General features: G+C 34.1%; 2 protein-coding genes across 2 annotated transcripts; both read right to left on the reverse strand.

Annotated features, from left to right (window-relative positions):
* Positions 1 to 41092: 41092 nt before the first annotated feature.
* Positions 41093 to 41515, reverse strand: LOC126668386 (uncharacterized). Its single transcript, XM_050361592.1, has one exon. It carries the CDS (start codon positions 41513 to 41515, stop codon positions 41093 to 41095), a length of 423 nt encoding a protein of 140 aa, XP_050217549.1.
* LOC126668387 (uncharacterized) lies at positions 41515 to 44535 on the reverse strand. The gene is made up of 3 exons (XM_050361593.1): positions 44476 to 44535; positions 42175 to 44400; positions 41515 to 42126 (listed from the first exon to the last, which is right to left on the reverse strand). The coding sequence occupies exons 1-3, from the start codon at positions 44533 to 44535 to the stop codon at positions 41515 to 41517; spliced, it is 2898 nt and encodes a 965-aa protein (XP_050217550.1).
* Positions 44536 to 144179: the final 99644 nt, after the last annotated feature.

Raw genomic sequence — 144179 nt, forward strand, 5'->3', positions numbered from 1 at the left:
ATCTGAATCAGTTTCTTACGGGAATTGCGGCTATGCAAGCTAATCAGGCTGAGGTGCAGAATATGCATCGTGAGCAATTACTGCAACAACAGTTGCGTAATGTGGCTTTCACCGATCGAGATATCGTCTTGGCTTATATGCGTCTCAAGCCAACTAAGTTTGACAGTACAGGCGATGCTCTCGATTTCCTCGAAGAAGTAGAACGTAACGCTCGACGCCTGCAAGTTAATGAGAGGCAGACCATCATTATGGTGGAAATGTCATTGAAAGGACCTGCGAAAGATTGGTTTTAGCAGCACATTCAGCCAACCATGGATACTATGACCTGGGCTGAATTTGCAAATCACTTTAGGGAATACTTTTTACCATATGCGGTGACAGAGAGTTATCGTAGTCAGTGGTTGACCCTGAGTAGAGGCAATCGGTCTGTGCAAGAGTATGTGACAGAGTTTACCAGGGTGAGTAGGTTTGCACCAGACCTGACTACAGACCCAGTCAGAGTGAACTCAAGGTTTGTAGAGGGTCTAGGAGCTGAATTTGTGAGTCTGACGTCTGATATCGGAAGAACCCTAGTACAACTGATTGACAGTGCTAGGCAAATGGAAGTTTCTCTTATCCGTTTTGGAAGAATTCCTGACCCTTCCAATGTTGCACCTGTGAGAGATAATACGTTTCGTAGCGTACAGAGCGCACCTACCCAATCATATGCTAGGAGTTATTCTCGACCTCCATCACGTCAGCAGAGAAATAAGAGAGCTCGGTATGGAAATAGAGTCAGTACTTCAGGCACCGGATTTAGTGCCAGATCGATGAGTGACATGGGAGGCGGAGTCCCTTTATGTCTGAACTGTAATAGGAAGCACTATGGCGCGTGTTACACTGCTAATGGAGCATGTTTTAACTGTGGTCAACGAGGTCACATTGCTAAAGACTGTCCGAGGCAGATGCCCCAGGGTTCGATGACTACAGTAGTACAGCCTTCTTATCAGCAGCAGAGGATTGCACATCAGGCAGCGTCAGGATATGATCAGACAGGGAGTACCTTCACTGGCTAGAGAGGCCGTGGTTACGCAAATCGAGGAGGCAGAAATGGCGGAGGACGCGGTACTGGTCAGACTTCGCAGACTGGCGGAAGTCAGGCTAGGGTCTTTGCACTGAATCCTCAGGAGGCTCAGGCTTCCAATGCAGTGGTGCAAGGTACCTTTCCTATCGCTTCTCAAGACGCATTAATTTTATTTGATCCGGGCGCTATGCATTCGTTTGTTTCGCCTAGTTTTGCTAGTAAGTTAGGAGTGCAACCAGCGTATCTTAGGAATCCCTTATCCGTAGCTACCCCAGTTGGCGAAAGTGTGGAAGTTAGTATCGTTTATCCGTCCTGTCCTGTGAAAGTTCAAGGACGAGATTTGTTAGTTGACTTGATTTTACTTGAAGTATTAGCTTTTGATGTCATATTAGGAATGGATTGGCTAGCTCAGCACTACGCCAATGTGGATTGCCGGAAGAAGACGGTAACGTTTAACACGCCTGGAATTGAAGCGGTATCAATTCAGGGTGATAAGATGGAATCTTCTACGAGTATGATTTCAGCTATTAAAGCTTGTCGCATGTTAAAGAAGGGATGTCAATGATTCTTAGCGATAGTACGAGACGTGGAGAAAAAAAAGCATGAACTTAAGTGATGTACCAATTGTATCGGAATATCCAGACATTTTTCCAGAGGAATTACCTGGATTACCCCCAGATCGAGAGATTGAGTTCTGTATCGAATTGGCTCCTGGCACAAAGCCGATATCGATACCACCTTATCGAATGGCGCCAGCAGAGCTCAAAGAACTTAAGGATCAGCTAGAAGAGTTATTTGATCGTGGTTTCATCAGACCGAGTGTATCCCCATGGGGTGCATCAGTGCTATTTGTGAAAAAGAAGGATGGATCGCTTCGACTATGCATCGATTATCGACAGCTGAATAAGGTGACGATCAAGAATAAATATCCGTTACCTAGAATCGACGATTTGTTCGACCAGTTACAAGGAGCGAAGTTTTTCTCCAAGATTGACCTAAGATCAGGCTATCATCAGCTAAAGATTCGCGATGATGATGTTCAGAAGACTGCTTTTCGAACTCGATATGGACATTACGAATTTCTCGTTATGTCATTCGGATTGACGAACGCGCCAGCAGCCTTCATGGACTTGATGAATAGGATATTCAAACCGTACTTAGATCAATTCGTGATCGTGTTTATCGACGACATTTTAATCTATTCACGTATAGAAGAAGAACACGCTCAACATATGCGGATAGTACTACAGACGCTAAGAGAGCATCAGCTTTACGCCAAATTCTCTAAATGTGAATTTTGGCTAACGGAAGTGGCTTTCTTAGGTCATGTGGTTTCACAAAGCGGCATTAAGGTTGACCCAAAGAAGATTGAAGCAGTAATAGAATGGAAGCGACCTGAATCGGTTACGGAAGTTAGAAGTTTCCTTGGTTTAGCAGGATATTATAGACGATTCGTACAGGACTTTTCAAAGATCGCTGTACCTTTGACGAAGTTAACTCAGAAGAACGCGAAATTCAACTGGACGGACCAGTGTGAACTCAGTTTTCTAAAACTGAAAGAGTATCTAACGACAGCACCAGTCTTAGCGCTACCAGAAGGAACGGAAGGATTCACAGTCTACTGTGATGCTTCACGAGTCGGATTAGGATGCGTCCTTATGCAACACGGTAAAGTGATTGCATACGCTTCGCGACAGCTTAAGAAGCACGAGACGAATTATCCGACGCATGATCTAGAATTAGCAGCAGTGATATTTGCGCTAAAGATTTGGAGACATTATTTATACGGCGCTACGTGCGAGATCTTTACAGATCATAAAAGCTTGAAGTACATTTTCGATCAACGAGAGTTGAACCTCAGACAACGAAGGTGGATGGAGTTACTAAAGGATTATGATTGCACGATACAATATCATCCAGGCAAGGCCAACGTAGTGGCGGATGTCTTAAGCAGAAAGTCGGCAGGAAGTCTCGCGCACATTACAACGACGTGGCGGAGGCCATTAATCAACGAGATTCATACGATGTTTAGCCAAGGAGTGGAGTTCGAGATTTCATCTCTCGGAAACCTAATGGCTCAGTTAACGATACGATCGACGTTGATAGATCAGATCAAAGAGTTGCAAGCAGACGACCCTCAATTAAAGCATCTAATTGAGGAAGTTCAACAAGGAAAGAGTCAAAATTTCAGTATCGTCAACGGAATGCTGAAATACGGCAGTCGAATGTGCGTTCCAGAAGTGGAAGACTTAAGACAGAAGATCATGGAAGAGACCCATGGAACGATGTATAGCGTTCATCCTGGTTCCACGAAGATGTATCACGACATTAAGACAACGTACTGGTGGAGCGGAATGAAGAAAGATATCGCAGAGTTCGTGGCGAAATGCCCGACTTGTCAACAAGTCAAGTTAGAGCATCAGCGACCATACGGTTTTCTTCAGCCCTTACCCATTCCAGAGTGGAAGTGGGAGCAAATTACGATGGATTTTGTAGTCGGACTACCTAAGACGCAGAAAGGTTTTGACTCTATTTGGGTAATCGTGGATCGTTTGACGAAGTCAGCGCACTTCATTCCAATAAAGACGACTTATTCTACAGCAAAGTTGGCGGAGATTTATATCGATAAGATCGTGAGCCTACACGGAGTTCCCGTGTCAATCGTTTCAGATAGAGGTTCTGTATTTACCTCTCATTTCTGGAAGAGTCTACAAGACGCATTAGGAACGCGATTGAATTTCAGCACTGCGTTTCACCCTCAGACGGACGGTCAGTCTGAGCGAACGATTCAAACGTTAGAAGATATGCTTCGACTTTGCGTATTAGACTTTGGAGGTAGTTGGGATACGTACCTACCTCTAGTCGAGTTTGCCTACAACAACAGCTATCATTCAAGCATCGAGATGGCTCTTTACGAAGCATTATACGGTCGCAAGTGTCGATCCCCTATCTGTTGGGACGAAGTCGGTGAACGAAAGCTCACTGGAGCAGAGATCATCCAGATTACGTCAAAAAAAGTACCATTGATAAAGCAGCATTTGACTACTGCTTCCAGTCGACAGAAGAGTTACGCGGACCCCAAGAGGAAGGATATCGAATTTCAGATCGGAGACTACGTGTTTCTCAAAGTATCACCGATGAAGGGAGTAATTCGTTTTGGAAAGAAGGGTAAATTGGCACCGAGATATGTCGGACCTTACCAGATCGTAGAACGCATAGGCTCAGTTGCCTATAAGCTGGATTTGCCACCAGAGATGTCGCAAGTTCATCCTGTCTTCCATATTTCCATGCTCCGGAAATATGTACCAGACCCTTCTCGAATAATTCAACCACAAGTGGTGGACGTGAGCGAAGAACTGACTTACGAAGAACGACCAGTGCAGATTGTCGACACGCAGATACGGCAATTGCGAACGAAAAGAATTCCAATGGTGAAAGTTCTTTGGAGAAGTCAGTCCGTAGAAGAGTGCACGTGGGAGACAGAAGAGGATATGAGGCATAAGTACCCATATCTATTCACTCAAGGTACGTGGCTAAATTTTAAATTCAAGGACGAATTTATTTTAAGCGGGGGTGAATGTAATACCCCAAAATATTTTAAGATAATGACGTCGTGCCATGTGTCGGGATTTCCGATAAATTAAAATAAGGAGAATTTAATTTAATTATATCGGGAATTTAGAATAAATTTTAATAAGTTAGTTAGCGGGATATAAGGATTTAACTTCAGAAATTAATATAAAATAAAATATAAATCCCGTGAAGGAAATTATTTTGCCAAAGTCCGCGAAATAATTTATAGTATTAGTGGTAAAAGTTTCGAGTCAATCGGAGACCGTTTAAATTTTGGACGCGGATAGGTTTTGGGCTAAATTACAACATTTGAAAAGTTTCAAGGACCAAGTTGCAAATTGACCATTATATATATAAGTTTCCTTTAGATGAAGGAATGATACAGAACCTTCATCAGACCCTTTTTCATTCTCTCGCCGTTCTCACCGTTTCCGTCGCTCGATCGCCGTTCTTGATTCGTTTTGCGAGTTTTTCGTCTCGATTTCTTCGTATCGTGGTGGGGAACAAGGTAAGCTTGTCGTTTCAGTATTTGGGCTAGTGATTTTGGTGATATATCGAGTTAAACGATAGGTTTTTATAGTATCGAATCGTTTAATCGTTTTAAACTCGTTTTCTATCGTTTTCGCGTGTTTCCGACTAGCTTGATTGATGTTTTGATGAATCTAATGGCTCGGGAAGGTTTTAGCACGTCGGGAGGGCTGTTTTCAGCGGCCTGGGTCGTGCCCACGAAGGTGCACGACGTGCACAACATCAGTGCACGTCGTGCAGGGGCACGACGTGCACCAGTGAGGTGCACGACGTGCACCCAAGGTGCACGACGTGCACAAGGGGGGTGCACGACGTGCACCACCCCTCTTTTGAAGGGAATGACCCTAAAAACCTAATTTGATGATTTCCCATCCCGATATCGACTCCCGGACTCCGAAAATGCGAGATTCGGACGTAAAACGAGTAAATTATGACTAGTTGTTTGGGATAAGTTAGTTTATGGATATCAATTGGTTTCATTGAGAAAACCTATATTCTCTATTGAAAATTGAACTGAGAAATAGTAAGAGATGAGAGAAGAATGATTCGTTTATCGGAAAAGATTACGTTTGAAGCACGACGGCTTATGTTTTGTGTCTTGTCGTGTCTCGAGTCTAGAGTCAATCTTAGAATAGGATTCTGATGTGAGTCAAATGTTTTGAAATTGTTTTAGATCCAGCGAGGCAAGGAGGAGCTGGACCAGGAGCTCGGGAAGCTTGACGTTTCTAAAGCCCCGACGTATTTTTGGATAAGCGTTTTCTGTGAGTTTATACGATTTGCTTTTAAAGTATTTAATTAAGCAATTATTTTATATTGCTTTATATTTGAATTGTATGATTTATATATTAAATCTTTAAGTGAGTTGCACATATGCTTGATTTGAAACCAGTATTGATCCGATGGAACGTGCTACCTATTGAGCGGCAATAGGACTGTGTGATCACCAGTTTTGATTTGATACAGCTGTGAATATGATTAAGTACATGAATTCTGAAGGTAGATGTATGATTGTGATACGAGAGTGAACTCGGTTACAGTGTAACCTGAGCCCCGTATCTAGTGGGTTAAACCCACCACTGGGATTAAGAGAAGTGTCGCGACTGACGTGGTAGAGTGTGAATACTCCCGGGTCGGACTATTGGATAAGTCTTCCTCTGAGTATATACGGTTAACATATTTGAGGATTAGGGTTTCAATCGGATCTTGTACTTGGCTGCATATGATTGATTACGACTTTATGTTTTATTTGAATACTTATCAGTAAATGTATGAACTCACTCAGTATATTCCCATATACTGACCCCTCACAGATTTCCTTTCAGGATAAAGACGCTTTGACGCAACGGACTTCTATCCTACTTCCAGAAGTCTGTATTTTTGAGTATGTAAAGAAACAGTACTTTACTCTTAGAGCTGCAGTAGATAAGTGTTTTGTAAGTCAGCTTGTATGTATAGTTTTCTGTAAATATAACTTTAACGTTTTAAAGTTCTAAACGTTTTACGCTTGCTGCGTTATATATATTGTGACTGCCAGAGGATATGTGTACCTGGCATGTGTGCTTCTGCATGACACGTGATTGCTTATGTCATGCATGACGTTTGTGTTTTGCGAAAAAATTATTTTACGTTTTTAGGCTTGCTACGGGTTTCGGAGCAACCACTCTCATTCCCTAGCGCCGGTCTCGGCTCTGAGATTGGGTCGTGACACAAACGTTTCACCTTTTTAGCGATTGAAGCAAAACATTTACAAACATTACGAAACAAATCCAAACGTTTCCACTTTTTAGCAATTTAAGCCAAACTTTTACAAACGTTACAAAACAAATACAAGCGTTTCACCTTTTTTGCAATTTAAGCCAAACGTTTACAAACGTTACGAAACAAATCCAAGTGTTTCACCTTTTTAGCAATTTATGCCAAACATTTACAAACGCTACGAAACAAATCCAAACGTTTCACCTTTTTAGCGATTGAAGCAAAACGTTTACAAACGTTACGAAACAAATCCAAACGTTTCCCCTTTTTAGCAATTTAAGCCAAACTTTTACAAACGTTACAAAACAAATACAAGCGTTTCATCTTTTTAGCAATTTATGCCAAACGTTTATAAACGTTACGAAACAAATTAAAGTGTTTCACCTTTTTAGCAATTTAAGCCAAACGTTTACAAACATTACGAACAAATCCAAACGTATCCCCTTTTTAGCGATTTAAGCCAAACGTAACGAAACAAATCCAAGGGTTTCACCTTTTTAGCGATTTAAGCCAAACGTTAATAAACGTTACGAAACAAATCCAAAGGTTTCGCCTTTTTAGCGATTTCAGCCAAACGTTTACAAACGTTATGAATGAAATCCAAATGTTTCCCATTTTAGCGATTAAAGCCAAACGTTTACAAACGTTACGAAACAAATCCAAACATTTCCCCTTTTTAGCGGATTAAGCCAAACGTTTACAAACGATACGAAACAAATCCAAGTGTTTCACCATTTTAGAAATTTAAGCCAAACGTTCACAAACATTACAAAGCAAATCCAAGCGTTTTACCTTTTTAGCAATTTAAGCTAAACGTTTACAAACGATACGAAACAAATCCAAGCGTTTCACCTTTTTAGCAATTTAAGCCAAACATTTACAAACGCTACGAAACAAATCCAAACGTTTCACCTTTTTAGCGATTGAAGCAAAACGTTTACAAACGTTACGAAACAAATCCAATGTTTCACCTTTTTTGCATATTAAGCCAAACATTTACAAGTGTTACGAAACAAATCCAAGCGTTTCACCTTTTTAGCAATTTAAGCCAAATATTTACAAACATTACGAAACAAATTCAGGTGTTTCACCTTTTTAGCAATTTAAGCCAAACGTTTACAAAAGTTACGAAACAAATCCAAACGTTTTCCCTTTTTAGCGATTTAAGCCAAACGTTTGCAAACGTTACAAAATTTTATCCAAGCATTTCACCTTTTTAGCGATTAGAGCCAAACGTTTACAAATGTTACGAAACAAATCCAAACGTTTCGCCTTTTTAGCAATTTCAGCCAAACGTTTACATACGTTACAAAACAAATCCAAATGTTTCACCTTTTTTGCAATTTAAGCAAAACGTTTACAAACGTTACGAAACAAAACCAAACGTTTAAAACATTACCAAACAAATTCAAACGTTTCACATTTTTAGCGATTTAAGCAAAACGTTTACAAACCTTACGAAACAAAACCTAGCATTTCATCTTTTTAGCAATTTAAGCCCAACGTTCACAAACATTACAAAGCATTTCCAAGCGTTTTACCTTTTTAGCAATTTAAGCTAAACGTTTACAAACGTTACGAAACAAATCCAAGCGTTTCACCGTTTTAGCAATTTAAGCCAAACATTTACAAATGTTACGAAACAAATCCTAACGTTTCACCTTTTTAGCGATTGAAGCCAAACGTTTACAAACGTTACGAAACAAATCAAAGCATTTCACCTTTTTTGCAAATTTAAGCCAAACGTTTACAAACTTTAGGAAACAAATCCAAGTGTTTCACCTTTTTAGCAATTTATGCCAAACGTTTACAAACGTTACGAAACAAATCCAAGCGTTTCGCCTTTTTAGCAATTTAAGCCAAACGTTTACAAACGTTACAAAAAAATCCAAACGTTTCTCCTTTTTAGCGATTTCAGCCAAACGTTTACAAACGTTAGGAATGAAATCCAAACGTTTCCAATTTTTAGCGATTAAAGCCAAACGTTTACAAACGTTTCGAAACAAATCCAAACACTTCACCTTTTTAGCGAATTAAGCCAAATGTTTAGAAACGATACGAAACAAATCCAAGCGTTTCGCCTTTTTAGCAATTTTAGCCAAAAGTTCACAAACATTACCAAGAAAATCCAAGCGTTTTACCTTTTTAACAATTTAAGCTAAACATTTACAAACGATTTGAAACAAATCCAAGCGTTTCTCCTTTTTAGCAATTTAATCCAAACATTTACGAACGTTATGAAACAAATCCAAATGTTTCACCTATTTAGCGATTTAAGCCAAACGTTTACAAACATTACGAAACAAATCCAAACGTTTCCCCTTTTTAGCAATTTAAGCCAAACGTTACAAAACAAATCCAAACGTTTCCCCTTTTTAGCAATTTAAGCCAAACGTTTAGAAACATTACGAATCAAATCAAAGCGTTTCACCTTTTTAGCAATTTAAGACAAACTTTTACAAACATTACGAAACAAATCCAAACGTTTCCCCTTTTTAGCGATTTAAGCCAAACGTTTACAAACTTTACGAAACAAATCCAAGCGTTTCACATTTTTAGCGATTTATGCCAAATGTTTACAAATGTTACGAAACAAATTCAAACGTTTCGCCTTTTTAGCGATTTCAGCCAAACGTTTATAAACGTTACAAAACAAATCCAAATATTTCACCTTTTTTGCAATTTAAGCCAAACGTTTACAAACGTTACGAAACAAAACCAAACGTTTAAAACATTACCAAACAAAATTCAAATGTTTCGCATTTTTAGCGATTTAAGCAAAATATTTACAAACCTTACGAAACAAAACCAAGCATTTCATCTTTTTAGCAATTTAAGCCAAACGTTCACAAACAGTACAAAGCAAATCCAAGCATTTTACCTTTTTAGCAATTTAAGCTAAACGTTAACAAATGTTACGAAACAAATCCAAGCGTTCCATCTATTTACCAATTTAAGCCAAACATTTACAAACGTTACGAAACAAATCCAAACATTTCACCTTATTAGCGATTGAAGCCAAACGTTTACAAACGTTATGAAATAAACCCAAACGTTTCGCCTTTTTAGCGATTTAAGCCAAACGTTTACAAACGTTACAAAAAATCCAAGCGTTTCCCCTTTTTTGCAATTTAAGCCAAACGTTTACAAACATTAGAAAACTAATCGTAGTGTTTCCCCTTTTTAGCAATTTAAGCCAAACATTTATAAACGTTATGAAACAAATCCAAGCGTTTCACCTTTTTAGAAATTTAAGCCGAACGTTTACAAACGTTACGAAACAAATCAAAACGTTTCCCCTTTTTAGCGATTTAAGCCAAACGTTTACAAACATTACGAAACAAATCCAAGAGTTTCACCTTTTTAGCTATCTACGCCAAACGTTTACAGACGTTACGAAACAAATCCAAACGTTTTGCCTTTTTAGCGATTTCAGGAAAACGTTTACAAACATTATGAATCAAATCCAAAAATTTCACATTTTTAGCGATTAAAGCCAAACGTTTACAAACATTACGAAACAAATTCAAAAGTTTCACCTTTTTAGCGAATTAAGCCAAACATTTACAATCATTACGAAAGAAAACCCAAAGTTGAAAACGTTACGAAACAAATCCAAACGTTTCACATTTTTAGCGATTTAAGCCAAACCGTTACAAATGCTACGAAACAAAACCAAGCGTTTCACATTTTTAGCAATTTAAGCCAACGTTTACAAACGTTACGAAACAAATCGAAGCGTTTCACCTTTTTAGAAATTTAAGCTAAACATTTACAAACGCTACGAAACAAATTCAAACATTTCCCCATTTTAGCGATTTAAGCCAAACGTTTGAAACCTTACGAAACAAATCCAATGTTTCAACTTTTTAGCGATTTAAGCCAAATGTTTACAAACGTTATCTTACAAATACAAACATTTCACCCTCTAAGCGATTTAAGCCAAATGTATACAAATGTTACGAAAAAAATCCAAACTTTCACATTTTTAGCTATTTAAGCCAAACGTTTACAAACGTTACGAAACAAAACCAAGTGTTTCACCTTTTTAGCAATTTAAGCAAAACGTTCACAAATATTACAAAACAAATCCAAGCGTTTCACCTTTTTAGCAATTTAAGCCAAACATTTGCAAACTCTACGAAAAAATCCAAGCGTTCCACCTTTTTAGCGATCTAAGCCAAGCGTCTGCAAACGTTACGAAACAAATCCAAACGTTTCACCTTTTTAGCGATTTAAGCCAAACGTTTCCAAACGTTATGAAACAAATCCAAACATTTCACCTTCTTAGCAATATAGGCCAAACGTTTAGAAACGTTACGAAAAAATCGAAACGTTTCACCTTTTAGAAATTTAAGCCAAACGTTTACAAACGTTACGAAACAAAACAAAACGTTGAAAACATTACCAAACAAATTCAAACGTTTCACATTTTTAGCGATTTAAGCAAAACGTTTACAAACCTTACGAAACAAAACCAAGCGTTTCATCTTTTTAGCAATTTAAGCCCAACGTTCACAAACATTACGAAGCATATCCAAGCGTTTTACCTTTTTAGCAATTTAAGCTAAACGTTTACAAACGTTACGAAACAAATCCAAGCGTTTCACCGTTTTAGCAATTTAAGCCAAACATTTATAAATGTTACGAAACAAATCCTAACGTTTCACCTTTTTAGCGATTGAAGCCAAACGTTTACAAACGTTACGAAACAAATCCAAACGATTCACCTTTTTAGCGATTTAAGCCAAACGTTTACAAACGTTACGAAACAAATCAAAGCGTTTCACCTTTTTTGCAATTTAAGCCAAACGTTTACAAACTTTACGAAACAAATCCAAGTGTTTCACCTTTTTAGCAATTTATGCCAAACGTTTACAAACGTTACGAAACAAATCCAAGCGTTTCACCTTTTTAGCAATTTAAGCCAAACGTTTACAAACGTTACAAAAAAATCCAAACGTTTCTCCTTTTTAGCGATTTCAGCCAAACGTTTACAAACGTTAGGAATGAAATCCAAACGTTTCCAATTTTTAGCGATTAAAGCCAAACGTTTACAAACGTTACGAAACAAATCCAAACACTTCACCTTTTTAGCGAATTAAGCCAAACGTTTAGAAACGATACGAAACAAATCCAAGCGTTTCACCTTTTTAGCAATTTTAGCCAAAAGTTCACAAACATTACCAAGAAAATCCAAGCGTTTTACCTTTTTAACAATTTAAGCTAAACGTTTACAAACGATTCGAAACAAATCCAAGCGTTTCTCCTTTTTAGCAATTTAATCCAAACATTTACGAACGTTATGAAACAAATCCAAACGTTTCACCTTTTTAGCGATTTAAGCCAAACGTTTACAAACATTACGAAACAAATCCAAACGTTTCCCCTTTTTAGCAATTTAAGCCAAACGTTACAAAACAAATCCAAGCGTTTCCCCTTTTTAGCAATTTAAGCCAAACGTTTAGAAACATTACGAAACAAATCAAAGCGTTTCACCTTTTTAGCAATTTAAGACAAACTTTTACAAACATTACGAAACAAATCCAAACGTTTCCCCTTTTTAGCGATTTAAGCCAAACGTTTACAAACTTTACGAAACAAATCCAAGCGTTTCACATTTTTAGCGATTTAAGCCAAACGTTTACAAACATTACGAAACAAATCCAAACGTTTCGCCTTTTTAGCGATTTCAGCCAAACGTTTATAAACGTTACAAAACAAATCCAAATATTTCACCTTTTTTGCAATTTAAGCCAAACGTTTACAAACGTTACGAAACAAAACCAAACGTTTAAAACATTACCAAACAAATTCAAATGTTTCACATTTTTAGCGATTTAAGCAAAATATTTACAAACCTTATGAAACAAAACCAAACGTTCACAAACATTACAAAGCAAATCCAAGCGTTTTACCTTTTTAGCAATTTAAGCTAAACGTTAACTAATGCTACGAAACAAATCCAAGCGTTCCATCTATTTACCAATTTAAGCCAAACATTTACAAACGTTACGAAACAAATCCAAACATTTCACCTTATTAGCGATTGAAGCCAAACGTTTACAAACGTTATGAAATAAACCCAAACGTTTCGCCTTTTTAGCGATTTAAGCCAAACGTTTACAAACGTTACAAAAAATCCAAGCGTTTCCCCTTTTTTGCAATTTAAGCCAAACGTTTACAAACATTACAAAACTAATCCTAGTGTTTCCCCTTTTTAGCAATTTATGCCAAACATTTATAAACGTTATGAAACAAATCCAAGCGTTTCACCTTTTTAGCAATTTAAGCCGAACGTTTACAAACGTTACGAAACAAATCAAAACGTTTCCCCTTTTTAGCGATTTAAGCCAAACGTTTACAAACGTTGCGAAACAAATCCAAGAGTTTCACCTTTTTAGCTATCTACGCCAAACGTTTACAGACGTTACGAAACAAATCTAAACGTTTTGCCTTTTTAGCGATTTCAGGCAAACGTTTACAAACGTTATGAATAAAATCCAAAAATTTCACATTTTTAGCGATAAAAGCCAAACGTTTACAAACATTACGAAACAAATTCAAAAGTTTCACCTTTTTAGCGAATTAAGCCAAACGTTTACAATCATTACGAAAGAAAACCCAAAGTTGAAAACGTTACGAAACAAATCCAAACGTTTCACATTTTTAGCGATTTAAGCCAAACCGTTACAAATGCTACGAAACAAAACCAAGCGTTTCATATTTTTAGAAATTTAAGCCAACGTTTACAAACGTTACGAAACAAATCCAAGCATTTCACCTTTTTAGAAATTTAAGCTAAACATTTCCAAATGCTACGAAATAAATTCAAACATTTCCCCATTTTAGCGATTTAAGCCAAACGTTTGAAACCTTACGAAACAAATCCAATGTTTCACCTTTTTAGCGATTTAAGCCAAATGTTTACAAACGTTATCAAACAAATACAAACATTTCACCCTCTAAGCGATTTAAGCCAAATGTATACAAATGTTACGAAAAAATCCAAACTTTCACATTTTTAGCTATTTAAGCCAAACGTTTACAAACGTTACGAAACAAAACCAAGTGTTTCACCTTTTTAGCAATTTAAGCAAAACGTTCACAAATATTACAAAACAAATCCAAGCGTTTCACCTTTTTAGCAATTTAAGCCAAACATTTGCAAACTCTACGAAAAAATCCAAGCGTTCCACCTTTTTAGCGATCTAAGCCAAGCGTCTGCAAACGTTACGAAACAAATCCAAACGTTTCACCTTTTTAGCGATTTAAGCCAAACGTTTCCAAACGTTATGAAAAAAATCCAAACATTTCACCTTAGTAGCAATACAGGCCAAACGTTTAGAAACGTTACGAAAAAATCCAAACGTTTCACCTTTTTAGCAATTTAAGCCAAACGTTTACAAACGTTACGAAACAAAACAAAACGTTGAAAACATTACCAAACAAATTCAAACGTTTCACATTTTTAGCGATTTAAGCAAAACGTTTACAAACCTTATGAAACAAAACCCAGCGTTTCATCTTTTTAGCAATTTAAGCCCAACGTTCACAAACATTACAAAGCATATCCAAGCGTTTTACCTTTTTAGCAATTTAAGCTAAACGTTTACAAACGTTACGAAACAAATCCAAGCGTTTCACCGTTTTTGCAATTTAAGCCAAACATTTACAAATGTTACGAAACAAATCCTAACGTTTCACCTTTTTAGCGATTGAAGCCAAACGTTTACAAACTTTACGAAACAAATCCAAACGTTTCACCTTTTTAGCGATTTAAGCCAAACGTTTACAAACATTACGAAACAAATCAAAGCGTTTCACCTTTTTTGCAATTTAAGCCAAACGTTTACAAACTTTACGAAACAAATCCAAGTGTTTCACCTTTTTAGCATTTTATGCCAAACGTTTACAAACGTTACGAAACAAATCCAAGCGTTTCACCTTTTTAGCAATTTAAGCCAAACGTTTACAAACGTTACAAAAAAATCCAAACGTTTCTCCTTTTTAGCGATTTCAGCCAAACGTTTACAAACGTTAGGAATGAAATCCAAACGTTTCCAATTTTTAGCGATTAAAGCCAAACGTTTACAAACGTTACGAAACAAATCCAAACACTTCACCTTTTTAGCGAATTAAGCCAAACGTTTAGAAACGATACGAAACAAATCCAAGCGTTTCACCTTTTTAGCAATTTTAGCCAAAAGTTCACAAACATTACCAAGAAAATCCAAGCGTTTTACCTTTTTAACAATTTAAGCTAAACGTTTACAAACGATTCGAAACAAATCCAAGCGTTTCTCCTTTTTAGCAATTTAATCCAAACATTTACGAACGTTATGAAACAAATCCAAACGTTTCACCTATTTAGCGATTTAAGCCAAACGTTTACAAACATTACGAAACAAATCCAAACGTTTCCCCTTTTTAGCAATTTAAGCCAAACGTTACAAAACAAATCCAAGCGTTTCCCCTTTTTAGCAATTTAAGCCAAACGTTTAGAAACATTACGAAACAAATCAAAGCGTTTCACCTTTTTAGCAATTTAAGACAAACTTTTACAAACATTACGAAACAAATCCAAACGTTTCCCCTTTTTAGCGTTTTAAGCCAAATGTTTACAAACTTTACGAAACAAATCCAAGCGTTTCACATTTTTAGCGATTTAAGCCAAACGTTTACAAACATTACGAAACAAATCCAAACGTTTCGCCTTTTTAGCGATTTCAGCCAAACGTTTATAAACGTTACAAAACAAATCCAAATATTTCACCTTTTTTGCAATTTAAGCCAAACGTTTACAAACGTTACGAAACAAAACCAAACGTTTAAAACATTACCAAACAAATTCAAATGTTTCACATTTTTAGCGATTTAAGCAAAATATTTACAAACCTTACGAAACAAAACCAAGCATTTCATCTTTTTAGCAATTTAAGCCAAACGTTCACAAACATTACAAAGCAAATCCAAGCGTTTTACCTTTTTAGCAATTTAAGCTAAACGTTAACAAATGTTACGAAACAAATCCAAGCGTTCCATCTATTTACCAATTTAAGCCAAATATTTACAAACATTACGAAACAAATCCAAACATTTCACCTTATTAGCGATTGAAGCCAAACGTTTACAAACGTTATGAAATAAACCCAAACGTTTCGCCTTTTTAGCGATTTAAGCCAAACGTTTACAAACGTTACAAAAAATCCAAGCGTTTCCCCTTTTTTGCAATTTAAGCCAAACGTTTACAAACATTACAAAACTAATCCTAGTGTTTCCCCTTTTTAGCAATTTAAGCCAAACATTTATAAACGTTATGAAACAAATCCAAGCGTTTCACCTTTTTAGCAATTTAAGCCGAACGTTTACAAACGTTACGAAACAAATCAAAACGTTTCCCCTTTTTAGCGATTTAAGCCAAACGTTTACAAACGTTACGAAACAAATCCAAGAGTTTCACCTTTTTAGCTATCTACGCCAAACGTTTACAGACGTTACGAAACAAATCCAAACGTTTTGCCTTTTTAGCGATTTCAGGCAAACGTTTACAAACGTTATGAATCAAATCCAAAAATTTCACATTTTTAGCGATTAAAGCCAAACGTTTACAAACATTACGAAACAAATTCAAAAGTTTCACCTTTTTAGCGAATTAAGCCAAACGTTTACAATCATTACGAAAGAAAACCCAAAGTTGAAAACGTTACGAAACAAATCCAAACGTTTCACATTTTTAGCGATTTAAGCCAAACCGTTACAAATGCTACGAAACAAAACCAAGCGTTTCACATTTTTAGAAATTTAAGCCAACGTTTACAAACGTTACGAAACAAATCGAAGCATTTCACCTTTTTAGAAATTTAAGCTAAACATTTCCAAACGCTACGAAACAAATTCAAACATTTCCCCATTTTAGCGATTTAAGCCAAACGTTTGAAACCTTACGAAACAAATCCAATGTTTCACCTTTTTAGCGATTTAAGCCAAATGTTTACAAACGTTATCAAACAAATACAAATATTTCACCCCCTAAGCGATTTAAGCCAAATGTATACAAATGTTACGAAAAAATCAAAACTTTCACATTTTTAGCTATTTAAGCCAAACGTTTACAAACGTTACGAAACAAAACCAAGTGTTTCACCTTTTTAGCAATTTAAGCAAAACGTTCACAAATATTACAAAACAAATCCAAGCGTTTCACCTTTTTAGCGATCTAAGCCAAGCGTCTGCAAACGTTACGAAACAAATCCAAACGTTTCACCTTTTTAGCGATTTAAGCCAAACGTTTCCAAACGTTATGAAACAAATCCAAACATTTCACCTTCTTAGCAATATAGGCCAAACGTTTAGAAACGTTACGAAAAAATCGAAACGTTTCACCTTTTTAGAAATTTAAGCCAAACGTTTACAAACGTTACGAAACAAAACAAAACGTTGAAAACATTACCAAACAAATTCAAACGTTTCACATTTTTAGCGATTTAAGCAAAACGTTTACAAACCTTACGAAACAAAACCAAGCGTTTCATCTTTTTAGCAATTTAAGCCCAACGTTCACAAACATTACGAAGCATATCCAAGCGTTTTACCTTTTTAGCAATTTAAGCTAAACGTTTACAAACGTTACGAAACAAATCCAAGCGTTTCACCGTTTTAGCAATTTAAGCCAAACATTTATAAATGTTACGAAACAAATCCTAACGTTTCACCTTTTTAGCGATTGAAGCCAAACGTTTACAAACGTTACGAAACAAATCCAAACGATTCACCTTTTTAGCGATTTAAGCCAAACGTTTACAAACGTTACGAAACAAATCAAAGCGTTTCACCTTTTTTGCAATTTAAGCCAAACGTTTACAAACTTTACGAAACAAATCCAAGTGTTTCACCTTTTTAGCAATTTATGCCAAACGTTTACAAACGTTACGAAACAAATCCAAGCGTTTCACCTTTTTAGCAATTTAAGCCAAACGTTTACAAACGTTACAAAAAAATCCAAACGTTTCTCCTTTTTAGCGATTTCAGCCAAACGTTTACAAACGTTAGGAATGAAATCCAAACGTTTCCAATTTTTAGCGATTAAAGCCAAACGTTTACAAACGTTACGAAACAAATCCAAACACTTCACCTTTTTAGCGAATTAAGCCAAACGTTTAGAAACGATACGAAACAAATCCAAGCGTTTCACCTTTTTAGCAATTTTAGCCAAAAGTTCACAAACATTACCAAGAAAATCCAAGCGTTTTACCTTTTTAACAATTTAAGCTAAACGTTTACAAACGATTCGAAACAAATCCAAGCGTTTCTCCTTTTTAGCAATTTAATCCAAACATTTACGAACGTTATGAAACAAATCCAAACGTTTCACCTTTTTAGCGATTTAAGCCAAACGTTTACAAACATTACGAAACAAATCCAAACGTTTCCCCTTTTTAGCAATTTAAGCCAAACGTTACAAAACAAATCCAAGCGTTTCCCCTTTTTAGCAATTTAAGCCAAACGTTTAGAAACATTACGAAACAAATCAAAGCGTTTCACCTTTTTAGCAATTTAAGACAAACTTTTACAAACATTACGAAACAAATCCAAACGTTTCCCCTTTTTAGCGATTTAAGCCAAACGTTTACAAACTTTACGAAACAAATCCAAGCGTTTCACATTTTTAGCGATTTAAGCCAAACGTTTACAAACATTACGAAACAAATCCAAACGTTTCGCCTTTTTAGCGATTTCAGCCAAACGTTTATAAACGTTACAAAACAAATCCAAATATTTCACCTTTTTTGCAATTTAAGCCAAACGTTTACAAACGTTACGAAACAAAACCAAACGTTTAAAACATTACCAAACAAATTCAAATGTTTCACATTTTTAGCGATTTAAGCAAAATATTTACAAACCTTACGAAACAAAACCAAGCATTTCATCTTTTTAGCAATTAAAGACAAACGTTCACAAACATTACAAAGCAAATCCAAGCGTTTTACCTTTTTAGCAATTTAAGCTAAACGTTAACTAATGCTACGAAACAAATCCAAGCGTTCCATCTATTTACCAATTTAAGCCAAACATTTACAAACGTTACGAAACAAATCCAAACATTTCACCTTATTAGCGATTGAAGCTAAACGTTTACAAACGTTATGAAATAAACCCAAACGTTTCGCCTTTTTAGCGATTTAAGCCAAACGTTTACAAACTTTACAAAAAATCCAAGCGTTTCCCCTTTTTTTGCAATTTAAGCCAAACGTTTACAAACATTACAAAACTAATCCTAGTGTTTCCCCTTTTTAGCAATTTATGCCAAACATTTATAAACGTTATGAAACAAATCCAAGCGTTTCACCTTTTTAGCAATTTAAGCCGAACGTTTACAAACGTTACGAAACAAATCAAAACGTTTCCCCTTTTTAGCGATTTAAGCCAAACGTTTACAAACGTTGCGAAACAAATCCAAGAGTTTCACCTTTTTAGCTATCTACGCCAAACGTTTACAGACGTTACGAAACAAATCTAAACGTTTTGCCTTTTTAGCGATTTCAGGCAAACGTTTACAAACGTTATGAATCAAATCCAAAAATTTCACATTTTTAGCGATAAAAGCCAAACGTTTACAAACATTACGAAACAAATTCAAAAGTTTCACCTTTTTAGCGAATTAAGCCAAACGTTTACAATCATTACGAAAGAAAACCCAAAGTTGAAAACGTTACGAAACAAATCCAAATGTTTCACATTTTTAGCGATTTAAGCCAAACCGTTACAAATGCTACGAAACAAAACCAAGCGTTTCATATATTTAGAAATTTAAGCCAACGTTTACAAACGTTACGAAACAAATAGAAGCATTTCACCTTTTTAGAAATTTAAGCTAAACATTTCCAAACGCTACGAAATAAATTCAAACATTTCCCCATTTTAGCGATTTAAGCCAAACGTTTGAAACCTTACGAAACAAATCCAATGTTTCACCTTTTTAGCGATTTAAGCCAAATGTTTACAAACGTTATCAAACAAATACAAACATTTCACCCTCTAAGCGATTTAAGCCAAATGTATACAAATGTTACGAAAAAATCCAAACTTTCACATTTTTAGCGATTTAAGCCAAACGTTTACAAACGTTACGAAACAAAACCAAGTGTTTCACCTTTTTAGTAATTTAAGCAAAACGTTCACAAATATTACAAAACAAATCCAAGCGTTTCACCTTTTTAGCAATTTAAGCCAAACATTTGCAAACTCTACGAAAAAATCCAAGCGTTCCACCTTTTTAGCGATCTAAGCCAAGCGTCTGCAAACGTTACGAAACAAATCCAAACGTTTCACCTTTTTAGCGATTTAAGCCAAACGTTTCCAAACGTTATGAAAAAAATCCAAACATTTCACCTTAGTAGCAATACAGGCCAAACGTTTAGAAACGTTACGAAAAAATCCAAACGTTTCACCTTTTTAGCAATTTAAGCCAAACGTTTACAAACGTTACGAAACAAAACAAAACGTTGAAAACATTACCAAACAAATTCAAACGTTTCACATTTTTAGCGATTTAAGCAAAACGTTTACAAACCTTATGAAACAAAACCCAGCGTTTCATCTTTTTAGCAATTTAAGCCTAACGTTCACAAACATTACAAAGCATATCCAAGCGTTTTACCTTTTTAGCAATTTAAGCTAAACGTTTACAAACGTTACGAAACAAATCCAAGCGTTTCACCGTTTTTGCAATTTAAGCCAAACATTTACAAATGTTACGAAACAAATCCTAACGTTTCACCTTTTTAGCGATTGAAGCCAAACGTTTACAAACGTTACGAAACAAATCCAAACGTTTCACCTTTTTAGCGATTTAAGCCAAACGTTTACAAACGTTACGAAACAAATCAAAGCGTATCACCTTTTTTGCAATTTAAGCCAAACGTTTACAAACTTTACGAAACAAATCCAAGTGTTTCACCTTTTTAGCAATTTATGCCAAACGTTTACAAACGTTACGAAACAAATCCAAGCGTTTCACCTTTTTAGCAATTTAAGCCAAACGTTTACAAACGCTACAAAAAAATCCAAACGTTTCTCCTTTTTAGCGATTTCAGCCAAACGTTTACAAACGTTAGGAATGAAATCCAAACGTTTCCAATTTTTAGCGATTAAAGCCAAACGTTTACAAACGTTACGAAACAAATCCAAACACTTCACCTTTTTAGCGAATTAAGCCAAACGTTTAGAAACGATACGAAACAAATCCAAGCGTTTCACCTTTTTAGCAATTTTAGCCAAAAGTTCACAAACATTACCAAGAAAATCCAAGCGTTTTACCTTTTTAACAATTTAAGCTAAACGTTTACAAACGATTCGAAACAAATCCAAGCGTTTCTCCTTTTTAGCAATTTAATCCAAACATTTACGAACGTTATGAAACAAATCCAAACGTTTCACCTATTTAGCGATTTAAGCCAAACGTTTACAAACATTACGAAACAAATCCAAACGTTTCCCCTTTTTAGCAATTTAAGCCAAACGTTACAAAACAAATCCAAGCGTTTCCCCTTTTTAGCAATTTAAGCCAAACGTTTAGAAACATTACGAAACAAATCAAAGCGTTTCACCTTTTTAGCAATTTAAGACAAACTTTTACAAACATTACGAAACAAATCCAAACGTTTCCCCTTTTTAGATTTAAGCCAAATGTTTACAAACTTTACGAAACAAATCCAAGCGTTTCACATTTTTAGCGATTTAAGCCAAACGTTTACAAACATTACGAAACAAATCCAAACGTTTCGCCTTTTTAGCGATTTCAGCCAAACGTTTATAAACGTTACAAAACAAATCCAAATATTTCACCTTTTTTGCAATTTAAGCCAAACGTTTACAAACGTTACGAAACAAAACCAAACGTTTAAAACATTACCAAACAAATTCAAATGTTTCACATTTTTAGCGATTTAAGCAAAATATTTACAAACCTTACGAAACAAAACCAAGCATTTCATCTTTTTAGCAATTTAAGCCAAACGTTCACAAACATTACAAAGCAAATCCAAGCGTTTTACCTTTTTAGCAATTTAAGCTAAACGTTAACAAATGTTACGAAACAAATCCAAGCGTTCCATCTATTTACCAATTTAAGCCAAATATTTACAAACGTTACGAAACAAATCCAAACATTTCACCTTATTAGCGATTGAAGCCAAACGTTTACAAACGTTATGAAATAAACCCAAACGTTTCGCCTTTTTAGCGATTTAAGCCAAACGTTTACAAACGTTACAAAAAATCCAAGCGTTTCCCCTTTTTTGCAATTTAAGCCAAACGTTTACAAACATTACAAAACTAATCCTAGTGTTTCCCCTTTTTAGCAATTTAAGCCAAACATTTATAAACGTTATGAAACAAATCCAAGCGTTTCACCTTTTTAGCAATTTAAGCCGAACGTTTACAAACGTTACGAAACAAATCAAAACGTTTCCCCTTTTTAGCGATTTAAGCCAAACGTTTACAAACGTTACGAAACAAATCCAAGAGTTTCACCTTTTTAGCTATCTACGCCAAACGTTTACAGACGTTACGAAACAAATCCAAACGTTTTGCCTTTTTAGCGATTTCAGGCAAACGTTTACAAACGTTATGAATCAAATCCAAAAATTTCACATTTTTAGCGATTAAAGCCAAACGTTTACAAACATTACGAAACAAATTCAAAAGTTTCACCTTTTTAGCGAATTAAGCCAAACGTTTACAATCATTACGAAAGAAAACCCAAAGTTGAAAACGTTACGAAACAAATCCAAACGTTTCACATTTTTAGCGATTTAAGCCAAACCGTTACAAATGCTACGAAACAAAACCAAGCGTTTCACATTTTTAGAAATTTAAGCCAACGTCTACAAACGTTACGAAACAAATCGAAGCATTTCACCTTTTTAGAAATTTAAGCTAAACATTTCCAAACGCTACGAAACAAATTCAAACATTTCCCCATTTTAGCGATTTAAGCCAAACGTTTGAAACCTTACGAAACAAATCCAATGTTTCACCTTTTTAGCGATTTAAGCCAAATGTTTACAAACGTTATCAAACAAATACAAATATTTCACCCTCTAAGCGATTTAAGCCAAATGTATACAAATGTTACGAAAAAATCCAAACTTTCACATTTTTAGCTATTTAAGCCAAACGTTTACAAACGTTACGAAACAAAACCAAGTGTTTCACCTTTTTAGCAATTTAAGCAAAACGTTCACAAATATTACAAAACAAATCCAAGCGTTTCACCTTTTTAGCAATTTAAGCCAAACATTTGCAAACTCTACGAAAAAATTCAAGTGTTCCACCTTTTTAGCGATCTAAGCCAAGCGTCTGCAAACGTTACGAAACAAATCCAAACGTTTCACCTTTTTAGCGATTTAAGCCAAACGTTTCCAAATGTTATGAAACAAATCCAAACATTTCACCTTCTTAGCAATATAGGCCAAACGTTTAGAAACGTTACGAAAAAATCCAAACGTTTAACCTTTTTAGAAATTTAAGCCAAACGTTTACAGACGTTACGAAACAAAACAAAACGTTGAAAACATTACCAAACAAATTCAAACGTTTCACATTTTTAGCGATTTAAGCAAAACGTTTACAAACCTTATGAAACAAAACCAAGCGTTTCATATTTTTAGCAATTTAAGCCCAACGTTCACAAACATTACAAATCATATCCAAGCGTTTTACCTTTTTAGCAATTTAAGCTAAACGTTTACAAACGTTACGAAACAAATCCAAGCGTTTCACCGTTTTAGCAATTTAAGCCAAACATTTACAAATGTTACGAAACAAATCCTAACGTTTCACCTTTTTAGCGATTGAAGCCAAACGTTACGAAACAAATCCAAACGATTCACCTTTTTAGCGATTTAAGCCAAACGTTTACAAACGTTACGAAACAAATCAAAGCGTTTCACCTTTTTTGCAATTTAAGCCAAACGTTTACAAACTTTACGAAACAAATCCAAGTGTTTCACCTTTTTAGCAATTTATGCCAAACGTTTACAAACGTTACGAAACAAATCCAAGCGTTTCACCTTTTTAGCAATTTAAGCCAAACGTTTACAAACGTTACAAAAAAATCCAAACGTTTCTCCTTTTTAGCGATTTCAGCCAAACGTTTACAAACGTTAGGAATGAAATCCAAACGTTTCCAATTTTTAGCGATTAAAGCCAAACGTTTACAAACGTTACGAAACAAATCCAAACACTTCATCTTTTTAGCAAATTAAGCCAAACGTTTAGAAACGATACGAAACAAATCCAAGCGTTTCACCTTTTTAGCAATTTTAGCCAAAAGTTCACAAACATTACCAAGAAAATCCAAGCGTTTTACCTTTTTAACAATTTAAGCTAAACGTTTACAAACGATTCGAAACAAATCCAAGCGTTTCTCCTTTTTAGCAATTTAATCCAAACATTTACGAACGTTATGAAACAAATCCAAACGTTTCACCTATTTAGCGATTTAAGCCAAACGTTTACAAACATTACGAAACAAATCCAAACGTTTCCCCTTTTTAGCAATTTAAGCCAAACGTTACAAAACAAATCCAAGCGTTTCCCCTTTTTAGCAATTTAAGCCAAACGTTTAGAAACATTACGAAACAAATCAAAGCGTTTCACCTTTTTAGCAATTTAAGACAAACTTTTACAAACATTACGAAACAAATCCAAACGTTTCCTCTTTTTAGCGATTTAAGCCAAATGTTTACAAACTTTACGAAATAAATCCAAGCGTTTCACATTTTTAGCGATTTAAGCCAAACGTTTACAAACATTACGAAACAAATCCAAACGTTTCGCCTTTTTAGCGATTTCAGCCAAACGTTTATAAATGTTACAAAACAAATCCAAATATTTCACCTTTTTTGCAATTTAAGCCAAACGTTTACAAACGTTACGAAACAAAACCAAACGTTTAAAACATTACCAAACAAATTCAAATGTTTCACATTTTTAGCGATTTAAGCAAAATATTTACAAACCTTACGAAACAAAACCAAGCATTTCATCTTTTTAGCAATTTAAGCCAAACGTTCACAAACATTACAAAGCAAATCCAAGCGTTTTACCTTTTTAGCAATTTAAGCTAAACGTTAACAAATGTTACGAAACAAATCCAAGCGTTCCATCTATTTACCAATTTAAGCCAAACATTTACAAACGTTACGAAACAAATCCAAACATTTCACCTTATTAGCGATTGAAGCCAAACGTTTACAAACGTTATGAAATAAACCCAAACGTTTCGCCTTTTTAGCAATTTAAGCCAAACGTTTACAAACGTTACAAAAAATCCAAGCGTTTCCCCTTTTTTGCAATTTAAGCCAAACGTTTACAAACATTACAAAACTAATCCTAGTGTTTCCCCTTTTTAGCAATTTAAGCCAAACATTTATAAACGTTATGAAACAAATCCAAGCGTTTCACCTTTTTAGCAATTTAAGCCGAACGTTTACAAACGTTACGAAACAAATCAAAACGTTTCCCCTTTTTAGCGATTTAAGCCAAACGTTTACAAACGTTACGAAACAAATCCAAGAGTTTCACCTTTTTAGCTATCTACGCCAAACGTTTACAGACGTTACGAAACAAATCCAAACGTTTTGCCTTTTTAGCGATTTCAGGCAAACGTTTACAAACGTTATGAATCAAATCCAAAAATTTCACATTTTTAGCGATTAAAGCCAAACGTTTACAAACATTACGAAACAAATTCAAAAGATTCACCTTTTTAGCGAATTAAGCCAAACGTTTACAATCATTACGAAAGAAAACCCAAAGTTGAAAACGTTACGAAACAAATCCAAGCGTTTCACATTTTTAGCGATTTAAGCCAAACCGTTACAAATGCTACGAAACAAAACCAAGCGTTTCACATTTTTAGAAATTTAAGCCAACGTTTACAAACGTTACGAAACAAATCGAAGCATTTCACCTTTTTAGAAATTTAAGCTAAACATTTCCAAACGCTACGAAACAAATTCAAACATTTCCCCATTTTAGCGATTTAAGCCAAACGTTTGAAACCTTACGAAACAAATCCAATGTTTCACCTTTTTATCGATTTAAGCCAAATGTTTACAAACGTTATCAAACAAATACAAATATTTCACCCTCTAAGCGATTTAAGCCAAATGTATACAAATGTTACGAAAAAATCCAAACTTTCACATTTTTAGCTATTTAAGCCAAACGTTTACAAACGTTACGAAACAAAACCAAGTGTTTCACCTTTTTAGCAATTTAAGCAAAACGTTCACAAATATTACAAAACAAATCCAAGCGTTTCACCTTTTTAGCAATTTAAGCCAAACATTTGCAAACTCTACGAAAAAATCCAAGCGTTCCACCTTTTTAGCGATCTAAGCCAAGCGTCTGCAAACGTTACGAAACAAATCAAAACGTTTCACCTTTTTAGCGATTTAAGCCAAACGTTTCCAAACGTTATGAAACAAATCCAAACATTTCACCTTCATAGCAATATAGGCCAAACGTTTAGAAACGTTACGAAAAAATCCAAACGTTTCACCTTTTTAGAAATTTAAGCCAAACGTTTACAAACGTTACGAAACAAAACAAAACGTTGAAAACATTACCAAACAAATTCAAACGTTTCACATTTTTAGCGATTTAAGCAAAACGTTTACAAACCTTACGAAACAAAACCAAGCGTTTCATCTTTTTAGCAATTTAAGCCCAACGTTCACAAACATTACACAGCATATCCAAGCGTTTTACCTTTTTAGCAATTTAAGCTAAACGTTTACAAACGTTACGAAACAAATCCAAGCGTTTCACCGTTTTAGCAATTTAAGCCAAACATTTACAAATGTTACGAAACAAATCCTAACGTTTCACCTTTTTAGCGATTGAAGCCAAACGTTTACAAACGTTACGAAACAAATCCAAACGATTCACCTTTTTAGCGATTTAAGCCAAACGTTTACAAACGTTATGAAACAAATCAAAGCGTTTCACCTTTTTTGCAATTTAAGCCAAACGATTACAAACTTTACGAAACAAATCCAAGTGTTTCACCTTTTTAGCAATTTATGCCAAACGTTTACAAACGTTACGAAACAAATCCAAGCGTTTCACCTTTTTAGCAATTTAAGCCAAACGTTTACAAACGTTACAAAAAAATCCAAACGTTTCTCCTTTTTAGCGATTTCAGCCAAACGTTTACAAACGTTAGGAATGAAATCCAAACGTTTCCAATTTTTAGCGATTAAAGCCAAACGTTTACAAACGTTACGAAACAAATCCAAACACTTCATCTTTTTAGCGAATTAAGCCAAACGTTTAGAAACGATACGAAACAAATCCAAGCGTTTCACCATTTTAGCAATTTTAGCCAAAAGTTCACAAACATTACCAAGAAAATCCAAGCGTTTTACCTTTTTAACAATTTAAGCTAAACGTTTACAAACGATTCGAAACAAATCCAAGCGTTTCTCCTTTTTAGCAATTTAATCCAAACATTTACGAATGTTATGAAACAAATCCAAACGTTTCACCTATTTAGCGATTTAAGCCAAACGTTTACAAACATTACGAAACAAATCCAAACGTTTCCCCTTTTTAGCAATTTAAGCCAAACGTTACAAAACAAATCCAAGCGTTTCCCCTTTTTAGCAATTTAAGCCAAACGTTTAGAAACATTACGAAACAAATCAAAGCGTTTCACCTTTTTAGCAATTTAAGACAAACTTTTACAAACATTACGAAACAAATCCAAACGTTTCCCCTTTTTAGCGATTTAAGCCAAACGTTTACAAACTTTACGAAACAAATCCAAGCGTTTCACATTTTTAGCGATTTAAGCCAAACGTTTACAAACATTACGAAACAAATCCAAACGTTTCGCCTTTTTAGCGATTTCAGCCAAACGTTTATAAACGTTACAAAACAAATCCAAATATTTCACCTTTTTTGCAATTTAAGCCAAACGTTTACAAACGTTACGAAACAAAACCAAACGTTTAAAACATTACCAAACAAATTCAAATGTTTCACATTTTTAGCGATTTAAGCAAAATATTTACAAACCTTACGAAACAAAACCAAGCATTTCATCTTTTTAGCAATTAAAGACAAACGTTCAAAAACATTACAAAGCAAATCCAAGCGTTTTACCTTTTTAGCAATTTAAGCTAAACATTAACAAATGCTACGAAACAAATCCAAGCGTTACATCTATTTACCAATTTAAGCCAAACATTTACAAACGTTACGAAACAAATCCAAACATTTCACCTTATTAGCGATTGAAGCTAAACGTTTACAAACGTTATGAAATAAACCCAAACGTTTCGCCTTTTTAGCGATTTAAGCCAAACGTTTACAAACGTTACAAAAAATCCAAGCGTTTCCCCTTTTTTTGCAATTTAAGCCAAACGTTTACAAACATTACAAAACTAATCCTAGTGTTTCCCCTTTTTAGCAATTTATGCCAAACATTTATAAACGTTATGAAACAAATCCAAGCATTTCACCTTTTTAACAATTTAAGCCGAACGTTTACAAACGTTAAGAAACAAATCAAAACGTTTCCCCTTTTTAGCGATTTAAGCCAAACGTTTACAAACGTTACGAAACAAATCCAAGAGTTTCACTTTTTTAGCTATCTACGCCAAACGTTTACAGACGTTACGAAACAAATCTAAACGTTTTGCCTTTTTAGCGATTTCAGGCAAACGTTTACAAACGTTATGAATCAAATCCAAAAATTTCACATTTTTAGCGATAAAAGCCAAACGTTTACAAACATTACGAAACAAATTCAAAAGTTTCACCTTTTTAGCGAATTAAGCCAAACGTTTACAATCATTACGAAAGAAAACCCAAAGTTGAAAACGTTACGAAAAAAATCCAAACGTTTCACATTTTTAGCGATTTAAGCCAAACCGTTACAAATGCTACGAAACAAAACCAAGCGTTTCACATTTTTATAAATTTAAGCCAACGTTTACAAACGTTACGAAACAAATCGAAGCATTTCACCTTTTTAAAATTTAAGCTAAACATTTCCAAACGCTACGAAATAAATTCAAACATTTCCCCATTTTAGCGATTTAAGCCAAACGTTTGAAACCTTACGAAACAAATCCAATGTTTCACCTTTTTAGCGATTTAAGCCAAATGTTTACAAACGTTATCAAACAAATACAAACATTTCACCCTCTAAGCGATTTAAGCCAAATGTATACAAATGTTACGAAAAAATCCAAACTTTCACATTTTTAGCTATTTAAGCCAAACGTTTACAAACGTTACGAAACAAAACCAAGTGTTTCACCTTTTTAGCAATTTAAGCAAAACGTTCACAAATATTACAAAACAAATCCAAGCGTTTCACCTTTTTAGCAATTTAAGCCAAACATTTGCAAACTCTACGAAAAAATCCAAGCGTTCCACCTTTTTAGCGATCTAAGCCAAGCGTCTGCAAACGTTACGAAACAAATCCAAACGTTTCACCTTTTTAGCGATTTAAGCCAAACGTTTCCAAACGTTATGAAAAAAATCCAAACATTTCACCTTCTTAGCAATATAGGCCAAACGTTTAGAAACGTTACGAAAAAATCCAATCGTTTCACCTTTTTAGCAATTTAAGCCAAACGTTTACAAACGTTACGAAACAAAACAAAACGTTGAAAACATTACCAAACAAATTCAAACGTTTCACATTTTTAGCGATTTAAGCAAAATGTTTACAAACCTTATGAAACAAAACCAAGCGTTTCATCTTTTTAGCAATTTAAGCCCAACGTTCACAAACATTACAAAGCATATCCAAGCGTTTTACCTTTTTAGCAATTTAAGCTAAACGTTTACAAACGTTACGAAACAAATCCAAGCGTTTCACCGTTTTAGCAATTTAAGCCAAACATTTACAAATGTTACGAAACAAATCCTAACGTTTCACCTTTTTAGCGATTGAAGCCAAACGTTTACAAACGTTACGAAACAAATCCAAACGTTTCACCTTTTTAGCGATTTAAGCCAAACGTTTACAAACGTTACGAAACAAATCAAAGCGTTTCACCTTTTTTGCAATTTAAGCCAAACGTTTACAAACTTTACGAAACAAATCCAAGTGTTTCACCTTTTTAGCAATTTATGCCAAACGTTTACAAACGTTACGAAACAAATCCAAGCGTTTCACCTTTTTAGCAATTTAAGCCAAACGTTTACAAACATTACAAAAAAATCCAAACGTTTCTCCTTTTTAGCGATTTCAGCCAAACGTTTACAAACGTTAGGAATGAAATCCAAACGTTTCCAATTTTTAGCGATTAAAGCCAAACGTTTACAAACGTTACGAAACAAATCCAAACACTTCACCTTTTTAGCGAATTAAGCCAAACGTTTAGAAACGATACGAAACAAATCCAAGCGTTTCACCTTTTTAACAATTTTAGCCAAGAGTTCACAAACATTACCAAGAAAATCCAAGTGTTTTACCTTTTTAACAATTTAAGCTAATCATTTACAAACGATTCGAAACAAATCCAAGCGTTTCTCCTTTTTAGCAATTTAATCCAAACATTTACGAACGTTATGAAACAAATCCAAACGTTTCACCTATTTAGCGATTTAAGCCAAACGTTTAGAAACATTACGAAACAAATCCAAACGTTTCCCCTTTTTAGCAATTTAAGCCAAACGTTACAAAACAAATCCAAGCGTTTCCCCTTTTTAGCAATTTAAGCCAAACGTTTTGAAACATTACGAAACAAATCAAAGCGTTTCACCTTTTTAGCAATTTAAGACAAACTTTTACAAACATTACGAAACAAATCCAAACGTTTCCCCTTTTTAGCGATTTAAGCCAAATGTTTACAAACTTTACGAAACAAATCCAAGCGTTTCACATTTTTAGCGATTTAAGCCAAACGTTTAAAAACGTTACGAAACAAATTCAAACGTTTCGCCTTTTTAGCGATTTCCGCCAAACGTTTATAAACGTTACAAAACAAATCCAAATATTTCACCTTTTTTGCAATTTAAGCCAAACGTTTACAAACGTTATGAAACAAAACCAAACGTTTAAAACATTACCAAACAAATTCAAATGTTTCACATTTTTAGCGATTTAAGCAAAATATTTACAAACCTTACGAAACAAAACCAAGCATTTCATCTTTTTAGCAATTTAAGCCAAACGTTCACAAACATTACAAAGCAAATCCAAGCGTTTTACCTTTTTAGCAATTTAAGCTAAACGTTAACAAATGTTACGAAACAAATCCAAGCGTTCCATCTATTTACCAATTTAAGCCAAACATTTACAAACGTTACGAAACAAATCCAAACATTTCACCTTATTAGCGATTGAAGCCAAACGTTTACAAACGCTATGAAATAAACCCAAACGTTTCGCCTTTTTAGCGATTTAAGCCAAACGTTTACAAACGTTACAAAAAATCCAAGAGTTTCCCCTTTTTTGCAATTTAAGCCAAACGTTTACAAACATTACAAAACTAATCCTAGTGTTTCCCCTTTTTAGCAATTTATGCCAAACATTTATAAACGTTATGAAACAAATCCAAGCGTTTCACCTTTTTAGCAATTTAAGTCGAACGTTTACAAACGTTACGAAACAAATCAAAATGTTTCCCCTTTTTAGCGATTTAAGCCAAACGTTTACAAACGTTACGAAACAAATCCAAGAGTTTCACCTTTTTAGCTATCTACGCCTAACTTTTATAGACGTTACGAAACAAATCTAAACGTTTTGCCTTTTTAGCGATTTCAGGCAAACGTTTACAAACGTTATGAATCAAATCCAAAAATTTCACATTTTTAGCGATTAAAGCCAAACGTTTACAAACATTACGAAACAAATTCAAAAGTTTCACCTTTTTAGCGAATTAAGCCAAACGTTTACAATCATTACGAAAGAAAACCCAAAGTTGAAAACGTTACGAAACAAATCCAAATGTTTCACATTTTTTGCGATTTAAGCCAAACCGTTACAAATGCTACGAAACAAAACCAAGCGTTTCACATTTTTAGAAATTTAAGCCAACGTTTACAAACGTTACGAAACAAATCGAAGCGTTTCAGCTTTTTAGAAATTTAAGCTAAACATTTACAAACGCTACGAAACAAATTTAAACATTTCCCCATTTTAGCGATTTAAGCCAAACGTTTGAAACCTTACGAAACAAATCCAATGTTTCACCTTTTTAGCGATTTAAGCCAAATGTTTACAAACGTTATCAAACAAATACAAACATTTCACCCTCTAAGCGATTTAAGCCAAATGTATACAAATGTTACGAAAAAATCCAAACTTTCACATTTTTAGCTATTTAAGCCAAACGTTTACAAACGTTACGAAACAAAACCAAGTGTTTCACCTTTTTAGCAATTTAAGCAAAACGTTCACAAATATTACAAAACAAATCCAAGCGTTTCACCTTTTTAGCAATTTAAGCCAAACATTTGCAAACTCTACGAAAAAATCCAAGCGTTCCACCTTTTTAGCTATCTAAGCCAAGCGTCTGCAAACGTTACGAAACAAATCCAAACGTTTCACCTTTTTAGCGATTTAAGCCAAACGTTTCCAAACGTTATGAAACAAATCCAAACATTTCACCTTCTTAGCAATATAGGCCAAACGTTTAGAAACGTTACGAAAAAATCCAAACGTTTCACCTTTTTAGCAATTTAAGCCAAACGTTTACAAACGTTACGAAACAAAACAAAACGTTGAAAACATTACCAAACAAATTCAAACGTTTCACATTTTTAGCGATTTAAGCAAAACGTTTACAAACCTTATGAAACAAAACCAAGCGTTTCACCTTTTTAGCAATTTAAGCCAAAAGTTCACAAACATTAGAAAGTAAATTCAAGCGTTTTACCTTTTTAGCAATTTAAGCCAAGCGTTTACAAACGTTATGAAACAAATCCAAGCGTTTCACCTTTTTAGCAATTTAAGCCAAATATTTACAAACGTTACGAATCAAATCCAAATGTTTCACCTTTTTAGCGATTGAAGCCAAACGTTTACAAACATTAAGAAACAAATCCAAGCGTTTCACCTTTTTAGCAATTTAAGCCAAATGTTTACAAACGTTAAGAAACAAATCCAAACGTTTCACCTTTATAGTCATTTAAGCAAAACGTTTAGAAACATTACGAAATAAATCCAAGCGTTTCATTTTTTTAGCAATTTAAGCCAAACATTTCACCCTCTAACCGCTTAAAGCCAAACGTTTACAAACGTTACGAAAAAATCCAAACGTTTCGCCTTATTAGAGATTTAAGCCAACGTTTGCAAACGTTACGAAAGAAAACCAAACGTTTAAAACATTACCAAACAAATTCAAACGTTTCACATTTTTAGCGGTTTAAGCTAAATGTTTACAAACGTTACGAAAAAAAACCAAGTGTTTCACTTTTTTAGCAATTTAAGCCAAACGTTCAAAAACATCACAAAACAAATCCAAGCGTTTCACCTTTTTAGCAATTTAAGCCAAACGTTTACAAACGCTACGAAACAAATCGAAGCGTTTCATCTTTTTAGCAATTTAAGCCAAACGTTTACAAACAGTACGAAACAAATTCAAACATTTTAGCTTTTTAGCGATTGAAGCCAAACGTTTACAAAGGTTCCGAAACAAATCCAAACGTTTCACCTTTTTAGGGATTCAAGCCAAATATTTGCAAAGGTTATGAAACTGTTCGCCGTGAAATATTCCGGACTCGAATCTTTGAGTTTATAATCTGGATCGGTTTGAGGTTTGATACTTTAACGAACCTATGTAGATATTCACAGGGCTTCTTTGGTTAAAAACACTTAACCACGTGATTTACTAGTAATAATCAGGGAGCTACGAACTCAGACGAGATTAATACTGAAAACTACTCCTAAATTAAAACAATCCAAGGATTGCGGGATAAAAAGCATTGGGCTTGGTTTTTGATTGATTGATTTGGTTATACAAAAATAATGAAGCTCTAGGCTATTTATAGCTCTACATAACCAAGACTCCTAATCTAATTAGAACTAAGATTCTTAAAAGAAAAATACTCCTAATAAGCAACAACTTCTTAATAAAGCTAATTTAAACAGACTTTTTATAGGGCTTGATTCCCTTGATAAGCCCATATGATGCTCTGACCCATATTATTTTTGGGCCGGTGTAAATAATGCCCCCAACAAACCTGAAATTCTCATTTTGGGCTTGTTTCCTTTCTTAGGCCCATATAAGATGTTGCTTGGTCCACATTTTCAGCCCAGATACTATCGCAAATTGTAACAAAGGGGTGCGCATATATAAACCGTTCGGTACCCCCTCGAATCCACGTCATCCTCAGCTGTTACCCACGATGACACGTAGTAATGGCCTGAACCCTTCGGCTTTCATCAATTTTGCATTTTAAGAAAAATATTCAGTCACTCTCTCACTACCTACTTTCTCTCCAAAAATTCAAGATTCTCTCTCCTCTCAGCAATCTCAAGCTTCCTGCAAATGTACTAGTAAGCACCTGAACTCACTTTGCTTATTCCCACTTCGCCGCTTTTAACTATCGCCTTAACCAGGGTGAAATTTTGTTCACAGTTATCATGGCCGCTCCCAACGACACAATCGCCACCCAAGTGACCGACAAGATCAACGAGATCCGTGCTGCTGCTCCAACTACTGATTTCCAGGTAATAGTTAAAACCAACAATGATCAAGAATGTGTTGGCCCGATTCTGGTTTCGCCCAGCCACCTATGCGAGATTGCCACTCCGTTCCACGAAGAAGTCTGTCACGACCCATTTTCATGAATCGTGACCAGCGCTAGGGTATGGGTATGGTTGTACCAAAACCCATAGCAAGCCTTGCGGATAACAGATAAATATCATAAACAACAATGTACCTGCATAAAACCACATGCTCGGGGGAAACCGAGACTCCAACCTAGTCTAACAGTAAATATAAGCAACATATATTAAAAGAATACTTAATTTCAATTTAAACTCCAACAGCATGGCGATTAATATATAATACCATAAACAATGTAATCATGCCAAAGCTGATAAAATAATAGTCGGACCAATCCAACAAACGATAGTCTAAATGTAAACGTAGACTATAACATAAATAAACTGATACTACTACTGCGGTCTAAGAGTTTAAAATAGTTCGACTCTTTTATTCTGAAAATAAAATAAAAACCTCCGAGAATGAAGAAAAGGAGATCGACCAATGCTCAAATCATAAACCTGAAAAATTTGAAAAAAACAACGGGGTCAGATTTACTGAGTAGAGTTTATATAACCATTTACATTTATTAAGTTAAAAACCTTTAAAACGTTTAATAAAAATATTTTCATTATGGATTATCAATGAAACCCTAAACCACAATTCTAAATTCATTGTCGTGTCGGTGAGACGTATCTCAATAACCGATCTCCGACTATCACTTAATAACTAGTGAGCCCAGGAGACGTATCTTCCACCGGTGCCCTCACTAAGGTGAGACGTATCTCAAACCTACCTCAATACCATAATCATTACCGGTGCGCACGCAGCCCCGATGATGCCTATCGAGTAGCACGTTCCAAATCAAATTCACAATGCTGAAAATAGTTCAAAAGATGTTTATATATATATATATATACAAAATATAACATTTGCTTAATAAAGAGGTAAATAGAGATATAAACTCACTGCTTGCTAAATCCACGTGATCCTAACAAGCACCTAACTCTGGTTCGCCTCTGAAGTACGAACAATCGAGGAGTCTAAATAAAATATTAAAATCATAATTAAAATCAGACCCTAACTCTAAAGAGTACTAGACACCACATAGGACTAGCACAAACGACAATTCAATATAAAGCCAAGTCAGAGTAAACACAATACTCAAATAAATTATAATGCCTAAAATAATACAAGTCTATTGAGTTCTCGCTTAAAATCCATTTCGGAAAGATATTACTTAATATTATTTAAATAATAAATTAATTTAAATTCCAAATAGTGGGTTAGCCGAGTTACCGATAACTACCAAGCTACCTCACATGTCGGGTGACCCAAGTCTAACCCGACCCAAAATATTTTATCAAAATTATAAACCATAGTTTATAATTTCCAAATTAACAATTTGATAAAATAATAAATTAATATTTAAAACGGAACTCAATAACTTAAAACTCAAGTAACCAATAGTTACTAACAATTTACTTAATTAAAATAAATTATGAAAATTTTATAAAATCTTAAAACGTCAAATTGACACTTCTAGTCAATAATTCCAAAATATAATAATTACCCGACTAATTATAAATTATTGGTTAAAAATATAATTATCGATTTCCGTTTATGATAATAAAAATAAATTAAATAATAAATAAAACTAACATTATTTTTCATATTTAAAGTAGTGCTAACAATTAACAATTTAACAATTATAAACGATATACGAAAGTTCTGTTTTAAAATAGGTATTTAACCAAATTATAACTTTAAATTAAAACATGATTGATTTGTTAAATAACCAATCAAAAAAAAAGAACCACATGCATGGCCCAACAATTTGAAACTCAAAGTTGCCGCTAAAGCCAAACAATTAAGCAAAGTTCAACCTCCAACTTCAAGCCATTTACAAATTCTATTAGGCAATAAAACCAACCCTGAGAGATAAATAACCACATGAAAATATACTTATTAGTGGCCCTCAAGTATTTGCTTGAACTGTCAAAAGCGAGCCAATAAATCATGAACTAATGGATTAAGACATTAAATCCATGCTAACAGTAATAATCAAGAAGGTATCATAACATTAGAAATGAACTAACAAATCACTAAATAACCAAAGACTTAACCTATGATCTCAACTTCATCTTAAAACAATCAAATAACATTAGAAACGAAAATCCAAATTATGGGCAGCAATATATCAAAGGAAAACAGTCAATACTCAACCAAAACGATGAAACGACGGCGCTTAGTTCGGAGAGAATATCGTACCGTTTAACGATTTCAAAGTATATAAATATAGAGAATCGAGTCTACTATCGCTAGGAAGAGACGAATCCAAATTTGGGACTGAAACGAATGAATTATTGGTTAAGAACGGAAGTGTCGTCAATTGAACAAAACTGAGAAAGTTAACTCAAATTGCTTACCGATTTTCACAAGAATTTTGAGGACGATTGAGCACCGTTTTTTTCCACGAAATTGAGAGAATTGTGACGGCTAGGGTTTAGTTTTAAGAGTGGAATGAATTAGGAGTTTAAAACATTTTTTTTACAAGGATCTAATATATATAAAAAAGAAAAGAAAAATTGCAGCATATAGCCATGCTTTGCGTGCTGCTTAAGGACAATTATGAAGCAAGTCTCAAATGAGACCTACTGCTTGCTTCATGGCCTTGCATGGCCTTTCATGGGCAATAAAAGCCCAGTTAAATAATTTAATAAACACATTGATGGGTTTGTTTACTTCATGGGTTTAAATAATTTATGGCCAAACCAACTCGACCCAAATCGAACGTGAATTGAACTACGACTAAAATAACGAATGACTAGAATTAATTAAATAAATAAAAATAAATAAATTACCGAAAGCTCAAGGAAAAAGACAACAAAATTGGGGGATATTACAAAGTCCCACCACGCCTTTCGCTCCCCCATCAGTCCTCCATCTGGGTAAACACTATGTTAAGAAACTGGCCGACCGAGCACAAAGGGTATCAAGAATGGGTGAATAGATTGAAGCCCCATTTTGGCCAACCGTGGAAGGATGTTGGCATATATGACATGATCGGCCTGTGTAAGGCGAGTAGACCAATAGCAAAGCATTACATCATGGGTGCCTCCCTCTTCTGGTCGACCGCTGTCAATTGTTTCTGCTTCAAATTAGGCATGATGACCATTACCCTTCTAGACATGGTGGCCATCCTTAACATCCCAGTTATCGGCGATGCATTTCGCCCAATCTAGACGCATATAGCCCCACCTTTAAGTTGACGAAATCCCAAAGGAGTTATGGCCCATTCGTAAAGCTTTTTATGGGCGAAGAACATTACAAGCCTGACACCAAAGAGCATATTGCTTTTCTCGCCTTTTTTGTGGCGAAATTCGTCCTTTGTACTTCCTTTTTTAGAGTTACAACAGACTGTTTCACACTCGCCGCTGCTCTCGCCGAAGGGCGAAAATGAAATCTTGGTGAGTTCATGCTGGCTCACTTGTACAGAGGTTTGAACGAGATCGCCCCTCATGCCGAACAACGTGTCTTTCAGTGCCCTAGCGGTCCATTATGGGTTCTGCAATTGTGGCTCGCACTTTATTTTCCCGAGCTTTTTGAAGCCGACCCCAACATCAAGGCCGAATTATGCGGTTACCAACTGATCGTCGCTGGTACTCGCCTACCCTATGTCTTTGACGTTCTGGAGGTGTTTACAAATTCTGTCCGCATCCCAGAGTTATTTTGCCCGATCTTGACTCTGAAATATCCTCCTTCTTGGCTATACCTCGGCTGGGATAGCGACGATACCGAAGAGGCAAGAGCCGATCCAAAACTGAGACTTGGAGGCCAATGCTGGGGTAGCTCCTTGAAATGTAGAAATCTGATCGTCGGTTTGGAGTATAACCGTAGTAGTATAGAAGCGTATTGCCCTAACTACGTTGCTCGGCAATTCGGCTATAGCCAAGGAATTCCCTGTCCTTTATTGATCTCCTTCAATAACCGCGGGACCTATAGACCCTCAATAGAAAACTATTCCGACTTCCAGTTTATTACTCTCCTAAATCGAGCCTATCTTCCCCCTATCTCAGAAATCTCTCGCCCTTTCGTATCTCCAAAATGCACCCCTGAGATTGAAAGCTGATGGGCTTCAGTCGTCGAGTCCTGTTTCGACCTTTTCCCCGAAAGAAATCCTCTCTCTTCATAATTTTTCTTTACCTCCTTTATCGAGAAACCCTAATCATGCAAATCTGTTTCTTTTGCAGGCACCGAAACGTTCAAAATTTGAAGGTAACCTTTTCCATCTTTTTGAAATTTCTAGGTTCGAACGTTTTTATAAATTCAAATACGATCCACTAGATCGGCCTGGTATGAATCTTAAAATGCAACGTCATAGGCGAATAGCTAGGACTAAATATAATGAAAAAATGAAAAAGGTCTGGAGGGAAAAATATGAAAAAACTTATTCTTATGAATTTTACTTAGCCCATATTCGCCCTAAATTCAAGTACAAGAGTCTACCAGTCCCTAAGAGCAATATGTCCACCCAAACTCCAATTAAAATGCCTAAAAAACGAATTAAGAAATCTCAGCCGATCATAACTAGTGAAGGGGTAACTTACACTGGCATTAGATGCCCCTCTGACGTCGAGGCGATAAGAGAACTAGTCAAAAACGGCTACACTAGAATACCAGGTAACGAAGATAACGTTTCGCCTTTGAAGTTTTATACAATATTGTACTAACTTTTTATTTCTCAGTTGGCGTGCCGAGATGGAATAAGGGCGACGTATACGACATTGATGGTGATGAGAAACCAGAGGCGAAGAAAGCACGACAAAAACGCCCGGCATCAAAAAAGTCGTATAAGAAGGAGCCGAAAGCAAAGAAAGCCAAAGTTGACCTTTCTGGATCTCGCTTATTCGATCCTATCCCCTCTGATCCTGAAATTAATCGTCCTTCCAGAAGAGCTCATTCATCTTCAAGGGGAGATACCCAAACTGGGGGCGATCAGACAGGTGATGAAGGACTCTCTCTCCAGGAAACCTGTTCTTCTCAAAAAAACCCTTCTGAGGTAACCCCAACTATCTTGCATATGCTTACCTTTTCGCCGCTTCCTGCCTTGCTATCGCCTCTAGGTTCAGACCTGGTTAATATTCCAGCACGACTTGCTGCTAAGACTAAGGTACTTCGAATTTGCTTAATATCGCCTTAATTGTAGTCTAGCAACTGATTTTTTATTGTGGAAAAACTTGGCGGATTCTTGATGATACCCCCGTAGACCAGGATGATGTGGCGGCGAAGGCGGCTGTTTTCTTGAACTCGGACAGTGAGGATGAAGATTCGCCTGTTCTTCCGGAGAGTGAAATACATGCGGAAATGAGCAGCGGTCCTTCTGAGAACTAGGGCGATCATCTGGACGTTGTTTCCAAAATGAAGACCCAAGGGACTGCACTCTTCAAATCGCCCCTAGATGTCGAGAAGCTAAAGAAATCTGCTGCTGCGCTAGCCGATGCTCCTTCAGAAGTTGTTGGCGAAAAGGCCCGCTGTGCCATGGTGAGGTTGTTGGCATCTCTTCCGGCCTTCCAGAAAATCTATGACGAATCATCGTCGATTCAGGCCGAGCACGATAAGCTGGTGCTCCAGGAAGCCGAAGCCAGAGAAAAACTGGAAGCGCTCAAGGCAACTGTGAAGTCGGCCGTTTCGACTCTGACAACCGGCTGAAACCATGCTAAAGAACTTCAAGATAAAATTGCTGCAATGAGGTTGGACCTGGAGGCGAAAGAGAAGGGTATCGGCGAGCTGGAGGTTAACATATGCAAAAATTTGCTCGAGAGTGTCGATGTCAAGATGTGTCGAAACGCCCTAAAGCGGAACATCGCCAAAACAAAGCCGAAGGTCGAAGAAGCCCGTGCACAGTTCAGCACTGTTCGTAGTGAAATGGGAGATATATTTAGTCATTTTTAATAATTCCAAGTTTAGAACAATATTTGTTTTACGGTATTTGTAACGTTTGAATATTCATGTCCGTTTGATCGGCCTAGTGGCCGTATCTTTTTGATGTCCTGAACATTGCTTCAGTTGTCGATGTTAATCGGCTGAGAGGCCGAATATTTCTTTACTGCTTACTTTTGTGTTTGTTTTATGTTCCCATCATCATTTTTCATCATGTTATCGGTCTTTGATTAGTCCGATATTATAAACTTGTATTTTTCATAAATCATTACATTAAATTGTTGAGAAAAACGGAGGACCCGTTGAAAAAACTCAACTGTAACAATACATGGCCGAATTGAAAATGATTTCTTCGTGCATCGGCCTCGACAAAGTAAACTACAAATATAATCGGCCGAGGGTAAAACGTTTTATAATCATCGGCATTGATGAAAACACTTATTGGCTGAGAACGTTCGATAAATGCCTGCGGCAGGCATCATTCTTCATCGGCTCCGAATAACGGTCGGTCGATGTTTTCCCAACAGCTGGGAACATATTTTTTCAGAAACTGACCATTAATTCCCCTGTCGTGTTCCTCGCCGTCAATATTCGCCAGTACGTATGCACTGCCTATCAACTTGGTAGTTACGATAAACGGACCTTCCCAGTTCGGACTCCATTTACCAAGTCGCTTGTCTTTATGACCAATAGGTAGGATCGCCTTCCACACCATATCGCCTATGGCAAATGACTTCAGTTTTACCCGCTTATTGTATGCCCTTTCAACCCTTCTTTTATGGGCTTCAAGGTGATCTAATGCTGCCAATCTCTCCTCGTCAAGATCCAAGGAGTCTATCACCATTTTGTCAAAGTAATCCTCTTTGGATAATTTATTCTGGTAAAAAAGGCGAGTAGACATTACAGTAAGCTCCATTGGCAACATTGCATCATACCCATATACCATCCGGAAAGGTGAGGTCCCTGTGGCCGACTTCTGGCTAGTTCTATTCGCCCAAACTGCTTCGGACAAAACACATGCCATTGTCTTGGGTTTTCTTCAATTATCTTCTGAACGATAAGCTTAATAGCCTTGTTCGTCGCCTCGGCCTGTCCGTTGGCTTGTGCATAGTATAGTGTTGAGTGCAGCATTTTGATCTTCATCTGCGAAGCCCACCAAACTATATCACTTCCTGTGAAAATCGTCCCTTGATCAATGGTTATTGATTCGGGTAAGCCATGTCGGTGAACGATGTACTCTTTCAAAAACTTGATCACGGCCTCTTGCGTGGGCAATTTTAGGGGCTTTGCTTCGACCCACTTGGTGAAATAGCAATTAGCGATGATGACGAACGTATGACCATCTGATGAGCCAGGATATATTTTCCCTATGAGGTCGACCGCCCATCCTCTAAATGGCCACGGCTTGATGATGGAATGGAGTTCTTCGTCCGGGACGTGCTGTATCGGGCCACATTTCTGACAGGCTTCGCACCCTTTAGCATATCTTATGCAGTCTTGTTCTATTTTCCGCTAATAGAAGACGTATTTATGGATCAACCATCTCATTCTGGGGCCTGCCTGATGAACGCCCGCTATCCCTTCATGTACTTCGGCCATTGATAACATTGCCTCCTTTGGGCCGATGCATCTGAAGAGTAGCCCTTCAAAACCATTTTTGTATAATTCGCCCGCCAGGACAACGTAGTTTAGGGCAAAGGTCCTTATTCTCCTATTTGCCTGATCTGGTTTTTCAAACCATCTTAAGATTTCGGTCCGCCAATCTTGGGTGATATCCAATTGGTAGACCGAAAAATTCCTTTCGTCGATGGTGATGCCCCCAGTATGGAGATTCGGCGTTTCTCTTTTGATTGCGTCGAACTGGAGATTCATCTTGTACCCATTCTCGTGTTGAGCCCTCTCGGTGTATTCTATCTTTGTATCTTGAAACCCTTCGATCAGGTGCTTTGCCTTGTTGCAATACCTTACTAATAGTTCGGACTCGCACTTGAATTCCCCAATCACTTGTTTGATGACCAACAAAGAATCGCCTCTAACGTCGATTTCTTTTTCCCCCAGCTCGGCCAAAATTTCGAGACCGAATATCAGAGCCTCGTATTCTGCTTGGTTGTTGGTACATTCAAACCAGAGTTTGAACGATAATCGGTAAGATGCCCCCAAGGGCGAGACAATGTGTACTCCGGCGCCTGCCCCCTGGCTAGTTCTGGACCCATCCAACCACATCTCCCATATGTCTATGTCGCAGCAACTAATGGTTTCCTCCTTAAGGGTAATTCTTGGATGATCGGCTAAGAAGTCGGCCAAGGCTTGTCCTTTTACTGCTCTCTGAGGGACGTATACCAACGTAAACTCAGACATAGCGATCGCCCACTTCCCAATCCGATTTCTTAAGTATGGTTTCGACAGAATATACTTAATGATATCGGTCTGGGATAGTACGCATACTACTGCCGGTAACATATAATACCGTAGCTTGCAGCGTGTGAAGTACAAACATAAGAACATCTTTTCTATGTCGGTATAGCAAATCTCCGTATCGGTCAGCCCATGACTTAGATAGTAGACCGCTCTCTCAACCCCGTTGTCCTCTTGGGCGAGCATGCATCCCATGGATTCATGTGCAGCCGATAAGTAAAGCAACATAGGCTTGTTCGGCTTTGGAGGGGTCATGACTGGAGGTTTGGCTAAGTACCCTTTTAAGTCGTCGAACACCTTCTGCTGCTCGTTCGTCCATACCCACTGATCGGTCTCTTTTCCTCGTAGCAGAACACTCCAGCTACGAAGTCGGCCTGCTGTGTTCGCTATAAATCGCCTCAGGAAATTTATTTGACCGTTGAGTCTCTGAAGTTGCTTCTTAGTTTTGGGTGGTTCAGCATTGATGATCGCCTTGGCTTTGTTTTTATATGTCTCTACTCCCCGCTGGTGAACCAAGAAACCCAAGAAGTTCCCGTCCGATACTCCGAATGCACATTTAAAAGGGTTCATTTTTAATCCATTAGCCCGTATGCGTTCGAACCCTATCCTTAGATCGGCCAAATGAACTTCCTCAGTGTTCGACTTTACTACCACGTCGTCGATATACACTTCAAGGCAATCCAGCCCTCTGAACATCTTACTCATCGCCCTTTGGTAGGTCGCACCCGCATTCTTCAAGCCGAAAGGCATAACGACCCACTCATAAGCTCCGATTGGCCTAGGGCATCTAAAAGCTGTTTTAGACACGTCGTCCTTGCTGATCGGTACTTGGTTGTACCCAGAATGTGCATCGAGGAAACTGAGCACTGTGTGCCCTGCTACTCTATCTATTAGCATATCGGCCACCGACATTGGGTATTCGTCCTTAGGCGTGGCTAGGTTGAGGTTTCGAAAATCGACACATACCCTTAGCTTGCCATTCCTTTTCATCACGGGTACGATATTAGACAACCATTCGGTGTACTGAGCCTCTCGAATAAACTTGACATCGTCCAACCGTTTGATTTCATCTTGAATGAGGGTATCTACCTCTCTAGATATTCGTCTGGGGGGTTGTCGGAATGGCGTAAAACCGCTTTTTATAGGGAGCTTGTGTTGTGCGATGTTTGGATCGAGACCCGACATTTCGTCGTACGACCAAGCGAAACAATCACGGAATTCGTTGAGCAGAGCGATCAGCTGTTCCTTAAATTCTGCAGTTAACCCTGCATTGATGTATATAGGTCTGGGCGATTCGACCGTGCCCAAGTTTATTTCTAATAAGTCATCTTGTACCTGGGCGAGATCATCTTCCAGTTTACCCGTTGCTAACTGTATATCCCCAATCTTGAGCGATCATGTTGGGTCTTGATCTTGGTCCTTGTAAATGCATTCGGCCGATGCTACTTCATATAGAGAGGCCAGTTGTTTGATCTTCTCCCATAGTTCCTTATGTCGTGCTATCATTCTAAAAGCTTGATAATGGTGGATCGGCCGTTGCCCCCAAGGGTCATTGATACTGGCCGATCCGAATTGACTAATAGGCGGGGTATGCTCGCCTCCCCTTAAGAACTAAGGGACTGTATGTTTCGCACTTCTTCTTCATATAAACGTGCCTCAAGCACATTATGGTCTTTGCGCGAAGGTGTTGGGATCGCCCTGTACAACTTCGGCTTCGCCGTCCTCTCGCCATATGAACAGCATTTGATGCATGGTGGACAGTATGCACATATTGGAGTGTATCCAATCTCGTCCAAGCAATATGTTGTAGTTGCTCCGGGCGTTGACCACGAAGAATCCCTCTTCGGTCTCTACTCGCCTAACTTTTATCCTGAGAGTAATGTATCCCTCAGCTGGTGTCTCGCCCCCAGGGAAATCGGTCATGTAAACGTCAGTTGGGTCAAGCTGATCTCGGTTTATGCCGAGCTTCTTGAGCATCTTTGCCGATAGTATATTTACCCCAGCTCCGTTATCAATAAGGACCATGTTGACTAATACCCCGTTTAAATCGGCCTTGATATATAGCGGCCGAATATGCCTTATCATCCTCGTTGGGGGTTTACTAAGTGATATTGCTGCCGTGTTATCGACACTATCATCTTCTGGAACGATTACATCGCCTTCCAACGTCGCCTTTTGCCCAGGCTTGCTTCTATAAGAAATAAGAAGTGTGACCACTTTCACTCTGTATTCGTCCTTGACAACCGGGACCCAAGCTTTCAACACCCCTTTTTTGTGCGAGACGATTACCTCACGATCTCTGTATAATTTTTCTTTTAACTGACCGTCTTGGTGGGAAACAAGTACGTCTTTGTAAGATTGTTTCTTGGCAGTATCTGCCTCGCTCTTATGGGCCTCTATCTTTTTAGTCTCGCTGGTCAACTCTTTTGTTCGACCCACTTGCTTTGGGACCCATATCTTTCTTACCTTAGAGGTTCTTCGTTCATGTGGCTCAGCAGTAGTTTCGATCCTAACCCTATTACCCAATCTCTCGGCTATGGTTTTGTCCCCCCTGCTCGGCCTCTGGTGGTATCCGTGCGTTGTGGTTTGCCCTCGACTCTTGCCTCAACCTCTGTATACGCCTCTTTTGGGTTTTCGTCATACAAGGGCTCCCCTCCGTTGGCCGAAATATCCATTTGAACACAGTTTTCTTAGACTCCCGCTGTGGCTGATGCTTCTGCCACTGTTCCGTGGGCGATTTAGGCTTGAATGTCTTAGGATGCTCCCTTAATCTTTTGGCCCTCTTAGCTTTGAAACAAGTACTACATGATGGGCAAGTCATCTCTGCAGTAGGCGAGCTATGGCGTTTCCTCTTCTGTTGCTGAGATCGCCCTTTTTCTTCTCGCCATTTAGAACCATTGGTCTCAACTCTGGGCTTAGGTTTCCTCGGATTCCTCTTGCTCTGTATCTGTCCCTGTTCCAGGAAACTATCGAAGTGAGGCCGAACAGTATTAATGGAGATGTACTTTGCATCGGCCTCTTTTTTGGTAGGAAACAAGAGTTTTCCCTCGTGTATCGCCTTCTGGATCACATTTCTGAAGTTCACACAATTATTCGTGTTGTGCCTCCAGGAAATATGGTATTTGCAGTTATCCTTTCCGACCAGTTCCTCTGCCAGTGGGATGACGTGACTCTCACTGAGGGCGATCTGTCCATCCTTGAACAAGGCATCTAAAATCTCGTCAGCCTTGGTTAGATCGAAGGAGTATTCCTTATGGACCACTGCGGTTTTGTTTTTCTTAACGAAACCTTGCTTTCTTAAGGCCGAACATTCCAGAGGCTTAATTCCTAAGAATTCGGCCATGTTGACTTCATCTTCGGAGCTGCTGTCTTCGCTGTCCGAAACTACGGCCACGTCCAGTTGGTAATTGTAGTAGGTTCCTTTCGAAGCGCCTCGCCTCTGTTCCTTCTCTTGGAGAAGTCTTTCGTAACACGTCAACCGGTTTGTCAGTTCAAATAAGTCACGGAATCGATGACCTTCGAAATGTTCTCTCATGGCGAAGCTCATTCCTCTTACCACCATTGGGACGCAATCGGCCTCAGACATCTTAGTGGAACACCTTGTTCTAAGGTTCCTTAATCGGCCGATGTATTTTTCTGCCGATTCGCTCGGTAATTAAGAAATTCGAGCCAAATCTGTGAGGGTGACATCAGGTGGTGCTCTGTAAAATTCCTCATGGAAGAGGATTTCTTGGTCTTTCCAGGTGTCTATCGAGTTTGACGATAACCTTGAGTACCACGTGAATGCCATCTTGGTTAGAGAGCTGGCGAACAACCGAAGTTTCCAAAAATCATGTGCCGCAGCTTCGCCACATTGGGCTGAAAACCGACTGACATGTTCAACCGTCGATTGTCCCTTTTCTTCGCCCGAGAACAAACTGAATTCGGGTACTTTGTATCCCCTTGGGAAAGGGTATAACTTATCGATCTAGTCTGGATAGGGCTTCATGTATGACGGGCGAGGCATTGGTCTCAGATCTACCCCAAGTCTCTCTAGCATGTCCACAAGTTGCCCCTGGTTGTAAATATTTGGCTCGCCCCCTTCGGAAGTCAAGCGTTCGCCCATATTAGCCTCTTGGGTGTTAGATCCAGTGGCAGCTCCCTGTGGTCTGGGCTTGCCTTGAGGGTTCGAAGTGCTTGCCCCCGGATGATCGGCCCTTCCAGCATATTCGGCCTCATGCCTCGTCAAGAGCTTGACCGATCCATATGTATACCCTAACTTACTGTGTTGCTGCGTTGTTTCGACCGAACCGCCTCGATATCCGAATTGATTCGGTGTTTGGCTTTGTTCGGCCCATCTGTAACCCTGATCAGCAGTGGACTGCTCTGAAAAGAGTCGTCCCAGGTTTTCCATCGCCTTGTTGAGGCCATCTAAATTACCCTGGATCTGCCGTTGGACCGATGTTTGATCGGCCATGATGTTCCTCATCACTTCAGACATCTGGTGCATAGCACCGTCGAACATCTGCTTGTTCTCCTGAGCAATCTCGCCCCTCATAGCCGAAACATCGGCTTGTGATAAAGATGGGCGAGATGGAGGAAGCTGGCGTGAGTAATCCATCTCATCGTCGGTTGCATCATCATTCTTGTCCTTTGGAAGGTTCCCATCGGTGTCCGAAGTATTCGGCACTTTGTTCGATTGGTTCACCTGTTGTTTGTCCTTGGTCATGATTTCAGATTTGTCCGAGTCAGATTCTTCTACTCCGTCACCTCCCTTCAGTTGTTGTCGGCGTATAGACCGAGCGTGCCTGGAATCGTCCTTAAAGTCCGTTTTTGTGCTAACCATAAACTAATTCCCCAGTGAAGTCACCAAAAGATGTTCGCCTGGAAATATTCCGGACTCGAATCTTTGAATTTATAATCGGGATCGGTTTGAGGTTTGATACTTTAACGATATTCACAGGGCTTCTTTGGTTAAAAACACTTAACCACGTGATCTACTAGTAATAATCTGGGAGCTACGAACTCAGGCGAGACTAATACTGAAAACTACTCCTAAATTAAAACAATTCGAGGATTGCGGGATAAAAAGCACTGGGCTTGGTTTTTAATTGATTAATTTGTTGATACAAAAATAATGAATCTCTGAGCTATTTATAGCTCTACATAACCAAGACTCCTAATCTAACTAGAACTAAGATTCTTAAAAGAAAAATACTCCTAATGAGGAACAACTTCTTAATAAAACTAATCTAAACAGACTTTTTATAGGGCCTGATTCCATTGATAAGCACATATGATGCTCTGACCCATATTATTTTTGAGCCGGTGTAAACAGAAAAAAATCTAAATGTTTCACCTTTTTTTGCAATTTAAGCTAAACGTTTACAAAGTTACGAAACAAACCCAAGGGTTTAAAACATTACCAAACAAATTCAAACGTTTAACATTTTTAGTGATTTAAGCCAAACGTTTACAAACGTTATGAAACAAAACCAAGCGTTTCACCTTTTTAGCAATTTAAGCCAAACGTTCACAAACATTACAAAACAAATCCAAGCGTTTCACCTTTTTAGCAGTTTAAGCCAAACACTTACAAACGTTAAGAGACAAATCCAAGCGTTTCATCTTTTTAGCAATTTAAGCCACACGTTTACAAACGTTATGAAATAAATCCAAATGTTTCACCTATTTAGCGACTGAAGCTAAACGTTCACAAACGTTACAAAACAAATCCAAACGTTTCGCCTTATTAGCGATTTAAGCAAAACATTTACAAAGGTTATGAAACAAATCCAAATATTTCACCTGTTTTGCAATTTATGCCAAACCTTTTCAAACGTTACGAAACAAAACCAAAAGTTTACAAACGTTACGAAACAAATCCAAAAGTTTCACCTTTTTAGCAATTTAAGCAAAACGTTTACAAACGTTACGAAACAAAACAAAACGTTTCACCTTTTTAGCGATTTAAGACAAACGTTTACAAACGTTACGAAACAAATCCAAAACTTTTACCTTTTTAGCCATTTAAGCCAAACGTTTACAAATGTTACAAAACAAATCCAAACTTTTCCTCTTTTTAGCCATTTAAGACAAACGTTTGCAAACGTTATATAACAAATCCAAACGTTTCACCTTTCAGCGATATAAACCAAACGTTTCAAAACGTTATGAAACAAATCCAAACATTTCACCTTTTTAGCCATTTAAGCCAAACGTTTACAAACTTTACGAAAGAATCCAAATGTTTCACATTTTTAGCGATTTAATCCAAACATTTACAAACGTCACGAAAGAAATCCAAACGTTTCATATTTTTAGCGATTGAATAGAAACGTTTACAAACGTTACGAAACAAATCCAAACGTTTCCCATATCAAATTAAGCCAAACATTTACAAACGTTACGAAACAAAACCAAGCGTTTCACCTTTTTAGCAATTTAAGCCAAACGTTTACAAACGTTATGAAACCAATCCAAGCATTTCACCTCTTTAGCAATTTAAGCCAAAAGTTTACATACGTTACGAAAGAAATCCAAACATTTCACCTATTTAGCTATTGAAGCTAGACGTTCACAAATGTTATGAAACAAATCCAAACGTTTTACCTTTTTAGCAATTTAAGCCAAATCTTTACAAAGGTTATGAAACAAATTCAAATGTTTCACCTTTTTTGCAATTTAATCCAAACATTTGCATACGTTATGAAACAAAACCAAAAGTTTACAAACATAACGAAACAAATCCAAGCATTTCACCTTTTTAGCAATTTAAGAAAAACGTATACAAACGTTACGAAACAAAACCGAATGTTTCACCTTTTTAGCGATTTAAGCCAAACGTTTTCAAACGTTACGAAACAAATCCAAATGTGTCACCTTTTTAGGGATTTAAGCCAAAGATTTACAAAGGCTATGAAACAAATCCAAATATTTCACCTTTTTTGCAATTTAAGCTAAACGTTTACAAAAGATACGAAAGAAATGCAAACAATTGACCTTTTTTGCTATTTAAGCCAAACGTTTACAAACGAAACAAAACCAAACGTTTCACCTTTTTTGCGATTGAAGCCAAAAGTTTACAAATGCTACGAAACGAATCCGAAAGTTCAACTTTTTTAGCAAATTAAGCCAAACGTTTACAAACGTTTCGAAACAAATCCAATAGTTTCACCTCTTTAGCAATTTAAGCCCAACGTTTACAAACGTTATGAAACAAATCCAAACGTTTCACCTATTTAGCAATTGAAGCCAAACGTTCACAAATGTTACGAAACAAATCCAAATGTTTCACCTTTTTTAGCAATTTAGGCAAACATTTACAAAGATTATGAAACAAATTCAAATGTTTCACATGTTTTGCAATTTAAGCCAAACGTTTGCAAACGTTACAAAACAAAAACAAAAGTTTACAAACGTTACAAAACAAATCCAAGTGTTTCACCTTTTTAGCAATTTAAGAAAAGCGTATACAAACGTGACAAAACAAAACCAAACGTTTCCCCTTTTTAGCGATTTGAGCCAAACGTTTACAAACGTTACGAAACAAATCCAAACGTGTCACCTTTTTAGCAATTTAAACCAAACGTTTACAAACGCTATGAAACGAATCAAAACGTTTCACCTTTTTAGCGATTTAAGCCAAAAGTTTGCAAACATTACGAAACAAATCCAAATGTTTCACCTTTTTAGCGATTTAATCCAAACGTTTACAAATGTTATGAAACGAAATGAAACATTTCACCTTTCTAACGATTTAAGCCAAACGCTTACAAAAGTTACAAAACAAATCCAAACCTTTCACATTTTTAACAATTGAAATGAAATGTTTGCAAACGCTATGAAACAAATCCAAACGTTTCACCTTTTTAGCGATTTAAGCCAAACGTTTGCAAACGTTACGAAACAAATCCAAATGTTTCACCTTTTTAGCGATTTAATCCAAACGTTTACAAATGTTATGAAACAAATTTAAACATTTCACCTTTTTAACGATTTAAGCCAAACGTTTACAAAAGTTACGAAACAAATCCAAACCTTTCACATTTTTAACAATAGAAATGAAATGTTTACAAACGCTATGAAACAAATCCAAACATTTTCCATATCAATTTAAGCCAAACATGTACAAACGTTACGAAACAAAACCAAGCGTTTCACCTTTATAGCAATTTAAGACGAACGTTTACAAATGTTACGAAACAAATCCAAACTTTTCACCTTTTTAGTGATTTAAGCCAAACGTTTACAAACGGTACGAAACAAATCCAAACGTTTCCCCTTTTTAGCGATTTAAGCCGAACGTTTACAAACGCTACGAAACAAATCCAAACATTTCATCTTTTTAGCAATTTTAGCCAAACTTCTACAAACGTTATGAAAAAATCCAAACATTTCACCGTTTTTGCGATTGAAGCGAAACGTTTACAAATGTTACAAAACGAATCCAAACATTCCACCTTTTTAGAAATTTAAGCCAAACGTTTACAAACGTTTCGAAACAAATTCAATCGTTTCGCCTCTTTAGCAATTTAAGCCAAACATTTATAAACGTTAAGAAACAAATCCAAATGTTTCACCTATTTAGCGATTGAAGCCAAACGTTCACAAACGTTACAAAACAAATCCAAACGTTTCACCTATTTAGCAATTTAAGTCAAACATTTACAAAGGTTATGAAACAAATTCAAAATTTTCACCTTTTTTGCAATTTAAACCAAACGTTTGCAAACGTTACGAAACAAAACAAAACGTTTACAAACGTTACGAAACAAATCCAAGCGTTTCACCTTTTTAGCAATTTAAGCAAAACGTATACAAACGTTACGAAATAAAACCAAATGTTTCACCTTTTTAGCGATTTAATCCAAACGTTTACAAACGTTACGAAACAAATCCAAACGTTTCACCTTTTTTTGCAATTTAAGCCAAACGTTTACAAACGTTACGAAACAAAAGAAAAAGTTTAAAACGTTACGAAACAAATCCAAACGTATTACCTTTCTAGCGATTTAAGCCAAACGTTTACAAACGTTACGAATCAAATCCAAACGTTTCTCCATGTTAGCGATTTAAGCCAAACGTTTAAAACGTTACGAAAGAAATGCAAACAATTGACCTTTTTAGCGATTTAAGCCAAACGTTTACAAACGAAACAAAACCAAACGTTTCACCTTTTTTGCGATTGAAGCCAAATGTTTACAAATGTTACGAAACGAATCTGAACGTTCCACTTTTTTAGCAAATTAAGCCCAACGTTTCAAAACAAATCCAATAGTTTTACCTCTTTAGCAATTTAAGCCCAACGTTTACAAACGTTACGAAACAAATCCAAACGTTTCACCTGCTTAGCAATTGAAGCCAAACGTTCACAAACGTTACGGAAAAAATCCAAATGTTTCACCTTTTTAGCAATTTAAGCCAAACATTTACAAAGCTTATGAAACAAATTCAAATGTTTCACATGTTTTGCAATTTAAGCCAAACGTTTGCAAACGTTACAAAACAAAACCAAAAGTTTACAAACGTTACAAAACAAATCCAAGCGTTTCACCTTAATAGCAATTTAAGCAAAACGTATACAAACGTGACGAAACAAAACCAAACGTTCCCCCTTTTTAGCGATTTGAGCCAAACGTTTACAAACGTTACGAAACAAATCCAAACGTGTCACCTTTTTAGCAATTTAAACCAAGCGTTTACAAACGCTATGAAACAAATCAAAACGTTTCACCTTTTTAGCGATTTAAGCCAAACGTTTGCAAACGTTAACAAATCCAAATGTTTCACCTTTTTAGCGATTTAATCCAAACGTTTACAAATGTTAAACAAATTCAAATGTTTCACATGTTTTGCAATTTAAGCTAAACATTTACAAAGCTTATGAAACAAATTCAAATGTTTCACATGTTTTGCAATTTAAGCCAAACGTTTGCAAACGTTACAATACAAAACCAAAAGTTTACAAACGTTATAAAAAAAATCCAAGCGTTTCACCTTTTTAGCAATTTAAGCAAAACGTATACAAACGTGACGAAACAAAACCAAATGTTTCCCCTTTTAAGCGATTTGAGCCAAACGTTTACAAACGTTACGAAACAAATCCAAACGTGTCACCTTTTTAGCAATTTAAACCAAACGTTTACAAACGCTATGAAACAAATCAAAACGTTTCACCTTTTTAGCGATTTAAGCCAAACGTTTGCAAACATTACGAAACAAATCCAAATGTTTCACCTTTTTAGCGATTTAATCCAAACGTTTACAAATGTTATGAAACAAATTGAAACATTTCACCTTTCTAACGATTTAAGCCATACGCTTACAAAAGTTACGAAACAAATCCAAACCTTTCACATTTTTAACAATTGAAATGAAATGTTTACAAACGTTATGAAACAACTCCAAACGTTTTCCATATCAATTTAAGCCAAACATTTACAAACGTTACAAAACAAAACCAAGCGTGTCACCTTTATAGCAATTTAAGACGAACGTTTACAAACGTAACGAAACAAATCCAAACTTTTCACCTTTTTAGTGATTTAAGCCAAACGTTTACAAACGGTACGAATCAAATCCAAACGTTTCACCTTTTTAGCGATTTAAGCTGAACATTTACAAACGCTATGAAACAAATCTAAACGTTTCACCTTTTTAGCAATTTAAGCCAAACTTTTACAAACGTTATGAAAAAAATACAAACATTTCACCTTTTTAGCGATTGGAGCCAAACGTTTACAAATGTTACGAAACAAATCAGAACATTCCACCTTTTTAGAAATTTAAGCCAAACGTTTACAAACGTTTCGAAACAAATTCAATCGTTTCGCCTCTTTAACAATTTAAGCCAAACCTTTATAAACGTTACGAAACAAATCCAAATGTTTCACCTATTTAGCGACTGAAGCCAAACGTTCACAAACGTTACAAAACAAATCCAAACGTTTCACCTTTTTAGCTATTTAAGTCAAACATTTACAAAGGTTATGAAACAAATTCAAAATTTTCACCTTTTTTGCAATTTAAACCAAACGTTTGCAAACGTTACGAAACAAATCCAAGCGTTTCACCTTTTTAGCAATTTAAGCAAAACGTATACAAACGTTACGAAATAAAACCAAATGTTTCACCTTTTTAGCGATTTAATCCAAACGTTTACAAACGTTACGAAACAAATCCAAACGTTTCACCTTTTTCGCAATTTAAGCCAAACGTTTACAAACGTTACGAAACAAAAGCAAAAGTTTAAAACGTTACGAAACAAATCCAAATGTTTTACCTTTCTAGCGATTTAAGCCAAACGTTTACAAATGCTACGAAACAAATCCAAACGTTTCCCCTTTTAAGCGATTTGAGCCAAACGTTTACAACGCTACGAAACAAATCCAAATGTTTCCCCTTTTAAGCGATTTGAGCCAAACGTTTACAAACGTTACGAAACAAATTCAAATGTGTCACCTTTTTAGCAATTTAAACCAAACGTTTACAAACGCTATGAAACAAATCAAAACGTTTCACCTTTTTAGCGATTTAAGCCAAACGTTTGCAAACATTACGAAACAAATCCAAATGTTTCACCTTTTTAGCGATTTAATCCAAACGTTTACAAATGTTATGAAACAAATTCAAACATTTCACCTTTCTAACGATTTAAGCCAAACGCTTACAAAAGTTACGAAACAAATCCAAAACTTTCACATTTTTAACAATTGAAATGAAATGTTTACAAACGTTATGAAACAACTCCAAACGTTTTCCATATCAATTTAAGCCAAACATTTACAAACGTTACGAAACAAAACCAAGCGTGTCACCTTTATAGCAATTTAAGACGAACGTTTACAAACGTAACGAAACAAATCCAAACTTTTCACCTTTTTAGTAATTTAAGCCAAACGTTTACAAACGGTACGAAACAAATCCAAACGTTTCACCTTTTTAGCGATTTAAGCTGAACATTTACAAACGCTACGAAACAAATCTAAACGTTTCACCTTTTTAGCAATTTAAGCCAAACTTTTACAAACGTTATGAAAAAAATACAAACATTTCACCTTTTTAGCGATTGAAGCCAAACGTTTACAAATGTTACGAAACAAATCAGAACATTCCACCTTTTTAGAAATTTAAGCCAAACGTTTACAAACATTTCGAAACAAATTCAATCGTTTCGCCTCTTTAGCAATTTAAGCCAAACGTTTATAAACGTTACGAAACAAATCCAAATGTTTCACCTATTTAGCGACTGAAGCCAAACGTTCACAAACGTTACAAAACAAATCCAAACGTTTCACCTTTTTAGCAATTTAAGTCAAACATTTACAAAGGTTATGAAACAAATTCAAAATTTTCACCTTTTTTGCAATTTGAACCAAACGTTTGCAAACGTTACGAAACAAATCCAAGCGTTTCACCTTTTTAGCAATTTAAGCAAAACGTATACAAACGTTACGAAATAAAACCAAATGTTTCACCTTTTTAGCGATTTAATCCAAACGTTTACAAACGTTACGAAACAAATCCAAACGTTTCACCTTTTTCGCAATTTAAGCCAAACGTTTACAAACGTTACGAAACAAAAGCAAAAGTTTAAAACGTTACGAAACAAATCCAAATGTTTTACCTTTCTAGCGATTTAAGCCAAACATTTACAAACATTACGAAACAAATCCAAACGTTTCTCCATGTTAGCGATTTAAGCCAAACGTTTAAAACGTTACGAAATTGACCTTTTTAGCGATTTAAGCCAAACGTTTACAAACGAAACAAAACCAAACGTTTCACCTTTTTTGCGATTGAAGCGAAACGTTTACAAATGTTACGAAACGAATCCGAAAGTTCCACTTTTTTTAGCAAATTAAGCCAAACGTTTACAAACGTTTCGAAAGAAATCCAATGTTTCACCTCTTTAGCAATTTAAGCCCAATGTTTACAAACGTTATGAAACAAATCCAAACGTTTCACCTATTTAGCAATTGAAGCCAAACGTTCACATACGTTACGAAACAAATCCAAATGTTTCACCTTTTTAGCAATTGAAGCCAAACATTTACAAAGCTTATGAAACAAATTCAAATGTTTCACATGTTTTGCAATTTAAGCCAAACGTTTGCAAACATTACAAAACAAAACCAAAAGTTTACAAACGTTACAAAACAAATACAAGCGTTTCACCTTTTTAGCAATTTAAGCAAAACGTATACAAACGTGACGAAACAAAACCAAACGTTTCCCCGTTTTAGCGATTTGAGCCAAACGTTTACAAACGTTACGAAACAAATCCAAACGTGTCACCTTTTTAGCAATTTAAACCAAACGTTTACAAACGCTATGAAACAAATCAAAACGTTTCACCTTTTTAGCGATTTAAGCCAAACGTTTGCAAACGTTACGAAACAAATCCAAATGTTTCACCTTTTTAGTGATTTAATCCAAACGTTTACAAATGTTATGAAACAAATTCAAACATTTCATCTTTTTAACGATTTAAGCCAAACGTTTACAAAATTTACGAAACAAATCCAAACCTTTCACATTTTTGACAATTGAAATGAAATGTTTACAAACGTTATGAAACAAATCCAAACGTTTTCCATATCAATTTAAGCCAAACATTTACAAACGTTACGAAACAAAACCAAACGTTTCACCTTTATAGCAATTTAAGACGAACGTTTACAAACGCTACGAAACAAATCCAAACTTTTCACCTTTTTAGTGATTTAAGCCAAACGTTTACAAACGGTACGAAACAAATCCAAATGTTTCACCTTTTTAGCGATTTAAGCCGAACGTTTACAAATGCTACGAAACAAATCCAAACGTTTCACCTTTTTAGCAATTTAAGCCAAACTTTTACAAACGTTATGAAAAAAATCCAAACATTTCACCTTTTTTGCGATTGAAGCAAAACATTTACAAATGTTACGAAACAAATCCAAACATTCCACCTTTTTAGAAATTTAAGCCAAACGTTTACAAACGTTTCGAAACAAATTCAATCGTTTCGCCTCTTTAGCAATTTATGCCAAATGTTTATAAACGTTACGAAACAAATCCAAATGTTTCACCTATTTAGCGATTGAAGCCAAACATTCACAAACATTACAAAACAAATCCAAACGTTTCACCTTTTTAGCAATTTAAGTCAAACAGTTACAAAGGTTATGAAACAAATTCAAAATTTTCACCTTTTTTGCAATTTAAACCAAACGTTTGCAAACGTTACGAAACAAAACAAAACGTTTACAAAAGTTACGAAACAAATCCAAGCGTTTCACCTTTTTAGCAATTTAAGCAAAACGTATACAAACGTTACGAAATAAAACCAAATGTTTCACCTTTTTAGCGATTTAATCCAAACGTTTACAAACGTTACGAAACAAATTCAAACGTTTCTCCATGTTAGCAATTTAAGCCAAACGTTTAAAACGTTTCAAAAGAAATGCAAACAATATACCTTTTTAGCGATTTAAGCCAAACGTTTACAAACGTTACGAAAAAAATCCAAACGTTTCTCCATGTTAGCGATTTAAGCCAAACGTTTAAAACGTTTCGAAAGAAATGCAAACAATATACCTTTTTAGCGATTTAAGCCAAACGTTTACAAACGAAACAAAACCAAACGTTTCACCTTTTTTGCGATTGAAGCCAAACGTTTACAAATGTTACGAAACGAATCCGAACGTTCCACTTTTTTAGAAAATTAAGCCAAACGTTTACAAACGTTTCGAAACAAATCCAATAGTTTCACATCTTTAGCAATTTAAGCCCAACGTTTACAAACGTTACGAAACAAATCCAAACGTTTCACCTATTTAGCAATTAAAGCCAAACGTTCACAAACGTTACGAAACAAATCTAAATGTTTCACCTTTTTAGCAATTTAAGCCAAACATTTACAAAGCTTATGAAACAAATTCAAATGTTTAACATGTTGTGCAATTTAAGCCAAACGTTTGCAAACGTTATAAAACAAAACCAAAAGTTTACAAACGTTACAAAACAAATCCAAGCCTTTCACCTTTTTAGCAATTTAAGCAAAACGTATACAAACGTGACGAAACAAAACCAAACGTTTCCCCTTTTTAGCGATTTGAGCCAAACGTTTACAAACGTTACGAAACAAATCCAAACGTGTCACCTTTTTAGCAATTTAAGCCAAACGTTTACAAACGCTGTGAAACAAATCAAAACGTTTCACCTTTTTGACGATTTAAGTCAAACGTTTGTAAACGTTACGAAACAAATCCAAATGTTTCACCTTTTTAGCGATTTAATCCAAACATTTACAAATGTTATGAAACAAATTCAAACATTTCACCTTTCTAACGATTTAAGCCAAACGCTTACAAAAGTTTACGAAACAAATCCAAACCTTTCACATTTTTAACAATTGAAATGAAATGTTTGCAAACGTTATGAAACAAATCCAAACGTTTTCCATATCAATTTAAGCCAAACATTAACAAACGTTACGAAACAAAACCAAGCGTTTCACCTTTATAGCAATTTCAGACGAACGTTTACAAGTGTTACGAAACAAATCCAAACATTTCACCTTTTTAGTGATTTAAGCCAGACGTTTACAAACAGTACGAAACAAATCCAAACATTTCACCTTTTTAGCGATTTAAGCCGAACGTTTACAAACGCTACGAAACAAATCCAAACGTTTCACCTTTTTAGCAATTTAAGCCAAACTTTTACAAACGTTATGAAAAAAATCCAAACATTTCACCTTTTTTGCGATTGAAGCCAAACGTTTACAAATGTTACGAAACAAATCCAAACATTCCACCTTTTTAGAAATTTAAGCCAAACGTTTACAAACGTTTCGAAACAAATTCAATCGTTTCGCCTCTTTAGCAATTTAAGCCAAACGTTTATAAACGTTACGAAACAAATCCAAATGTTTCACCTATTTAGCGATTGAAGCCAAACGTTCACAAACGTTACAAAACAAATCCAAACGTTTCACCTTTTTAGCAATTTAAGTCAAACATTTACAAAGGTTATGAAACAAATTCAAAATTTTCACCTTTTTTGCAATTTAAACCAAACGTTTGCAAACGTTACGAAACAAAACAAAACGTTTATAAATGCTACGAAACAAATACAAGCGTTTCACCTTTTTAGCAATTTAAGCTAAACGTATACAAACGCTAAAAAATGAAACCAAATGTTTCACCTTTTTAGCGATTTAATCCAAACGTTTACAAACGTTACGAAACAAATCCAAACGTTTCACCTTTTTCGCAATTTAAGCCAAACGTTTACAAACATTACGAAACAAATCCAAAAGTATCCTCTTTATAGCAATTTAAGCCAAACGTTTGCAAACGTTACAAAACAAATCCAAACATTTCACCTTTTTAGCGATATAAGCCAAACGTTTACAAACATTATGAAACAAATTCAAATATTTCACCTTTTTACGGATTTAAGCCAAACGTTTACAAACGTTACGAAACAAATCCAAGCGTTTCACCTTTTTACGGATTTAAGCCAAAAGTTTACAAACGTTACGAAACAAATCCAAACGTTTCACATTTTTAGCAATTGAAATGAAACGCTTACAAACGCTACGAAACAAATCCAAACGTTTCCCATATAAATTTAAGCCAAACATTTACAAACGTTACGAGACAAAACCAAGCGTTTCATATTTTTAGCAATTTAAGCCAAACGTTTACAAACGTTACGAACAAATCCAAACTTTTCACATTTTTACCGATTTAAGCCAAACGTTTACAAACGGTACGAAACAAATCCAAACGATTCACCTTTTTAGCGATTTAAACCAAACATTTTCAAACGCTACAAAACAAATCCATACGTTTCACCTTTTTAGCAATTTAAGCCAAACGTTTACAAAGGTTAGGAAACAAATCGAAACGTTTCACCTTTTAATCGATTTTAGCAAAACGTTTGCCAAACGTTACGAAACAAATCCAAACGTTTCCCCTTTTTAGCGGTTTAAGCCAAAACGTTTATAAACGTTATGAAAAAATCCAAACATTTCACCTTTTTAGCTATTTAAGCCAAAAGTATACAAACGTTACGAAAAATCCAAACGTTTCCCCTTTTTAGCGATTTCGGCCAAACGTAATCACAAACGTTACGAAACAAATTCAAACGTTTTACATTTTTTAGCGATTTAAGCCAAACATTTACAAACGTTACGAAACAAAACCAAACGTTTCACCTTTTTAGCGATTTAATCCAAACGTTTGCAAACGTTACGACACAAATCCAAACATTTCACTTTTCTAGCGATTTCAGTCAAATGTTTACAAATGTTATGAAAGAAATTCAAACATTTCACCTTTTTGGCGATTTAAGCCAAACGTTTACAAACGTTACGAAAAAATCCAAACGTTTCACCTTTTTACGGATTTAAGCGAAACGTTAACAAAGTTACGAAACAAATCCAAACGTTTCACATTTTTAGCGATTGAAATGAAACATTTACAAACGTTACGAAACAAATCCAAACGTTTCCCATATCAATTTAAACCAAACATTTACAAACATTAAGAAACAAAACCAAGAGTTTCACCTTTTTTAGAAATTTAAGCCAAACATTTACAAAACGTTACGAAACAAATCCAAGCTTTTCACCTTTTTAGCGATTTAAGCAAAACGTTTACAAACGGTACAGAACAAATCCAAATGTTTCACCTTTTTAGTGATTTAAGGAAAATGTTTTCAAACGCTACGAAACAAATCTAAACGTTTCACCTTTTTAGCAATTTAAGCCAAACGTTTACAAACGTTATGAAACAAATCCAAACGTTTCACCTTTTTAGCGGTTTAAGCCAAACGTTTGCAAACGTTACGAAACAAATCCAAATGTTTCCCCTTTTTATCAATTTAACCCAAACGTTTCCAAACGTTATGAAACAAATCCAAGCATTTCACCTTTTTAGCTATTTAAGCCAAACGTTTACAAATGTTGCGAAAAAATCCAAACGTTTCACCTTTTTAGCGATGTAAGCCAAACGTTTACAAACGTTACGAAACAAAACCAAACATTTAAAACATTACCAAACAAATTCAAACGTTTGCAATTTTTAGCGATTTAAGCCAAACGTTTACAAATGTTACGAAACAAAACCAAGCGTTTCACCTTTTTAGCAATTTACGCCAAACGTTCACATACACAACAAAACAAATCCAAGCATTTCCCCTTTTTTGCAATTTAGGTCAAACGTTTGCAAACTCTACAAAACAAATCCAAGTTTTTCACCTTTTTAGAAATTTAAGCCAAACGTTTACAAACGTTACGAAACAAATCCAAACGTTTCAGCCTTTTAGTGATTGAAGCCAAACGTTTACAAACGTTACGAAACAAATCCAAATGTTTCACCTTTTTAGCGATTTAAGCAAAACATTTACAAAGTTTATGAAACAAATCCAAATGTTTCACCTTTTTAGCGATTTATGCCAAATTTGTCACGACCCAAAATATTGAGCCGAGACTAGCGCTAGGGAATGGGAGTGGTAGCTCCGAAACCCGTAGGAAACCTAAAACTAGTAATAATTTTTCGCAACTAAAAGAATAATATTATATATAAAACATTTTCAGAAAAACTGTTTTAGATAATACAATTATAAATATTAAAGTATCATATTATAGTTTACATTCAATTTAATTATTTGAAATCAATCCTTATATTGAAGCCTACTGACTACTCCAGCTCTAGGAATTCATACTTGTGCAAGTCCAAAGACTTCTGGCACAATGAAGATGGTTTGTCTTATCCGACTCCGACTACCTGCAAACATCAGAGTGAGGGGTCAGTATTTGGGAAAATACTGACTGAGTTTGCAAGTTACTAATGGTATTATCAAAATATAGCATCGCATGCTTAATACGTATGTAAATTCCATACATGATATATGTACACAGCAAACATTTCTAAGTAACAGACTCTATCGAAACTCTAATCCTTGATTTGCCAAACGTATATAATTGAATAAACCTGATCCAAATGGTCCGACCCGGGAGTGTTTACACTCAACCACGTCAGTCGCGACCAATCTCTTAATTCCAAAGTGTGAGTCCAACTCACTAGTGGGTCCAACCCACTAGATACGGGGATCAGGTTACTTTAACCGAGTTCACTCACGTGGGGCTCAGGTTATTCTAACCGAGTTCACTCTCGTATCGCAAAGTTATTCAAATTCTCGTAATTGTGCGTATCTTATCTTATCACAAACAATCTAATTACACTAGACTGACTCACTAGTAATCTCATAGCCAATTGACACTCAATAGGTAATTGGTCTCTTCGGACCGCACACTAGATACTCATATTCAGAACAACGAATACAACATCATTCATATAATTAAATTCATCAAACATAATATGTTATACAAGGAATTCATCTTCATGCAATGTATTGATAATAATATTCATAATATATGAAAATAACTTTTTTATAATAATAATTCGCAAAAGTAAATTGCCACTCACAGTGACCGCTATCCAAAACTGCATTATCATCGTCCGATCACGTAGGTTCCGTGCATTGTTTGATCTCGTAGCTACTCTAGCTCGACGGCATGGTAGCCTGACGATACATCCATTTACTATTCAAATCATATATACGTTTAATTCATAAACGTAATCTTAATGCTAAAACTCTAAGTTATAAACTTAGATTAATTCTATCTTAACATGGTTTGTAACCTCGTTAATCATTTACTCATTTGATACCATTCGTTGTACTCAACGAATCGATGAAACTTCGTTAGAAGCATCCATTTAGGAACCCTAATTCGAATTGTCAAGTTTGACTATCATTTCTTTCGTTTTCGGAGTCCACTGAGTGTTTTCGTGTTGGGGTAGGTCGTGTCGGACCTCGACACGACAAGCGGGGGTTGACGGTGGCTAGGCACATCGTGCCTAGCCTCTCTCACGTCCCTCCTCCGTCGTTTTTCTCACCAAACTCCACCCAAAATCATCCCGTTATGCTTAGGTAAAAATATACCTCAAAACCCAACTCCGAAACGCTTAAAAACAACGGTTTTAACATGTTTTTAGTGAGTTCGATCCAAACCGCAACGGTATAACATAAACAGCCAACTATTCATCAATTCTCACAACAAAAACGTCGACCTTACCTTAATTTGAAGCTCAAAGATGATAGAGAATTGAATTCTTTATCCATTGGCGCGAGAATCGCTCGATTCGGACGAGAAACGGCGAAACGGCGGCGGATCGACAATGATCGTTATTTTCATTAATCTGTTTCTTTTCCTTCCTCTCGATTCTTCTTTGCCCTTCCTGATTCTTATATATATATTGGCCAAAAGGTCACTTTGATCCCTCACTTCTTTAACTTAAACCATTTCTCTTTTAAACTTTCTAATTTACCAAATGGTTAAGTTATCCTTTTAAATAGATTACTTATGTATCATTTATATCCATATAAATAATACTAACTAAAAATTATTATTTTCCGTCAATAATCTTTTAATTACTATTCTCGAGATTTAATTGGCTAATTTGCACTTTGGTCCTTGAACTTTTTAAAAGTTGCAACTTAGGCCAAAACGTATCCGCGTCCAAATTTTAAAAGGTTTCTGATTGACCCGAAACTTTTACCACAGATACTATAAAATATTTCGGGGACCTTGGCGAAATAATTTTCATTTCGAGATTTATATGGTTAAATTACCACTTTAGTCCCTGAACTCTAGTTTAGGACTTTTCTTGACATTTTTCCTTTTAATTTAAATTCCAACTTTATAAATGGAATATGATATTAAATTCAAATAATTTCTTGGAAATTATTTCCGATATCGCCACCCTGGCGAATCAGAACTGGACACTTGGTCCAATTAAATACTTAAATATTTTGGGGTATTACATTCTTTCCCCATATAAAAATTCGTCCACGAATTTTCATATTCCTTTCTTACTTTAATCCCCTTTACATCTAGAAGTTTTTTTTATAATAGGGATATCGTGTTTGTCTTACGACACTGGTCAGCGCAAGAAATCGTCATTCCAATTTCTATACTTCTTGCACTTTGATGTCAGTTATCACTGACAACTTTACTTTTGATTTCTTCTCTTTGAACTTTCAGTTCCTTACCGATATCCAATGGTAGTTTGTCTTAATGACATCAGATAACTAAAGATGATAATCTTTGTCACTCGACATCTTCCTTTTATGACGATACTAGTCGTATTCATATGTACTTACTATTCTTCGTTCTTGATTCTGTACTTTTGTTTAATACGTCTAATCCTATCATCGTTCCTTATTGAGTAATGTGAATACTCAATTAGCTCATGTTTCTTTATTTGTCTAGTCTCTTTCATATGGCCGTCATCACGGCCATATCTTTATTTATCATCGTACTGGGATCTTCATCCTATTATCCGTTATCCTCTTTGGTCTCGTTACTTCACTTTTCGTACGGAATTTCCTTTGTTATCGCCACTTATCATGATTATCCATGAGGTGAATCCTCATGACGTATCCTTATAAGGTCTGTGTTTATTTTCCTTGTAGGGTTTTCATGCCTTACTTCTTGTGTCAACATATATCTCGTATGTTTATTGACCTACTTCATTTTCTTCAGCGTGACGCATCATTTTTGAAACGCCTTGTCCTTTCTTACTTCACATCGATATGTTTCATCAATCTGGTTTTCAACCAGATAAGATTATCATATTGGTCGCTAAATTCTTATCTTAATAAGACAGCGTATGACCAATGCTCTATAAGCTTTCTTTGCTTATAATCTTTAAATGAGGATCTTAATCCTCTTCCAATTATATACTTTACATCAGAATGTCCTCTGATGACGTCGTTACTTGCTTTATGCTTGATTTTTTTATTCACCATCCTTTCTCATTTCATCTATGCTTTTCTTTTTCTCTGTTGTCTTCTTGACATTATTCGTCTTTTAACCTTCAAAGATGCTTTTAGCATTTATCGTCATAATCCAACTCTTTCTTATCTATATCTTCCTTCCAATTCTCAATCTTTGTTTGAATCTTAAGTTCCAAATCATTTCTCTTTACTATCATGTAGTGTTAAGTTTACTTCTCATTACTATCCACAATCTCACTATTCCACTTGTTATTTCTACTTTTGTCCATATCGTAGATATACTTCTTTGTAACTTTTCTTTGACTTCTTGTCCTTAGTCAACCAATAGGATCAATAGTCTAAATGCTATGAACCTATGGTATTTTTCTTGCGTTTCTTATTCATGCTCTTATCGTGTTTCTTGATTATCTTATATTGCATTCTTTGCTTTCTTCCTCGGCGCATCTTGTCCATCGTGTACTACTTGCTTTTAATATCCACAACATCGATCATCAATAGAGAGTTGTGGCCTTTTTTGTCTAAATTTTCCAATATAGTGGGTGTTCAATCATATATGTATTGTCTTATCGTATCGTACTAACATTATGGCCATCTGTAAAGACGATCATATGATGGTATCACCTCTATTGTATCTCACATTTCTGATATTTCTTGTTTCAACACTCTTAATGTCGATCACCGAATGAATGATGGGTAACAATCTATTTGTCTGAATTATCGACGTAGTGCGCTCTTGATTACTTACATATTGTTCTATTGTACCTCTACTGACATCTTAACTGTCAGTGAATTCGATCCTATGTCTCTGTCCTCTTTATCATTCTTTGTTTCTATGTGTCCGCGACTACATAGATTTCCATTTCTCTAATCTCCTTGTCAACTCTGCACATGACTTTTCTCTTTTTCTTTTTCTTCGATCATTTTTATCGAGTTCCTTGCGTCATTCGTAGGTTATCCGTACTTTCCTTAACTCTGATTATTTTATTATACACGTCATGTACCTTTGGGATTACCTCGACCATACGCAAAAAGTTAGTGGGATACAGTCCCATTGGTAGCATTTCTCATGAGAAGGAGCACATTTGCTTCCCAACCTGATTCAAGGCCACTTATGCCTGACCATAGGCTATCTCTGCATCCTCCCTCAGATTGCGAAATTTCCGTACACTGAATCAGAAATACTCACTCCGGCACTTTTCGACATCAGACTCGTCTGATACTCTTCTTTCCCGAAGTTCTCTTCCTGAAGATCTTCTTGTGGGACACATCTTAATCCTTTAAGGATCATAATCAATCTTCTGTATCGATCACATTAATCTTTATTTGATCTAACTTGAAGTCTAAGGTTTAGCACTTCACAAGTATCCATTACATTTGTACCTTTTTCAGCCTACTATTTCGCTTCATAATCGAAACCTTAAGGTGGAAGTTTCGACTCTTAATCCATTGATTGCAGTTCTTGTCGTTCATCTCTCGATCTTTTTTATTGTATACTTCGATTATTCATTTTCGTCATATCTTCTTATCTAAGTATCTTGATCTTTCCCGGCTATCCTTAACCGTAACTAATGGTAGAAAGAATTCCCCAAGTCGGGTCACAAACTTAATTCATACTATCTGATCTATCACCGCTCTAATTGCTTGTCAAACTAATCATGGGTTTAAACTTTTCATCACATCTTAATCAACAATATTATTTGTCCTTCATTCGCTCGATGTATACAAACATCTACTTTACTTCTCTTAGAGGATCTAGCATACCGCTTGATCCGTCAAACTCCTTTAGTCTTAACTTACGTATATCACTATCAAACCTCTATAGGTGCTCCTTTCTTCACATTAATACTGTCTTTGTATCCATCGTCCCATTATTGGCACACAATTCCTTATATCAGTTGCTTTTACTGCTAACTGATTCATAACGACGTTGGATTACTGCGGCACTCCTGATGCCTGTATATTCCCACTTGTCTTGCTAGGTTCCCATTGACCTTCATCTCGTCCCCGGCCTTTATTGGTCAAATGGACTGGGTTGCATTCGCTTTTGTTACTTCAATCATCTTCTCGCGCCTCATATACTTGCTGTGCAGCAGCACGCGTTCGCGCAATTCTTTGTTCATAGTATAGGGATTATATAAAGGAATATTGATAAATTCCTTAAAATATAACCCTTACTAATCATCACGACTAATCGTTGTCCACGTATGTTGGACTTTCGGAACATCTCCTTCCTTTTGACCTTCTATGATTACGTCTTTTGTTGCAAGTCTTCTAAGTGTTCTAACTCATTGTAGACTTGCAAATTATCAAAACATATACTCGCGTCGTATATGTTATACGCAGATTACTATCGTAGCTATAAACATCTATGTTGACCGGATTCAAGAAAATCAGTGTCCCCTAGATTTCCTTGATAATGTATCATAACTTAAGTCTTGCGAGCATTCCGCTCACATGGACTTAATCAAGCTTTAAGAGTATCAAAACATAACATACATGTCCTATACGTTGTTAATCGGATATGCTTTACTATCCTAACATATTTACTATTCTAATCGTATACTAGTCTGTTTAATCACGGCTAAGTTCATATCCTAGAAGCATAACTTCTATATTCTCGGAATTATAAGTATTCGATCTTCTTGTGTCCTTGATCCCAACTTGCTCGCGAGCACTTTACTTCCGTCACAGAGTTCTGGTCTAGGTATACTTACACTAAAAACAAAACTCTTAAAAACTCTTTCAAATAAAACGACTCATTTGAAAATTCCATTTAAATCTTAGCAAAATTGTGCACTAGGGTGATGACGTCTCTCATCCCCAAAGAGTTGCCACATCTCACCTCTTCGTCTGAACATAATGCATATGATGCATGTCCTATTAATGCATGTATTGATGTATGTAGTGATGCATTTCTATCAATGTCGTGGCAATCATGTATTTCTGTATCGGGTCTATGCACAATTATGCTTTTTGAATCGTTTAACAAATAACATTAAAAGTTATAAACTTTCAGTTTTGTAAGTTCTCTAGACCTTTAAACTCTGTACCTAGAAAGTTCTTCAACTTCTACAACTTTACATTCCTTCTTCATACTCTTCCTGACAGTTCGATCGATCGAATCCAATAACATTTCTCACGTTATCTAACGCTCAGCACACATGTATATATCATCAAATCACAATCATATCCATTATATTCTATTCATAGGAGGCAATACATCTCCTAGAAACTTTATATACATAGGCATATCATGCACGCCTACCCAATCGAAAACGAAATACGTGTATGTATCTCATATACACGTGTCACAAGAAGCAAACAAGCGTTTCACAAATCATTTTATCGTGCTTATCACAAAGCACATCATATTAACGACTTGGATTAGACAAACCTTAACTCTATAGCTACAGTAGTTCCTAAGTTACTTGACCGACAATTACATCTTAGCAGAGGTAAGTAGACCAACTGCTCTGATATCACAATTGTCACGACCTAAATTATTGAGCCGAGACCGGCGCTAGGGAATGGGAGTGGTAGCTCCGAAACCCGTAGCAAGCCTAAAACTATTAATAATTTTTTGCAATTAAAACTATAATATTATATATAAAACATTTTCAGAAAAACTCTTTTAGATAATACAATTATAAATATTAAAGTGTCATATTAGAGTTTACATTCAATTTAATTATTTGAAATCAATCCTTATATTGGCGCCTACTGACTACTGCAGCTCTAGGAATTCATACTTGTGCAAGTCCAACGACTTCTGGCACAATGAAGATGGTTTGTCTGATCCAACTCCGACTACCTGCAAACATCAGAGTGAGGGGTCAGTATTTGGGAAAATACTAAGTGAGTTTGCAAGTTACTAATGGTATTATCAAAATATAGCATCGCATGCTTAATACGTATGTAAATTCCATTCATGATATAAGCACACAACAAACATTCCTAAGTAACAGACTTTATCGAAACTCTAATCCTTGATTTGCTAAACGTATATAATCGAATCAACTTGATCCAAATGGTCCGACCCGGGAGTGTTTACACTCAACCACGTTAGTCGCGACCAATCTCTTAATTCCAAAGTGTGAGTCCAACTAACTGGTGGGTCCTACCCACTAGATACGGGGCTCAGGTTTCTTTAACCGAGTTCACTCACGTGGGGCTCATGTTATTCTAACCGAGTTCACTCTCGTATCACATAATTATTCAAATTCTCGTAATCGTGCATATCTTATCTTATCACAAACAGTCTAATTACACTAGACTGACTCACTAGTAATCTCATAGCCTATTGACACTCAATAGGTAATTTGTCTCTTCGGACAGCACACTAGATACTCATATTCAGAACAACAAATACAACAACATTCATATAATTAAATTTATCAAACATAACATGTTATACAAGCAATTCATCTTCATGCAATGTATTGATAATAATATTCATAATATATGAAAATAACTTTTCATAATAATAATACGCGAAAGTAAATTGCCACTCACAGTGACGCTATTTAAAACTGCATTATCGTCGCCCGATCAAATAGGTTTCGTGCACGGATATCGGTGTTCGCATTTTTTTAATGCATAGCGGGCTGGATGCCAAAGGCGAGACGTGGCCTCGCGTCGCGAGACGTGTCTCACGACGTGAGGCAACTGTTTCCGGCCCTCCTCCGTCATTTTTCGCACCAAACTCCGCCCAAAATCATCCTGACATGCTTAGGAACAAATATACCTCAAAACCCAACTCCGAAACGCTTAAAAACAACGGATTTAACATGTTTTTAGTGAGTTCGATCCAAACCGCAACGGTATAACATAAACAGCCCACTATTCATCAATTCTCACAACAAAGACATTGACCTTACCTTGATTTGAAGCTCAAAGATGATATAGAATTGAATTCTTGATCCATTGGCGTGAGAATCGCTCGATTCGGACGAGAAACGGCGGCGGATCGACGATGATCGTCGTTTTCATTAATCTGTTTCTTTTCCTTCCTCTCGATTCTTCTTTACCCTTCCTGATTCTTATATATATTGGCTTAAAGGTCACTTTGATCCCTCACTTCTTTAACTTAAACCATTTCTCTTTTAAACTTTCTAATTTAATCAAACGGTTAACTTATACTTTTAACTCGATTACTTACGTATCATTTATATCCATAAATAATACTAACTAAAAATTATTATTTTCCGTTAATAATCTTTTAATTACTATTCTCGATATTTAATTGGCTAATTTTTGATTTTGGTCCTTGAACTTTTCAAAAGTTGCAATTTAGCCCAAAACGTATCCGCGTCCAAATTTTAAAAGGTCTCCCCGATTGACCAGAAACTTTTACCACAGACACTATAAAACATTTCGCGGACCTTGGCAAAATAATTTTTATTTCGAGATTTATATGGTTAAATTACCACTTTAGTCCCTAAACAATAGTCCATAACTTTTCTTGACATTTTTCCTTTTAATTTAAATTCACACATTAGAATTGAAATATGATATTAAATTCAAATAATTTTTTGGAAATTATTTCCGATATCGCCACCCTGACTAATCAGAACTGGACACTTGGTCCAATTAAATACTTAAATATTTTGGGGTATTACAAAACGATTACAAACGTTATGAAACAAATCCAAGCGTTTCACCTTTTAAGCGATTTAAGCCAAACATTTACAAACGTTATCAATCAAATGCAAACGTTTCACCTTTTTAGCAAATTAAGCCAAACGTTACGAAACAAATCCAAACGTTTCACCTTTTTAGCAATTTAAGCCAAACATTTAGAAATGTAACTAAACAAATCCAAACGTTTCACTTTTTTAGCGATTTAACCCAAAGGTTTACAAACGGTACAAAACAAATGCAAACGTTTCACCTTTTTAGCGATTTAACCAAAACGTTTACAAACGCTACGAAAAAATTCAAACGTTTCACCTTTTTAACGATTTAAGCCAAACGTTTACAAAAGTTACGAAACAAAACCAAACTTTTAAAACGTTACCTAACAAATTCAAACGTTTTCCATTTTTAGCGATTGAAGCCTAACGTTTACAAACGCTACGAAATAAAACCAAGCGTTTCACCTTTTTAGCAATTTAAGCCAAACGTTCACAAACATTACAAAAGAAATCCAAGTGTTTCTCCTTTCTAGCGATTTAAGTCAAACGTTTACAAACGTTACGAAACAAAATCAAGCGTTTCACCTTTTTAGCAATTTCAGCCAAACGTTTGCAAACGTTACGAAACAAATCCAAACGTTTCACCTTTCTTGCGATTGAAGCCAAACGTTTCCAAACGTTACAAAACAAATCCAAATGTTTCACCTTTTTAGCGGCTTAAGCCAAACATTTACAAAGGTTGTGAAACAAATCCAAATATTTCACATTTTTAGTGATTTAAGCCAAACGTTTACAAACGTTACGAAACAAAACGAAGAGTTTCACCTTTTTAGCAATTTAAACCAAACGTTTACAAACGTTACGAAACAAATCCAAGCGTTTCACATTTTTAACAATTTAAGCCAAACGTTTTCAAATGTTTACGAAACAAATCCAAACATTTCCCCTTTTTAACGATTTAAGCCAAACGTTTACAAACGTTATGAAACAAATCCAAATGTTTCACCTTTTTAGCGTCTTAAGACAAACGTTTACAAACGTTACAAAACAAATCCAAACGTTGAACCTTTTTAGCGATTTAAGCCAAACGTTACGAAAAAATCCAAACATTTCACCTTTTTAGCGATTTAAGCCAAACATTTACTAACGTTAACGTTACGAAACAAATTCAAACGTTTCACATTCTTAGTGATATAAGCCAAACGCTTACAAACGTTACGAAACAAAACCAATCATTCCACCTTTTTAGCAATTTAGACCAAACGTTTAGAAACGTTGCAAAACAAATCCAAGCGTTTCCCCTTTTTAGAAATTTAAGCCAAACGTTTACAAACGTTACGAAATAAATTTAAACATTTCGCCGTTTTAGCGATTTAAGCCAAACGTTTACAAACGTTTCGAAACAAATCAAAACATTTCACCTTTTTTGCGATTTACGCCAAACATTTACAAAGGTTATGAAACAAATCCAAATGTTTCACCTTTTTTGCAATTTAAGCCAAACGTTTACAAACGTTACTAAACAAATCCAAGCGTTTCCCCTTTTTAGCAATTTAAGACAAACGTTTACAAACGTTATGAAATAAATCCAAACGTTTCCCCTTTTTAGCAATTTAAGCCAAACGTTTACAAACGTTACGAAACAAATCCAAACATTCCACCTTTTTAGCGATTTAAGCCAAACGTTTACACACGTTTCGAAACAAATCCAAACAATTCACCTTTATAGCGATTTAAGCCAAACATTTCCAAAGGTTATGAAACAAATACAAATATTTCACCTTTTTTGAAATTTAAGCCAAACGTTTACAAATGTTACGAAACAAATCCAAGCGTTTCACCTTTTTAGCATTTTAAGCCAAACGTTTTCAAACGTTACGAAACAAATTTAAGCGTTTCCCCTTTTTAGCGATTGAAGCCAGACATTTACAAAGGTTATGAAACAAATCCAAATGTTTCACCTTTTTTTGCTATTTAAGCGAAAACTTGTTTACAAACGATATGAAACAAATCCAAGCGTTACACCTTTTTAGCAATTTAAACCAAACCTTTACAAACGTTACGAAACAAATCCAAGCGTTTCACCTTTTTAGCAACTAAAGAGAAACGTTTACAAAGTTACGAAACAAATTCAAACGTTTCCCCTTTTTAGCGATTGAAACCAAACGTTTACAAACATTTCGAAACAAATCCAAATATTTCACCTTTTTAGTGGTTTAAGCCAAACATTTACAAAGGTTATGAAACAAATCCAAATGTTTCACCTTTTTTGCAATTTAAGCGAAACGTTTACAAACGTTATGAAACAAATCCAAGCGTTACACCTTTTTAGCAATTTATGTTAGTAGTATGTGCCCTAGGGCCATTTGATCGTGTATATTTGTAGAATTAATCCCAATGGCAAAGATATATATGTTCTATTTGAACTAAGTGTCTCATCAACTAAGTGTTCATTTATTACGTATTGTCCTTATCACATTGTGATAGAATCTATTCTTAAGGTGTTAAGAATATGAGTGACAGATTCTATTATACAAGTGATCTAAATAACCGTTCACGATCGATGGGGTCCTACGAATAAGGGCATCGCATTATCCCGGAAAGATCGTCACCTCTGTTTATTCTCCTGATTAGTAAATAGTTACTAATTATAGGAAGTAGTGAGTCTCATACTACTTGATGGGGATCAGAATAAACATGTGGACACTCAAGGTGTTGAGTGAGTCGAACAAGTGACGCTAGATGACTTATACATGGTAATTCATTAAAGTCAATTTAATGTCATCTAGTTCATAATTGTACATATGTCCTTTGACTTGCGGTGACACTATCTTGTATATAGGTGATTAGAGTTTGATACTCCTTAACTCTAGATCTTTCATGAGCTAGAGCCGCGGGATGTGTTGGCTCTAGTTAGTTGTATATGGAGATAGGGGTTTAACCTAGAAAGGATTCATCACTCTGGATGAACGGAGACAAGATTCTATGCTATCTCAAATTGTTCTTGATGGATGATAAAACCTGCGCAGGTGTATATGACTTACATAGAAAGTTGTTTCTAGTGGAAGTCATATTTATCAAGAATTAGAACTGGGAGATGAGGTCATATAATCAAGACATACAGTGTTTGACTTAACCGTGACACTAGTCGAGATTGGAATCTTAGATGAAGGGAATTTTGAGTGTACGGTATTATGAACAATGGTTCATAAAGAATGCATCGAAACATTCATCTCTATTTGGGGGTCGTGATATGTTGCTAGACGTCACTCTCGATCTACGAGAATTAATAATTAAATGGTATTTAATTATTTAATATAAGAAAGGCGTTTCTTATGTCTCTCGTTGCCATATAGATGTGAACCTAGTTAGTCACACACAATAGAGTGTGCAACCGATTGAGTTTATAAAAGATCGATTTCATATAGATACTAGCATATCTCGGAAATTAATCTAAGATGAAAAACAAGTACAAATTAGGGACTAATTTGTAAGAGTTATAAATTAGTAGGAACCTAATTGTACTATGTCCAAGTTAATTAGGGACTAATTTATAAGAGTTATAAATTAGTAGGAACCTAATTATATTTTAACCAAGTTTTATGATTAGAAGGCTTAAGTAATTAATTAGTGTAATTAATGATACTTAAAGCACTAATCATAAGTTAATGGAATGATGATGTCATGGTGAAGTAATGAGATAAGGAAATAAGCTTATATGTGATGTCATATGATGACATCACCTATATGATGTCACCTATGTGATGTCACCACATGAAAGGTGTCATGTGGTGGCAACACCTTTGCTTGGTGTGTGACACCTAGCATGCAAGGTGTTGCATTCTTAAGGCATGCTCTATCCTATAAATAGAGCATGTCCTTGCTCATTACAAAACACACAACACACATCTCACTACAAAGTTGTAGAGAGAGAAAGCACTTGAAGGAGTTCAAGTATTCATCAATCACGGGAAAAACTTGGCGACGTTTTTCATACATCCGAGCAAGGTAGTGATCGCGGCGAGAGTTTGAGCTTAGGGCTGCTCGGCAAGAGGAACTCTTACGGATTACTTCAAGGCGAGGATTCAATCGGACGCATACTCGTGTGGACGAGCTTGAGGTCGCCGTACTTTCGGGACTACAAGAATCGTTGGAGAATCGACATAGGTATTCCTCTTATGATTCCTAGATGCGTGCTTTAATTACTAAATGATACGACGATCCATTTGTTGTTGATATGATCAACTTTAGGATCCGAATTGTTGGAATTTTGATTTTGAATTGAAATATACGATCCGGACCCGCGCCTCCCGCTGCGCCAACAGTGGTATCAGAGCCACCGTATCATCGAGTATTAACGCTTTACGATTGAATAAATGTATAAATAATCATGGACTTAGGAATTATTATTGGGCATGTAATTTATAATTCCGAGGGATTTTTTTTTTTAAGATGAACAAACGCTATTGTGATATTAATTACATTTGAATAAATTCTGTCTAGGAGATTGGTACTTAAGTGGTCCGCTCGTGACCCTCCAATCTATCCTGGGAATTTTTCTAATGTGATCATTTAACACAATACGTGATTCGCTTGTGCATTATGTTGTCATCAACAGAATATGCGGAAAAAGCGAAACCCGAAAAAAAAAAAAAAAAAACCCGAAAAAAAAAATAATATTTTTTTCATAAAAATCAAAAATGCTGAAAAACGGGTTTTACACCCGGGAAAAAGTTTTCGGCCCGGAAAAAAAATATTTTTTTTTTCCGTAAAAAAACCGAAATGCTGAAAAAGGGGTTTTACACCCAGGGGAAAAAGTTTCCGACTCGAAAAAAAAAAAAAAAAAAACGTAAAATAAAAATAAATTTTTTTTTTCGAGGATCAGCGATCGGTTGAGGCTTTCGGAGGTTCTAGGACGATTCCTCTATACCTAAAGAAAGCAGATATTACATAGTGAATGATTAGAGAATCATTTCCGAGATATGTAATAGTTTGCTCATTCTTTTGTGGCTAAAGAATGAGACCTAGGAAGTCCATGATCATACATGTGTGATTGCATGATTAATTTTAGCTTTAATATGTATGAGATGCATGCTAAAATGTATTGTGTGTTTAGTGAGACCTGAATAACTTAAAACCCTAAGAAATCTTCCTAAAAGTTAAAAGATTAAGTTTATATTGATTAATCATTAAATTGTTTATCAATGGCTTTCCATTGGAGCAATAAACTAACACGCTTTGAGTTATCATCTTGTCGGCTATGGATACATAGGGGTGAGATGATATCGTCAAGAGATGTTGTTGAGTTTATTGTTAAGCATGAGATGTTACGGGTGTAGTCGATATAATATACGGCGAGAAAGGCAATTAGGCGTACCTGAGTCGTATATTATTCAAATCGATACATCTTAGTTGATTCAATGGGTTAAACTTAACTAATGTGGAAACCTAAGAATAGCATTAAGTACTTGAGGGTGAAAGCATTAGGAGCCGGAAATGATTGAACCTCATATGAGATATGATGAACAAGTAATTGTTCACTTATATATCATTTTGATCCCAAGAATAGCATTAAGTACTTGAGGGAAAGATAAATGAATATAAGAATTCAATCACCCACTTGAAATCTTTTCCAACAAAGATTCACGTTTCCTATTTTGGAAGTGTAGGATTCGAAAAAGATAGTGGGAGGCCATTTTGATAAAGACCAAATCATTATGGTTAAATATACAAAATAACACGAATACTAATTAGAGATCTTTGCTATCTAAGGGATAATAAGATTAAATAGAATCCTTTTAAGTGACATTCACGATAGTAATCGGCTAGTGGTTTAAAACCATTTTTTTTTATTGATTAAGTTATTTAGATGCCTCCAAGGCTATTGCGAAAAAGAAATGCACATTGGTTAACAAAGAAAAGTGTTTTCGTTTGTTAAGATGTAGGACAGTATAAGTCATAGCCGAAAATATTTGGAATATTTAAAAGGCGGTTTGGTCAATAAAAGAAATTGTTTCTTTTGTCAAAACAAAAGACATTGAAATGGAAATTGTATTAAGTATTGTGAATACTTAAAGGGCAATAACGAGAGTAACGACAATTCCATCAAGAATGTGTCTATCTCATGTTCCAATGTCAATTGCTCATTTAAAAGCTTAGGTATTGGATACCGATGCTAATTCTCACATTTGTTTATCTTTTACGGATTTAGTAAAAGTGAGAAAGAAAGGAAAAAGATGAAGTAATCTTAAATCTCGGGAATGACGCAAGCGTTGCGACAAGAGCTATAGGATCAACTTCAATTTTCTTAAATAAACATAAGTTGTACTTAAACAAGTTTTTTGTACTTACCCAATATATATAGAAATATCATATCCGAATTTATATGACAAATTTGGTAGTTGATTTTCTATTTACAAAGGATGTTTGTAGTATTATGTTTGATAATACGGAGTTGGGTATGGATATGTACAAAATGTTCTTTATGACTTGAATAAAGATGTTTAATGCAAAAGATGTTTTGGAAATTAATACCATAAGTAATCAAACTTCTAAACAACTTTGGCATTTATAATTAGGACATATTGCAAAAGATAGACATAACAAGTTAGATAGGATGGGAATCTTGAGCAATCAAGATTTTGCATCTCTTCCGATTTGTGACTCGTATCTTAAAGGCAACATGGCCTGATTATTCTTTGTGGGACAAAGAGGTAGAGCTAAAGCCGTTTAAGAGATCATACATAGTGATGTATATGGTACGTTTAAAGAAACGGACCAAGGTAGATACTTATACTTCATTTTCTACATCGATGATTTATCACGATATAGTTAAGTTTGTCTTATGAAGAACAAACATGAAGATTTTGAAATGTTCAAATGACTTCAAGAATGAAGTAGAAAACCAAATTGGAAAAGGTATTAATACTTTACGATGTGATCGAAAAGGGAAGAATACTTGAGTACAGAATTTGGTATGTTCCTAAAAGGAATGTGGTATTATTTTTCAACTTACTCCTTGAGAACACCATTGTTGAATGGTGCGTCTCTCAAGAAGGACGTATCGTACATTGTGGGAAATGATACGATCAAGAATGAGCTATATACTGACTTATCCATCTCGTTATAGGGTCAAGCACTTCTTACCGCAAATAAAATTCTAAAGTAAATTCCAACTAAATCCGCTCCATACATACCTTATGAGATATGGTATGGAATAAAGTCTTAAGGATGTTAAGATTTGAGGGTGTTCGGAACATATCATGTAACTGATATCCGATAAATTTGGAATCAAAATCAATCATGGAAAGGTTATGTTGGATATCCTAAAGACAGTTTAGGATATTGTTTCTATATTCGAACCGAACAAACAATCGTTGTTTATCGGTGGTAGTCTTTCTTAATAAAGCGTTTATTCAAGAGGGACACTAAGAAAGGAATATAGAATTAGATGAGGAGTCATCTAGTTACCAACAAAATAATGAATCAATGAAGATTGATCAAACCCACTAAAAGCCGGAGTTAGTAAAAGATGTATCTACATTAACAACTCGAAGATTAAGTAGAGTATCTCGTCCACTGGAGAGAGATGGTTTTCCCACATGATAAACAAGAGTTGTTTAGTCATGGAGTAAAAGATCAAATGTTGATCCCTCTACTTATGAGGAAACTATATGTGATATAGATTCTTCAAAATTGGTTTGAAGGAATAAAATCCGAAATGGATTCCATATAAAGAAACCAAATTTTAGGAGCTAGTCGATCCATCCAAAGGTATTATACCAATAAGGTTTAAATGGATCTTCAAGTGTAAAATTGGTACTAATGGAAAGGTGGAGACCTTTAAAGCTAAGCTTGTTGCAAAAGAGTTTTGCTAGAGGCAAGAAGTTGTATTGTGAATACACTTTATTGCGGGTAGCCATGCTTAAGTTCATCAAGATTTTTCTTACCAAGGCTACACATTTAGATTTTATGGTTAGACATATGAATGTAAGAACCACATTCCTTAATGGTTAAATTAAGGAGTATATCTATATGGAACAAGTCGAGGATTTTGAATCCGAAGAAGGTTCCAAGACGTGTAAGCTAAAATGATCCCTAGTGGATGAAAAGAAAGCTTCGAGTTTCATCGTCTTGATAAATCCGTAAGAAGTTACGAATTTATTAAAAACGATGATAAACCCAATGTTTACAAGAAGGTTAGTGGGAGCAGACTCACTTTCATGATCTTGCATGTAGATAACTTATTACTAATAAATAATAATATCGGAATGTTAACTTTTGTAAAACTTTGGTTTATCTAATACGTACTCCATCAAAGACCTCGGAGAGGTAGCCTAAATTCTCAGTATTAGACTCTATAGAGATAGATCTAAGAGAATAATTGGTTTCTCCTAAAGGCTCTTCTTAGAAAAGATATTGAAGTAGTTCAATATGGAAGTTCTAAGAAGGATTGATACTAGTTAGGCATAAAATTCTTCTTTCAAAGGGAATGTCTTCCGAAACTTCTGAAGAAAGAAAGAATCTAGCAAAGATACCATAAGCTTCAGCAATTGGTAGTCTGAGGTATGTGTTGCCACATACAAAGCTAGAAAATGTCTATGCGGTTAGTGGGACTAATCGGTTTTAATCCAATCTATGTTGAGAACATTGGATGGTTGTTAAAGGTATCTTTAAGTACTTTTATAGAACTAAAGATATGGTATTAACAAATGGAGAACGAGATTTTTAAGTAGACCGTTTTACAGATTCTGATTAATAATCAGATATGGATAATAGAGAGTCTATCTCCAGATTCATATTTATCTATAATGAAGGAGTAGTGAGCTAGCAGTGTTCGAAGCAAGAGTCAACTCCATACTCCATTATAGAAGCCGAGTATATTATGACATGAGATTTCGTAATAGAAGGTGTTTGGATAAATTAGTTTATAACTGAACTAAGTACGGTTTTCTTCCATTAAGTCGAAAAGTTCTTCTTTTCTGCGACCACAATGGTGCTACTGCCCTAGCAAAAGAAACCGGGTCTCACAAATTATCCGAACATAAAGAAAGGCATTATCATATTATCTAAAGAAATTGTTGGAAAGAGAAAATTATTTCTCTAAAAGATAGCATTAGCCAATAAGACGGCTAACCCACTGATAAACCCATGACTTGGAGTCATTAAGGTTTACATGACTTAGAGTCATTAAGGTTTACATGACTTAGAGTCATTAATATTTACATCTTGTGAAGATGGGGCTTAGATATAGTTGTCAATGGCACTAGTGCAAGTGGGAGATTGTTAGTAGTATGTGCCCTAGGGCCATTTGATCGTGTATATTTGTAGAATTAATCCCAATGGCAAAGATATATATGTTCTATTTGAACTAAGTGTCTCATCAACTAAGTGTTCATTTATTACGTATTGTCCTTATCACATTGTGATAGAATCTATTCTTAAGGTGTTAAGAATATGAGTGACAGATTCTATTATACAAGTGATCTAAATAACCGTTCACGATCGATGGGGTCCTACGAATAAGGGCATCGCATTATCCCGGAAAGATCGTCACCTCTGTTTATTCTCCTGATTAGTAAATAGTTACTAATTATAGGAAGTAGTGAGTCTCATACTACTTGATGGGGATCAGAATAAACATGTGGACACTCAAGGTGTTGAGTGAGTCGAACAAGTGACGCTAGATGACTTATACATGGTAATTCATTAAAGTCAATTTAATGTCATCTAGTTCATAATTGTACATATGTCCTTTGACTTGCGGTGACACTATCTTGTATATAGGTGATTAGAGTTTGATACTCCTTAACTCTAGATCTTTCATGAGCTAGAGCCGCGGGATGTGTTGGCTCTAGTTAGTTGTATATGGAGATAGGGGTTTAACCTAGAAAGGATTCATCACTCTGGATGAACGGAGACAAGATTCTATGCTATCTCAAATTGTTCTTGATGGATGATAAAACCTGCGCAGGTGTATATGACTTACATAGAAAGTTGTTTCTAGTGGAAGTCATATTTATCAAGAATTAGAACTGGGAGATGAGGTCATATAATCAAGACATACAGTGTTTGACTTAACCGTGACACTAGTCGAGATTGGAATCTTAGATGAAGGGAATTTTGAGTGTACGGTATTATGAACAATGGTTCATAAAGAATGCATCGAAACATTCATCTCTATTTGGGGGTCGTGATATGTTGCTAGACGTCACTCTCGATCTACGAGAATTAATAATTAAATGGTATTTAATTATTTAATATAAGAAAGGCGTTTCTTATGTCTCTCGTTGCCATATAGATGTGAACCTAGTTAGTCACACACAATAGAGTGTGCAACCGATTGAGTTTATAAAAGATCGATTTCATATAGATACTAGCATATCTCGGAAATTAATCTAAGATGAAAAACAAGTACAAATTAGGGACTAATTTGTAAGAGTTATAAATTAGTAGGAACCTAATTGTACTATGTCCAAGTTAATTAGGGACTAATTTATAAGAGTTATAAATTAGTAGGAACCTAATTATATTTTAACCAAGTTTTATGATTAGAAGGCTTAAGTAATTAATTAGTGTAATTAATGATACTTAAAGCACTAATCATAAGTTAATGGAATGATGATGTCATGGTGAAGTAATGAGATAAGGAAATAAGCTTATATGTGATGTCATATGATGACATCACCTATATGATGTCACCTATGTGATGTCACCACATGAAAGGTGTCATGTGGTGGCAACACCTTTGCTTGGTGTGTGACACCTAGCATGCAAGGTGTTGCATTCTTAAGGCATGCTCTATCCTATAAATAGAGCATGTCCTTGCTCATTACAAAACACACAACACACATCTCACTACAAAGTTGTAGAGAGAGAAAGCACTTGAAGGAGTTCAAGTATTCATCAATCACGGGAAAAACTTGGCGACGTTTTTCATACATCCGAGCAAGGTAGTGATCGCGGCGAGAGTTTGAGCTTAGGGCTGCTCGGCAAGAGGAACTCTTACGGATTACTTCAAGGCGAGGATTCAATCGGACGCATACTCGTGTGGACGAGCTTGAGGTCGCCGTACTTTCGGGACTACAAGAATCGTTGGAGAATCGACATAGGTATTCCTCTTATGATTCCTAGATGCGTGCTTTAATTACTAAATGATACGACGATCCATTTGTTGTTGATATGATCAACTTTAGGATCCGAATTGTTGGAATTTTGATTTTGAATTGAAATATACGATCCGGACCCGCGCCTCCCGCTGCGCCAACAGTGGTATCAGAGCCACCGTATCATCGAGTATTAACGCTTTACGATTGAATAAATGTATAAATAATCATGGACTTAGGAATTATTATTGGGCATGTAATTTATAATTCCGAGGGATTTTTTTTTTTAAGATGAACAAACGCTATTGTGATATTAATTACATTTGAATAAATTCTGTCTAGGAGATTGGTACTTAAGTGGTCCGCTCGTGACCCTCCAATCTATCCTGGGAATTTTTCTAATGTGATCATTTAACACAATACGTGATTCGCTTGTGCATTATGTTGTCATCAACAGAATATGCGGAAAAAGCGAAACCCGAAAAAAAAAAAAAAAAAACCCGAAAAAAAAAATAATATTTTTTTCATAAAAATCAAAAATGCTGAAAAACGGGTTTTACACCCGGGAAAAAGTTTTCGGCCCGGAAAAAAAATATTTTTTTTTTCCGTAAAAAAACCGAAATGCTGAAAAAGGGGTTTTACACCCAGGGGAAAAAGTTTCCGACTCGAAAAAAAAAAAAAAAAAACGTAAAATAAAAATAAATTTTTTTTTTCGAGGATCAGCGATCGGTTGAGGCTTTCGGAGGTTCTAGGACGATTCCTCTATACCTAAAGAAAGCAGATATTACATAGTGAATGATTAGAGAATCATTTCCGAGATATGTAATAGTTTGCTCATTCTTTTGTGGCTAAAGAATGAGACCTAGGAAGTCCATGATCATACATGTGTGATTGCATGATTAATTTTAGCTTTAATATGTATGAGATGCATGCTAAAATGTATTGTGTGTTTAGTGAGACCTGAATAACTTAAAACCCTAAGAAATCTTCCTAAAAGTTAAAAGATTAAGTTTATATTGATTAATCATTAAATTGTTTATCAATGGCTTTCCATTGGAGCAATAAACTAACACGCTTTGAGTTATCATCTTGTCGGCTATGGATACATAGGGGTGAGATGATATCGTCAAGAGATGTTGTTGAGTTTATTGTTAAGCATGAGATGTTACGGGTGTAGTCGATATAATATACGGCGAGAAAGGCAATTAGGCGTACCTGAGTCGTATATTATTCAAATCGATACATCTTAGTTGATTCAATGGGTTAAACTTAACTAATGTGGAAACCTAAGAATAGCATTAAGTACTTGAGGGTGAAAGCATTAGGAGCCGGAAATGATTGAACCTCATATGAGATATGATGAACAAGTAATTGTTCACTTATATATCATTTTGATCCCAAGAATAGCATTAAGTACTTGAGGGAAAGATAAATGAATATAAGAATTCAATCACCCACTTGAAATCTTTTCCAACAAAGATTCACGTTTCCTATTTTGGAAGTGTAGGATTCGAAAAAGATAGTGGGAGGCCATTTTGATAAAGACCAAATCATTATGGTTAAATATACAAAATAACACGAATACTAATTAGAGATCTTTGCTATCTAAGGGATAATAAGATTAAATAGAATCCTTTTAAGTGACATTCACGATAGTAATCGGCTAGTGGTTTAAAACCATTTTTTTTTTATTGATTAAGTTATTTAGATGCCTCCAAGGCTATTGCGAAAAAGAAATGCACATTGGTTAACAAAGAAAAGTGTTTTCGTTTGTTAAGATGTAGGACAGTATAAGTCATAGCCGAAAATATTTGGAATATTTAAAAGGCGGTTTGGTCAATAAAAGAAATTGTTTCTTTTGTCAAAACAAAAGACATTGAAATGGAAATTGTATTAAGTATTGTGAATACTTAAAGGGCAATAACGAGAGTAACGACAATTCCATCAAGAATGTGTCTATCTCATGTTCCAATGTCAATTGCTCATTTAAAAGCTTAGGTATTGGATACCGATGCTAATTCTCACATTTGTTTATCTTTTACGGATTTAGTAAAAGTGAGAAAGAAAGGAAAAAGATGAAGTAATCTTAAATCTCGGGAATGACGCAAGCGTTGCGACAAGAGCTATAGGATCAACTTCAATTTTCTTAAATAAACATAAGTTGTACTTAAACAAGTTTTTTGTACTTACCCAATATATATAGAAATATCATATCCGAATTTATATGACAAATTTGGTAGTTGATTTTCTATTTACAAAGGATGTTTGTAGTATTATGTTTGATAATACGGAGTTGGGTATGGATATGTACAAAATGTTCTTTATGACTTGAATAAAGATGTTTAATGCAAAAGATGTTTTGGAAATTAATACCATAAGTAATCAAACTTCTAAACAACTTTGGCATTTATAATTAGGACATATTGCAAAAGATAGACATAACAAGTTAGATAGGATGGGAATCTTGAGCAATCAAGATTTTGCATCTCTTCCGATTTGTGACTCGTATCTTAAAGGCAACATGGCCTGATTATTCTTTGTGGGACAAAGAGGTAGAGCTAAAGCCGTTTAAGAGATCATACATAGTGATGTATATGGTACGTTTAAAGAAACGGACCAAGGTAGATACTTATACTTCATTTTCTACATCGATGATTTATCACGATATAGTTAAGTTTGTCTTATGAAGAACAAACATGAAGATTTTGAAATGTTCAAATGACTTCAAGAATGAAGTAGAAAACCAAATTGGAAAAGGTATTAATACTTTACGATGTGATCGAAAAGGGAAGAATACTTGAGTACAGAATTTGGTATGTTCCTAAAAGGAATGTGGTATTATTTTTCAACTTACTCCTTGAGAACACCATTGTTGAATGGTGCGTCTCTCAAGAAGGACGTATCGTACATTGTGGGAAATGATACGATCAAGAATGAGCTATATACTGACTTATCCATCTCGTTATAGGGTCAAGCACTTCTTACCGCAAATAAAATTCTAAATTAAATTCCAACTAAATCCGCTCCATACATACCTTATGAGATATGGTATGGAATAAAGTCTTAAGGATGTTAAGATTTGAGGGTGTTCGGAACATATCATGTAACTGATATCCGATAAATTTGGAATCAAAATCAATCATGGAAAGGTTATGTTGGATATCCTAAAGACAGTTTAGGATATTGTTTCTATATTCGAACCGAACAAACAATCGTTGTTTATCGGTGGTAGTCTTTCTTAATAAAGCGTTTATTCAAGAGGGACACTAAGAAAGGAATATAGAATTAGATGAGGAGTCATCTAGTTACCAACAAAATAATGAATCAATGAAGATTGATCAAACCCACTAAAAGCCGGAGTTAGTAAAAGATGTATCTACATTAACAACTCGAAGATTAAGTAGAGTATCTCGTCCACTGGAGAGAGATGGTTTTCCCACATGATAAACAAGAGTTGTTTAGTCATGGAGTAAAAGATCAAATGTTGATCCCTCTACTTATGAGGAAACTATATGTGATATAGATTCTTCAAAATTGGTTTGAAGGAATAAAATCCGAAATGGATTCCATATAAAGAAACCAAATTTTAGGAGCTAGTCGATCCATCCAAAGGTATTATACCAATAAGGTTTAAATGGATCTTCAAGTGTAAAATTGGTACTAATGGAAAGGTGGAGACCTTTAAAGCTAAGCTTGTTGCAAAAGAGTTTTGCTAGAGGCAAGAAGTTGTATTGTGAATACACTTTATTGCGGGTAGCCATGCTTAAGTTCATCAAGATTTTTCTTACCAAGGCTACACATTTAGATTTTATGGTTAGACATATGAATGTAAGAACCACATTCCTTAATGGTTAAATTAAGGAGTATATCTATATGGAACAAGTCGAGGATTTTGAATCCGAAGAAGGTTCCAAGACGTGTAAGCTAAAATGATCCCTAGTGGATGAAAAGAAAGCTTCGAGTTTCATCGTCTTGATAAATCCGTAAGAAGTTACGAATTTATTAAAAACGATGATAAACCCAATGTTTACAAGAAGGTTAGTGGGAGCAGACTCACTTTCATGATCTTGCATGTAGATAACTTATTACTAATAAATAATAATATTGGAATGTTAACTTTTGTAAAACTTTGGTTTATCTAATACGTACTCCATCAAAGACCTCGGAGAGGTAGCCTAAATTCTCAGTATTAGACTCTATAGAGATAGATCTAAGAGAATAATTGGTTTCTCCTAAAGGCTCTTCTTAGAAAAGATATTGAAGTAGTTCAATATGGAAGTTCTAAGAAGGATTGATACTAGTTAGGCATAAAATTCTTCTTTCAAAGGGAATGTCTTCCGAAACTTCTGAAGAAAGAAAGAATCTAGCAAAGATACCATAAGCTTCAGCAATTGGTAGTCTGAGGTATGTGTTGCCACATACAAAGCTAGAAAATGTCTATGCGGTTAGTGGGACTAATCGGTTTTAATCCAATCTATGTTGAGAACATTGGATGGTTGTTAAAGGTATCTTTAAGTACTTTTATAGAACTAAAGATATGGTATTAACAAATGGAGAACGAGATTTTTAAGTAGACCGTTTTACAGATTCTGATTAATAATCAGATATGGATAATAGAGAGTCTATCTCCAGATTCATATTTATCTATAATGAAGGAGTAGTGAGCTAGCAGTGTTCGAAGCAAGAGTCAACTCCATACTCCATTATAGAAGCCGAGTATATTATGACATGAGATTTCGTAATAGAAGGTGTTTGGATAAATTAGTTTATAACTGAACTAAGTACGGTTTTCTTCCATTAAGTCGAAAAGTTCTTCTTTTCTGCGACCACAATGGTGCTACTGCCCTAGCAAAAGAAACCGGGTCTCACAAATTATCCGAACATAAAGAAAGGCATTATCATATTATCTAAAGAAATTGTTGGAAAGAGAAAATTATTTCTCTAAAAGATAGCATTAGCCAATAAGACGGCTAACCCACTGATAAACCCATGACTTGGAGTCATTAAGGTTTACATGACTTAGAGTCATTAAGGTTTACATGACTTAGAGTCATTAATATTTACATCTTGTGAAGATGGGGCTTAGATATAGTTGTCAATGGCACTAGTGCAAGTGGGAGATTGTTAGTAGTATGTGCCCTAGGGCCATTTGATCGTGTATATTTGTAGAATTAATCCCAATGGCAAAGATATATATGTTCTATTTGAACTAAGTGTCTCATCAACTAAGTGTTCATTTATTACGTATTGTCCTTATCACATTGTGATAGAATCTATTCTTAAGGTGTTAAGAATATGAGTGACAGATTCTATTATACAAGTGATCTAAATAACCGTTCACGATCGATGGGGTCCTACGAATAAGGGCATCGCATTATCCCGGAAAGATCGTCACCTCTGTTTATTCTCCTGATTAGTAAATAGTTACTAATTATAGGAAGTAGTGAGTCTCATACTACTTGATGGGGATCAGAATAAACATGTGGACACTCAAGGTGTTGAGTGAGTCGAACAAGTGACGCTAGATGACTTATACATGGTAATTCATTAAAGTCAATTTAATGTCATCTAGTTCATAATTGTACATATGTCCTTTGACTTGCGGTGACACTATCTTGTATATAGGTGATTAGAGTTTGATACTCCTTAACTCTAGATCTTTCATGAGCTAGAGCCGCGGGATGTGTTAGCTCTAGTTAGTTGTATATGGAGATAGGGGTTTAACCTAGAAAGGATTCATCACTCTGGATGAACGGAGACAAGATTCTATGCTATCTCAAATTGTTCTTGATGGATGATAAAACCTGCGCAGGTGTATATGACTTACATAGAAAGTTGTTTCTAGTGGAAGTCATATTTATCAAGAATTAGAACTGGGAGATGAGGTCATATAATCAAGACATACAGTGTTTGACTTAACCGTGACACTAGTCGAGATTGGAATCTTAGATGAAGGGAATTTTGAGTGTACGGTATTATGAACAATGGTTCATAAAGAATGCATCGAAACATTCATCTCTATTTGGGGGTCGTGATATGTTGCTAGACGTCACTCTCGATCTACGAGAATTAATAATTAAATGGTATTTAATTATTTAATATAAGAAAGGCGTTTCTTATGTCTCTCGTTGCCATATAGATGTGAACCTAGTTAGTCACACACAATAGAGTGTGCAACCGATTGAGTTTACAAAAGATCGATTTCATATAGATACTAGCATATCTCGGAAATTAATCTAAGATGAAAAACAAGTACAAATTAGGGACTAATTTGTAAGAGTTATAAATTAGTAGGAACCTAATTGTACTATGTCCAAGTTAATTAGGGACTAATTTATAAGAGTTATAAATTAGTAGGAACCTAATTATATTTTAACCAAGTTTTATGATTAGAAGGCTTAAGTAATTAATTAGTGTAATTAATGATACTTAAAGCACTAATCATAAGTTAATGGAATGATGATGTCATGGTGAAGTAATGAGATAAGGAAATAAGCTTATATGTGATGTCATATGATGACATCACCTATATGATGTCACCTATGTGATGTCACCACATGAAAGGTGTCATGTGGTGGCAACACCTTTGCTTGGTGTGTGACACCTAGCATGCAAGGTGTTGCATTCTTAAGGCATGCTCTATCCTATAAATAGAGCATGTCCTTGCTCATTACAAAACACACAACACACATCTCACTACAAAGTTGTAGAGAGAGAAAGCACTTGAAGGAGTTCAAGTATTCATCAATCACGGGAAAAACTTGGCGACGTTTTTCATACATCCGAGCAAGGTAGTGATCGCGGCGAGAGTTTGAGCTTAGGGCTGCTCGGCAAGATGAACTCTTACGGATTACTTCAAGGCGAGGATTCAATCGGACGCATACTCGTGTGGACGAGCTTGAGGTCGCCGTACTTTCGGGACTACAAGAATCGTTGGAGAATCGACATAGGTATTCCTCTTATGATTCCTAGATGCTTTCTTTAATTACTAAATGATACGACGATCCATTTGTTGTTGATATGATCAACTTTAGGATCCGAATTGTTGGAATTTCGATTTTGAATTGAAATATACGATCCGGACCCGCGCCTCCCGCTGCGCCAACAATTTAAACCAAACCTTTACAAACGTTACGAAACAAATCCAAGTGTTTCACCTTTTTAGCAATTTAAGAGAAACGTTTACAAACGTTACGAAACAAATTCAAACGTTTCACCTTTTTGCTATTTAAACAAAACATTTACAAAGGTTATGAAACAAATCCAAATGTTTCACCTTTTTTGCAATTTAAGCCAAACTTTTACAAACGTTACGAAACAAATCCAAGCGTTTCACCTTTTAAGCAATTTAAGCCAAACATTTACAAACGTTACGAAATAAATCCAAGCGTTTCACCTTTTTATCAATTTAAGCCAAACATTTACAAACATTTTGAAACATATTCAAACGTTTAACCTTTTTAGCAATTTAAGCCAAACGTTTACAAACGTTAATAAACAAATCCAAGCGTTTCACCTTTTTCGCAATTTAAACCAAACGTTTACAAACGTCACGAAAGAAATCCAAGCGTTTCACCTTTTTAGCAATTTAAGCCAAACATTTCCAAACATCACCAAAACAAATCCAAGTGTTTCACCTTTTTAGCAATGTAAGTCAAACGTTTACATACGTTAGAAAACAAAACCAAACGTTTAAAACGTTACGAAACAAATTCAAACGTTTCACATTTTTAGCGATTTAAGCCAAACATTTACAAACGTTACGAAACAAAACCAAGCGTTTCACCTTTTTAGCAATTTAAGCCAAACGTTTACAAACGTTACTATACAAATTCAAGCGTTTCACCTTTTCAGCCATTTAATCCAAACGTTTACAAACGTTGTGAAACATATCCAGGCGTTTTCCCTTTTTAGCAATTTAAGCCAAACGTTTACAAACGTTACGAAACAAATCCAAAGAGTTTCACCTTTTTATCGATTTAAGCCAAACGTTTACAAACGTTTCGAAAATAATCCAAATATTTCACCTTTTTAGTGATTTAAGCCTAACATTTACAAAGGTTATGAAACAAATCCAAATGTCTCAACTTTTTTGAAATTTAATCCAAACATTTTTAAACGTTACTAAACAAATCCAAGCGTTTCACCTTTTTAGCAATTTAAGCCAAACGTTTACAAACGTTACTAAACAAATCCAAGCGTTTCACCTTTTTAGCAATTTAAGGCAAACGTTTACAAACGATACGAAATAAATCCAAACCTTTCACCTTTTTTGCGATATAAGCCAAACGTTAATAAACGTTATGAAACAAATCCAAACATTTCACCTTTTTAGAGATTTAAGCCAAACGTTTACAAACGTTACGAAAAAATCCAAACGTTTCACCTTTTTAGCGATTTAAGCCAAACGTCTACAAACGTTACGGAACAAAACCAAACGTTTAAAACGTTACCAAACAAATTCAAACGTTTTCCATTTTTAGCGATTGAAGCCAAACGTTTACAAACGTTACGAAATAAAACTAAGTGTTTCACCTTTTTAGCAATTTAAGCCAAACGTTCACAAACATTACAACAAAATCAAGCGTTTCACCTTTTTAGCAATTTAAGCCACACGTTTACAAACGTTATGAAACAAATCCAAGCGTTCCACCATTTTAGCTATTTAAGTCAAACGTTTGCAAATGTTATGAAACAAATCCAAATGTTTCACCTTTTAAGCGATTGAAGCCAAAAGTTTACAAACGTTACAAAACAAATCCAAACGTTTCACCTTTTTAGCGGTTTAAGCCAAACATTTACAAAGATTATGAAACAAATCCAAATGTTTCCCATTTTTAAAGATTTAAGCCAAACGTTTACAAATGTTATAAAACAAAACCAAGCATTTCACCTTTTTAGCAATTTAAGCCAAACGTTTACAAACGTTACGAAACAAATCCAAGCGTTTCACATTTTTAGCAATTTAAGTCAAACGTTTACATACGTTACAAAACAAAACCAAACGTTTAAAACGTTACAAAACAAATTCAAATGTTTCACATTTTTAGCGGTTAAAGCCAAACGTTTACAAACGTTACGAAACAAAACCAAGCGTTTCACCTTTTTAGCAATTTAAACAGAACGTTTACAAACGTTACGAAACAAATCCAAGCTTTTCACCTTTTTAGCAATTTAAGCCAAACGTTTACAAACGTTGCGAAACATATCCAAGCGTTTCCCCATTTTAGCAATTTAAGCCAAACGTTTACAAACGTTACGAAACAAATCCAAACGTTTCACCTTTTTAGCGATTTAAGCCAAACGTTTACAAACGTATCAAAACAAATCCACACGTTTCACCTTTTTAGCGATTTAAGCCAAACATTTACAAAGGTTATGAAACAAATCAAAATATTTCACCTTTTTTGCAATTTAAGCCAAACGTTTTTAAACGTTAGTAAAAAAATCCAAGCGTTTCACCTTTTTAGCATTCTAAGCCAAACGTTTACAAACATTACGAAACAAATCCAAGCGTTTCACCTTTTTAGCAATTTAAGCAAAACGTTTACAAACGTTACGAAACAAATCCAAACTTTTCACCTTTTTAGCGATATAACACAAACGTTTATACACGTTATGAAACAAATCCACACATTTCACCTTTTTAGAGATTTAAGCCAAACGTTTACAAACGTTACGAAAAAATCCAAACGTTTCCCCTTTTTAGCTATTTAAGCCAAACGTTTACAAACGTTACGAAACTAAACCAAACGTTTAAAACGTTACCAAACAAATTCAAACGTTTTCCATTTTTATCGATTGAAGCCAAACGTTTACAAATGTTACGAAACAAAACCAAACGTTTCACCTTTTAAGCAATTTAAGCCTAACGTTCACAAACATTACAACAAAACCAAACGTTTCACCTTTTTAGCAATTTAAGCCACACGTTTACAAACGTTATGAAACAAATTCAAGCATTTCACCTTTTTAGCAATATTAGCCAAACGTTTTCAAATGTTACAAAACAAATCCAAACGTTTCACCTTTTTAGCGATTGAAGCCAAAAGTTTACAAACGTTACCAAACAAATCCAAACGTTTCACCTTTTTAGCGGTTTAAGCCAAACATTTACAAAGGTTATGAAACAAATCCAAATGTTTCACATTTTTTATGATTTAAGCCAAACGTTTACAAACATTACGAAACAAAACCAAGCATTTCATATTTTTATCAATTTAAGCCAAACGTTTACAAACGTTACGAAACAAATCCAAACGCTTCCCCTTTTTAGTGTTTTGAGACAAACATTTACAAACGTTAAAAAAAATCCAAATTTTGAACCTTTTTAGCGATTTAAGCCAAATGTTTACAAACGTTACGAAAAAATCCAAACGTTTCACTTTTTTAGCGATTTAAGCCAAACGTTTACAAACATTGAGAAACAAAAGTAAATATTTCAAACGTTGCGAAACAAATTCAATCGTTTCACATTCTTTGTGATTTATGCCATACGTTTGCAAACGTTGCGAAACAAAACCAAGCGTTTCCTCTATTTAGAAATTAAAGCCAAATGGTTACAAATGTTGCGAAACAAATCCAAGCGTTTCCCCTTTTTAGCAATTTAAGCCAAACGTTCACAAACATTACCAAATGAATCCAAACGTTTCACATTTTTAGTGATTTATGTCAAACGTTTACATACGTTACAAAACAAAACCAAACGTTTAAAACGTTACAAAACAAATTCAAACATTTCAACTTTTAAGCAATTTAAGCCAAAAGTTTAAAGCGTTACGAAATAAGTCCAAACGTTTTACATTCTTAGCGATTTAAGCCAAACCTTTTCAAATGTTAATAAACAAAACCAAATGTTTCACCTTTTTAGCAATTTCAGTCAAACGTTTACAAATGTTTCGAAACAAATCCAAGCGTTTCACCTTTTTAGCAATTTAAGCCAATCGTTTACAAACGTTCTGAAACAAATCCAAGCGTTTCACCTTATTAGCAATTAAGCCAAACGTTTACAAACTTTACGAAACAAATCCAAGTGTTTCACCTTTTTAGCAAATTAAGCCGAACGTTTACAAAAGTTACAAAACAGATCCAAACGTTTCCCCTTTTTAGCGATTTAAGCCGAACGTTTACAAACGTTACGAAACAAAACCAAACATTTCGTCTTTAAAGCAATTTAAGCTAAACGTTTACAAACGTTACGAAAAAATTCAAACGTTTCACCTTTTTAGCGATTTAAGCCAAACGTTTACAAACATTACAAATCAAAACCAAACGTTTAAAACATTACGAAACAAATTCTAACGTTTCACATTTTTAGCGTTTTAAGCCAAACGATTACAAACATTACGAAACAAAACCAAGCATTTCACCTTTTTATCAATTTAAGCAAAATGTTTACAAACATTACAAAACAAATCCAAGTGTTTCACCTTTTTAGCAATTTAAGACAAACGTTACGAAAAAAATCCAAACGTTTCCCCTTTGTTTAGAGATTTAAGCCAAACGTTTATAAACGTCAAGAAACAAATCCAAACGTTTCCCCTTCTTACCGATTTAAGCCAAACATTTACAAACGTTACGAAAGAAATTCAAACATTTTACATTTTTAGCGATTTAAGCCAAACGATTACAAACATTACCAAACAAATCCAAGCGTTTCACCTTTTTAGCAATTTAAGTCAAACGTTTACAAACGTTGTGAAACAAATCCAAACGTTTCCCATAATAATTTAAGCTAAATATTTACAAACGTTACGAAACAAAACCAAGCGTTTCACCTTTTTAGCAATTTAAGCCAAACGTTTACAAATGTTAGGAAAAAAATCCAAACTTTTCACCTTTTTAGCGATTTAAGCAAAACGTTTACAAACGGTATGAAACAAATCCAAACATTTCACCTTTTTAGTGATTTAAGCCAAACGTTTACAAACGCTTAGAAACAAAATCAAACGTTTCCCCTCTTAGCGATTTAAGCCAAACGTTTACAAACGTTACGAAAAAATCGATATGTTTCACCTTTTTAGCTATTTAAGCTGAACGTTTACCAGCGTTACGAAACAAAACCAAACGTTTAAAACGTTACCAAACAAATTCAAACGTTTCACATTTTTAGCGATTAAAGGAAAACGTCTACAAACGCTATGAAACAAAACCAAGCGTTTCACCTTTTTAGCAAATTAAGCCAAACGTTCACAAACGTTACAAAAGAAAACCAAGCGTTTCACCTTTTTAGCAATTTCAGCCAAACGTTTACAAACGTTACGAAACAAATACAAGTGTTTCACCTTTTTAGTAATTTAAGCCAAACCTTTACAAACGTTACGAAACAAATCCAAGCGTTTCACCTTTTTAGCAATATAAGCGAAACGTTTACAAACTTTACAAAATAAATACAAAAGTTTCACCTTTTTAGTGATTCAAGCCAAACGTTTACAAACGGTACGAAACAAATCCAAACGTTTCACCTTTTTAGCAATTTAAGCCAAACATTTACAAACGCTACGAAACAAATCCAAACATTTCACCTTTTTAGAGATTTAAGCCAAACGTTTATAAAGGTTATGAAACAAATCCAAATGTTTCAGCTTTTTAGCAATTTAAGTCAAACATTTACATACGTTACAAAACAAAACCAAACGTTTAAAATGTTACGAAACAAATCCAAGCGTTTCATATTTTTAGCGATTTAAGCCAAACATTTACAAACGTTACGAAAGAAAACCAAGCGTTTAACCTTTTTAGCAATTTAAGCCAAACGTTTACAAACGTTGCGAAACAAATCCAAGTGTTTCACCGTTTTAGCAATTTAACCTAAACGTTTACAAACGTTACGCAACAAATCCAAACGTTTCACCTTTTTAGAGATTTAAGCCAAACCTTTATAAACGTTACGAAACAAAACCAAACGTTTAAAACGTTACGAAACAAATTCAAATGTTTCACATTTTTAGCAAATTAAGCCAAACGTTTACAGATGTTGCGAAACAAATCCAAGCTTTTCACCTTTTTAGCAATTTAAGCCAAATGTTTACTAACGTTACGAAACAAATCCAAACGTTTCACCTTTTTAGCGATTTAAGCCAAACGTTTACAAACGATACGAAACAAATCCAAACGTTTTACCTTTTTAGCGATTTAAGCCAAACACTTACAAAGGTTATGAAACAAATCCAAATGTTTCATCTTTTTAGCAATTCAAGCCAAACGTTTACAAACGTTACTAAACAAATCCAAGCGTTTCACCTTTTTAGCAATTTAAGCCAAACATTTACAAACGTTGCGAAACAAATCCAAGCGTTTCCCCTATTTAGCAATTTAAGCCAAAACGTTTGCAAGCGTTACAAAACAAATCCAAATGGTTCACCTTATTAGCGATTTAAGCCAAACGTTTACAAACATTACAAAACAAATCCAAACGTTTCCCCTTTTTTGCGATTGAAGCCAAACGTTTACAAATGTTACGAAGCAAATCCAAATGTTTCACCTTTTTAGCAATTAAGCCAAACATTTACAAACGTTACGAAACAAATTCAAACGTTTCACCTATTTAGCGATTTAAGCCGAACGTTAACAAAGGTTATGAAACAAATCCAAATTTTTCAACTTTTTAGCCATTTAAGCCAAACGTTTATAAACGTTACAAAACAAATCCAACCGTTTTACCTTTTTAGTGATTTAAGCCGAACGTTAACAAACGCTACGAAACAAATCCAAACGTTTCACCTTTTTGGCGATTTAAGCCAAACGTTTACAAACGTTACGAAACAAAACCAAAAGTTTAAAACGTTATGAAATAAATCCAAACGTTTCACATTCTTAGCGAATTAAGCCAAACCTTTTCAAATGTTAATAAACAAAACCAAGTGTTTCACCTTTTTAGCAATTTAAGCCAATCGTATAGAAACGTTCCGAAACAAATCCAAGCGTTTCACCTTTTTAGTAATTAAGCCAAACGTTTACAAATGTTCCGAAACAAATCCAAGTGTTTCACCTTTTTAGCAATTTAAGCCGAACGTTTACAAACGTTACAAAACAAATCCAAACGTTTCCCCTTTTTAGCGATTTAAGCCGAACGTTTACAAACGTTACGAAACAAAACCAAACATTTCACCTTTTAAGCGATTTAAGCCAAACGTATACAAACGTTACTAAGAAATTCAAACGTTTCACCTTTTTAGCGATTTAAGCCAAACATTTACAAATGTTACAAATCAAAACCAAATGTTTAAAACGTTACGAAACAAATTCTAACGTATCACATTTTTAGCGTTTTAAGCCAAATGATTACAAACGTCACGAAACAAAACCAAGCGTTTAACCTTTTTAGCAATTTAAGCAAAACGTTTACAAACATTACAAAATAAATCCAAGTGTTTCACCTTATTAGTAATTTAAGACAAACGTTTGCAAAGGTTACGAAAGAAATCCAAACGTTTCCCGTTTTTAGTGATTTAAGCCAAACGTTTATTAACGTTATGAAACAAATCCAAAAGTTTCACCTTTTTACCGATTTAAACCTAATGATTACAAACGTTACGAAACAAAACCAATCGTTTTACCTTTTTAGCAATTTAAGCCAGATGTTCACAAATATTACAAAACAAATCCAAGCGTTTCACCTTTTTAGCAATTTAAGCCAAACGTTTACAAACATTATGAAACATATCCAAACGTTTCCCATCCTAATTTAAGCCAAATATTTACAAACGATACGAAATAATACCAAGCGTTTTACCTTTTTAGCAATTTAAGCCAAACGTTTACAAACTTTACGAAACAAATCCAAACTTTTCACCTTTTAAGCGATTTAAGCCAAACGTTTACAAACGATATGAAACAAATCCAAACGTTGCACCTTTTTAGTGATTGAAGCAAAACGTTTACAAAGGCTACGAAACAAAACCAAACGTTTCCCCTTTTAGATATTTAAGCCAAACGTTTACAAACGTGACGAAAAAATCCAAACGTTTCACATTTTTAGCGATTTAAGCCAAACGTTTACAAGCGTTACGAAACAAAACCAAACGTTTAAAACGTTACCAAACAAATTCAAACGTTTCACATTATTAGCTATTTAAGTCAAACGTTTACAAACGTTATGAAACAAAACCAAGCGTTTCACCTGTTTAGCAAATTAAGCCAAACGTTCACAAACGTTACAAAACAAAGCCAAGCGTTTCACCTTTTTAGCAATTTCAGCCAAACGTTTACAAACGTTATGAAACAAAACAAATCGTTTCACCCTATTAGCAATTTAAGCCAAACGTTTACAAACTTTACGAAACAAATCCAAAAGTTTCACCTTTTTAGCGATGGAAGCCAAACGTTTACAAACGTTATGAAACAAATCCAAACGTTTCACCTTTTTAGCGATTTAAGCCAAACGTTTACAAACGCTACGAAACAAATCCAAACGTTTCGCCTTTTTAGAGATTTAAGCCAAACGTTTACAAAGGTTAAGAAACAAATCCAAATGTTTCACATTTTTAGCGATTTATGCCAAACGTTTACAAACGTTACCAAACAAATCCAAGCGTTTCACCTTTTTAGCGATTTAAGCCAAACGTTATGAATCAAATCCAAACGTTTCACCTTTTTAGCGATTTCAGCCAAATGTTTACAAACGCTGCGAAACAAATCCAAGCCTTGCACCTTTTTAGCAATTTAAGCCAAACGTTTACAAACGTTACAAAACAAATCCAAACGTTTCACCTTTTTAGCGATTTAAGCCAAACATTTACAAAGGTTATGAAACAAATCCAAACGTTTCAATTTTTTAGCATTTGAAGACAAACGTTACGAAACAAATCCAAGCGTTTCACCTTTTTAGAAATTTAAGCCAAACATTTACAAACGTTACGAAACAAATCCAAACATTTCACCTTTTTAGAGATTTAAGCCAAACGTTTACAAACGTTACCAAATAAATCCAAATGTTTCACCTTTTTAGAGATTTAAACCAATCGTTTACAAAGGCTATGAAACAAGTCCAAACATTTCACCTTTTTAGCCATTTAAGCCAAACGTTTACAAATGTTTCATAACAAATCCAAGCGTTTCACCTTTTTAGTAATTTAAACAAAATGTTTACAAACGTTATAATCCAAGTGTTTCACCTTTTTAGCGATTTAACCCAAACGTTTACAAACGTTACGAAACAAATCCAAGTGTTTCACCTTTTTAGCGATTTAAGCCAAACGTTTACATACGTTATGAATGAAATCTAAACGTTTCACCTTTTTAGCGATTTAAGCCAAACGTTTACATACGTTATGAATGAAATCTAAACGTTTCACCTTTTAAGCGATTTAAGACAAATGTTTACAAACGTTACGAAACAAATCCAAACGTTCCACCTTTTTAGCGATTTAAGCCAAATGTTTACAAACGTTATGAAACAAATAAAAATGTTTCCCCATTTTAGCGATTTAAGCCAAACTTGTAAAACGTTACGAAACAAATGTAAACGGATAACCTTTTTAGCAATTTAAGCCAAACGTTTACAAACGTTACGAAACAAATCCAAACGTTTCACATTATTAGCGATTGAAGTGAAACGTTTATAGACGTTACGAAACAAATCCAAACGTTTCCCATATCAATTTAAGACAAACATTTATAAACGTTACGAAATAAAACCAAGCGTTTCACCTTTTTAGAAATTTAAGCCAAACGTTTACAAACGTTACGAAGCAAATCCTAACTTTTCATCTTTTTAGCGATTTAAGCCAAACGTTTACAAACGGTACGAAACAAATCCAAACGTTTCACCTTTTTAGCGATTTAAGTCAAACATTTACAAACGCTACGAAACAAATCCAAACGTTTCCCCTTTTTAGCAATTTAAGCAAAACGTTTACAAACGTTACGAAACAAATCCAAACGTTTCACCTTTTTAGAGATTTAAGCCAAACGTTTGCAAAGGTTACGAAAAAATCCAAACGTTTCCCCTTTTTAGCGATTTAAGCCAAACGTTTATAAACGTTATGAAACAAATCCAAATATTTCACCTTTGTACAGATTTAAGCCAAATGTTTACAAACGTTATGAAAAATTCCAAATGTTTCACCTTTATAGCGATTTAAGCCAAATGTTTAAAACGTTACGAAACAAATTCAAACGTTTTCCATTTTAGCGATTTGAGCCAAACGTTTACAAACGTTATGAAACTAAACCAAGCGTTTCACCTTTTTAGCAATTTAAGCCAAACGTTCACAAACATTACAGAAGAAATCCAAGCGTTTCACCATTTTAGCAATATAAGCCAAATGTTTACAAAAGTTACAAAACAAATCCAAGCGTTTCAACTTTTTAGCAATTTAAGCCAAATGTTTGCAAACGTTACGAAACAAATCCAAACGTTTCGCCTTTTTAGCGACTGAAGTCAAACGATTACAAACATTACGAAACAAATCCAAACGTTTCACCTTTTTAGCAGTTTAAGCCAAACATTTAAAAAGGCTATGAAACAAATCCAAATATTTCACATTTTTAGTTATTTAAGCCAAACGTTTACAAACATTACGAAACAAAACCAAGCGTTTAACCTTTTTACCAACATAAGCCAAACATTTACAAACATTACGAAACAAATCCAAGCGTTTCACCATTTTAGCAATTTAAGCCAAACGTTTACAAACGTTACGAAACAAATCCAAATGTTTCCCTTTTTTAGCGATTTAAGCCAAACGTTACGAAACAAATCCAAACGTTGAACCTTTTTTAGCGTTTTAAGACAAATGTTTACAAACGTTACAAAACAAATCTAAACGTTGAACCTTTTTAGCGATTTAAGCCAAATGTTTACAAATGTTACGAAAAAATCCAAATGTTTCACCTTTTTAGCGCCAAACGTTTACAAACTTTACGAAACAAAACCAAACGTTTAAAACTTTACGAAACAAATTCAAACGTTTCCCATTGTTAGTGATTTAAACCAAACGTTTACAAATGTTACGAAACAAAACCAAGCGTTTCACCTTATTAGCAATTTAAGCTAAACGTTAACAAACATTACAAAAGAAATCCAAGCGTTTCACTTTTTTAGCAATTTAAGCCAAACATTTAAAAACATTACAAAACAAATCCAAACCTTTTTAGCAATTTAAGTCAAACGTTTACATACGTTATGAAACAAAACCAAACGTTTAAAACGTTACGAAATAAATTCCAACGTTTCACATTTTTAGCGATTTAAGCCAAACGTTTACAAACGTTACGAAACAAAACCAAGCGTTTCACCTTTGTAGCAATTTAATCCAAATGTTTACAAACATTACGAAACAAAACCAAGCATTTCACCTTTTTATCAATTTAAGCCAAACGTTTACAAACGTTACGAAACAAATCCAAACATTTCACCTTTTTAGCAATTTAGGCCATACGTTTACAAACGTTACGAAACAACTCCAAACGTTTTCCCTTTTTAGCGATTTAAGCCAAACGTTTACAAACGTTACGAAACAAAACCAAACGTTTAAAACGTTACGAAACAAATTCAAACGTTTCCCATTTTTAGTGATTTAAGCCAATGTTGGCGTAGCGGGAGGCGCGGGTCCGGATCGTATATTTCAATTCAAAATCGAAATTCCAACAATTCGGATCCTAAAGTTGATCATATCAACAACAAATGGATCATCGTATCATTGTATGAAGAATACCTATGTCGATTCTCCAACGATTCTTGTAGTCCCGAAAGTACGGCGACCTCAAGCTCGTCCACACAAGTATGCGTTCGATTGAATCCTCGCCTTGAAGTAATCCGTAAGAGTTCCTCTTGCAGAGCAGCCCTAAGCTCAAACTCTCGCCGCGATCACTACCTTGCTCGGATATATGAAAAACGTCGCCAAGTTTTTCCCGTGATAGATGAATACTTGAACTCCTTCAAGTTCTCTCTCTCTACAACTTTGTAGTGAGATGTGTGTTGTGTGTTGTGTTGAAATGAGCAAGGACATGCTCTATTTATAGGCTAGAGCATGTCTTAAGAATGCAACACCTTGCATGCTAGGTGTCACACACCAAGCAAAGGTGTTGCCACCACATGACACCTTTCATGTGGTGACATCACATAGGTGACATCATATAGGTGATGTCATCATATGACATCCCATATATGACATAAGCTTATCTCATCATCACCATGACATCATCATTCCATTAACTTATGATTAGTGCTTTAAGTATCATTAATTACACAAATTAATTACTTAAGCCTTCTAATCATAAAACTTGGTTAAAATATAATTAGGTTCCTACTAATTTATAACTCTTATAAATTAGTCCCTAATTAACTTGGACATAGTACAATTAGGTTCCTACTAATTTATAACTCTTACAAATTAGTCCCTAATTTGTACTTGTTTTTCATCTTAGATTAATTTCCGAGATATGCTAGTATCTATATGAAATCCATCTTTCGTAAACTGAATCGGTTGCACACTCTATTGTGTGTGACTAACTAGGTTCACATCTATATGGCAACGAGAGACATAAGAAACGCCTTTCTTATATATTAAATAATTAAATCCCATTTAATTATTAATTCTCGTAGATCGAGAGTGACGTCTAGCAACATATCACGACCCCCAAAATAGAGATGAATGTTTCGATGCATTCTTTTTGAACCAATGTTCATAATTACCGTACACTCAAAATTCCCTTCATCTTAGATTCCAATCTCGACTAGTGTCATGGTTAAGTCAAACACTGTATGTCTTGATTATATGACCTCATCTCCCAGTTCTAATTCTTGATAAATATGACCTCCACTAGAAACAACTTTCTATGTAAGTCATATACACCTGCGCAGGTTTTATCATCCATCAAGAACAATTTGAGATAGCATAGAATCTTGTCTCCGTTCATCCAGAGTGATGAATCCTTTCTAGGTTAAACCCCTATCTCCATATACAACTAACTAGAGCCAACACATCCCGCGGCTCTAGCTCATGAAAGATCTAGAGTTAAGGAGTATCAAACTCTAATCACCTATATACAAGATAGTTTCACCGCAAGTCAAAGGACATATGTACAATTATGAACTAGATGACATTAAATTGACTTTAATGAATTACCATGTATAAGTCATCTAGCGTCACTTGTTCGACTCACTCAACACCTTGAGTGTCCACATGTTTATTCCGATCCCCATCAAGTAGTATGAGACTCACTACTTCCTATAATTAGTAACTCTTTACTAATCAAGAGAATAAACAGAGGTGACGATCTTTCTGGGATAATGCAATGCCCTTATTCGCAGGACCCCATCGATCGCGAACGGTTATTTAGATCACTTGTATAAAAGAATCTGTCCCTCATATTCTTAACACCTTAAGAATAGATTCTACCACAATGTGATAAGGACAATACGTAATACATGAACACTTAGTTGATGAGACACTTAGTTAAAATAGAACATATATATCTTTGCCATTGGGATTAGTTCTACAAATATACACGATCAAATGGCCCTAGGGCATATACTACTAACAGTCAAACGTTTACAAATGTTACGAAACAAAATCAAGTGTTTCACCTTTTTAGCAATTTAAGCCAAACGTTTACAAACGTTGCGAAACAAATCCAAGCGTTTCACCTTTTTAGCAATTTAATCCAAACATTTACAAACATTGCGAAACAAATCGAAGTCTTTCACCTTTTTAGCGATTTAAGCCAAACGTTTACAAACGTTCCAAAACAAATCCAAACGTTTCACCTTTTTAGCGATATAAGCCAAACATTTACAAACGTTACTAAACAAATCCAAGCGTTTCACCATTTAGCAATTTCAGCCAAACGTTTACAAACGTTACTAAATATATCCAAGCATTTCACCTTTTTAGCAATATAAGCCAAACGTTTGCTAACGTTACGAAACAAATCCAAACGTGTCACCTTTTTAGCGATTTAAGCCAAACGTTTATAAACGTAATGAAACAAATCCAAACATTTCACCTTTTTAGCGATTTAAGCCAAACATTTACAAACGTTACGAAAAAATCCAAATGTTTCACCTTTTTAGCGATTTAAGCCAAACGTTTACAAACGTTACGAAACAAAACCAAACGTTTAAAATGAACCAAACAAATTCAAACGTATTACATTTTTAGCGATTCAAGCCAAACGTTTACAAACGTTACGAAAGAAAACAAAGCGTTTCACCTTTTTAGCAATTTAAGCCAAACGTTTACAAACATTACAAAACAAATCCAAGCGTTTTACCTTTTTAGCAATTTAAGCCAAACGTTTGCAAACATTACGAAACAAATCCAAACTTTTCCCCTTTTTAGCAATTGAAGCCAAACGTTTGCAAACATTACGAAACAAATCCAAACGTTTCACCTTTTTAGCAGTTTAAGCGAAATATTTACAAACGCTACAAAACAAATCCAAGTGTTACACCATTTTAGCACTTTAAGCCAAACCTTTACAAATGTAATGAAACAACTCCAAGCGTTTGACCTTTTTAGCAATTTAAGCCAAACCTTTACAAACGTTACAAAACAAATCCAAATGTTTAACATTTTAGCGATTTAAGCCAAACGTTTACAAACGTTACGAAACAAATCCAAATGTTTCACCTTTTTAGCGTTTTAAGACAAACATTTACAAACGTTAAAAAAAAATCCAAACGTTGAACTTTTTTAGCGATTTAAGCCAAACGTTTACAAACGTTCCAAAACAAATCCAAACGTTTCACCTTTTTAGCGATATAAGCCAAACATTTACAAACATTACTAAAAAAATCCAAGCGTTTCACCATTTAGCAATTTCATCCAAACGTTTACAAACGTTACTAAATATATCCAAGCATTTCACCTTTTTAGCAATTTAAGCCAAACGTTTGCAAACGTTACGAAACAAATCCAAACGTGTCACCTTTTTAGCGATTTAAGCCTAACGTTTATAAACGTAATGAAACAAATCCAAACATTTCACCTTTTTAGCGATTTAAGCCAAACATTTACAAACGTTACGAAAAAATCCAAACGTTTCACCTTTTTAGCGATTTAAGCCAAACGTTTACAAACGATACGAAACAAAACCAAACGTTTAAAATGAACCAAACAAATTCAAACGTTTTACATTTTTAGCGATTCAAGCCAAACGTTTACAAACGTTACGAAAGAAAACAAAGCGTTTCACCTTTTTAGCAATTTAAGCCAAACGTTCACAAACATTAAAAAACAAATCTAAGCGTTTCACCTTTTTAGCAATTTAAGCCAAACGTTTACAAACATTACAAAACAAATCCAAGCGTTTTACCTTTTTAGCAATTTAAGCCAAACGTTTGCAAACGTTACGAAACAAATCCAAACGTTTCCCCTTTTTAGCAATTGAAGCCAAATGTTTGCAAACATTACGAAACAAATCCAAACGTTTCACCTTTTTAGCAGTTTAAGCGAAACATTTACAAACCATACGAAACAAATCCAAGTGTTACACCATTTTAGCACTTTAAGCCAAACCTTTACAAATGTTATGAAACAACTCCAAGCGTTTGACCTTTTTAGCAATTTAAGCCAAACCTTTACAAACGTTACAAAACAAATCCAAATGTTTAACCTTTTAGCGATTTAAGCCAAACGTTTACAAACGTTACGAAACAAATCCAAACGTTTCACCTTTTTAGCGTTTTAAGACAAACATTTACAAACGTTAAAAAAAATCCAAACGTTGAACTTTTTTAGCGATTTAAGCCAAACGTTTACAAACGTTACGAAAAAATTCAAACGTTTCACGTTTTTAGAGATTTAAGCCAAATGTTTACAAACGTTACGAAACAAAACCAAACGTTTAAAATGTTACGAAACAAATTAAAACCTTTCACATTTTTAATGATTTAAGCCAAACGTTTACAATCGTTACGATACAAAATCAAGCGTTTCACCTTTTTAGAAATTTAAGCCAAACGTTTACAAACATTACCAAACAAATCCAAGCATTTCCCCTTTTTGGAAATTTAAGCCAAACGTTTACAAACATTTGAAAACAAATCCAAGTGTTTCACCTTTTTAGCAATTTAAGTCAAACGTTTACATACTTTACGAAACAAAACCAAACGTTTAAAACGTTACGAAAAAAATTGGAACGTTTCATATTTTTAGCGATTTAAGCTAAATGTTTACAAGCTTTACAAAACAGAACCAAGCGTTTCATCTTTTTAGCAGTTTAAGCCAAATGTTTACAAACGTTATGAAACAAATTCAAGCGTTTCACCTTTTTTGCAATTTAAGCCAAACGTTTACAAACGTTACAAAACAAATCCAAACGTTTCACCTTTTTAGCGATTTGAGCCAAACGTTTAGAAACGTTACGAAACAAAACCAAACGTTTAAAACGTTACGAAACAAATTTGTAATACCCCGTTTTTTTTCGGCTTGTTTTGATGATTTTTTTGATGTGTTTTGGTTTGGTCCTTGGTGGTTTGGTTCCTTGAAACCATGGTTTGGTTTGCATAACCTTCGGTGTGTTGTTTTGATTAAAATATTATCCTTATCGAATAAGTGTTTACGTGTTTTCCTGATATGACATGCTTTAGTAAAATGTCCATATCTCTCAATTGCACCGTCGGATCGGGCCTCCGTTCTGATATGTTGTTTCTGAGAGGATTTACTAAAATCTGGACGGTTGGATCGTGTTTTTGTTGAGTTCACGGGCGCAAACTATAGTTAGCGGTCGCTAACTAATGCTGTTGAAGTTCGCGGGTGCCAACTATACTTAGCGAGCGCGAACTTGCACTGTTCAGTTTGCTGTTTTCCTACTTAAAGACCCCTTATTCGACCTAATCTCTTTTTCTTCGACTTTTAAAACCCTAAAACGGCTGGAATCATATTCTAACTCATTCCTATCAACTTTCCTCTCAATTTTAATCCTTGGTAAGTGTTTTTAATCATTCCTTTGTGGTTTTATCTTTAGTTCATTAATTCTAGTAATTCTAAATCCTATAGCCTATATGTGCGTGATTGTAGGCTGATTTGGGTTGATTGATTTCTGGGTTTTATTGTTCTTAGTCTAATCAAAAGGTATGTGGTTCTAATCCCTTCTTATGTCGTGTAGAGATTGCTAGATTGTTGTATGAATCTATACTTTGGTGTTTTGGCTTTATATTTTCTGTTTTGCTTTGATTTCAAATTTTGGAAATAATCTTTGTGTATTGGTTGTGACTTATAGATGTTGGCTATACATTGGATGATTGGAATACTTGTTTGATTGAAGGGTTATATGGAGTTGTTGTCGTTCTTGATTTATAATTCTATTTTAATCCTTTATTAAAAATCTGAAAATTTCAAAGTAAATGAATCATAGGTTGCTAGATGTTTAACAATACATTGGGTGATTGGAGGAATCGTTTAAATGAAATAACGTATCAGTTGGGTTAAGTTGTGGAATTGAATTCTGTTTTGAACTATAAACTAAAAGCTGAAAATGTTATTTTAAAGGTTAAAAGATTGTTAATGGGAATTTCCTAGTTTGGGTGATTAGAGATAGTTGACTAAGGCTAGATTATATGTTAAAGGTGGTTTTAATTGTAATAAATCGTTGTTTTAAGAATATTTACATATGGCTGGAAATTGTTTGAGTATATAAAGGATGTTAGTTTACCTTGGTTATTTGGATAACAAATTGTTGTTATGGCATTTAAGGTAGAATTGTTTTACAATGGTTTTAAAGGCTATCTAAGTGTATAGTTCAGATCTGAGTTTATTATTTCAATGTGTTTTGGAATCATGTTTATTTACACTTAATGTGTTTTAATTGAGAAGTATGAACTCCGGGTGGAATTGTCAAGTGTTGACAATCTATTGGTTATTATTGCTATTTGTGGTATTGGTTTGATTTTGGTTAATCTTATATTGAGTTCTTTGTTTTCAAATACATTGGTTTGGTTTTAAGGGATTTAACTTTGGATTTTACTCTGGTTGGGTCGGGTTAGACTTGTGTCGCCCGACATGTTGTTTTAAGCATATAGTTGATATATGGCTAACACACTACTCTGGGATTTCTTGGATTTCGAAAAGGTGTTGTTGAATTACATTACTCTGGATTATTTTTTTTGAAAACGAGAACTCACCTAAACTTACCTAGTTATTGTAGTGGTTGAATATGTATGTACTTTGCCTTTGGGATTACTGTGTTTTGAATGTTGATCTTTGGTTGTGTAAAGATGCTAGTCCTATATGGTGTCTAGTAATCTTAGAGTTAGGGGTTGTTCATATTTTAACTTATACATTGTTTTAGACCCGTCGACTGCTCGTGCTTCGGAGTCTACGCAGGGTTAGCTGTTTGCCAAGATTCACGAGGATAAGCAAGCAGTGAGTTTGTAGTGCTATTTACCGCTTTATTAAGTACTGCATCATATTTTAGTATTATAAATGCTTTTGTATTGTTTTTACGGATTATGGATCTAGATTGAAACGAGCTGCTCGATAGGCTTGTATCGAGACTGTGTGCACCGGTAAGTACTCTGGGATCGGCAGACTAAAAGTCTTGCTTACGCTGGTATATGATGAGGATCTGTTCCCGTCCACTCTGGGTTTATCAGTATGCTATGTCATACTTACGCCGGGATCATTTCAATACTGTTTTCCATAATCATACTATATTAGTATAAAATGTTTTGATTTAAGGGTTTTAAACTTAATAAATGTAAATAGTATTGCGAACTCATCTCAGTATATCTGACCCCGTTGTTTTCCCAAATTTTTCCAGGTTTATGATTTGAAAGCTGGTCCACTCCGATTCTTTTGATTCCTCGGAGGTTTTATGTTATTTAAACTAGTCACTGTTTTCGAACTCTTAGACCGCAGTAGAACTAGATTATATATTACATTTGTTATTGCACTTTGGGATTGTCGATTTGTTCGATTATTTATTTTTGGCATGTTTACTCTGGAATATTTTATCATTATATTTAAGGCATGATGTTGAGTATTTCAGATATTTAAGTTATTTATATTAAAACTATAATATAAATTGCTAGACTTAGGTTGGAGTCTCGGTTGCCCCCAAGAAGTTTTTTGCAGGTTTATATGTTTGATTGTTTGATTGTTTTCCGCAAGACTTGCTACGGGTTTTGGTACAACCATACCCATATCCTAGCGCCGCTCGCGATCCATGAAATTGGGTCGTGACAAAATTCAAGCGTTTCACCTTTTTAGCAATTTCAGCCAAACGTTTACAAACGTTACGAAAAATATCCAAGTGTTTAACCTTTTTAGCAATTTAAGCTAAACATTTACAAACGTTACGAAACAAATCCAAACGTTTCACCTTTTTAGCAATTTAAACCAAACGTTTATAAACGTAATGAAACAAATCCAAACATTTCACTTTTTTAGCGATTTAAGCCAAACATTTACAAACGTTACGAAAAAATCCAAACGTTTCACCTTTTTAGCGATTTAAGCCAAACGTTTACAAAGGTTACGAAATAAAACCAAACGTTTAAAACATAACCAAACAAATTCAAACGTTTTACATTTTTAGCGATTTAAGCCAAACGTTTACAAACGTTACGTAACCAAAACAAGCGTTTCACCTTTTTAGCAATTTAAGCCAAACGTTTACAATCGTTACGATACAAAATCAAGCGTTTCACCTTTTTAGAAATTTAAGCCAAACGTTTACAAACATTACCAAACAAATCCAAGTGTTTCACCTTTTTAGCAATTTAAGCCAAACGTTTACAAAGATTAAAAAACAAATCCAAGTATTTCACCTTTTTAGCAATTTAAGTCAAACATTTACATACTTTACAAAACAAAACCAAACGTTTCAAACTTTACGAAACAAATTGAAACGTTTCACATTTTTAGCGATTTAAGCAAAACGTTTACATGCGTTATGAAACAAAACCAAGCGTTTCACCTTTTTAGCAGTTGAAGCCAAACGTTTACAAACGTTACGAAACAAATTCAAGCGTTTCACCGTTTTAGCAATTTATGCCAAACGTTTACAAACGTTGCGAAACAAATGCAAACGTTTCATCTTTTTAGTTATATATGCCAAACGTTTACAAACGTTACGTAATAAATCAAAACGTTTCACCTTTTTAGCGATTTGAGCCAAATGTTTACAAACGTTACGAAACAAAACCTAACGTTTAAAACGTTACAAAACAAATTCAAACGTTTCACATTTTTAGTGATTTAAGCCAAACGTTTACAAAAGTTATGAAACAAAACCAAGCGTTTCACCTTTTTAGCAATTTAAGCCAAACGTTTACAAACGTTGCGAAACAAATCCAAGCGTTTCACCTTTTTAGCAAATTAAGCCAAACGTTTACTAACTTTACGAAACAAATCCAAACGTTTCACCTTTTTAGAGAATTAAGCCAAACGTTTACAAATGTTACGAAACAAATCCAAACATTTCACCTTTTTAGCAATTTAAGCCACACATTTACAAAGGTTATGAAACAAATCCAAATGTTTCACCTTTTTTGCAATTTAAGCCAAACGTTTACAAACGTTACAAAACAAATCCAAGCGTTTAACCTTTTTAGCAATTTAAGCCAAACGTTTACAAACGTTACGAAACAAATCCAAGCGTTTCACCTTTTTAGCAATTTAAGCCAAACGTTTACAAATATTACGAAACTAATCCTAACGTTTTACCTTTTTTAGCAAGTTAAGCCACACATTTACAAAGGTTATGAAACAAATCCAAATGTTTCACCTTTTTTACAATTTAAGCCAAACGTTTAACCTTTTTTGCAATTTAAGGCAAACGTTTACAAACGTTACTAAACAAATCCAAGAGTTTCACCTTTTTAGCAATTTAAGCCAAACGTTTACAAACGTTACGAAACAAATCCAAGCGTTTCAACTTTTTAGCAATTTAAGCCAAACGTTTACAAATATTACGAAACAAATCCTAACGTTTCACCTTTTTTAGCAATTTAAGCCACACATTTACAAAAGTTATGAAACAAATCCAAATGTTTCACCTTTTTTACAATTTAAGCCAAACGTTTACAAACGTTACTAAACAAATCCAAGAAGTCAAACGTTTACATACTTTACATAACAAAACCAAACGTTTAAAATGTTACGAAACAAATTCAAACATTTCACATTTTTAGCGATTTAAGTCAAACGTTTAAAAACGTTACTAAATAAAACTAAGCGTTTCACCTATTTAGTAGTTTAAGCCAAACGTATACAAAGGTTACGAAACAAATTCAAGCGTTTCACATTTTTAGCAATTTAAGCCAAACGTTTACAAACGTTGCGAAACAAATCCAAATGTTTCACCTTTTTAGCGATTTAAGTCAAACATTTACAAATGTTACGAAACAAATCCAAACGTTTAACCTTTTTAGCGATTTGAGCCAAATGTTTACATACTTTACGAAACAAATCCAAACGTTTAAAATGTTACGAAAAAAAGTCAAACGTTTACAATCGTTACGATACAAAATATAGCGTTTCACCTTTTTAGAAATTTAAGCTAAACGTTTACAAACATTATAAAAAAAATCCAAACATTTCACTTTTTTAGCGATTTAAGCTAAACATTTACAAACGTTACAAAAAAATCAAAACGTTTCCCCTTTTTTGCGATTTAAACCAAACGTTTACAAAGGATACGAAACAAAACCAAACGTTTAAAACGAAACCAAACAAATTCAAACGTTTTACATTTTTAGCGATTTAAGCCAAACGTTTACAAGCGTTACGAAACAAAACCAAGCGTTTCACCTTTTTAGCAGTTTAAGCCAAACGTTTACAAACGTTATGAAACAAATTCAAGCGTTTCACCTTTTTAGCAATTTAAGCCAAACGTTAACAAACTTTACGAAACAAATCTAAACGTTTCACCTTTTTAGCAATTTGAGCCAAACGTTTACAAACGTTACGAAACAAAACCAAACGTTTAAAACGTTACGAAACAAATTCAAACGTCTCACATTTTTAGTGATTAAAGCCAAACGTTTACAAACGTTACGAAACAAAACCAAGCATTTCACCTTTTTAGCAATTTAAGCCAAACGCTTACAAACGTTGCGAAACAATATCCAAGCGTTTCACCTTTTTAGCAAATTAAGCCAAACGCTTACAAACGTTACGAAAGAAATACAAACGTTTCACCTTTTTAGAGATTTAAGCCAAACGTTTACAAATGTTACCAAACAAATCCAAATGTTTCACCTTTTTAGCAATTTAAGCCACACATTTACAAAGGTTATGAAACAAATCCAAATGTTTCACCTTTTTTGCAATTTAAGCCAAACGTTTACAAACGTTACTGAACAAATCTAAGCGTTTCTCCTTTTTAGCAATTTAAGCCAAACGTTTACAAACATTACGAAACAAATCCAAGCGTTTCACCTTTTTAGCAATTTAAGCCAAACGTTTACAAATATTACGAAACAAATTCAAACGTTTCACCTTTTTTAGCAATTTAAGCCACACATTTACAAAGGTTATGAAACAAATCCAAATGTTTCACCTTTTTTGCAATTTAAGCCAAACGTTTACAAACATTACTATTCAAATCCAAGAAGTCAAACGTTTACATACTTTACGAAACAAAACCAAATGTTTAAAACGTTACGAAACAAATTTAAACGTTTCACATTTTTAGCGATTTAAGCCAAACGTTTACAAATGTTACTAAACAAAACCAAGCGTTTCACCTTTTTAGTAGTTTAAGCCAAACGTTTACAAAGGTTACGAAACAAATTCAAGCGTTTCACCTTTTTAGCAATTTAAGCCAAACGTTTACAAACGTTGCGAAACAAATCCAAATGTTTCACCTTTTTAGTGATTTAAGTCAAACATTTACAAATGTTACGAAACAAATCCAAACGTTTAACCTTTTTAGCGATTTGAGCCAAATGTTCACAAACGTTACGAAACAAAACCAAACGTTTAAAACGTTACGAAACAAATTTAAACGTTTCACATTTTTAGTGATTTAAGCAAAACGTCTACAAACGTTACAAAATAAATCCAAACGTTTCACCTTTTTAGCGATTTGAGCCAAACGTTTACAAACATTACGAAACAAATCCAAACGTTTCACCTTTTTTGCAGTTTAAACTAAACATTTACAAAGGTTATGAAACAAATCCAAATGTTTCACCTTTTTTGCAATTCAATCGAAACGTTTACAAACGTTACAAAACAAATCCAATTGTTACCCCGTTTTAGCAATTTAAGCCAAACCTTTACAAAAGTTACGAAACAAATCCAAGCGTGTCACCTTTTTAGCAATTTAAGCCAAACGTTTACAAACGTTACGAAACAAATCCAAACTTTGCCCTTTTTAGCAATTTAAGCCAAACGATTACAAACGTTACGAAACAAATCCAAACGTTTCACCTTTTTATCGTTTTAAGACAAACGTTTACAAACGTTAAAAAACAAATCCAAACGTTGAACCTTTTTAGCGATTTAAGCCAAACGTTTACAAACATTACGAAAAAATTCAAATGTTTCACCTTTTTAGAGATTTAAGCCAAACGTTTACAAACGTTACGAAACAAAACCAAACGTTTAAAATGTTAAGAAGCAAATTCAAACGTTTCACATTTCTTGTTATTTAAGCCAAACGTTTACAATCATTACGAAACAAAAGCAAACGTTTCACCTTTTCAGCAATTTAAGCCAAACGTTTACAAACATTACCAAACAAATCCAAGCGTTTCACCTTTTTAGCAATTTAAGCCAAACGTTTACAAACATTACAAAAAAAATCCAAGCGTTTCACCTTTTTAGAAATTTAAGTCAAATATTTACATACTTTACGAAACAAACTCAAACGTTTCACATTTTAGCGATTTAAGCCAAACGTTTACAAGCGTTACGAAACAAAACCAAACGTTTCCCCTTTTTAGCAGTTTAAGCCAAACGTTTACAAACGTTACGAAACTAATTCAAGCGTTTCACCTTTTTAGCAATTTTAGCCAAACGTTTACAAATGTTACGAAAAAAATCCAAGTGTTTAACCTTTTTAGCAAATTAAGCTAAACATTTAGAAACGTTACTAAACAAATCCAAACGTTCCACCTTTTTAGCGATTTAAGCCAAACGTTTATAAACGTAATGAATCAAATCCAAACATTTCACTATTTTGGCGATTTAAGCCAAACATTTACAAACGTTATGAAAAAATCCAAACGTTTCCCCTTTTTAGCGATTTAAGCCAAACGTTTACAAAGGTTATGAAACAAAACAAAACGTTGAAAACGTAACCAAACAAATTCAAACGTTTTACATTTTTAGCGATTTAAGCCAAACGTTTACAAATGTTACGTAACAAAACCAAGCGTTTCGCCTTTTTAGCAATTTAGGCCAAACGTTCACGAACATTACAAAACAAATCCAAACGTTTCACCTTATTAGCAATTTAAGCCAAACGTTTACAAACGTTACGAAACAAATCCAAACGTTTCACCTTTTTAGCAGTTTAAACCAAACATTTACAAAGGTTAGGAAACAAATCCAAATGTTTCACCTTTTTTTGCAATTTAAGCGAAACATTTACAAACGTTACGAAACAAATCCAAATGTTACACCTTTTTAGCACTTTAAGCCATACCTTTACAAACGTTACGAAACAAATCCATGCATTTGACCTTTTTAGCAATTTAAGACAAACATTTACAAAAGTTAAGAAACAAATCCAAACGTTTAACCCTTTTAGCGATTTAAGCCAAACGTTTACAAACGTTACGAAACAAATCCAAACGTTTCACCTTTTTAGAACTTTAATACAAACGTTTACAAACGTTAAAAAACAAATCCAAACGTTGAACCTTTTTAGCGAATTAAGCCAAACGTTTACAAACGTTTCAAAAAAATTCAAACGTTTCACCTTTTTAGAGATTTAAGCCAAACGTTTACAAACGTTACGAATTAAAACCAAATGTTTAAATATTACGAAACAAATTAAAATGTTTCACATTTTTAATGATTTAAGCCAAACGTTTACAATCGTAATGATACAAAATCAAGTGTTTCACCTTTTTTGATATTTAAGCCAAACGTTTACAAACATTACCAAACAAATCCAAGCATTTCACCTTTTTAGCAATTTAAGCCAAACGCTTACAAACGTTGCGAAACAATATCCAAGCGTTTCACCTTTTTAGCAAATTAAGCCAAACGCTTACAAACGTTACGAAACAAATCCAAACGTTTCACCTTTTTAGAGATTTAAGCCAAACGTTTACATATGTTACCAAACAAATCCAAACGTTTCACCTTTTTAGAACTTTAATACAAACGTTTACAAACGTTAAAAAACAAATCCAAACGTTGAACCTTTTTAGCAAATTAAGCCAAACGTTTACAAACGTTTCGAAAAAATTCAAACGTTTCACCTTTTTAGAGATTTAAGCCAAACGTTTACAAACGTTACGAATTAAAACCAAATGTTTAAATATTACGAAACAAATTAAAACGTTTCACATTTTTAATGATTTAAGCCAAACGTTTACAATCGTTACGATACAAAATCAAGTGTTTCACCTTTTTTGATATTTAAGCCAAACGTTTACAAACATTACCAAACAAATCCAAGCGTTTCACCTTTTTAGCGATTTAAGCCAAATGTTTACAAACATTACAAAACAAATCCAAGCGTTTCACCTTTTTAGCGATTTAAGCCAAACGTTTACATACTTTACGAAACAAAACCAAACGATTAAAATTTTACGAAACAAATTAAAACGTTTCACATTTTTAGCGATTTAAGCAAAACGTTTACAAGCGTTATGAAACAAAACCAAGCGTTTCACCTTTTTAGCAGTTTAAGCCAAACGTTTACAGACGTTACGAAACAAATTCAAGCGTTTCACCTTTTTAGAAATTTAAGCCAAATGTTTACAAACGTTACGAAACAAATCCAAGCGTTTAACCTTTTTAGCAATTTAAGATAAACATTTACAAACGTCGCGAAAAAAATTCAAATGTTTCAACTTTTTAGCGATTTAAGCAAACGTTTATAAATGTAATGAAACAAATCCAAACATTTCACTTTTTTAGCGATTTAAGCCAAACATTTACAAACGTTACAAAAAAATCAAAACGTTTCCCCTTTTTTGCGATTTAAACCAAACGCTTACAAAGGATACGAAACAAAACCAAACGTTTAAAACGTAACCAAACAAATTCAAACGTTTTACATTTTTAGCGATTTAAGCCAAACGTTTACAAGCGTTACGAAACAAAACCAAGCGTTTCACCTTTTTAGCAGTTTAAGCCAAACGTTTACAAACGTTATGAAACAAATTCAAGCGTTTCACCTTTTTAGCAATTTAAGCCAAACGTTAACAAACTTTACGAAACAAATCTAAACGTTTCACCTTTTTAACAATTTGAGCCAAACGTTTACAAACGTTACGAAACAAAACCAAACGTTTAAAACGTTACGAAACAAATTCAAACGTCTCACATTTTTAGTGATTAAAGCCAAACGTTTACAAACGTTACGAAACAAAACCAAGCATTTCACCTTTTTAGCAATTTAAGCCAAACGCTTACAAACGTTGTGAAACAATATCCAAGCGTTTCACCTTTTTAGCAAATTAAGCCAAACGCTTACAAACGTTACGAAACAAATGCAAACGTTTCACCTTTTTAGAGATTTAAGCCAAACGTTTACAAATGTTACCAAACAAATCCAAACGTTTCACCTTTTTAGAGATTTAAGCCAAACATTTACAAACGTTATGAAAAAATCCAAACGTTTCCCCTTTTTAGCGATTTAAGCCAAACGTTTACAAAGGTTATGAAACAAAACAAAACGTTGAAAACGTAACCAAACAAATTCAAACGTTTTACATTTTAGCGATTTAAGCCAAACCTTTACAAACGTTACGTAACAAAACCAAGCGTTTCGCCTTTTTAGCAATTTAGGCCAAACGTTCACGAACATTACAAAACAAATCCAAACGTTTCACCTTATTAGCAATTTAAGCCAAACGTTTACAAACGTTATGAAACAAATCCAAACGTTTCACCTTTTTAGCAGTTTAAACCAAACATTTACAAAGGTTATGAAACAAATCCAAATGTTTCACCTTTTTTTGCAATTTAAGCGAAACATTTACAAACGTTACGAAACAAATCCAAGTGTTACACCTTTTTATCACTTTAAGCCATACCTTTAAAAACGTTACGAAACAAATCCATGCATTTGACCTTTTTAGCAAATTAAGCCAAACGCTTACAAACGTTACGAAACAAATACAAACGTTTCACCTTTTTAGAGATTTAAGCCAAACGTTTACAAATGTTACCAAACAAATCCAAACGTTTCACCTTTTTAGCAATTTAAGCCACACATTTACAAAGGTTATGAAACAAATCCAAATGTTTCACCTTTTTTGCAATTTAAGCCAAACGTTTACAAACGTTACTGAACAAATCTAAGCGTTTCTCCTTTTTAGCAATTTAAGCCAAACGTTTACAAACATTACGAAACAAATCCAAGCGTTTCACCTTTTTAGCAATTTAAGCCAAACGTTTACAAATATTACGAAACAAATTCAAACGTTTCACCTTTTTTAGCAATTTAAGCCACACATTTACAAAGGTTATGAAACAAATCCAAATGTTTCACCTTTTTTGCAATTTAAGCCAAACGTTTACAAACATTACTATTCAAATCCAAGAAGTCAAACGTTTACATACTTTACGAAACAAAACCAAATGTTTAAAACGTTACGAAACAAATTTAAGCGTTTCACATTTTTAGCGATTTAAGCCAAACGTTTACAAATGTTACTAAACAAAACCAAGCGTTTCACCTTTTTAGTAGTTTAAGCCAAACGTTTACAAAGGTTACGAAACAAATTCAAGCGTTTCACCTTTTTAGCAATTTAAGCCAAACGTTTACAAACGTTGCGAAACAAATCCAAATGTTTCACCTTTTTAGTGATTTAAGTCAAACATTTACAAATGTTACGAAACAAATCCAAACGTTTAACCTTTTTAGCGATTTGAGCCAAATGTTCACAAACGTTACGAAACAAAACCAAACGTTTAAAACGTTACGAAACAAATTTAAACGTTTCACATTTTTAGTGATTTAAGCAAAACGTCTACAAACGTTACAAAATAAATCCAAACGTTTCACCTTTTTAGCGATTTGAGCCAAACGTTTACAAACATTACGAAACAAATCCAAACGTTTCACCTTTTTTGCAGTTTAAACTAAACATTTACAAAGGTTATGAAACAAATCCAAATGTTTCACCTTTTTTGCAATTCAATCGAAACGTTTACAAACGTTACAAAACAAATCCAATTGTTACCCCGTTTTAGCAATTTAAGCCAAACCTTTACAAAAGTTACGAAACAAATCCAAGCGTGTCACCTTTTTAGCAATTTAAGCCAAACGTTTACAAACGTTACGAAACAAATCCAAACTTTGCCCTTTTTAGCAATTTAAGCCAAACGATTACAAACGTTACGAAACAAATCCAAACGTTTCACCTTTTTATCGTTTTAAGACAAACGTTTACAAACGTTAAAAAACAAATCCAAAAGTTGAACCTTTTTAGCGATTTAAGCCAAACGTTTACAAACGTTACGAAAAAATTCAAATGTTTCACCTTTTTAGAGATTTAAGCCAAACGTTTACAAACGTTACGAAACAAAACCAAACGTTTAAAATGTTACGAAGCAAATTCAAACGTTTCACATTTCTTGTTATTTAAGCCAAACGTTTACAATCATTACGAAACAAAAGCAAACGTTTCACCTTTTCAGCAATTTAAGCCAAACTTTTACAAACATTACAAAACAAATCCAAGCGTTTCCCCTTTTTTAGCAATTTAAGCCAAACGTTTACAAACATTACAAAAAAAATCCAAGCGTTTCACCTTTTTAGAAATTTAAGTCAAATATTTACATACTTTACGAAACAAACTCAAACGTTTCACATTTTAGCGATTTAAGCCAAACGTTTACAAGCGTTACGAAACAAAACCAAACGTTTCCCCTTTTTAGCAGTTTAAGCCAAACGTTTACAAACGTTACGAAACTAATTCAAGCGTTTCACCTGTTTAGCAATTTTAGCCAAACGTTTACAAATGTTACGAAAAAAATCCAAGTGTTTAACCTTTTTAGCAAATTAAGCTAAACATTTAGAAACGTTACTAAACAAATCCAAACGTTCCACCTTTTTAGCGATTTAAGCCAAACGTTTATAAACGTAATGAATCAAATCCAAACATTTCACTATTTTGGCGATTTAAGCCAAACATTTACAAACGTTATGAAAAAATCCAAACGTTTCCCCTTTTTAGCGATTTAAGCCAAACGTTTACAAAGGTTATGAAACAAAACAAAACGTTGAAAACGTAACCAAACAAATTCAAACGTTTTACATTTTTAGCGATTTAAGCCAAACGTTTACAAATGTTACGTAACAAAACCAAGCGTTTCGCCTTTTTAGCAATTTAGGCCAAACGTTCACGAACATTACAAAACAAATCCAAACGTTTCACCTTATTAGCAATTTAAGCCAAACGTTTACAAACGTTACGAAACAAATCCAAACGTTTCACCTTTTTAGCAGTTTAAACCAAACATTTACAAAGGTTAGGAAACAAATCCAAATGTTTCACCTTTTTTTGCAATTTAAGCGAAACGTTTACAAACGTTACGAAACAAATCCAAATGTTACACCTTTTTAGCACTTTAAGCCATACCTTTACAAACGTTACGAAACAAATCCATGCATTTGACCTTTTTAGCAATTTAAGCCAAACATTTACAAACGTTAAGAAACAAATCCAAACGTTTAACCCTTTTAGCGATTTAAGCCAAACGTTTACAAACGTTACGAAACAAATCCAAACGTTTCACCTTTTTAGAACTTTAATACAAACGTTTACAAACGTTAAAAAACAAATCCAAACGTTGAACCTTTTTAGTGAATTAAGCCAAACGTTTACAAACGTTTCAAAAAAATTCAAACGTTTCACCTTTTTTGAGATTTAAGCCAAACGTTTACAAACGTTACGAATTAAAACCAAATGTTTAAATATTACGAAACAAATTAAAATGTTTCACATTTTTAATGATTTAAGCCAAACGTTTACAATCGTAATGATACAAAATCAAGTGTTTCACCTTTTTTGATATTTAAGCCAAACGTTTACAAACATTACCAAACAAATCCAAGCGTTTCACCTTTTTAGCGATTTAAGCCAAATGTTTACAAACATTACAAAACAAATCCAAGCGTTTCACCTTTTTAGCGATTTAAGCCAAACGTTTACATACTTTACGAAACAAAACCAAACGATTAAAATTTTACGAAACAAATTAAAACGTTTCACATTTTTAGCGATTTAAGCAAAACGTTTACAAGCGTTATGAAACAAAACCAAGCGTTTCACCTTTTTAGCAGTTTAAGCCAAACGTTTACAGACGTTACGAAACAAATTCAAGCGTTTCACCTTTTTAGAAATTTAAGCCAAATGTTTATAAACGTTACGAAACAAATCCAAGCGTTTAACCTTTTTAGCAATTTAAGATAAACATTTACAAACGTCACGAAAAAAATTCAAATGTTTCACCTTTTTAGCGATTTAAGCAAACGTTTATAAATGTAATGAAACAAATCCAAACATTTCACTTTTTTAGCGATTTAAGCCAAACATTTACAAACGTTACAAAAAAATCAAAATGTTTCCTCTTTTTTGCGATTTAAACCAAACGCTTACAAAGGATACGAAACAACACCAAACGTTTAAAACGTAACCAAATAAATTCAAACGTTTTACATTTTTAGCGATTTAAGCCAAACGTTTACAAGCGTTACGAAACAAAACCAAACGTTTCACCTTTTTAGCAGTTTAAGCCAAACGTTTACAAACGTTATGAAACAAATTCAAGCGTTTCACCTTTTCAGCAATTTAAGCCAAACGTTAACAAACTTTACAAAACAAATCTAAACTTATCACCTTTTTAGCAATTTGAGCCAAACGTTTACAAACGTTACGAAACAAAACCAAACGTTTAAAACGTTACGAAACAAATTCAAACGTCTCACATTTTTAGTGATTAAAGCCAAACGTTTACAAACGTTACGAAACAAAACCAAGCATTTCACCTTTTTAGCAATTTAAACCAAACGCTTACAAACGTTGCGAAACAATATCCAAGCGTTTCCCCTTTTTAGCAAATTAAGCCAAACGCTTACAAACGTTACGAAACAAATCCAAACGTTTCACCTTTTTAGAGATTTAAGCCAAACATTTACATATGTTACCAAACAAATCCAAACGTTTCACCTTTTTAGAACTTTAATACAAACGTTTACAAACGTTAAAAAACAAATCCAAACGTTGAACCTTTTTAGCGAATTAAGCCAAACGTTTACAAACGTTTCGAAAAAATTCAAACGTTTCACCTTTTTAGAGATTTAAGCCAAACGTTTACAAACGTTACGAATTAAAACCAAATGTTTAAATATTACGAAACAAATTAAAACGTTTCACATTTTTAATGATTTAAGCCAAACGTTTACAATCGTAACGATACAAAATCAAGTGTTTCACCTTTTTTGATATATAAGCCAAACGTTTACAAACATTACCAAACAAATCCAAGCGTTTCACCTTTTTAGCGATTTAAGCCAAATGTTTAAAAACATTACAAAACTAATCCAAGCGTTTCACCTTTTTAGCGATCTAAGCCAAACGTTTACATACTTTACGAAACAAAACCAAACGATTAAAATTTTACGAAACAAATTAAAACGTTTCACATTTTTAGCGATTTAAGCAAAACGTTTACAAGCGTTATGAAACAAAACCAAGCGTTTCACCTTTTTAGCAGTTTAAGCCAAACGTTTACAGACGTTACGAAACAAATTCAAGCGTTTCACCTTTTTAGAAATTTAAGCCAAATGTTTACAAACGTTACGAAACAAATCCAAGCGTTTAACCTTTTTAGCAATTTAAGATAAACATTTACAAACGTCGCGAAAAAAATTCAAATGTTTCACCTTTTTAGCGATTTAAGCAAACGTTTATAAATGTAATGAAACAAATCCAAACATTTCACTTTTTTAGCGATTTAAGCCAAACATTTACAAACGTTACAAAAAAATCAAAACGTTTCCCCTTTTTTGCGATTTAACCCAAACGCTTACAAAGGATACGAAACAAAACCAAACGTTTAAAACGTAACCAAACAAATTCAAACGTTTTACATTTTTAGCGATTTAAGCCAAACGTTTACAAGCGTTACGAAACAAAACCAAGCGTTTCACCTTTTTAGCAGTTTAAGCCAAACGTTTACAAACGTTATGAAACAAATTCAAGCGTTTCACCTTTTTAGCAATTTAAGCCAAACGTTAACAAACTTTACGAAACAAATCTAAACGTTTCACCTTTTTAACAATTTGAGCCAAACGTTTACAAACGTTACGAAACAAAACCAAACGTTTAAAACGTTACGAAACAAATTCAAACGTCTCACATTTTTAGTGATTAAAGCCAAACGTTTACAAACGTTACGAAACAAAACCAAGCATTTCACCTTTTTAGCAATTTAAGCCAAACGCTTACAAACGTTGCGAAACAATATCCAAGCGTTTCACCTTTTTAGCAAATTAAGCCAAACGCTTACAAACGTTACGAAACAAATGCAAACGTTTCACCTTTTTAGAGATTTAAGCCAAACGTTTACAAATGTTACCAAACAAATCCAAACGTTTCACCTTTTAGAGATTTAAGCCAAACATTTACAAACGTTATGAAAAAATCCAAACGTTTCCCCTTTTTAGCGATTTAAGCCAAACGTTTACAAAGGTTATGAAACAAAACAAAACGTTGAAAACGTAACCAAACAAATTCAAACGTTTTACATTTTTAGCGATTTAAGCCAAACCTTTACAAACGTTACGTAACAAAACCAAGCGTTTCGCCTTTTTAGCAATTTAGGCCAAACGTTCACGAACATTACAAAACAAATCCAAACGTTTCACCTTATTAGCAATTTAAGCCAAACGTTTACAAACGTTATGAAACAAATCCAAACGTTTCACCTTTTTAGCAGTTTAAACCAAACATTTACAAAGGTTATGAAACAAATCCAAATGTTTCACCTTTTTTTGCAATTTAAGCGAAATATTTACAAACGTTACGAAACAAATCCAAGTGTTACACCTTTTTATCACTTTAAGCCATACCTTTAAAAACGTTACGAAACAAATCCATGCATTTGACCTTTTTAGCAATTTAAGCCAAACATTTACAAACGTTATGAAACAAATCCAAACGTTTTACCCTTTTAGCGATTTAAGCCAAACGTTTACAAACGTTACGAAACAAATCCAAACGTTTCACCTTTTTAGCACTTTAATACAAACGTTTACAAACGTTAAAAAACAAATTCAAACGTTGAACCTTTTTAGTGAATTAAGCCAAACGTTTACAAACGTTTCGAAAAAATTCAAACGTTTCACCTTTTTAGAGATTTAAGCCAAACGTTTACAAACGTTACGAATTAAAACCAAATGTTTAAAATATTACGAAACAAATTAAAACGTTTCACATTTTTAATGATTTAAGCCAAACGTTTACAATCGTTACGATACAAAATCAAGTGTTTCACCTTTTTTGATATTTAAGCCAAACGTTTACAAACATTACCAAACAAATCCAAGCGTTTCACCTTTTTAGCGATTTAAGCCAAATGTTTACAAACATTACAAAACAAATCCAAGCGTTTCACCTTTTTAGCAATTTAAGTCAAACGTTTACATACTTTACGAAACAAAACCAAACGATTAAAATTTTACGAAACAAATTGAAACGTTTCACATTTTTAGCGATTTAAGCAAAACGTTTACAAGCGTTATGAAACAAAACCAAGCGTTTCACCTTTTTAGCAGTTTAAGCCAAACGTTTACAGACGTTACGAAACAAATTCAAGTGTTTCACCTTTTTAGCAATTTAAGCCAAATGTTTACAAACGTTACGAAACAAATCCAAGCGTTTAACCTTTTTAGAAATTTAAGCTACACATTTACAAACGTTACGAAAAAAATTCAAATGTTTCACCTTTTTAGCAATTTAAGCAAACGTTTATAAATTAATGAAACAAATCCAAACATTTCACTTTTTTAGCGATTTAAGCCAAACATTTACAAACGTTACAAAAAAATCAAAACGTTTCCCCTTTTTTGCGATTTAAACCAAACGTTTACAAAGGATACGAAACAAAACCAAACGTTTAAAACGTAACCAAACAAATTCAAACGTTTTACATTTTTAGCGATTTAAGCCAAACGTTTACAAACGTTACGTAACAAAACCAAGCGTTTCACCTTTTTAGTAATTTAGGCCAAACGTTCAGAAACATTACAAAACAAATCCAAGCGTTTCCCCTTTTTAGAAATTTAAGTCAAACGTTTGCATACTTTACGAAACAAACTCAAACGTTTCACATTTTAGCGATTTAAGCCAAACGTTTACAAGCGTTACGAAACAAAACCAAACGTTTCACCTTTTTAGCAGTTTAAGCCAAACGTTTACAAACGTTACGAAACAAATTCAAGCGTTTCACCTTTTTAGCAATTTAAGCCAGACATTTACAAATGTTACGAAAAAAATCCAAGTGTTTAACCTTTTTAGCAAATTAAGCTAAACATTTAGAAACGTTACTAATCAAATCCAAACGTTCCACCTTTTTAGCGATTTAAGCCAAACGTTTATAAACGTAATGAATCAAATCCAAACATTTCACTATTTTGGCGATTTAAGCCAAACATTTACAAACGTTATGAAAAAATCCAAACGTTTCCCCTTTTTAGCGATTTAAGCCAAACGTTTACAAAGGTTATGAAACAAAACAAAACGTTGAAAACGTAACCAAACAAATTCAAACGTTTTACATTTTTAGCGATTTAAGCCAAACGTTTACAAATGTTACGTAACAAAACCAAGCGTTTCGCCTTTTTAGCAATTTAGGCCAAACGTTCACGAACATTACAAAACAAATCCAAACGTTTCACCTTATTAGCAATATAAGCCAAACGTTTACAAACGTTACGAAACAAATCCAAACGTTTCACCTTTTTAGCAGTTTAAACCAAACATTTACAAAGGTTAGGAAACAAATCCAAATGTTTCACCTTTTTTTGCAATTTAAGCGAAACATTTACAAACGTTACGAAACAAATCCAAATGTTACACCTTTTTAGCACTTTAAGCCATACCTTTACAAACGTTACGAAACAAATCCATGCATTTGACCTTTTTAGCAATTTAAGCCAAACATTTACAAACGTTATGAAACAAATCCAAACGTTTAACCCTTTTAGCGATTTAAGCCAAACGTTTACAAACGTTACGAAACAAATCCAAACGTTTCACCTTTTTAGAACTTTAATACAAACGTTTACAAACGTTAAAAAACAAATCCAAACGTTGAACCTTTTTAGCGAATTAAGCCAAACGTTTACAAACGTTTCGAAAAAATTCAAACGTTTCACCTTTTTAGAGATTTAAGCCAAACGTTTACAAACGTTACGAATTAAAACCAAATGTTTAAATATTACGAAACAAATTAAAATGTTTCACATTTTTAATGATTTAAGCCAAACGTTTACAATCGTAATGATACAAAATCAAGTGTTTCACCTTTTTTGATATTTAAGCCAAACGTTTACAAACATTACCAAACAAATCCAAGCATTTCACCTTTTTAGCAATTTAAGCCAAACGCTTACAAACGTTGCGAAATAATATCCAAGCGTTTCACCTTTTTAGCAAATTAAGCCAAACGCTTACAAACGTTACGAAACAAATCCAAACGTTTCACCTTTTTAGAGATTTAAGCCAAACGTTTACATATGTTACCAAACAAATCCAAACGTTTCACCTTTTTAGAACTTTAATACAAACGTTTACAAACGTTAAAAAACAAATCCAAACGTTGAACCTTTTTAGCGAATTAAGCCAAACGTTTACAAACGTTTCGAAAAAATTCAAACGTTTCACCTTTTTAGAGATTTAAGCCAAACGTTTACAAACGTTACGAATTAAAACCAAATGTTTAAATATTACGAAACAAATTAAAATGTTTCACATTTTTAATGATTTAAGCCAAACGTTTACAATCGTAATGATACAAAATCAAGTGTTTCACCTTTTTTGATATTTAAGCCAAACGTTTACAAACATTACCAAACAAATCCAAGCATTTCACCTTTTTAGCAATTTAAGCCAAACGCTTACAAACGTTGCGAAATAATATCCAAGCGTTTCACCTTTTTAGCAAATTAAGCCAAACGCTTACAAACGTTACGAAACAAATCCAAACGTTTCACCTTTTTAGAGATTTAAGCCAAACGTTTACATATGTTACCAAACAAATCCAAACGTTTCACCTTTTTAGAACTTTAATACAAACGTTTACAAACGTTAAAAAACAAATCCAAACGTTGAACCTTTTTAGCGAATTAAGCCAAACGTTTACAAACGTTTCGAAAAAATTCAAACGTTTCACCTTTTTAGAGATTTAAGCCAAACGTTTACAAACGTTACGAATTAAAACCAAATGTTTAAATATTACGAAACAAATTAAAACGTTTCACATTTTTAATGATTTAAGCCAAACGTTTACAATCGTTACGATACAAAATCAAGTGTTTCACCTTTTTTGATATTTAAGCCAAACGTTTACAAACATTACCAAACAAATCCAAGCGTTTCACCTTTTTAGCGATTTAAGCCAAATGTTTACAAACATTACAAAACAAATCCAAGCGTTTCACCTTTTTAGCGATTTAAGCCAAACGTTTACATACTTTACGAAACAAAACCAAACGATTAAAATTTTACGAAACAAATTAAAACGTTTCACATTTTTAGCGATTTAAGCAAAACGTTTACAAGCGTTATGAAACAAAACCAAGCGTTTCACCTTTTTAGCAGTTTAAGCCAAACGTTTACAGACGTTACGAAACAAATTCAAGCGTTTCACCTTTTTAGCAATTTAAGCCAAATGTTTACAAACGTTACGAAACAAATCCAAGCGTTTAACCTTTTTAGCAATTTAAGATAAACATTTACAAACGTCGCGAAAAAAATTCAAATGTTTCACCTTTTTAGCGATTTAAGCAAACGTTTATAAATGTAATGAAACAAATCCAAACATTTCACTTTTTTAGCGATTTAAGCCAAACATTTACAAACGTTACAAAAAAATCAAAACGTTTCCCCTTTTTTGCGATTTAAACCAAACGCTTACAAAGGATACGAAACAAAACCAAACGTTTAAAACGTAACCAAACAAATTCAAACGTTTTACATTTTTAGCGATTTAAGCCAAACGTTTACAAGCGTTACGAAACAAAACCAAGCGTTTCACCTTTTTAGCAGTTTAAGCCAAACGTTTACAAACGTTATGAAACAAATTCAAGCGTTTCACCTTTTTAGCAATTTAAGCCAAACGTTAACAATCTTTACGAAAAAAATCTAAACGTTTCACCTTGTTAACAATTTGAGCCAAACGTTTACAAACGTTACGAAACAAAACCAAACGTTTAAAACGTTACGAAACAAATTCAAACGTCTCACATTTTTAGTGATTAAAGCCAAACGTTTACAAACGTTACGAAACAAAACCAAGCATTTCACCTTTTTAGCAATTTAAGCCAAACGCTTACAAACGTTGCGAAACAATATCCAAGCGTTTCACCTTTTTAGCAAATTAAGCCAAACGCTTACAAACGTTACGAAACAAATCCAAACGTTTCACCTTTTTAGAGATTTAAGCCAAACGTTTACAAATGTTACCAAACAAATCCAAACGTTTCACCTTTTTAGAGATTTAAGCCAAACATTTACAAACGTTATGAAAAAATCCAAACGTTTCCCCTTTTTAGCGATTTAAGCCAAACGTTTACAAAGGTTATGAAACAAAACAAAACGTTGAAAACGTAACCAAACAAATTCAAACGTTTTACATTTTTAGCGATTTAAGCCAAACCTTTACAAACGTTACGTAACAAAACCAAGCGTTTCGCCTTTTTAGCAATTTAGGCCAAACGTTCACGAACATTACAAAACAAATCCAAACGTTTCACCTTATTAGCAATTTAAGCCAAACGTTTACAAACGTTATGAAACAAATCCAAACGTTTCACCTTTTTAGCAGTTTAAACCAAACATTTACAAAGGTTATGAAAACAAATCCAAATGTTTCACCTTTTTTTGCAATTTAAGCGAAACATTTATAAACGTTACGAAACAAATCCAAGTGTTACACCTTTTTATCACTTTAAGCCATACCTTTAAAAACGTTACGAAACAAATCCATGCATTTGACCTTTTTAGCAATTTAAGCCAAACATTTACAAACGTTATGAAACAAATCCAAACGTTTAACCCTTTTAGCGATTTAAGCCAAACGTTTACAAACGTTACGAAACAAATCCAAACGTTTCACCTTTTTAGCACTTTAATACAAACGTTTACAAACGTTAAAAAACAAATTCAAACGTTGAACCTTTTTAGTGAATTAAGCCAAACGTTTACAAACGTTTCGAAAAAATTCAAACGTTTCACCTTTTTAGAGATTTAAGCCAAACGTTTACAAACGTTACGAATTAAAACCAAATGTTTAAAATATTACGAAACAAATTAAAACGTTTCACATTTTTAATGATTTAAGCCAAACGTTTACAATCGTTACGATACAAAATCAAGTGTTTCACCTTTTTGATATTTAAGCCAAACGTTTACAAACATTACCAAACAAATCCAAGCGTTTCACCTTTTTAGCGATTTAAGCCAAATGTTTACAAACATTACAAAACAAATCCAAGCGTTTCACCTTTTTAGCAATTTAAGTCAAACGTTTACATACTTTACGAAACAAAACCAAACGATTAAAATTTTACGAAACAAATTGAAACGTTTCACATTTTTAGCGATTTAAGCAAAACGTTTACAAGCGTTATGAAACAAAACCAAGCGTTTCACCTTTTTAGCAGTTTAAGCTAAACGTTTACAGACGTTACGAAACAAATTCAAGTGTTTCACCTTTTTAGCAATTTAAGCCAAATGTTTACAAACGTTACGAAACAAATCCAAGCGTTTAACCTTTTTAGAAATTTAAGCTACACATTTACAAACGTTACGAAAAAAATTCAAATGTTTCACCTTTTTAGCAATTTAAGCAAACGTTTATAAATTAATGAAACAAATCCAAACATTTCACTTTTTTAGCGATTGAAGCCAAACATTTACAAACATTACAAAAAAATCAAAACGTTTCCCCTTTTTTGCGATTTAAACCAAACGTTTACAAAGGATACGAAACAAAACAAAACGTTTAAAACGTAACCAAACAAATTCAAACGTTTTACATTTTTAGCGATTTAAGCCAAACGTTTACAAACGTTACGTAACAAAACCAAGCGTTTCACCTTTTTAGTAATTTAGGCCAAACGTTCACAAACATTACAAAACAAATCCAAGCGTTTCCCCTTTTTAGAAATTTAAGTCAAACGTTTGCATACTTTACGAAACAAACTCAAACGTTTCACATTTTAGCGATTTAAGCCAAACGTTTACAAGCGTTACGAAACAAAACCAAACGTTTCACCTTTTTAGCAGTTTAAGCCAAACGTTTACAAACGTTACGAAACAAATTCAAGCGTTTCACCTTTTTAGCAATTTAAGCCAGACATTTACAAATGTTACGAAAAAAATCCAAGTGTTTAACCTTTTTAGCAAATTAAGCTAAACATTTAGAAACGTTACTAAACAAATCCAAACGTTCCACCTTTTTAGCGATTTAAGCCAAACGTTTATAAACGTAATGAATCAAATCCAAACATTTCACTATTTTGGCGATTTAAGCCAAACATTTACAAACGTTATGAAAAAATCCAAACGTTTCCCCTTTTTAGCGATTTAAGCCAAACGTTTACAAAGGTTATGAAACAAAACAAAACGTTGAAAACGTAACCAAACAAATTCAAACGTTTTACATTTTTAGCGATTTAAGCCAAACGTTTACAAACGTTACGTAACAAAACCAAGCGTTTCGCCTTTTTAGCAATTTAGGCCAAACGTTCACGAACATTACAAAACAAATCCAAACGTTTCACCTTATTAGCAATTTAAGCCAAACGTTTACAAACGTTACGAAACAAATCCAAACGTTTCACCTTTTTAGCAGTTTAAACCAAACATTTACAAAGGTTAGGAAACAAATCCAAATGTTTCACCTTTTTTTGCAATTTAAGCGAAACATTTACAAACGTTACGAAACAAATCCAAATGTTACACCTTTTTAGCACTTTAAGCCATACCTTTACAAACGTTACGAAACAAATCCATGCATTTGACCTTTTTAGCAATTTAAGCCAAACATTTACAAACGTTATGAAACAAATCCAAACGTTTAACCCTTTTAGCGATTTAAGCCAAACGTTTACAAACGTTATGAAACAAATCCAAACGTTTCACCTTTTTAGAACTTTAATACAAACGTTTACAAACGTTAAAAAACAAATCCAAACGTTGAACCTTTTTAGCGAATTAAGCCAAACGTTTACAAACGTTTCGAAAAAATTCAAACGTTTCACCTTTTTAGAGATTTAAGCCAAACGTTTACAAACGTTACGAATTAAAACCAAATGTTTAAATATTACGAAACAAATTAAAATGTTTCACATTTTTAAAGATTTAAGCCAAACGTTTACAATCGTTACGATACAAAATCAAGTGTTTCACCTTTTTTGATATTTAAGCCAAACGTTTACAAACATTACCAGACAAATCCAAGCGTTTCACCTTTTTAGCGATTTAAGCCAAAAGTTTACAAACATTACAAAACAAATCCAAGCGTTTCACCTTTTTAGCGATTTAAGCCAAACGTTTACATACTTTACGAAACAAAACCAAACGATTAAAATTTTACGAAACAAATTAAAACTTTTCACATTTTTAGCGATTTAAGCAAAACGTTTACAAGCGTTATGAAACAAAACCAAGCGTTTCACCTTTTTAGCAGTTTAAGCCAAACGTTTACAGACGTTACGAAACAAATTCAAGCGTTTCACCTTTTTAGCAATTTAAGCCAAATGTTTACAAACGTTACGAAACAAATCCAAACGTTTAACCTTTTTAGCAATTTAAGCTAAACATTTACAAACGTTACGAAAAAAATTCAAATGTTTCACCTTTTTAGCGATTTAAGCAAACGTTTATAAATGTAATGAAACAAATCCAAACATTTCACTTTTTTAGCGATTTAAGCCAAACATTTACAAACGTTACAAAAAAATCAAAACGTTTCCCCTTTTTTGCGATTTAAACCAAACGCTTACAAAGGATACGAAACAAAACCAAACGTTTAAAACGTAACCAAACAAATTCAAACGTTTTACATTTTTAGCGATTTAAGCCAAACGTTTACAAGCGTTACGAAACAAAACCAAGCGTTTCACCTTTTTAGCAGTTTAAGCCAAACGTTTACAAACGTTATGAAACAAATTCAAGCGTTTCACCTTTTTAGCAATTTAAGCCAAACGTTAACAAACTTTACGAAACAAATCTAAACGTTTCACCTTTTTAGAAATTTGAGCCAAACGTTTACAAACGTTACGAAACAAAACCAAACGTTTAAAACGTTACGAAACAAATTCAAACGTCTCACATTTTTAGTGATTAAAGCCAAACTTTTACAAACGTTACAAAACAAAACCAAGCATTTCACCTTCTTAGCAATTTAAGCCAAACGCTTACAAACGTTGCGAAACAAATCCAAGCGTTTCACCTTTTTAGCAAATTAAGCCAAACGCTTACAAATGTTACGAAACAAATACAAACGTTTCACCTTTTTAGAGATTTAAGCCAAACGTTTACAAACGTTACGAAACAAATCCAAACGTTTAACCTTTTTAGAGATTTAAGCCAAACGTTTACAAATGTTACCAAACAAATCCAAACGTTTCACCTTTTTAGAGATTTAAGCCAAACATTTACAAACGTTATGAAAAAATCCTAACGTTTCCCCTTTTTAGCGATTTAAGCCAAACGTTTATAAAGGTTATGAAACAAAACAAAACGTTGAAAACGTAACCAAACAAATTCAAACGTTTTACATTTTTAGCGATTTAAGCCAAACCTTTACAAACGTTACGTAACAAAACCAAGCGTTTCGCCTTTTTAGCAATTTAGGCCAAACGTTCACGAACATTACAAAACAAATCCAAACGTTTCCCCTTATTAGCAATTTAAGCCAAACGTTTACAAACGTTACGAAACAAATCCAAACGTTTCACCTCTTTAGCAGTTTAAACCAAACATTTACAAAGATTATGAAACAAATCCAAATGTTTCACCTTTTTTTGCAATTTAAGCGAAATATTTACAAACGTTACGAAACAAATCCAAGTGTTACACCTTTTTATCACTTTAAGCCATACCTTTACAAACGTTACGAAACAAATCCATGCATTTGACCTTTTTAGCAATTTAAGCCAAACATTTACAAACGTTATGAAACAAATCCAAACGTTTAACCCTTCTAGCGATTTAAGCCAAACGTTTACAAACGTTACGAAACAAATCCAAACGTTTCACCTTATTAGCACTTTAATACAAACGTTTACAAACGTTAAAAAACAAATCCAAACGTTGAACCTTTTTAGTGAATTAAGCCAAACGTTTACAAAAGTTTCGAAAAAATTCAAACGTTTCACCTTTTTAGAGATTTAAGCCAAACGTTTACAAACGTTACGAATTAAAACCAAATGTTTAAAATATTACGAAACAAATTAAAACGTTTCACATTTTTAATGATTTAAGCCAAACGTTTACAATCGTTACGATACAAAATCAAGTGTTTCACCTTTTTTTGATATTTAAGCCAAACGTTTACAAACATTACCAAACAAATCCAAGCGTTTCACCTTTTTAGCGTTTTAAGCCAAATGTTTACAAACATTACAAAACAAATCCAAGCGTTTCACCTTTTTAGCAATTTAAGTCAAACGTTCACATACTTTACGAAACAAAACCAAACGATTAAAATTTTACGAAACAAATTGAAACGTTTCACATTTTTAACGATTTAAGCCAAACGTTTACAGACGTTACGAAACAAATTCAAGCGTTTCACCTTTTTAGCAATTTAAGCCAAATGTTTACCAACGTTTAACCTTTTTAGCAATTTAAGCTACACATTTACAAACGTTACGAAAAAATTCAAATGTTTCACCTTTTTAGCGATTTAAGTAAACGTTTATAAATGTAATGAAACAAATCCAAACATTTCACTTTTTTAGCGATTTAAGCCAAACATTTACAAACGTTACAAAAAAATCAAAACGTTTCCCCTTTTTTGCGATTTAAACCAAACGTTTACAAAGGATACGAAACAAAACCAAACGTTTAAAACGTAACCAAACAACTTCAAACGTTTTACATTTTTAGCGATTTAAGCCAAACGTTTACAAACGTTACGTAACAAAACCAAGCGTTTCACCTTTTTAGTAATTTAGGCCAAACGTTCACAAACATTACAAAACAAATCCAAGCGTTTCCCCTTATTAGAAATATAAGCCAAACGTTTACAAAAGTTACGAAACAAATCCAAATGTTTCACCTTTTTAGTAATTTAAGCCAAACTTTTGCAAACGTTATGAAACAAATCCAAACGTTTCCCCTTTTTAGCATTGAAGCCAAACGTTTACAAACATTACGAAACAAATCCAAACGATTCACCTTTTTAGCAGTTTACACCAAACATTAACAAAGGTTATGAAACAAATCCAAATATTTCACCTTTTTTGGAATTCAAGCGAAACGTTTACAATTGTTACAAAACATATCCAAGTGTTAAACCTTTATAGCAATTTAAGCCAAATCTTTACAAACGTTGCGAAACAAATCCAATCGTTTCACCTTTTTAGCAATTTAAGCCAAACGTTTACAAACGTTACGAAACAAATCCAAACGTTTCCCCTTTTTAGCGATTTAAGCCAAACGTTTACAAACGTTGCGAAACAAGTCCAACCGTTTCACCTTTTTAGCGATTTAAGCCAATCGTTTCAAACGTTACGAAAAAATTCAAACGTTTCACCTTTTTAGAGATTTAAGCCAAACATTTACAAAATTTACGAAACAAAACCAAACGTTTAAAATGTTACGAAACAAATTCAAACGTTTCACATTTTTGGTGATTTAAGCCAAACGTTTACAATCGTTTCGAAACAAAACCAAACGTTTCCCCTTTTTAGCAATTTAAGTCAAACGTTTACAAACATTATCAAACAAATCTAAGCGTTTTACCTTTTTAGCAATTTAAGCCAAACATTTACAAACATTACAAAAAAATCCAAGCCTTTCAACTTTTTAGCAATTTAAGTCAAACGTTTACATACATTACGAAACAAAACCAAACGTTTAAAAATTTACGAAACAAATTCAAATATTTCACATATTTAGCGATTTAAGCCGAACGTTTACAAGCGTTACGAAACAAAACCAAGCGTTTCACCTTTTTAGCAGTTTAAGCCAAACGTTTACAAACGTTACAAAACAAATTCAAGCATTACACCTTTTTAGCAATTTAAGATAAACGTTTACAAACGTTGCGAAACAAATCGAAACGTTTCAACTTTTTAGCGATTTAAGCTAAACATTTACAAACGTTACAAAACAAATCCAAACGTTTCACCTTTTTAGCAATTTGAGCCAAACGTTTACAAACGTTACGAAAGAAAACCAAACGTTTAAAACGTTACGAAACAAATTCAAACGTTTCACATTTTTAGTGATTTAAGCCAAACGTTTACAAAAGTTACGAAACAAAACCAAGCGTTTCACCTTTTTAGCAATTAAAGTCAAACGTTTACAAACGTTGTAAAACAAATCCAAGCGTTTCACCTTTTTAGCAGTTTAAGCCAAACGTTTACGAACGCTACGAAAAAAATCTAATCGTTTCACATTTTTAGAGATATAAGCCAAACGTTTACAAATGTTACGAAACAAATCCAAACGTTTCACCTTTTTAGCAATTTAAGCCACACATTTACAAAGGTTATGAAACAAATCCAAATGTTTCACCTTTTTTGCAATTTAAGCCAAACGTTTACAAACGTTGCTAAACAAATCCAAGCGTTTCTCCTGTTTAGCAATTTAAGCCAAACTTATACAAACGTTCCAAAACAAATCCAAGCATTTCACCTTTTTAGCGATTTAAGCCAAATGTTTACAAACATTACAAAACAAATCCAAGCGTTTCACCTTTTTAGCGATTTAAGCCAAACGTTTACATACTTTACGAAACAAAACCAAACGATTAAAATTTTACGAAACAAATTAAAACGTTTCACATTTTTAGCGATTTAAGCAAAACGTTTACAAGCGTTATGAAACAAAACCAAGCGTTTCACCTTTTTAGCAGTTTAAGCCAAACGTTTACAGACGTTACGAAACAAATTCAAGCGTTTCACCTTTTTAGCAATTTAAGCCAAATGTTTACAAACTTTACGAAACAAATCCAAGCGTTTAACCTTTTTAGCAATTTAAGCCAAACATTTACAAACGTTACGAAAAAAATTCAAATGTTTCACCTTTTTAGCGATTTAAGCAAACGTTTATAAATGTAATGAAACAAATCCAAACATTTCACTTTTTTAGCGATTTAAGCCAAACATTTACAAACGTTACAAAAAAATCAAAACGTTTCCCCTTTTTTGCGATTTAAACCAAACGTTTACAAAGGATACGAAACAAAACCAAACGTTTAAAACGTAACCAAACAAATTCAAACGTTTTACATTTTTAGCGATTTAAGCCAAACGTTTACAAACGTTACGTAACAAAACCAAGCGTTTCACCTTTTTAGTAATTTAGGCCAAACGTTCACAAACATTACAAAACAAATCCAAGCGTTTCCCCTTTTTAGAAATTTAAGTCAAACGTTTACATACTTTACGAAACAAACTCAAACGTTTCACATTTTAGCGATTTAAGCCAAACGTTTACAAGCGTTACGAAACAAAACCAAACGTTTCACCTTTTTAGCAGTTTAAGCCAAACGTTTACAAACGTTACGAAACAAATTCAAGCGTTTCACCTTTTTAGCAATTTAAGCCAGACGTTTACAAATGTTACGAAAAAAATCCAAGTGTTTAACCTTTTTAGCAAATTAAGATAAACATTTAGAAACGTTACTAAACAAATCCAAACGTTCCACCTTTTTAGCGATTTAAGCCAAACGTTTATAAACGTAATGAATCAAATCCAAACATTTCACTATTTTGGCGATTTAAGCCAAACATTTACAAACGTTATGAAAAAATCCAAACGTTTCCCCTTTTTAGCGATTTAAGCCAAACGTTTACAAAGGTTATGAAACAAAACAAAACGTTGAAAACGTAACCAAACAAATTCAAACGTTTTACATTTTTAGCGATTTAAGCCAAACGTTTACAAATGTTACGTAACAAAACCAAGCGTTTCGCCTTTTTAGCAGTTTAAGCCAAACGTTTACAAACGTTATGAAACAAATTCAAGCGTTTCACCTTTTTAGCAATTTAAGCCAAACGTTAACAAACTTTACGAAACAAATCTAAACGTTTCACCTTTTTAGCAATTTGAGCCAAACGTTTACAAACGTTACGAAACAAAACCAAACGTTTAAAACGTTACGAAACAAATTCAAACGTCTCACATTTTTAGTGATTAATGCCAAACGTTTACAAACGTTACGAAACAAAACCAAGCATTTCACCTTTTTAGCAATTTAAGCCAAACGCTTACAAACGTTGCGAAACAATATCCAAGCGTTTCACTTTTTTAGCAAATTAAGCCAAACGCTTACAAACGTTACGAAACAAATCCAAACGTTTCACCTTTTTAGAGATTTAAGCCAAACGTTTACAAATGTTACCAAACAATTCCAAACGTTTCACCTTTTTAGAGATTTAAGCCAAACATTTACAAACGTTATGAAAAAATCCTAACGTTTCCCCTTTTTAGCGATTTAAGCCAAACGTTTACAAAGGTTATGAAACAAAACAAAACGTTGAAAACGTAACCAAACAAATTCAAACGTTTTACATTTTTAGCGATTTAAGCCAAACCTTTACAAACGTTACGTAACAAAACCAAGCGTTTCGCCTTTTTAGCAATTTAGGCCAAACGTTCACGAACATTACATAACAAATCCAAACGTTTCACCTTATTAGCAATTTAAGCCAAACGTTTACAAACGTTACGAAACAAATCCAAACGTTTCACCTTTTTAGCAGTTTAAACCAAACATTTACAAAGGTTATGAAACAAATCAAAATGTTTCACCTTTTTTTGCAATTTAAGCGAAACATTTACAAACGTTACGAAACAAATCCAAGTGTTACACCTTTTTATCACTTTAAGCCATACCTTTACAAACGTTAAGAAACAAATCCATGCATTTGACCTTTTTAGCAATTTAAGCCAAACATTTACAAACGTTATGAAACAAATCCAAACGTTTAACCCTTTTAGCGATTTAAGCCAAACGTTTACAAACGTTACGAAACAAATCCAAACGTTTCACCTTTTTAGTGAATTAAGCCAAACGTTTACAAACGTTACGAATTAAAACGTTTACAAACGTTAAAAAACAAATCCAAACGTTGAACCTTTTTAGTGAATTAAGCCAAACGTTTACAAACGTTTCGAAAAAATTCAAACGTTTCACCTTTTTAGAGATTTAAGCCAAACGTTTACAAACGTTACGAATTAAAACCAAATGTTTAAAATATTACGAAACAAATTAAAACGTTTCACATTTTTAATGATTTAAGCCAAACGTTTACAATCGTTACGATACAAAATCAAGTGTTTCACCTTTTTTGATATTTAAGCCAAACGTTTACAATTATTACCAAACAAATCCAAGCGTTTCACTTTTTTAGCGATTTAAGTCAAATGTTTACAAACATTACAAAACAAATCCAAGCGTTTCACCTTTTTAGCAATTTAAGTCAAACGTTTACATACTTTACGAAACAAAACCAAACGATTAAAATTTTACGAAACAAATTGAAACGTTTCACATTTTTAGCGATTTAAGCAAAACGTTTACAAGCGTTATGAAACAAAACCAAGCGTTTCACCTTTTTAGCAGTTTAAGCCAAACGTTTACAGACGTTACGAAACAAATTCAAGCGTTTCACCTTTTTAGCAATTTAAGCCAAATGTTTACCAACGTTACGAAACAAATCCAAGCGTTTAACCTTTTTAGCAATTTAAGCTACACATTTACAAACGTTACGAAAAAAATTCAAATGTTTCACCTTTTTTGCGATTTAAGCAAACGTTTATAAATGTAATGAAACAAATCCAAACATTTCACTTTTTTAGCGATTTAAGCCAAACATTTACAAACGTTACAAAAAAATCAAAACGTTTCCCCTTTTTTGCGATTTAAACCAAACGTTTACAAAGGATACGAAACAAAACCAAACGTTTAAAACGTAACCAAACAAATTCAAATGTTTTACATTTTTAGCGATTTAAGCCAAACGTTACGTAACAAAACCAAGCGTTTCACCTTTTTAGTAATTTAGGCCAAACGTTCACAAACATTACAAAACAAATCCAAGCGTTTCCCCTTATTAGAAATATAAGCCAAACGTTTACAAACGTTACGAAACAAATCCAAGTGTTTCACCTTTTTAGTAATTTAAGCCAAACTTTTGCAAACGTTATGAAACAAATCCAAACGTTTCCCCTTTTTAGCATTGAAGACAAAAGTTTACAAATATTACGAAATAAATCCAAACGATTCACCTTTTTAGCAGTTTACACCAAACATTAACAAAGGTTATGAAACAAATCCAAATATTTCACCTTTTTTGGAATTCAAGCGAAACGTTTTCAATTGTTAAAAAACATATCCAAGTGTTAAACCTTTATAGCAATTCAAGCCAAATCTTTACAAACATTGCGAAACAAATCCAATCGTTTCACCTTTTTAGCAATTTAAGCCAAACGTTTACAAACGTTACGAAACAAATCCAAACGTTTCCCCTTTTTAGCGATTTAAGCCAAACGTTTACAAACGTTACGAAACAAGTCCAACCGTTTCATCTTTTTAGCGTTTTAAGGCAAACGTTTATAAACGTTAAAAAACCAATCCAAAAGTTTCACTTTTTTAGCGATTTAAGCCAATCGTTTCAAACGTTACGAAAAAATTCAAACGTTTCACCTTTTTAGAGATTTAAGCCAAACGTTTACAAACGTTACGAAACAAAACCAAACGTTTAAAATATTACGAAACAAATTCAAACGTTTCACATTTTTGGTGATTTAAGTCAAACGTTTACAATCGTTACGAAACAAAACCAAACGTTTCCCCTTTTTAGCAATTTAAGTCAAACGTTTACAAACATTATCAAACAAATCCAAGCGTTTTACCTTTTTAGCAATTTAAGCCAAACATTTACAAACATTACAAAAAATCCAAGCGTTTCAACTTTTTAGCAATTTAAGTCAAACGTTTACATACTTTACGAAACAAAACCAAACGTTTAAAAATTTACGAAACAAATTCAAATATTTCACATTTTTAGCGATTTAAGCCAAACGTTTACAAGCGTTACGAAACAAAACCAAGCGTTTCACCTTTTTAGCAGTTTAAGCCAAACGTTGACAAACGTTACAAAACAAATTCAAGCATTTCACCTTTTTAGCAATTTAAGCTAAACGTTTACAAACGTTGCGAAACAAATCGAAACGTTTCAACTTTTTAGCGATTTAAGCTAAACATTTACAAACGTTACAAAACAAATCCAAACGTTTCACCTTTTTAGCAATTTGAGCCATACGTTTACAAACGTTACGAAACAAAACCAAACGTTTAAAACGTTACGAAACAAATTCAAACGTTTCACATTTTTAGTGATTTAAGCCAAACGTTTACAAAAGTTACGAAACAAAACCAAGCGTTTCACCTTTTTAGCAATTAAAGCCAAACGTTTACAAACGTTGTAAAACAAATCCAAGCGTTTCACCTTTTTAGCAGTTTAAGCCAAACGTTTACTAACGCTACGAAAAAAATCCAATCGTTTCACATTTTTAGAGATATAAGCCAAACGTTTGCAAATGTTACGAAACAAATCCAAACGTTTCACCTTTTTAGCAATTTAAGCCACACATTTACAATGGTTATGAAACAAATCCAAGCGTTTCCCCTGTTTAGCAATTTAAGCCAAACGTATACAAACGTTCCAAAACAAATCCAAGCGTTTCACCTTTTTAGCAATTTAAGCCAAACGTTTACAAACGTTACGAAACAAATCCAAACGTTTCACCTTTTTTAGCGATTTAAGCCAAACGTTTACAAACGTTACAAAACAAATCCAAACGTTTCACCTTATTAGCGATATAAGCCAAATGTTTACAAATATTACAAAACAAATCCAAACATTTCACCTTTTTAGCGATTTAAGCCAAACGTTTACAAATGTTACGAAACAAATCCAAATGCTTTATCTCTTTAGCGATTTAAGCCAAACGTTTACAAACGTTACGAAACAAATCCAAACGTTTCACCTTTTTAGCGATTTAAGCCAAACGTTTACAAAGGTTACGAAACAAATCCAAATGTTTCACCTTTTTAGCCAATTAAGCCAAACGTTTACAAACATTACAAAACAAATCCAAGTGTTTCCCATTTTTAGCGATTTAAACCGAACAAATCCAAACGTTTCCCCTTTTTAGCGGTATAAGCCTAACGTTTACAAACGTTACGAAACAAAACCAAACATTTCACCTTTTAAGCGATTTAAGCCAAACGTTTACAAACGTTTCGAAAAAAAATTCAAACGTTTCACCTTTTTAGCGATTTAAGCGAAACGTTTACAAACCTTACGAAACAAAACCAAATGTTTAAAACGATATGAAACAAACTCAAACGTTTCCACATTTTTAGCTTTTTAAGCCAAACGTTTATAAACGTTACGAAATAAAACCAAGCATTTCACCTTTTAGCAATTTAAGAAAAACGTTTACAAACATTACAAAAATAATCCAAGTGTTTCACCTTTTTAGCAATTTAAGCAAAATATTTACAAACGTTACGAAACAAATCCAAGCGTTTCACCTTTTTAGCAATTTAAGCAAAACGTTTACAAACGTTACGAAATAAAACCGAAGGTTTCACTTTTTTATCGATTTAAGCCAGACGTTTACAAACGTTACGAAACAAATCCAAACAGTTCCCCATTTTAGCGATATAAGCCAAACATTAAAAACGTTATGAAACAAATCCAAACGGTTCACCTTTTTAATGATTTAAGCCAAACGTTTACCAACGTTACGAAACAAATCCAAACGTTTCACATTTTTTGCGATTGAAATAAAATGTTTACAAACGTTACGAAACAAATCCAAACGTTTCCCCATATCAATTTAAGCCAAATATTTACAAACGTTACGAAAGAAAACCAAGCGTTTCACCTTTTTAGCAATTTAAGCCAAAAGTTTACAAATGTTACAAAACAAATCCAAACTTTTCACCTTTTTAGCGATTTAAACCAAACGTTTAGAAACGGTACGAAACAAATCCAAACGTTTCACCTTTTTAGTAATTTAAGCCAAACGTTTACAAACGCTACAAAACAAAACCAAACGTTTCCCCTTTTTAGCGATTTAAGCCAAACGTTAAACTTCACGAAAAAATCCAAACGTTTCACCTTTTTAGCGATTTAAGCCAAACATTTACAAACGTTACGAAACAAATACAAAGGTTTCACCTTTTTAGCGATTTAAGCCAAACGTTAATAAACATTCCAAAACAAATCCAAGTGTTTCACATTTTAAGCAAATTAAGCCAAACGTTCACAAACATTACAAAATAAATCCAAGAGTTTCACCTTTTTAGCAATTTCAGCCAAACATTTACAAACGTTACGAAACAAATCCAAGCGTTTCACCTTTTTAGCAATTTAAGCAAACTTTTACAAATGTTACGAAACAAATCCAAACGTTTCCCCTTTTTAGCGATTTAAGCCAAACGTTTACAAACTTTGCGAAACAAATCCAAACGTTTCCCCTTTTTAGCGAATTAAGCCAAACGTTTACAAACGTTACATAATAAATCGAAATGTTGAACTTTTTTACCGATTTAAGGCAAACGTTTACAAACGTTACGAAAAAATCCAAATGTTTCCCATTTTTAGTGATTTAAGCCAAACATTTACAAACGTTACGAAACATAGCCAAACATTTAAAATGTTATGAAACAAATTCAAACGTTTTACCATTTTAGTTATTTAAGCAAAACGATTACAAACGTTACGAAACAAAACCAAGCGTTTCACCTTTTTAGCAATTTAAGCCAAATGTTTACAAACTTACAAAACAAATCCAAGCGTTTCATCTTTTTAGCAATTTAAGCCAAACGTTTATAAACGTTAAGAAACAAATCCAAGCGTTTCCCCTTTTTAGCAATTTAAGCCAAACGTTTACAAACGTTACGAAAGAAATCCACCCATTTCACCTTTTTAGCAATTTAAGCCAAACGTTTACAAACGTTACGAAACAAATCCAAACGCTTCACCTTTCTAGCGATGTAAGCCAAACATTTTCAAAGATATGAAACAAATTCAAATGTTTCACCTTTTTAGCAATTTAAGACAAACGTTTACAAACGTTACGAAACAAATCCAAGCGTTTCACCTTTTTAGCGATTTAAGCCAACGTTTACAAACGTTACGAAACAAGTCCAAACGTTTCAGCTTTTTAGGGATTTAAGCCAAACGTTTAAACACGTTACAAAACAAATCCAAACGTTTAACCTTTTTAGCGATTTAAGCCAAACCTTTACAGTTATTACGAAACAAATCCAAACGTTTCACCTTTTTAGCGATTTAAGCCTAACGTTTACAAACGTTACGAAACAAATCCAAACGTTTACACTTTTTAGCAATTTAAGCCAAATGTTTACAAACGTTACGAAACAAATCCAAACGTTTCAACTTTAGCGATTGAAGACAAACGTTTACAAACGTTACGAAACAAATCCAAACGTTTCACCTCTTTAGCGATTTAAGCCAAACGTTTACAAACGTTACGAAATAAATTCAAACGTTTCACCTTTTTAGCGATTTAAGCCAAACGTATGCAAACATTACGAAATAAAACCAAAAGTTTAAAACGTTATGAAAAAAATCCAACACATTTTTAGCGATTTACGCCAAATCTTTACAAATGTTACGAAATAAAACCAAGCGTTTCACCTTTTTAGCAATTTAAGCCAAACGTTTACAAACGTTTCAAAACAAATCCAAGCGTTTCACCTTTTTAGCAATTTAAGCCAATCGTTTACAAACTTCCCGAAACAAATCCGATCGTTTCACCTTATTAGCAATTTAAGCCAAACATTTAAAAACGTTACGACTCAAATCCAAGCGTTTCACCTTTTAAGCAATTTAAGCCGAACGTTTACAAACGGTACGAAACAAATCCAAACAGTTCACCTTTTTAGCGATTTAAGCCGAACGTTTAAAAACACTACGAAACAAAACCAAATATTTCACCTTTTTAGCGATTTTAGCCCAACGTTTATAAACGTTACGAAATAAATCCAAACGTTTCCCCTTCTTAGCGATTTAAGCCAAACGTTTACAGACGTTATGAAATAAATCAAAACATTTCACCTTTTTAGCGATTTAAGCCAAACGTATACAAACGTTACAAAACAAAACCGAAAGTTTAAAACGTTACGAAACAAATCCAAACGTTTCACATTTTTAGCTATTTAAGCCAAACCTTTACAAATGTTATGAAACAAAACCAAGCGTTTCACCTTTTTAGCAATTTAAGTAAAATGTTTACAAACATTTCAAAACAAATCCAAGTGTTTCACCGTTTTAGCAATTTAAGCCAATCGTTTACAAACTTTCCGAAACAAATCCGATCATTTCACCTTTTTAGCAATTTAAGCAAATCGTTTACAAACGTTAGGACACAAATCCAAGTGTTTCACCTTTTTAGCAATTTAAGCCGAACGTCTACAAACGGTACGAAACAAATCCAAACTTTTCACCTTTTTAGCGATTTAAGCCGAACGTTTACAAACGCTACGAAACAAATCCAAATGTTTCAACATTTTAGCGATTTAAGCCAAACATTTAAAACTTGACGAAACAATCCAAACATTTCACCTTTTTAGCAATTTATGCCTAACATTTACAAACGTTACGAAACAAATCCAAATGTTTCACCTGTTTTGCGATAGAGCTAAACGTTTTCAAACGTTACGAAACAAGTCTAAACATTTTAGCTTTTTAGCGATTGAAGCCAAACGTTTACAAAGGTTATCAAACAAATCTAAATATTTCACCTATTTAGCCATTTAAGCCAAACGTACAAACGTTACAAAACAAATCAAAGCGTTTCACCTTTTTAGGAATTTAAGCCAAACGTTTACAAACGTTACGAAACAAATCCAAGCGTTTCACCTTTTTAGCGATTTAAGCCAAACGTTTCAAACGTTACGAAACGAATCCAAACGTTTCACCTTTTGATCGATTTACGCCAAACGTTTACAAACGTTTGGAAACAAATCCAAACGTTTCACCCTTTAAGCGATTTAAGCAAAACGTTAACAAACGTTACGAAACAAATCCAAACGTTTCACCTTTTTAGCGATTTAAGCCAAGCGTTTACAAACGTTACGAAACAAATTCAAACGTTTCGCCTTTTTAGCAATTTAATCCAAACGTTTACAAACGTTAAGAAACAAATCCAAATATTTAGCCTTTTTAGCAATTTAAGCCAAACATTTACAAACTTTAAGAAACAAAACCAAACGTTTAAACCATTACAAAACAAATCCAAACGTTTCACATTTTTAGCGATTTAAGCCAAGCCTTTACAAACGTTACGAAACAAAACCAAGCGTTTTACCTTTTTAGCAATTTAAGCAAAACGTTTACAAACGTTACGAAACAAAACCAAACGTTTCACCTTTTTAGCAATTTAAGCCAAACGTTTACAAACGTTACGAAAGAAATCCAAACATTCCCCTTTTTAGCGATTTAAGCCAAACGTTTAAAACGTTACGAAACAAATCTAAATGTTTCACATTTTTACCGATTCATGCCAAACGTGTACAAACGTTACGAAACAAATCTAAAAGTTTCACCTTTTTACCGATTGAAGCCAAACGTTGATAAACGTTACGAAACAAGTCCAAAAATTTCCCTTTTTTAACGATTTAAACCAAAAATTTACAAAGGTTGTGAAACAAATTCAAATTTTTCACCTTTTTTGATATTCAACCCAAAAGTTTACAAACGTTATAAAACAAATCAAAGCATTTAACCTTTTTAGAAATTTAAGCAAAACGTTTACAAACGTTACGAAACAAATCCAAACATTTCACCTTTTTAGCAATTTAAGCTAAATGTTTACAAACGTTGCAAAACATATCCAAGCATTTCACCTTTTTAGCGATTTAAGCCAACGTTTACAAACGTCACAAAACAAGTCCAAAACGTTTCATCTTTTTAGGGATTTAAGCCAAACGTTTAAATACGTTACAAAACAAATCCAAACGTTTAATCA

The sequence above is a fragment of the Mercurialis annua genome, linkage group LG2 (genome assembly GCF_937616625.2).
Source record: "Mercurialis annua linkage group LG2, ddMerAnnu1.2, whole genome shotgun sequence".
In the NCBI taxonomy this organism is placed as follows: domain Eukaryota; kingdom Viridiplantae; phylum Streptophyta; class Magnoliopsida; order Malpighiales; family Euphorbiaceae; genus Mercurialis; species Mercurialis annua.

What these genes read in the sequence shown, in the direction of transcription:
- LOC126668386 (XM_050361592.1), bottom strand. Translation starts at nt 41,515, where the DNA reads ATGTCTACTCGCCTTTTTTACCAGAATAAATTATCCAAAGAGGATTAC.
- LOC126668387 (XM_050361593.1), bottom strand. Translation starts at nt 44,535, where the DNA reads ATGATAGCACGACATAAGGAACTATGGGAGAAGATCAAACAACTGGCC. An exon ending in AACTGGCCTCTCTATATGAA is followed by an intron (nt 44,401 to 44,475) that starts GTAGCATCGGCC and finishes GGGGATATACAG; the next exon opens with TTAGCAACGGGTAAACTGGA. An exon ending in GGATAGCGGGCGTTCATCAG is followed by an intron (nt 42,127 to 42,174) that starts GCAGGCCCCAGA and finishes GTCTTCTATTAG; the next exon opens with CGGAAAATAGAACAAGACTG.